Source organism: Aythya ferina (assembly GCF_964211825.1).
Source record: "Aythya ferina genome assembly, chromosome: 1".
Lineage (NCBI taxonomy): Eukaryota > Metazoa > Chordata > Aves > Anseriformes > Anatidae > Aythya > Aythya ferina.
The window spans coordinates 82,776,299-82,920,477 of NC_140296.1; the positions used below are offsets into that span (position 1 = coordinate 82,776,299).

A 144,179-nucleotide genomic window follows, 5' to 3' on the forward strand; every position below is an offset into this window, starting at 1 on the left:
TTTCTCAAGCACATTGTGTGTACTTAGAGCCCAATCAGCTAATCCTGGCTACAACAGCTGCATAGCTTAAAAAGAAACACAGTTCAAGCCTCCGTGGTGGAACACTTTAAATGAAATGAAATGAAATTAAATACAGCCTTTGCTCTGACCCGTGCAGATTAATCTAATTCAATAAAGTCAGCATATACCCCCAAGTACACCTGTAACTTCACAGACTCTTCTTAAGTGCTTTTCTGCTGAAGCCACTTGAGCTGTATCTGCCTGGTGGTTCTGCCTTCAACAGTGTGGTAGCAGTGGTATGCCTCATGTCACTGTGAGCTAAAAATGCCTTACAGGGCATTATCAAAGCTGCAATGCTCTGATTGTGAACTGCCTCTCTCAAGCGTAACTTATTCCTCTGTGGTAACCTGTCTGTTGCCTCTCCCTGGCAAGCCTCAGTTGTGCACCACAAGGACAGCGTGTGAGGAAATGCCTTCTGTAGCTAACATATTGGTGTGATCCTACGTGTTCTACGTGTGTTACTTTGTCCTTTGTTGCCTTGAAAACAGAACAGATTTTTCTGTCTCCATGAAAAGTATCAGCAGTTGATTTAATACACTTTAAATTTTACATAAGTGCTAGAAAGACAAAATGTTTTCCAATGAGCCTGAGCAAGACTTGCAGTGAGCTTGAGCTGAATATATGTGAACCTCAGGCTGTTTTGTTGTTCTGGGTGTTCAGTAACAGCACACACAATTCTGTTTTTGACTGTTTCCAGTGGAAACTAGGCAAAATGTGGGGTTTGCCATGTTTATTGAGGGTATCTGATAATCAAACATCAAGAATGGGAACTTACCTTAAACCAAACTACATGGAGAGAAGTTCACGTAGTACTATCAGTTTTGTCTCTGGTCAGAACTCTTGCCTGACTGGTGTAGTCCATGGAAGTGATGATTGTGTCTGCTTGTAAAACAGAAAGGTAATGCATGAGTACTTGTATTTGTGAGCGTGTATCTGTATGCATGTTTGCATGCATGCTTACACATGTAGCCAGAATTTTTCTAGAAGCTGGGACATTTTTGCTGTGGTTTAGCCTGGAGCACATTCCAGATGGCTTGCCAGCTCTTTTACGTATGGGTTTGGGTGGAAATGTTTGTACATTGTCCTAGCGCTGTTGCAAGTGCCAGAGTGATCCCATTGTTTGAGTGGGGTCTCAGCCAGAGGCAATTCTGGGTGAAAGAATAGTAATGATCCTATGATTCTAATTCAGAGCGTGTTGCATTTAAGTACCAGATCTTTTTCCTATGTCCATTCAATGTTTTATGAACACTTAACAGAGTCTGTGCACAGCCTCATTAAACACCTTATTGGACTGTGGTAGCCAGGAGTGCTGTTAGCATCTCTAGCAGTTGCAAGCATGGCTGGTACTGGGTACCTGCCAAATTGTTGCTGGAGTTATGATGAGTAGGGCAACGAAATCCTAGCACACATCAGGAAAGTGTCTCGAGTGCAACATTGAACTTCTGTTACTGATCAGCAGTATCAGAAGCTGATTCACATGTGCTCCATACGCCTTTTCAACTACTGCCAGAAATGGACCTTTGTAGCTGTTGCCTGCAGCTGTTTGAGTTTTAGCTCTAATTTTGTATTTCCTTACATGCTGGAGAAACCAAAATAAGTTACTGACTATGACCAGGCTCTCCTAAACGCAGGGAAGGACACTTACATGATGGCACAATGTAAATAAGCCTACAAACCCCAGCTTAGAGAAGTCATTCATGTGCTGGCAGCTGATTTGTGAGTCCCTTGCCAAAAGGATCACATGCTGCCTGGGACTGACTCTCCAGAGGCATCCAGTACTTGTAGCTGGCTGTTTCTTGTTGGGACACCTCCATGCTCCCAAAGCCCTCAGCATTGCTTTGGCTAAGGTTCTTATTTGGAAAAGGGGACCGAATTGTTCAGACTCTACCTCTAATCTGCTTTCCAGTCTCCCTTTCCCGTCTTCCCTTTGCAATCTTCCCAAGGAGAGCTGTGAAATAAATCACTGCTGCTTTGCACTGCTGAAAGCTATTTCTTGTTTCTTGCCCCGTGTTGTCCTAGAAAGAGAATCATAGAATACCCTGAGTAGAAAGGACCCAGGAGGATCATTGAATCCAACTACTGGCTCCACACAGGTCTTCCCGAAAGTTCAAACTAAGAGCACAATCCAAACACTTCTTAAACTCTGACAGGCTCAGTGCCGAGATCTTACCCTGAAAGTGAAATGCTGTCAGTGAAACACTAATAGAACATGGTATTCACACATGCTAGGCTGTAAATAATTAATTCTATAGGGAGCCAAACTTTTAAGTTATAAAGTGTGGAGGAATATGAGTGAGTTTGGGATGTGCTCATTTAGTGTTGGTCAATTGAGAGGATATAAAGCTGACAGAAGGTATTCATAGGTCTAATAAATGTTCAGTATTTGCACTATCATTTATTCGGTACTGATGTGGAAGGAAAACTCATACAAACACAAATCCTTGCCAAGGGCTTCCTTTTGAGGTTTACTTAGTGTTTGTGTCACGGGCAAGGTGGATAAGATCACAGATCAAATGGTGATATCACAGCATGTCCATGCATTTTCTGTGTCAGCTCCCTGCCCTTTGAGACTCCTGGTGATTTCTACATGAGGACTCAATAGTATCGATGTTGCTATGCATACATTCTCAAGTCTGTGCTGGTGACAGAGTTGTTCCAGTGACCATTTGAAACCAGGGCTCTGCTCATGCCCTTGGAGTCATTCATGCATGAAAGGGAATTCTTGTAAGGAAGGTATCGTAGAATCATTAAGGTGGGAAAAGACCTCCAACTTCATCTGGTCCAATCATTCCCCTGCCCCCACTACCACCCACTAAACTGTGTCCCTAAGTACCACGTTCAGCCTTTCCTTAAACACCCCTGGGGTAGTGGCATGTGGTTCTCCTGGTTCCATGTCATCACCATTTCCCTCTTTTTCCTCAGCTGTTGAACATCATGAATTGTGGGATAAATAAGAGACAAATAAGCAGGCGAAAAGAAACAAATGCTTTTTCCACGTCTTCACCGAGAAGAGATGAAAATACCCTTCTAGGTCTTATTGACAAAGGGGGACAGGGTCAGCAATGGGAGTGTTTTCCTTGTATGACCCTATCCCAGCTATTGAGAGGGTTGCAGGACATTTAAAATGCACTTCTTCATATGGATGGAGTGGGTTTTTCCTTTATGCCCATCTGGGATCCAGGACAACTTGGGTAAATCATTCATAAGGAGAAACAATTTGGTCTCCAGACTGGTAATCATCATCACATATACCTTGTCTGTCTTTTCTCCTTTTACTTCTTCTTCTTCTTCTTCTTCTTATTCTTCTTCTTATTCTTATTTCATTTTAAATCAGGGTAGGAGAAGGATGACATAAGAACTCAGCATAGAAGTGACTTAGGCACATAAACTGTTGGGAGCTTGGACATGGCAGCTGTCTCTCCATGCATCCTAATGTTTTACATGAGAATCTAGCTCTGGAGGAACTAAGAGCACTTCAAGGGGCTGAATGTCACATTCATGTTGGAGAATTCACTCTGAAATGACGAACTTTCTTATGGATTGAACAGGGAAACCTTGCCACCTAGAGAGAGGATTGTCGAGTCTCAGTCTGAAATTGAAAAATCCATACAAATAGATTTTTGTTGTTGTTGTTTGTTTGTTTCCTTTTCCCCATCTCCAACTTGGAAGTGCCAAATAGATACTTTACACTAAGATCATAGTGGTACTTGAGTTGAAAATGTAGGATACTCTCCTATAATTTGCTGCATATCAGCAATACTGAAATATCTTGCCTGGAAAAAAAAATAAAAATCCATCTCTTAAAACAGCACTATTCTGTAGGTTGTGCTGATTATTGCTTTGTGCTGCATGACTGTGATTTTTGGCACTAAGTGTCACATACCAAATTCCCAAAATAAAATGCTACATGATATTCTAAGAGCTCTTAGGAAGCTTTAAAAAGGGATTTGTCCACTGGGTGAATATTGCTTCTGGTAAAGTCAAATGATGCAGTAGGAATGGTTTAAGAAGAGGAAACTTCAGTCAGCAAATAATTAGTTTTTTAAAACAACTGCAAGGCAAAACGAAAACCTTCCATCAGTCTTGTGTTTGTAAAAGTTGTCAGAAATCCTGCTTTGATTGTAACAGCTTTACAGCTATATGTTAGAATAACTAAAACATTTGTTCAGCAACATTGTGAAATCCTCATGCTCTGAACTCTTGATAAAGTGGACTGCTGAGTGATTGGCTCGTAGAGACTTTACAGGCAGCAGGAGCTGTAGAGTGGTCACTGCTTGCCTTCCCTAGGTCTGGTCAGAGGGAAGTGCAGAAGACAGTTTTTATATGCGTGCGTGATATTCCTTGGAGAGGGAGAGAGCAAGAAGTGCCTAGGAAATGGTTCACAACAGAAACCTGAAGTTCTAAATAGAAGGGAGGAGGAGGAGAGCTGGTGGATGCAGCTTCTGAGTAGCAGAGCTCCTGATAAAACAGCAGCGGAACAAAACCAGACTTTGAGAGTGAGCACATCCCATCCCATCGTGATGGAAGGGGAGACGGTACCAGAGACCAGGAAAGCAGCCAACAAAGCCACTCGGATTGCCCTTGGTGTGTTCGTGGCTGGCACCGTTGCACTTGGCACTGCACTTTTCTTGGGTAAGTGAGAATGTCCTGGCGAGGGTGAATGTAGACCTCCTGAGCCTGCCCGCCTGGTGTGGGTGTTTGTGCCATGCGCTGTTTTGGTGACAATCCCAGTCTCCTCTTCTTTTTCTTTGTTTTATTTTTACCTTAAAATGGCAATGTGTCAGCAAAGAGATTTGTTATGGGGAACACTAGAGCTAGAAGCTGCAATGTGAGCCCAAGTAACTTTTGAAAGCTGAATTTAAATTTGAATACTTGGTTTAATGTGTTCTAGCCAGAGTTGTATTCTTTTACAGAATGCGGAGAAAAGGGTAAAATTATGCATATTGGTAAGACTGATTGCAAACTGGAAGTTTGTGACCAATGTAGACTAAAATTCTCTTTTTCCTGAAAGTCAATCTGTAGTGCACATATTTTATGGAGTCTTTTAGGTTATCCTTCATTTGGTTTTCATTAGGGCTCGACTAAAATTCCCATAGAAAGCTTCAATAATGCATATGCTTGCACATTTTTTAGATGTTTCTGTTTTTCTATTATGAACTGTAAAATTGTCTTTACAAAAATCATAAGAGGTGCATCCAGAATTAAACTAAAATATTTTGATCAGATTTATTAGCTGTAACTGGAAAAAATAGAGAAGGAAATAGAGAAGGAAATTTCTCTCTGGGATTTGGAATCATTTATAGGTGGCTCTTCTTGGAATATCTCATGGAAGCATATACCTACACCTAAAAATGCACCCAGAAACCACCAGACAGTGAATAGAAAGCAATATTTTGTAAAAGGTTGCAGAGACATAGCCTTTTTAGAATAATTCAGACAAACTTTTCATTTCTTTAATCAACACCAATTTACATGGACTTGAGGGAACTTAACCTCTAAGAGTATCTCTTGCTTCCCTCCAATCTTTTATGATGTTGTGTGCAAGATACGCTTCATTAGTAATATCAAATGAGAAAAAGATGTTAGGTTTTCTATAGAATATTTGAAGCAGCAGGCTCTCACTCAGTATTTTTCTGGTGTAGAATAAATCTACATACACACTCAAGTGACTATTGTGTATAGGAAGAATCTTACTTAGTTCAATAAAACCCTTTATAAATGTAAGGGAGATTGGATCCTCATCTTTGTAGCTTAAAATATTGATTCTACATAAAAAGTAATGTTTTTCTCTTAATTAATATGATACCAAACACCAGACAGTAATGGAGAGACCTTATTTCTTTTTTAGCAGTAGGTTGTTTGTATATTTATTTATTGTAGAAAGCAATAGAAATTTTAACAACATGGCTTGTCCTTTGCCCATAGACCAGACATAAAAATTCAAGCAAAGATAATAATTTTTATAGACAGTTTTGTAAGTGTGCCGAGACCTTTTCTGTAACCGGGGATTCAGCATAAGAATTTTCATTGGCATAAAGGCTAAGAAAATAAAAATACTGGCCTTGGGTCAACGAAAATATTTTTAAGGTTTTGTTTTGAAATTGTCTGAAGACTTTAACCAAGGGAATGATGGAAAAGAATTAGACTGTAATGTTTTAACATTTTGTCAATGAAATCTTCTAGTGTTTCATTTTGATACTCTTTTGTTTTTGTAAGTTTAAGTTTAACTCTTTTTCAGGTTCGTAAAACTGTAGAAAAGGAAGCCACTATTAATGGTCATGTGAAACATTTCAGACATCTGAAGATGATTTTTTTTTCTTGAATTTTTACTTAATCTGCAAAAACTTGTTTCTGGTGGACATGAAACAATTCCCTTTCATTTTTTTCAGTTTGAGAAGTGTAACATAACCTTCTCCTACTTCTCTTTTATGTTCTTCTTAGAGTTCTCTTGACTCTCAGAAGGATCTAGGAGAATGATGCATTTTTACTGAACATTATTTGCTTGTACTGTTGGCACCAAAGCACAGGTCAGGGCTCTCTGACACTTCCCTGCTGTTTTCTGGATGTCTGTAGTGCATTTGTGCAGGCAGGAGGGTGTTTCATGTTTTCCCACTGAGCATGGCTCTCCTTGAATGCTGCAGAACTACTGTGGAGGTGAGGGCTGGGGAGGACTGGGTCCTCTGGGCAAGCTCTGCCATCACCGTCCCACTTGGTCATGGTAGCACCTCGTGAAGAACTGTGCTTCTGAAATGTGCTTCACATTGCTTTGTGCTTTGTGCTTCACACAAAAAAAGGACCTTTCCTCCAAATTCCCCATTTCTCAGGCAAAATTAAAAGGACAAATGCACCCTGCCCTGAATAACAGTGAAGGTAGGCCGTGGTGGAAGAAGGTAGGCTACTGATGGAGACAGGTAGCACAGCCTGCCTCATGGCCTGGCAATAGTAAGGAAGACAGACCAACATCTACATCTGTAGTGGGGTTTTGGGCCCACCAGGGCCAGCACAAGTCTAGGTAAAATGTGTAGGTTAACATCACAACTGTAGGTAGTAATGTAATGATTCTTATAATACAGGAAAAAGAAAAAAAAAAAAAGGCAAGAGAACAAAAGCAGGTACATTTAATTTAAAAATTTTTAAAAATTTGCTCTGATGAGAAATTTGCAAATGGAACAAAAGCATTTGAAATTATATTTTACTTTTGTTTAGAAGTATATGAACCACTATGTCTGCTTTGGATTTTTTAGCTTTATTGTCTTGTTTTCATTCTCCCTCAGTTTTCATCAAGTGCAAAATAATTAAAGGTTGTCTGGGAATTTCCCTCCTTTTTCTGCTTTGTTAAAAGAAAAATCTAGCAAGCCTTCTAGACCTGGATGAGTTCTTAAAAGCTAACTTTAAAGAGGGAGAAAGCAAATCTCTGTGAATGGGAGAAGTACAATGCTTTTGAAAAACAATTCAGTAATAAGCACATTATCCATTATTTGTATGGCTCAAAACTGTATTCTGTAGACCTGTGCTTCCCTATTTCCTACCATACTTCAGAGTTCCATTTACAGCTTTTTTATGTGTCAAACTCTAGCGCCTTTCTCGGCTAATTGTCAAATTAACCAGTAGTAGTTTTTAAGATGTGTTTCACTGAGTCAATGCAAGTTTTGGTAAAGTAGACTAGAAATAGTTTTACAGTCTTAGTTTCTAAGAAAGTCTGATTAAAACCAGACAGTTCTGTCCTTAGCTGTCACTAAAGCTGTGAATTTGGATAATATGAAAAAGCTTAATATTCATTTATATATATATATTTTAATTATTATTTGTTTTTAATTGTAAAATTTTCCAGTGCTGAAATCCTATTTCACATCTTCATGTCCTTTTGTACAATTTAACACCACAGGAGAAATCATTTTATCATCAGCAGCACAGCTATGATACCTTGAAATACCTATGATACCAAAAGGGGGTACCCTTTGGTTTGTTTTTTATTTTATTTTATTTTATTTTATTTTATTTTATTTTATTTTATTTTATTTTATTTTATTTTATTTTATTTTATTTTATTTTATTTTATTTTATTTATTTATTTTTGCCATGGACTGAGTTAATAAGATAACAGAAGTTGTGAGATGTTTCTTTATGTCTACTAAGCACATCTACTGAATGTTATTTTACCTGCCCCTTGGGACTCCTTCCCATCCTCATCCTAAGCATTAAATGTCTGCATATTTGCTGCCTGACAGCAAAGTCTGAAATCAGTGATTCCTATACTTAAGTTTCAGTGGCAGTGGTAATACACATTTTTGAAATATAACCAAAATTAGCTGAGAATTTCATAGATCTTGTCAGTGTGATTTTTGGAAGCAAATAAAATTCCAGTACCTTTGGGGGCCAGTTCACAAAGATGCTGCTCTTTGGATTATAAACCAGGGTTACTACTGCATTTGTTGCCATCTAATTCATTCCAGACTAGTAAGGGGATGATGAAGGTATCCCATGGGTGCTGGTGGGGCCAGGCAGTGCAGTGCTGCTGCAGGAGGAGGTGCAGCAGGGAAAGCCCTGCAGAAGATGGCTAGGTAGCTCCATGGTAAGCTGCCAGCTGTGAAAGGTACATCTCTGGAGGAGGACAGAAAGAGGGGTGGATTTTTTTGTGTTGTGGTGGTGCTCACCATTCCTAAGTGGAGTGCTGTTGCTCCAGGTGCTGTGCAAATGTACCACGAGAGACAGACAGCTCTTGTTCCATGCTGCCTGCAAGCAAAGACAAAGGAAGGAGAGGTGGAAGCACGTACAGGAGGGGAAAATATTTTTTTTAGGATTTGCAGTAATTACTTAATGCACATTATAAGTGTTCTAAATCACTGCAGCCAGAGATGCATTAGGGCCAGAGTTTGCACTGACATTTGAATGATCAAGTACAAAATATTTGGCTCAAATTGTTAAAATTCATGACAAATGGCCTCATTATGGTTTTCCATTTTGCAGTTAGCCAAGGTCTTATAAAGTTTCACCCGAAGCAACAATACTGTTTGACTTCAGAATGCATTGAAGCTGGTAAGCAACAATTTTTTCCCATGTATTATATATCATTATCACAGTATGTTAATGAGATGTTTATACTATTTTATTTTTTTTCCACAGTTCTTTTCACTTATAAAGTTTCATTAATAATGACAGTTATGCAAACAAAACAAAACAAAATTAAAAAAAGAGTCAATGTCTAAATTACTGTGGATCTGTTTATTTTCTGCAATTCAACTTCATATTTTTAATCACTTTTTCTCTGTTCTATCCAGGTGAACCCAAAGTTTCCTGTAGGGTTTACTTTTTTTTTTTTTTTTTTTTTTTTTTTAATATATATATATATATATATATAGGGGAATTTGTATTTGGTTTGTTCCTCCCAGTAATCAGAAAATTGGCAAATGAATTCTGCACAGATGTACTTTAGGGCCAGATCATACACAGGTGTGCACAGTTGTAATGTGGAGACTATTACTCAAAATCTGCAACCATATTTTCATATTGGCAGGCTCTTTTCCCCACTCGTGTGATAATCCTTACAAAGCTTGTACATCTATTAGTATGAAATGAGAGCTAAAGTGATCCAGTTTGGTAGCACCTAAGTGACCCATTTTGGCCTTGTCATTTTGACAGTTTTTCTCCTGCTAAATCAATGGGAGTCTTGCATTGAATGTAACAAGAGCAAAGATCAAACTATTGTTAGCACGTCTCAAAATCTGGCTCTAGAGCCATTTCAATAGTAACAAAGTGGACATCATGTGAACTTCTGTGAATATTTGTTTTCATTCTGAATTATGTTAAGATAATATAGTGAGATGTTTTTCTTGTGTTTGAAATCTTGACAAAATTCTGTGGACTACATATTTAGTCTGAACAATTTGTAGATGTCAAGATTGCCCTGACACTTCATGTCACTTGGCTTCCATCTGTGCTGCACTGACAGTGTTCTCAGCCACCCTGGGCAATGCTGTCCTTAGCTGATTCTTGGAAGGTTGCAGATATCCAAGTAGGATTACTAATCAAAACAAACAAACAAATAACACTCCACCCCCCATGCTCCTCCCACCTCCTCCAAAAAAGGAAGAAAAAGAAAAAAAAAAATATATATATATATATGTGTGAAGTGTGTGGACTTCATCTTGAGCTTCAGGATGGCAAAAAAAAAAAAGTCATTTTACAAGTTTGAGTTGGAATTGGCTTTCTTGTGCACATGAAGTAAGACTTTTTTTTTTTTTTTTTTTTTTTTTTTTTTTTTGTGGACTCTGCAGAATCTGGTATTTTGCACCAAGGCAGACTTGGACACCTACAGAACCTGAGTGTTTTAGCTAAGGGTGCACTATGTAGGGATTGAGCTCTGCCTTGCAGAACAGCTTTTCAGGAGTCATAGAAAAGGACCAAAAGGTCTTCAATGTAGTCAATTTGAGAATTTCTAACATGAGAGACAGAACTTCAGCATAGAAATATCTTAGCAAGAACTATTCTAAGTAAAAATACTGGATACTAGAAATAGCACCATAAATTCTGAAAAAGTTATCAGCTTTCCTGCTAAGAAATATAGTCAACTATTTGGATAAGCCTCAAAACGCATGGTCATTTAGCCAAAAGATGTCCATTATCTCCATATTCTCTGTTACTTTACTCATATAGTCCTATGCCAGGACTTGATCATTTGATTATGCGTGCAAAAGTTATTTTATCAGACTTGTCAGACTGATCTGTCTCTACCTGGTCTCACCTGCCGTACTGCTGGGGGAGACAGTCGCAAGACTGAGCTGAATATACTAGTTATCTTTTCGACTGAACGGCAGATCAGAACTTGATGTGTTTTTCAGCTATTCAGCTGAAAGTAAACAGTGCATAATTTTTGGTAAGCTAACAGTCTGTTTGGTATGTATTGATATTATATTCCTCAGGCAATTAATTCTGTCATGGCAACAAAGGACAGTCGGTGTTCAGGCATTTGGCTCCAGAAGGTCATGTTCCAGTAGGTTCAGTGGTCATTGCTCTTATGGCACTCAGGAGCATTCATTGCACAGATATTTCTTTTTTTTTTTTTTCTGCTTCTCATGTAGGCACTCTCTATTTAGGTAAAAGTGTTCCAGAAATTTATGTGGTATCTTTTTGTTTATTTATTTATTTTCTTACTTATAGCTGCTGCCATCTTAAGCAAGATAAATCAGTCTGTAGATCCTTGCGAGAACTTTTATCGATTTGCATGTGATGGTTGGATATATAATAACCCTATTCCTGAAGACATGTCAAACTACGGCGTTTATCCTTGGCTGCGGCACAATGTGGACCTCAAACTAAAGGGTAAATATGACATTTTTGAAAGTATTTAGTTGACTTTTCAGTGTTGCTTGTTGAGTGGCTAATGCTGAAATGAGTAAACACTCCACACTCTTTTCTGATTATTGCAGGATATCCAACAGAACAAATTCCTGTTCTGTTTAATATATTTTTCTGTTGTTTTCATTGACAATAAGATTGAGAGAAAATGAAGTATAACAGAAACAGAATTTGGGAGGAAGCAAACAATTGCTTTTAACTCTACAATTTAAGAAGGATGAAACAAAAGGATACTTCTCATACCAAAGGAAAAGGTGGTGGGGTTGAACTACCTTCTTCTTGCAGTAGACTGATAGACCAGGGCGCAGGAGTACAGCATGCATGTTGAAAAATACCTGTCCCAGACACAGACAACCATCAGCCTAGGACCTCTGTCTCTGACAGTGGACAATTGCAGGAAAGGTATATAAGAAGGCAAAAGTAGTGATATTTTCTAGTATAGTTAGCTAGCTCTTGGCAGGAGGCAATTTGTAGCCTTATAGAGATGGCTGTTTGGGTTCTCTGTTTCCTTCAAGTTGCCATTCAGGTTTCTGTTGCAGTACCTGAACTGTCATCAGTGAAAGAGGCCATTTAAGGATTTGTGTCTGGAGAAAAAATAGCCTGGGGTGGAAGTGTGTAGGAAGACAGGTATTTTAATCTGTATGTTATTTGACTTAGCACTATACTCAGCAGCAAGGCCTCCTCACCAGGAAGCTCTGCAGACTAACTGGGAAAAAAAGGTGACAATTATTGCTAGGGAGGAAAACATTGACAGAATTTTTTCATCTTCACTAAAACCATGTCACATACTGTTGGTGTGCCTGAGCATAACACACCTTAGGCATGCTATTGACCTATTAGTTCAGCTATTAGCCTCCTGTTCACCAGAGAACAGAGATCAGCTTTAGGATGTTGTGCTTAAATGTAGCATTTATTTATCTATTAGTTTTTGTATATGCGTGTTTGTAGGCATCAAAACCCTTTTCCACTTTTTTTCTTCAGTTACACTGTATTCAATTTCCACATCATTAAGTATTTTGAAAGCTGCATTCAGTTTCAGAGTATGATTTTGGAATTTCAGCATAGGCTATAATCTGATGACTGCTGTTTTAAGTCTGCTGAAGATGTCACAGCCAAAGGAAGAAATATTGCTACAGCCTGTTTTAAGTTACACTTTTCATTCTAATTGTTCAGTTGCCAGAATAAGGCTGTGTTAGAAAACTGCATATCCTTCATGAACGTTAGCCACATATAAGCCAGATCTAATTGAATATAGAGTAGCAAGCTGTGACTTTCATTCTTAATTATTTCCTCCTTTTACTGTGCCTAATCAAGGACATCACGCTAAGCCACACATTTATATAGTTTTCTTAATGCATTCCCTTTAGATGTGGCTAATCCTTAGCTAGGAAAACACAAGACAAAGAAAGAAACATCTAAGTGAGAAGTATTTGCTTAATGGAAACTCCGTATCAAAAAAAAGGGTGTAATGAAGTGCCTGATAATTACTTTAACAGGCAGCAAGAACTACTCTTTAGCATAGAAAAGGGAAAAGATGTGAAACATTGGGTGGTGTAGAGTAGTTGATTTAATATATTTGTTATCTCCTCATTATCATTTTATTTAATAATTTCTCCAAAATATATTATTGGTAATTAAAAAAAAAAATAAAGAAATTGTGGAAGTCATTATTGGTAGCCAAATTAACCAATAATGACCTTAATTAAGAGTTTGGGAGTGCTATTATCTTACTACTGAAATGTAGGGAGCTTTTTGTGAATAATTCAAAACTGGAAGTCAGTGGCAAGTAAATCGGTACCTACTACCTGTGGTGAATGTTGATTGTGAACCAAAAAGTTTATTTTCCTTTTCCTTTCTGAAATCTGCAGAACGATGATATACAACTGAATTTTTTTCAAGTGACCACGCAGGAAGCAATATATTAAAAAACAAAAAACTCTGCGAACATTCCAAACTCTCAGCACTGCAAAGGGGGTGATTTAAATTATGTGAATCATTTGTGAACATGGCTTTCAGATCTTTCAAATTTAATTTAAGTCTGTGGAAACCAGTTACAGATAAAGTCGTCATACTGATCTTGGCCAAGTGAGACACCTACTTCAGACTAAATTACTGCGCTGAGGTTTTTCATTGTGGCTATTTTCTGAATGCCCATCAATTTAAACACAGTGAGGAGTTCTTAATGTGGCAAACAAGAAATGGAGGCCTTTTAAGAGAATATGGTGTATAGCTTTTTAAAGAGTATGAGACAGCAAACAAAATATCTGGCAGTGTAGGAAACTTCTTCTTAGGTAATCTGCAATGATTTTCTTTAGAAAATAACTTCTCTTTCATATAAATCCAGGAAGGCAAATATGTCTCAGCATGGAAACTTGTACTATTTGACCAGAGGTTTCTCCTTTCAGACAAATTCCAGAAGTCTGTGCTGAGTGCCCATGCCACAGGACTATAGAGTTGGCCTCTCTTACACACATTGAAAGAATCTTGGTCAGTACTTGTATGTAGCCCATGAGATCTGTAGTGTTACCACTGATGCTCACTGCTGGTGTTCTGTCTCAGTGGACCCGTCTCTTGTGATTTTTTTCTTAAGAGGTAGCTAGTTGAGAGCTGTTCTGAATAAGAGGAAGAATACCAACTGTTAAAAAAAATAGAGAGGATACTTATGTTATTCCTTCCAATAGCCTCTTGTTTGATACCTGCTCCTGGATAACAAGTGAGCAGTAGACAGTAACAGTGCTTACTCTTTTTTCTTAGTCTCTTCATCTGCAAATCTCTTTTCAGTGGTCCAAACATTTTTGTAATGGTCCAGATCTTTCCTATATTGCTTGTTCATCCAAGCATAAGAAAAAGCAGAAAAGGTCTAAGTCAAGTAAATCTCTCTGGGCAACTATTTTTTGGTAAAATGAAGTACCTGGTTCAGAGGTGGAGGAGGTGGAGTAGCCAAGACTTTCTACAGGCTTTGTGGCTGCTCAAAATGAAAGCTGTATCTGTACTGGGTGATTTTGGGAAACCATGAGTACAGAAAGGAGATCATTTTGGTTCCTAAGTGAGGTTTTAAGGCAGCACAGCAGCTGAGCCACAGAATTCCCACAGTGTCTCCCTCCTTGGGAGACCAGAACAGCATCTCTTTGCAAGTCCTGCACTGGAGCAGGAGTGGGGTTTACACCTCACTGCTGCTCCGTGCATGGTACAATATTCCCCTGGGCTTGCAGGGAATCTGCCTTTTGGCTGGGACTTGAAGTTGGATGGTATGTTCATATCTGCAGATACCAAATTCCAAAATAATTGTAGGACTGTACTTTGGTAATCTTGCAGACAGAAGTGTTTGTACCATTAAAAAAATGTATCAAACTGTGACATCTGATTTTCCATTTCATGACAAAAAAAAATGTGCAAGTACATGTTGAAAGTATTAATATAATGAAATAAAGCTTAATGCTGGCATTTAGCACAGAGCTCCTTCTGCACTGTAGCAGTTGGGGCTCTTACAATCTTCTGGTTTAAATGTAGTTTAAATTATTGTGCCAAAATGCTAGTGGATGTGTGTGTATTTTGGGGTGGGTAGTTGGAGGGAGTATTGCTTAAAAGATTTTTTGAGGTTTATTATTGAAATTAGTTTTATGAACTCTCACATCTCTGTAAGATTACTTCTGTTTTTGTTACAGTTTGTGTACATCTAGATTAGCTGACTTTTGGAGGAACTCACATGGTGTGCTTATTGTTTTTATATACAAACTCAAAGAATTTACAGAATGTTGAAATTATGGAAACAAACAGCATTTTCATTTAGGAAAAGTGCTGTCTATTAGGGCACTGGGCAGCATTAGGAAGCATTTATGTAAGCACAGCTGTTCAGCTGTCATTTCCATAAGAATTTACATATTGCCAAATCAATATTCAGAAAAATGAATGGAGGGAATTTCTTCTTGGGCTGGGGCTTGAGTAAAATCTAGATTGTCAATATATTGATTGAATTTATTTGTAAAAATACAACATCCTTTCATGAATTTGGTGTTTGGGAACATTTGTTTGATTTGTGTTCCTTAGGAACCAGAAAATTTATGAATTGATTAATTACTATATCTTCATGAATTCTTGTGGACATCCATATTAATTATATTCTCATCAATGCAAAACTAATTCACAATGATTAAATGTTCTATCAGTGTCAGAGGAATTAATAATATGAACTAGTTATTTTCAAGAGTCACTAGTCTAACCATAGTGAGATGGACGTTGCCATCAAGAAATAGACTGATGGACTCTAATTGTATCAAATATGAAAGATGTTTGCCTGAACCGATTAATGATGTATAGATCATCATTAAATGCCATTCCAAAAAAAATGGGGGGGGAGGGAGGGGAGAGAAAGAGGAGTTGGGTGGGTGGGAAAACACAGTTTTTCAAAACAAGACAGTCCTGATTAAGGCATCAGCTCCACAAAGACAATTCCAAGGAATGAACTCCTGGAGCTACAGGAAAGAAAAAAAAAAAAAAAAAGTTTTTATTAAAAAAAAAATGTTAAGGTTTTTAAAACATGGAAATTATTATATTTAGCACATATCTGAGACTGTGCAAGCCAGCAAAAGGTCTTCCAAAAGGGATCAATAGGGATCAATAGCAACATTCATTGGCATCTTGGATGCTTCTGCCTTCCAGTGAAGAGAGAATATACAATGCAGCAGATGGTAGCACAAAGTGGGTTGTGTCTAGAACTCTGCATTATTTCCTAGTTTTCCATGAACAAGGAATTTTCTTTGATGAAATATGCTTGGAGTGATTATTGGGAGTCCTTACAGTAACATGATTGGTAACCTGATTATTTATAATGGGGAAAGTGATGAAAAGAAAATAAGAAAATTGATGGAAGGCTGTTGAGGAGAGAACACCAAATACATGAAATTAAAAATAACGTGTGCTTTCATGAAATGTAAAAGATTCACTATAGGCATCAGAAGAGAAAAAAGATTTGCTATTTTATTAGCATCAGTACAGAGTGTGGTTTTCTTAGGGGGAGAAAAGAGGGTGAAGAAAGGTTGATTAGTCTTCTCTCAAAAATGATATAAACTGATTTGAAACAACTTACACATCTAAGATTAATTTGAGAAATAACTTTACCATATTTCCCTCCTACCTCCTTGTGGAGTAAGAAACTGGGGAGCTTATCTTAGCAGTGGGTCTGGAGGGATATGGATCCAGATCTTTCAACTCAGGATAACAACTTAATTGTGAAACTCTAGACTGTGTGGTGGCTCTTTTTCTGTCTCTCCTGTTGAAACTAACATTTGATATAAAATATTTAATCTTCCAAGCCATTAAGTGTTCTTTTAAATAACTTTAATAGCCAGGTAGTTAAAGTATTCAATTTCTGGGTGACATATAGGACTCCAGTTCCTCCCCAAAGAGCATGCAATTTCATATAAAGTAAAAGAATTCTCACTGTAGAGGTGAAAGTCACCCCAGAAATTCATACAACAGAGTAGTTAGGAAAATTTCAAGATATGGGAGACCCCATGCATTTCAGCTTGGATCTTTAGTTGGTTCAGGTTGAACAATGGGTTTTAATTACTTCATAATTAACATTTTTCTTTCTGTTTTGACAAACAATGCTCTCCAGATTTGATGGAGTGTATATATTTTTACCTATGTATTTCCAAGTAAAGTGACTTACTTTCATATATCTGTATTTTAACTACATGTAAGATAAAACTATCCTTCTGAATCATTCAAATTCAAAAATGAAGTTATTCTTGTATGGCCACACTTACTTATTGACAAGAAAAAAAAAAATCAGACTTTTTGTGAAGGAAGGTCATGGAAAGCCTGTTGTGTTATTTCTGTTAATCCCTCCCCAGCAAATGGGCAAAACCACCACCTTTCTTTTTTCTTACTTTCTTTTAGACTCAAAGGAAAAGTCTTTATTAAGGCAGTCATTGTTTTAAGCATTTCAAGATTTCTGAAAACCTTTGATGCTAGTTTGCTTTTTCCATATATATTTGAGGACAGTAGAGAAACATTGAAGGAATCTGAACCATAATACATTAGAAATTGAAATGGGTGTTTATAAAATGTATTAAAATATTTTTTTTGGTACTGCATTAGGCTCTGACAGCTTCCCTTCCAGACCTCTGAAAGCCACCAACAAGAGCCTTAGTGTTAGTAGAGTGATGGTATATTCTTTAAAAAGTATTTAAGTACAGTGGTGATAAATTTTTTTTAGTTGTGTTGGAGTGAAAATTACATACTTAAACAGTCTATTTTCTTCTTTTGGAATCCTGAAAGCAAACTTTCATTTAAAAAACAATCATTTGCAGCTCGCTTTTTAAAAAGAGTTTGTTGGGGATGGGGATTGCAAACTGCACAACAGACAGTCCACCAAACACCTGAAATAGTAAGAAGTACTGGAGAAAAACTAGCAGAACTGGTAGTTTTTAAAAAAAAAAAGCTGGGGGAGCTTCAAAAAAAAATATTGCTCTCTATCAATTGTTAGAAGAGGAAAGGTGTTGTAGCATATGCTGAAGATGTATAGTAGGGGATGTTCTCAGAAGAACTTGTATTTTAAAGGCAAAAAGGAATTTAATCAGGCCCTGAGATTATGAATTTTCTGTTGGATTGTGATGGTGCCAGAAGGTCGCAATGCTTGGGCTTCTTTATCCTTCCTTAAGGCTTGCATCTGTGGTGTTTTCCAGGCAGGCAAGAGGTTGCTCAGCTCTTCTCCCAAGGCTTTGATATGCAAAGCGGATCTAAAATGTAAGCAAGGCAAGTGCATTAGCACAGGAGTGTGGCCTGTGCTATTAAACCTGCTAAGAGAATCAAGGATCCTTTATCAAAGACAAAGTTTTACCAAAACATTAAACACTGCTTTCTGGAGCAGGAGATGTCTGTCTTTGCAGGAGAGTGTGCTGAGAGAACAGATTTAACTCTAAGAATAATATAATCTGGGCTCGACAGTATTTATTTTTTTTTTTCCAGGAAATATGTACAGCTTTGAAATATGCCAGTTAATGACATTTTTGTATAACTGTATTTTACAGGTTATAAGTTATTTTTTTATAACTTGATATATTGGTTCTTCACCTCTCCAGCTGTAGGGGTCAGGTTTCCAAACTGATTAGAATAATATATATACATACATGTACCAGATTTTCCTTTTTGAAGAGCTCATAACCTGGATTGTTTGTGTTGCAGGCTGTTCTCATAGTTTCATGTAGCAAGCCAAGGAAGTTGCCACTGGACAAATGATCATAACAGTATTGTGCATAATTTTGGATGCTGTGGCCACCGATTTTATTTTGAGGTAGAACATTGTGCCCCTTGTAGGCCTCCATCCGTAAGACTAACCCTCCTTCACTTAACTCCAGGCTGTGAAAAAAGGGAACTGGAAACTAGATACTCTGAATGAACGTCAGCTGACCCCAAACCATTCTCAGATAACCACTCTTGGAACACGCAAGCTCACATTACTGTAATTAAGACATTACATTGTTCTAGCTGTGATTTCCATAACAACAGTGTGGCTTTGAAGGTTTCTGTGTGCCCCCTCACATCCTGGACAAATCATTTCTGTCCAAGATCACTCTGTGAACTGCAACAAGCCTGATTTCTTAAACCCAGTGCACTAGGAGTTTGAAGAAGGGCAGTGCCTTGATGACACAGGTGGAGTTCTCAATAAATGCCCCTGGCAGCACAGGTGCTGCTTGGATTGCAGTTGCTTTTCAAGGACTCTTTTGACAGAGATTTTGAATGCGAATTAAGTATGGGATTAAGAGTTAGACATACTTAATGAACATTAGATTAACCATAAGTATGTCAGAGTTTAAGGAACAACATTTTGCACACAAGTGCTGTGTGATTGGTTTGAGTGTGCCCAGTGTGAAACTGCCAATCATTTACCATGTGTACCCATAGGCTCACTCATCTCCCACTGAAACAAAATGAACATCTGCACTTCCCTTGTGGATTATGGGGGTAAACGTTGCTTTCAAAAGGTAACAGTGATGAAATACCCCCTTTTCTCTACTTTTAAGCTGAAATTCCTCAGAGAACATCATTAAAACGTTCTGCGGCTAGCATCGGAGGATATCCTGCATAAGTCTAAAAGATAACTTGGATTTTACTTCTTCACAGAGGTAGCACAGAACCTGGGAAGGAAGCAAAGCTTGTGACTGATAACTGAAGAGGGTGAACAGTTTATTCAACTACTCTTTTCATCAGTTGAGAAACCTGACCCTTTTAGCTGTAGAGGGATATTAAGGAGAAGTTGAAGAACAGTCTTTGTTGCTCAGGAACTGAAAGAGAGTCCACTTGAAAGTCCACTTTCTTTGCTTACAGGCAAGCAAACTCCTTTTCCACAAGCAGAGTTTCTGCATTTTGGTCTAAGAAACTGAAGATCATTGTGTTTTAGGGAATGATAAACAGCACATATGTTTTCTAGTTACTGCTACCAAAACCAAAGGAACCATGAAAGTTGCATGAAATTTTCACAGAGACTTACTGTGGCATACTTAAAGGACAAGCTTTTTCTTCCTTTGGCCCAGTGAATGGTTATAATCTTGGGCTGCTTTCTGGATCTGCACTGAAAACAATGCACTGCAAATTGTTTTCAGTTGTACTATTGAGCATCTTCTGGCCAATGCTGAGTGACTCCCACTGTCACTGACATCAAAGGGGCTGAGGAGCTTTCAGCATATTCAAATCAGACTCTTTGAGCTGTTGAATCAAGTTCAGCAAACTTCATGCTCATAAAGCAGCACTCAGTTCAAATCAGTAGGATTCTGACATGAATTAGATACGGAGGAATTAATTCTCTGTGGCTCACTTTATCTGCAACAGTGGATAATGGCTGTACCTCCTTGCTGTCACATGTCTGAGAGTGCTTGGAGATCCTTATCCTAAATGTACCGAATGCAATGCCAGGAGCAACCATTAGATTATCTCCTGTGACCTTTTAGTATCACAGACAATTACATTACCCATATATGAAGCTCAATAGCTTGCACTGGGATAAAGCATAATTCACATTGAGCTAAAGCTTATCTTCCCCCAAAACATCAAGTCTTGAAGATGTTAAAGGGCAGAGAAGCCACTATCTCTGCCAGTTGCTTGGCTGCAGTGGTTAATCACTGTCACTGCTGACTTTGTCTTCCAATGACTGTTTTTCCTTTTGCCTCTTTTCAATAGACTGAAGATCTTTCCAGCACCAAGCACTTTCTAATGGTGAGGTAGTTTCATACTGTAATCCCATCATCCTTCCATAATCTTTCATGAAACTAAACAAATCAAGCTCTTCAAGTCTCTCACTGCATGACTTTTATTTTTTTCTATTTATTTTTTTTCTCCCCAGTTCTCAAGCCTCTCCACACAAAGAAAAACCCAAATGGCTGTGATGTTTTTCTGCTCCCAGTCCAGATGTTCAAAATAGTTTTTAAAATCTGGACAGCAGAAGGGCACACAGTGTTCCAGTCTGTCTTACTAGCCCATGTAGGAGAATAGGATTATTTCCTCACTTTGATACTTCTCAGTTTTTACAGCCCAAGACTGGGCTGTTTGCTCTAGCATTGTCCTGGGAGTTCATGCTGAATTACTTGTCTCCTTCTAGCTTTTCACTCCTCCAGGGTTAAAACTTTCCAGGAAATGGTATGTCCCTTTGGAGTTTTTGTATATATTATTATTTATTTTTTTTTAAGTATTCCCACTGGAATACTCACACATGCAGTTCTTTTTCTTCAAGGTACAAAGCATAATATATTTCATATCATCATCAGATATCACTGTACAAACACTTCGGTTTGCATTTTCCACATACAGCAGATGTTTGTAAAAAGATAAGGACAAAAATGAATGGAAAAAAAATGCTACTCTCTTCACTAGCACTATGTATTCTCCATATCTATGGCTGGAGAGTGCAGTAAAACCTTATGTTGTCTCTGTAGAACAAGAAATAAACTTGAATAGCATTCCTGTGAGACACTGTGTATGTAGAAAACTGTCTGATAGCACACTACATATACAGTCTGCAGACCAGGACCCTCATAACTTGAACCTTTATTTCTAATCTGAATAAGTGGTATGCATGCTACTTTTCCCTACAAATCTGTACAACTTCTTTTTCCTGTACTCCAAGTCAGAAGGTGAAAAAGGATTTCTCAGTACTGTAAATAAAATATGGTGGTCAAAAACCAGAGCAAAGCTCTGTAAAACAGTAGGCAGGAAAATCAACAAGGGCTAGAAATGGAAAGTGAGATTAAAGGTAACATTTAGCCACAAAATTATTCTTAGCCACTTTAGAATAGCATATAGTTAAATACACATGCACACACACAAAATAGCCAAGCTTACTTTGTAAAGTGCCTTGCTCTCACTTTCAACAGCAGATGATTGCTATTTACTGTAGGGTAGAGAACCACAGGAAGTTGGCCTTTTTTAGCCCTCTTGTCCTGGAAAAGCACTGTCTGAAGGAAACTCAATAAAGACCTTCCTTCCTGCCCTCCCAAACCCAACACCCCACCCCAGTTGTGGCTTTTTTCCTTGACTGCCTGCCTAAGCATCTTCAGTTCAGACAGCTGAGGATCATCCCCAGCCATGGCGTGTTTTCTGTTGGTGATGCTGTCTTTGTGTTTTGTACTGGGGCCAGGGAGGGTAATGATGTAAGCCCACCTGACCTAGACTGTCATGAGCAGAAAAACTTTGGTTTGCAACAGGAACCTCCCTGCCCTCAGCCCCTCGGTAAAAGAAAATGAATGATGGAGCAATTCATGACCTCAGAAAGCTTGGGATAACATGAACAGCTTTAACCAGTTTCTGACTGTGCAAGAGATAGATGCTCAATGAGATGAATTATATTGTTTCAGCACTGCGGAGCAGAATTACCAATAGGTTTTAACATTTGCCATAACTAAGTTTTATGTGAAGACAGATTTATATCTTGCCTCTGAACGTTCTGTGCATACAGAAACACTGACAATGAGGTGCTGAGATCAATAGCACAGGCTGAGACCCCTTTTATTCCTAACAGAATAACTTGGAATTAATTTGAAAGTGAAGGAAACAAAAGACATGATGGAAGAACAAGAGCTGCTTTGTTAGAACAGCCATCCAAACTTGTACTTCATATTTGGCTAGGGGCAGGTGATCACAGAATTTGTCTTCACGGTGGTCTAAGCTATATTGGTTCATATTTTTATTTATTTTTTTTCATGGTGGCTTTCAGCTATGACATTGTGCTTTGCATTTATGGCAGGCTGGTGATGTAAGTCAGTAATAACAAGGATTTGTTAAATTGCCATTGCTGGTAATTATGGTCCTGTGCTCTTTCAGGGTATTGTGAATGACCTTATATATTTTGCTTTTCTAGTCTTTTTGGCTAGATTTCTGTTCCATCTTTATCAATGTAACAGTTAACTGGGAGCTGGAAAATGAACTATTGTTTCATTTTTTTTTAGTATTGTTGGAATGCTGTGTGTCTCATGCAAGGGATCCATTCCTAAAAGTTCCCATCTAAAGATGAAACTAAAAGGTGCTGATGAAAGGTGGATAAAATTTCTTTCATAATCAGAAAACCTGGTGAAGGATACATATATTTTTTTAGTGTATTGAAACTGTCTATAGACTTAAGTCAAATGCAGATAATATTTGGAGTCCTAAAATGGAAGATTACTTTAGGAAGTTGGTGCTTTTCATTTTAAAACATGTTTTTTCATTCAGAACATAATCTGAGTTCAGAAAAACAAACAAACAAACAAACAAAAACAAAACAAAACAAAACAAAATCAACAAAAACAACAGTGACAACAAAAACACCCCAAGAACAAACTCAACATTCTTCTCAGCACTGAGTGAACTGCTTTATTCGAAACACTGACTTTCCCTAAGTGGGCCAGAGTTTCTACTTCCAGCCAGTAGGCTTAAGAGAAAATTATTAGACTGAATTCCTCAGTGGATTTATGCAAGCCCAAATGTTCCGCTAGCAAGGGAAAAAGCAGGTACTTGGAAGAACTTGAATATTCAAGGACACATAAAATAGCTATAAATATTTGCGTGTCAAACAGACAGAGAATTTCTGAACCTTGTATTTGGATAGTATATCAGCTAATGCAGAAAGCAAGTTGAGCTGACCAGTGCTCCAGATCTGAGCTTCTAAATCTTTCTGGAAGCTTGAGGCTAACGCTGAAGAACTTCTGTAGTCTGAAGAGCACACACGGACCACATCCCTTATTTCAGTGTCCAAACAGAAGGTTCAACCTTCTTATTAAGGTTTTCATGTTTGATAACTGGGTTTGGCATCATTGGAACCAATAATTTTCTTTATACATTAATTCTACACAAAATGGCAGCATCTTCACTATCACCCTTTGCAAAAGTGCAGGAAGAGTTACAGCTTCATTCTGTCACATAACAAGGTGATTTGATGGGAAAACACCAGGTCTCATATTAACAGGATTTTATGCAGGTGCATTCCTGGAGTTGATTTTATTTTATTGGATGTCATCCTCTGTATCTCTCTTGAGTTTTAGCTCAGCTTTAGCTATTGAATTTTATTAGCTTCAAAATTTCATGGCTGTGCAGCTCACTGGCAAGGAACAGAAGTTATTACAATAACTTTAATAGGAGTGTGTTTTTTCATTCTTAGTTTTATGTAGGTTTCATTTATAGTTTCTCTTAAAATGTCATTCTTAAAACACGAACAGGTCTGATTATTCTGCTAAGAACTGTGCACACTGGATATATGTGTCAATGATTGGTATGATATTGTGTTTAAGAAATTGAGAAATATTAAGAACTTGAGGATGTGAAACCAAAACTATTGGGAATCCCATCCAGCAGTTTATTATTTATTTATTTTTAAATGAAATTCTTACCTTATCCATTGCTAAAAGGGAATGACCTCAACACATTTCTCAATTTCTCAAAGATCCAAACAGATTTATTTATTTATTTATTTATTTATTTATTTATTTATTTATTTATTTATTTATTTATTTATTTTTTCCCATGGAGAAAAGGGATTTTGGAGGAATAGACGAAGTGGCATTTACTCATCACTAGGATACTCTTTGACTAATACCTTTCTGAAGTAAGCAGTATGGTCTCCTGAGTGTAGGTGCTCTGGACATGGGTGTGAAGTATCTGAAAGGTGAAGCATGGCAGGTTCTTGAATAAGCTCCACATAGAAGAGGTTTGGTTTTACTGTGGCAGGTGTTATGAGGTCCTACTGGCCAACTGTAGACTTTGGCAGACCTGGGACTGCTGCACTGCAATTCATCCTACTTTATGTGTGGTAACTCAGGCAGGCACAGCAGCTCGTATGGCCAATCTGCACTGTGCCTTTGTTCATAAATCCTCCTGAAGCCCAGAGGGATACTCACTGGGGAGTATGCTGTAGGAAAGTTACTCTTGAATTTTTTAAGGCTTCTTAGCTCTGGTTGAGTGCCCATCAGGAGGCATTTGGGATGGCTCCAGCAAAACCAATCTTTCCAATGGTTCCAGAAACAGTAAGGTAATGTTGGACATGACCTGTTAGGGTCTCACAAAACTGCATCAGGTCCAACAGAGTTTGCTAGCCCATTTTCTGTGCTGTGCTCAAGAACTACACTGCTTCTCTTGGTCATAGAAGTGCTCTTGCCGTGCTGCACCCGATCTGATGGATATTGCTGAAGCTAAGCTGGCTCTGCATCTAGCCACAGTACATATGTTTACAACAACATTGTGGCTGGTTTAAAGTTTGGCTAAATGGCTTGAGGCAGCTGAGTGTGGACTGATGAGGTTCAGATTCATTCTGCATGATATTTCACTTCCTTACATAATGTGATGAGTGCAACGTTTGTGCAGAGAGATGACAGCTTAGGAAAACAAGTTTGGTTTTCCAGAACAAGGTCGGTGAGCAACTGTGGTGTGAGGGAGCTATATAACACAACTTTTCAAATAGTTGTTCCATACTTGGCCTTCTGTGTAATTCACAAGGCTGAGGCTGTGTGTGAGGCTGTGAGAGCTGCAAAAGAGCAGCTCTCTGCCACTAGCTTTCAGCAGTGGCAGAGCTGGTGGAAATAAACCCCAACAGTCTTGCTTCTGGGATCCTACCACCTTCTCCTTTAGACCCCAGTCTCACAGCATGCCAACACCAGGAGCTCAGCCACCTGAAAAAAAAACACTCCTCAGTCTCTGCCCTGTGTGCTAGCTCCCACCCGCTTCCCCTGATTTCCTGTCACCTCTGTTTGCTGAGGTGGCTCTTTGTGAGCAATGAACCATGTCAGTAAGTTGTCTTTATAGTAGTCCTTTAAAAAGTATGCATATCCTGTGTGGAGGTGGGAAAAAATGAAAATACCTCTCATGCCTGTGTTGTTGCCTAAGAAAATACATGTGAAACCTCTTCCTCAATTAACTAAGTGCTATGACTGAAGCAAATGTTGAGACAGGCAAACATCATACCCACAATTTCCAAGGTATTGAAAAAATGTCATTTCTTTTTTCAGCATTACTTGAGAAACCAATCAGCAAAAGACAGGACAGTGAAGCTGTACAGAAGGCCAAGATCCTTTATGCATCCTGTATGAATGAGAGTAAGTGGTCTGATTTTTGGACACCGATGTGTTAGCCATGTTTATAAAGCCAGGCTTTTTTTCTGCTCTCCACTGGACTCCATGAAGCTTTGTGCAGACTCACAGGTTTTGCTGATTTGCATTCAGCCTGAATGCAGAGGGTCCTCTGTTTGTTCCTGAAGTCAAGGCAGTGGTACATCAAGGCACAAGGAGACATTTTTACAGAGACCTTTGTTCATCAGGGCTCTGACAAAGGATCCTTATGTGTGCAAAAGGATGTGAGAACCTTGCCAAGGGGCACAGGAGTAATGCCTGGTGTATCAGAGGACACTGATGAAATTCTCCTAAGACACTTTTGAGAGTCTGCTCAGCACCCTCCAGCTTTCTCTAAATCCCTGTGATCAAAACACTTCCACAGGGCAGGATTCAGGCAGCCCTGAGCTCTGCAACTGTGAGTTAGCTGGGTGCCAAGTGGGCTTAGAGAGGAAGGCCTGTAACCACTTTTCGGCAGTGCTTTCCTTGAGCTTGTCACTTTCTGTAGGGTTGATGTGCACTAGCTAGGACACAGCACAAACTTTATGCAACTGAATGGGTGAAAGATGGGTTGGGAGGGAGTGGAGTCTGTCCATCAATGTGTTCTTTGTCCTTCCCACTCTCCTTCAGACATGGTTTCCTGGGGCAGGCTCAGCAGTTTGGGCAGCTGCCCTGCAGCTGCAGTGCCCAGCTGCTGACCCCTCTGGCTTTGATTGCAGGCAGTCTATGAAAATATACTTAATTCCAGCCCTTTGCCTTTTAGAAAAGACACTGATATGCCTCTTTTTTAACTTGATTCATATAAACTGGTGTAGGACTGCTGGGCCTCTGTGTTCACAGGCAGAACAAAGGTGCTGGGGTTCAGCAGTGCCTTTGTCCTGCCTAGGAATTGATCAGCACTGATAAATCCTTGCACCTCCCATGGCTGCTGCTGGATTTGAATCATCTGGAATGTAACAGTTGTCACACTTTGACATTTCAGATAAAATTGAAAAAGCCGATGTGAAACCACTGCTAAGCATACTGAGGCACTCCCCTTTCCGCTGGCCTGTGCTGGAATCCAACATTGGACCTGAGGGGCTGTGGTCAGAGAGGAGGTTTAGCTTAGTCCAGACTCTGGCAACTCTTCGTGGTCAATACAGTAACTCTGTCTTCATCCGTTTATACGTGGCTGCTGATGACAAAATCTCCAACCGGTACATCCTGAAGGTACAGATATCTATTAGGTTACTCTGCATGGCATTTTGTGATCTCATTTTTTAAACAAAAGTGGTGGATATCTTGTCCAGGGGGTGCTCTGGGTGCTGCTTATAACACTATCAGTTGTATGAAGAATGGTTTTTGTCTGTGAAGACGAAGAATGATGAATTGGTCACAGATATTTTGAACTTGAGATATTTTTCTTGAGGTGGAAACATACTATCTTGTGCTTCTTACAAGCTTCTTAAGCAGCACCTTACAACAAAAAATGTATCCCAAACACTTCTAAACCTGAAATGAAGAATAAGCATTTACTGAAATTCTTTTGTTTTGAACCAAAGCATAAAGTTCAGTAACAATGCATGACATTACACAACGGTTTAGATTAGTGAGAAGGAAAAAACAAACAAACAAACAAATAAATAAGTAAAATTGCCTAGCTTTAGTCTGACAAAACTCAAGAGAGAATTGTAATGGTTACTGTGAGATGTCATCATGGCAAGATCGAGTGCCTGGGCCAAATGCGTTATTGTTGTTTAGGAAGTAGAGATGAGTAACCAGAGTAGGCCAGCTCTCCATTGCTATGAGAATGTAATTTATGAAGGCAAGAGAGAAGGAACAAGAAAGAAAGCTATGACACCATTCATCACAGCAAAATAATATTTATGGTCCTTACATTGCTGGCATCCTGGCTAGCTGTAGGGATGCTTTCAAGAATACATTGTATTTGGGTCTTGGATGAGAGTTGGACAGAACAAACTTCAGTGGTTCTGAAGTGAATGTTGATTCTGAATCAGCTCTTTGGAATGTCATTTGACTGAGGTGTTTGACTGGTACAAAATTCAGCAGTAACTTTCCCTGTCTCTAGGGAGTTTTCCTGAATGGTCAAGGCAGTAGCAGATCAGGAGTTCAAGTATTAAGGATGTCATTCTGCTAAGATTCTGTTTGGATCCTGTCAAGATTGCTTTGGCTTGACTTTCTTTTAAAAGAACTGAAATGGTAGAATAAAAAGAGGAAACATTTAGCTATCTCCTGTCATACTCCTACCATAATCTCTTAGGCCAAGTCACCTGTCAGTGGGGGGTTTGGATACATCTATATTGCTGATCCCTTGGAAATGAATTGTACCTAGTAGTATCTTTACTCAGTATGCTTAGTGGCACATATAAATTAGGTATCTAAATAACTGAAGCACTACATCCTATGAATAACGTATTACTCCTTGGGGGATTCTGTTGTTGTTAATTTGATTAAGAACTTGATCTGCAGAATGCATCAGCCAGTATTCTACTTTATCAATGTTTTAACAAATTCCCAGGAGTGTGGCTGTACCAAAGAGTATTTCAATCTGCTCGTGAAAATAGCTCTATTGCAAAATTCTTTGTTCAGCATTGCAAAATCATAAATAGATTGGGAAAAAAAGGAGAAGCTCCAAATTAAACTTTGTTTAGCATTCAATATAATTATTTTTTTTTTGGACAAAAAAATGTTAGTTAACTTTTCTGTTTCTACCTCATATTTGTGCTTTCTTAGTTTCAATAGATTATCAAATCTGACTCTTAAGCCAGGAAAATTTGTCTGAGCACTTAAAGCAACAGTCACATAACTGAAATAGACTGATATCTATTGTATATAGTGATTTATTTTTTTCTTCAATATGTAGAAAAAAGGTGATACTGGTTTTCAAAGAATCAGAATTTCACTGAACATCACAGGTACTCTGCTTTCAGTGGAGGATTTGTTTTATTATGATTTTGATATATTTTAGATCTTGAGAAAATCACCCATTAGAGGACAAGATGACGTTTATTCATCCATTTGAGATTCTATTTGCATTTACATAGGTCAGTTTTATACATGTAGAAAATGTGAAATATAAATGCTGTAGAATTTAAAGTAAAAAGGGCTTGTGTAAAGTAATATGACTAGGTACAATCTCTCTTCATTTCTTATCTTCTCAAAACAAATATGACATCAAAATAATAATCTTAGAATGACAAAACTGTTTTTTGTTGGTTTTGTTTTTCCACTCTTTCCATTCCCATGAGTATCTTATGAAGAGTTCAGAAACTGGATGAATTATGTTTTCAGATTTGGCTTCTATATCCTAATTTGTTTTGATCACATTGAAATGTTTTGTGAAATCTCAGCTTCCAGTAGTGATTTTAAGAATATTATTTGACTGTGAATTTTGCCTAATTAAGGACTTGAAACATTATGTAAACACTCCCATGTAGTCATTTCATTCAAAAGACAAAGTGCAGATCTCATTGAACTTTCAAGACTGGTTTAAAAATTTCTTGTGCATGCATGCGTGCACGCAACGATTTCTGTGGCTGGAATCCAGCTGTACCTCTATTCAAAAAGCCAAATACTCATTACAGCACTCAATAATGGTCTAGAGTGAAGCTCAAATGCACAACCATGTTTTTTGTCAAAGTAGGCTAATGATGCTTTCCAGGCACACAGCAGTGGACATGTTCCAGTAGCTAATGGACATTTGTTCCACACACTAGACTAGTATGTCCAAAGTTGACTCTGTTGCCCCTGAAATATGTACAGCATGAATCACTGTCAGCATGAGTGTTTGATCCTGTAGACCCACTCTTTTTGCATTACCCTACTTGCTAAAGGAGCCATAAACACTTAAGTCGTGGTAGATGATACTTTGCTGTAGTAGATAGCTCAAATATTGCAGGGGACATCTGAGGCTTTCCAGATCACACTAATGTGAATTTAGTAACATCTGTCAGCATTTTTCTGTTATTTTTTAATTATGTGGAACTCAGGCTGGTCTTCAGCAATGTATTATGTATTAGGTATTTACATACACCTACTGTAATTGCCAGAAAAACATGAACTCTTTCAAGGTTGCTAATATGGCTATCTTTGAATTCTGATGAATTTAATTATTTAATGCTTTTTCTTGTTATTTTTAACAGCTAGATCAAGCGAGCCTCTCTCTTTCATCTCGAGAGGATTACCTAGAAAACACCACAGAAGCTAAATCTGTAAGTAGCATTAACTGAAACTCAAAATGTCAATTTTTTCCCTCAGTTTTTGTCATTGTGGATTTTGCTCTGTTGAGCTCCAAACTGAGAAAAAATTGTGGTTTGTTTGAATTTAGATTTGTCAAGATATTTCCTATCAGAAAACACCACCACCACAGATACTCGCAAAGTTTCTCCAGTGAAGACTTTAATGAGATTTGGGGTCCCCCTTGCTTTTCTTCCACCTTGGAAGGGACCTCTGGAGACATTTCAACTGAGTAGTGTCTGACTGTCATCTTTACTCCTCACATCAGATACCTATACACATATATATGATCTCCCTTAGCTTTCTCTTGTCCAGGCTGAGCAGTCCCAGCTCTCTCAGCCTCTTGTATGGCAGATGCTGTGGGCCCTCTATCAGCTTTGTTGCCATGTGCTGGACCCAATCCAGTACAGCCATGTCTGTCTTGTACTGGCTAACTCAGGACTGGGCCCAGCACTTAAATGTGGCCTCACCAGCGCTGAGTAAAGGGTCAGGTTCACCTCCTTTAACCTGTTGACAGAAATCTGCCTAATACAGCACAGGATACTGTTAGCCTTCTTTGCTGCAAGGACACATTGCTGGCTCATGTTCATCTTGGTGTCCACCAGGACTTCCTGAGCTTTTCATAAAAATTGCTTCCTCGTCAGCTGGCCACCAGCCTGTGTTTGTGCTTAGAGTTATTTGTCACCCTATGCAGGACTTGGCATTTCCCCTTGTAGAACTTCATTAGATTCCTGTTGGCCCATTTCTCCAGCCTAACAAGGTCCCTCTGTGTGGCAACACAACCATATGATGCATCAGAAAAACCTTCTCAACCTCCTCCCCCAGTCTCTTACCGTCTGCAAACATGCTGAAAGTGCACTTGCTAGAAGATCATGTGTCTCAGCAAGGGGCTGCATGCATTGCCTGCAGTTTGAGACTTGCAGATCTGTGTCCTCCTTATGAGGCACCATCTGGGTCCAGGAGTACAACAAAAAATCAGTTACACCAGCAGTGTCTGGGTACCATGTCCTAAGGCACGTGACCACCATATCTAAGGATGGGTATGTCAGACAAAGTTCACTCACCTCTTCCTTGTGAACCGCTGCATCTCTTGGTTGCTTCTGGGAGTTGTGCTTTAAGGAGCTTGGCTCTTGTATAGGCCTCTCTGTGGTGTGGACTAAAAAGGTGCTTGACCCTCCCTAATCAGGGGTCAGCTAGAAGAAAGTCTGCAGGCACACTGCATTCAAGGACAGCTGGCAGTATTCATTAGCAGCTGATACAGCTACCCTTGCCTTAGCCTTCACCTGACCTGGTGGCAACAGGAGTCCCCCAGTCCATGGCAGAGGAGGCTCCAGGATTTCCCAGACCATGGACAAAGTGACTAGAAGCTGAAGACTGTCTCAACAAAGTGGAACTTCAATACTATTGTATTGGTGAGCTGCCCTCCAGGCCAGCCTCTTGGGTTGAATTAGGCCTGAAGGCTGAGCTCATTTCAAGCTCCTTTACAGATGGCTATCATAAAATTAACCTGAATTTATTAAATACAGGGAGCAAGAGTTCCTCAGTGCGTCTCAGTGATTCATTAACTCTTCTTCTCCCTCTCTTCATGATTTCTCAGTACTCTGCTGCAGCTTATCAACAAGTTTTCTTGCTGTTTTTCTGTGGACAGCAGTCATAAACTGGTAAGGTTTGCCATATGTATCGATATTTGACAATGGCAACATCTCTTTTACACTCCTTTGATGAAAGCCTGTGGGCAGCATCTGACACGTGCAGCTGAAAGCTCACAGAAAACAAGAACTTGGATTGTCATAGACAAATCACTTATGATTAAGGTCTTAGAGTTTTGCTTCCCTTTTAAGTTCAGTGAGAAGGTAGTGAGTTTTTTTAGCCACATCCATCCGTCTAGATGATTAAAAAAAAGATTAAAGGTGGTGATGTATTGGGAAATGTTTTTTTTCTTTTGGAGGACTATGGGCCAGCAGGAGTTGATGAAGAGGAATCTGATCCCTCTCAAAACTCTTAAAGATGATGCTTGGAGAGAGGTAGCACAAAAGTCACTACAGTATCATTATATACAGTGTTTTGTGCTAACATTTGTGTATACACACTAGACTAAAATGTGCTTTTTTAGGGAGAGCAGAGCACTGTAGTGGGAATATGTGTTGCAGTGTTGTGGCAGAAATAGAGGATAGAGGTCAGTGGAGTGTCTATTTATCTCCCAGTATTCTCAGCCCCTAAGCTTGCACTTGCCTATAAGCACTTCTTCAGTCCTGTTCTTATTACTGTATGAGATTGCAAAAAAACATTTGTGTACACACATACACATTGTCTAATCCCATCATAAGATTTGTAAGTATTTTCGATCTAATCCAGAAGTGTCTTTTGCATTTCCTGAGATTTACACAGAGATTCAGAGTTGTGTACCACAGCAGGTATCTTAGTCTTTCATGCACAGTATGTTTAGTGTGTTATTTCCCCTCTTCTCTTCAATGAAAGTGGTCACTCAAGGTAAGGAAATTATAACTTTGGTTGCAAGGGCATGAAAGTACGAAGTATTCCGCTCCCTTCCCTGTTATAGCTGGACATTTTGTGACCTACTGCTGCAGCTGTATTGAAGTGCAAATCCACTGATAACTTCATTCCAACCCTCCCCCCCTTTTTTTTTTTCAGTACCGAGATGCCTTTTTGCAGTTCATGGTTGACACAGCAGTGCTTCTGGGTGCAAATGCTTCACGAGCTGAGTCTGATATGAAGTCAGTTCTAAAGCTGGAAGTTAAAATAGCTGAGGTGGGTAATTTTATGTGGCATTTAATATAGCTTTAAAAAAAAGTGCAGTCCTGTTTCAAAATGGAAAGTCATTATATCAACAACCTTAGCAATAATGTTTATTGGAAGGAGAAGGAAAGGAGCAGAACTTGAAGAAAAAAAGAGTGAACAGTCTTCCTGCCTTAGTAAATTGTTAAATAGAATATTTTATTCTCAGGGGCAGGTTAAATAAAAAAGAAAATCAAACAATCAAATAAAACCTTTAGCCAATTGCCCTTGGTCCTTTAAATTAATAATATTTCTTGTTTGAACTTGGGCAGAATTTAAGTCCCTGTTGTACAGCTGTGTTGTGAATACATTGCCATGTATTCAAGGAGCAGACTGGGTCATTCTCTGAGGAAGTCTAAGAGCAGCACAAGAGTGAGTTAGGATAGTGGCACTTTGTGGTTAATGAATGGGTGGGTGGCCATAGCAGTGCCACAGTAAGTTCCTGAGATACTTTCTTGGGGTGCCCTGGGGGAAGGGACAAGAAACTCCATGAGTTTTCTTTTATGAGACCAATTGGACTTAGCAAAACTAAGCAGATTTAAATCTAGCACTCGGATCTGATTGATTTATTTGGTGACATTTTTGCCCCCCACCCCCCTCACCTCCCCACCCCCTGTGGAGTTTGGTTTAGACTTTAGGACTCTTGCAGGCTGAAGAAGCATTTCTGCTTCCCTATATCTCCTTTACTGTGGCTGCTGCAGGAATCCTTCTCCTGGGAGCTTCAAGTCCACTAACATTTCTGCTTTTTCTAAAGCTAGAGAGAAGAGTTTTCTTCAGTGTTGGGAAACCAGCAAAAGTTAGAGGTATAGACTTGATGCTGATTTACAGAACTTCCAGCAGAACTGAGGATTTCTTCATATCACTGTAGAAAAGAAACTCTCCCACTGTCCTCTGTGAAATGCAGCTTCTGCTGTTAATAGAGAAGCCTCTTTCTCAGAAGAGGTGGCAGTAGAAAATGACTTTTCCCTGGGTACTGCTACTGGTGTCTACACCAGGAGGAAAGGCAATGATATGTCTTATTGGTGTGTGTGTGTCTGTGTGCAGAACTGAGAGCCATCCAAACAGCAGTAAATCAGTGTTTCCATGTCTCAGCTGAAAGCAGAGATGAAATTTTGTTAAATCTCTAAATAAAAGCCAATATTCTGTTTCAATTACCTAGCCTGGTTGTAATAATGAGCAGATACTTCATTGCGATCCAGTGGACTTGAGAAACAGGAACTCTTTGTTCTGTTTATTGGTGATGTGATAAGATGCATTGCTACTTCTGGTAGTTCTAATGTTTTATTTGGCAAGTGTCTTAGAGAGCTTTAATTCACAAACAGGATATGTGAAGTTGCTGTATAAGATGTCATGGATCATGTAATAGCCTTCAGGATTAGTAATGCATGCTTTTATGCAACAAGCCATGTTTGCTCACAGTCACCTAATATTCCTTTAGTACGAATAATTCCCTAAAATATATTCAGATATTAGGAACAAGTCCAGGGATGTGGATTGTTACATGATCCCTAATGAGCACAATTAATCACATAAACATTACATTTTACCATGATTTTGAAGGAGCTAGTCCTGTTTGTCGCTTTGTTTTTTACGATATCCCATGTTCCTCTATATATTTTTTTTTTTTTTAGTGAACATACATAACAAAGAATTTGTGTGTTCAGGAAGAGAGACAACTAGAATAAAGGGAAAATATATTGGATTTAGGGAGGAATGGTATTCTTCAAGAGATCTTATTGTGTAAAAGGAAGTTTTTGAGTAGATCTGAATTACTGGAGGAAGAGGAAAAATTTTGAGAAGAAGGGAGCAAATGGGTTCAAGGAGAGTTTAGATTTGTCAGATAAAAGAAATGTGCAGAAAGGGAGAAGAAAGTCATTTTTTTTCCTGTATGGCTTGAGCAACAGTAAAACCACAGACATTTGCTGTAGAATTTTGGTTGGAGAACTTCCAGCTGTCTGGTTAGTCTGGTGTCAATCTCTGTCCTGTTTAAATTCTGCAGAAAAAAAGCCTGTTGTACAGGATTTACCTTAGAGTGGGGCTGAAATTGACATAAGGAATTCTTGTTTCTCCTGAACAGTGACAAAATATTAAACTTTATCTTGTACTTGTCTTGTTTCTCTGTTAAGATACCAGGCTACCATCTTGGAATCTGATCATCTCTTCTCAATTATAAAAGGACTTGCTTTGTATTTAGTATTTCTTCTGCTACATCCTTGGATTTGATACTGCAGAGGATCCTGAGGTCTGGCTCCTGTGGTCAATTAGATGAGAGATTGTTTTGGTGAATGATTTAGCTCATGTCTGGCCTATATGCTAAGGTTTTCTGCTATGGAAATCAGGACACTTGGTAAAATGGGGAGAAACTGGTGCGTGTCTGGCTTTTCCCTCAGATGGAATCAGGCCATAGCAGGGCACATGTTCAAATCCAAGAGATGAGATATCCATCCAGCATACCCATCTCAGATTTGACCTTTTAAACAGTTTGGACTGGCTTCTTTCTAAGATGATAAGATAAATAAGTATTAAATGTCTAGGTATGCTTTTGCCTCTTATGAATCCACACACATTTCTTATAAAAAGGACACAAATTGGTTTGCTTTGTTCAAAGAAGACATGCAGCTCATAAAATTTCCCCGTAATGAGTTAAGCTGACAATGAACCATATTCCAACTCTCCTAGGTAATGCCATCCTCAGAAAGGGAAGTTAATGTCATGAACATTTGCAAAAGGGGTGGTGAGATACTTCCGCACTGAGATTATGCTGGACAGTGGTGATACAAGAACACATCCTTTGAAGATGAACCTGGTTTTCACCTTTTTTTTTTTTTAATTTTTTTTTTTTTTTCCCCCAGATCATGATTCCATATGAAAATCGAACAAGCGAGGTGATGTACAATAAAATGAACATATCGGAGCTTAGTGCCATGATTCCACAGGTTGGTTGTGGAAAAATACAAAACTATTGTTTTAATTTCTGACCTATATGATTAACAAAATCTTCTAGTGCGGAAAGACAGCATGTTAAAGGAATATTATTAAGAATGTTTGTATGTTCTTTTAAACACAATTATGCAAGGTTTGAAAACATGTAAAGACAAACTGCAATAGTTTCTAAATTTTTAATAAGTAAAGCTTTGAAACCATTAATCTCAAAGGTGCAAGTTAGTTAATGAATCATCTTCCTTGATAAACTGCTTTAAACAGCCTTCTTTTTTTCGTTTCAGTTTGACTGGCTGGGATACATCAAGAAAGTGATTGACACCAGACTCTACCCTGAGCTCAAAGACATAGGTCCTTCAGAAAATGTGATTGTCCGTGTTCCCCAGTACTTCAAAGATTTATTCAGGATACTTGAAAATGAAAGGAAAAAGTAAGGATGGTTTCACTCATATTTATGATGGGGCATTGAATGCCAGGCTTTTCCTGGGATTTTCAGGTGCTTCAGAGGTTCTTGGAATCATGTCTCTGGGCAAAAGATCTCCGTGGTTTTGTCCGAAGGAAGATATAGTATTACTTTGAGTGCAGCAGAAAAAAAAATAGTTTCAAGCACCTTTTTACTCAAAACACATGTTGCAGTAAAGTTCAGCAGATCCTTTGCAGATCCATTCAGCCTCTCTAACCTGTATACGGTCTTGTATCTTGTGAAATCACTTATACCTCTAGAAAAATGCAGGCAGCTCACAATGGATGTTCTCTGCACAGGGACAGAGAACAGGTTCAAGAACAGGCAAGACAGGTTCAGGCAATGTGAGGAATAAAGGGTATGTGAAGATGATGTTCTGTTTTGAAGCATTTTTGTTGATAACATCTAAGTTGTTTCTGTGATAATTTGCTCTCACTCTCCACTCAGATGTGTTGCTGAACTTTTAAAAACCACCACAAAACCATCGCCAGGCTCTCATCTCTAAAAATAATTCCTAGTTGATTGTACAGTATGGCCACACCCAAATGTGCATTTCAGAAAAAAAAAAAAAAAGAGTAATTTGGAAGCATTGTTCTTATATTGCTGCTCTGTGCCTCTAATGACAGAATGTTTATGTTAATTCATAGTACCAGTACCTGTAAAAGTAATAAGAAGATCAAACAATAAGAAACATGAAGATGATCATTTTTTTCTGCCTACAGATTGTCAAACGTTCTTACTTTATATAATTCAGACAAATATCATTAATGAACCATGAATTTTAATACGCTGAAGAAAGTCTTCTAAACGGTTTGGGTTGTCCATTACATTTACATGCAAACGTAACTACTACACAGTAAATACCTGGATGCTTTTTTCATTAGGATTTTAATTTAATTTCAAGAAAAAAACATCTATGAGTGTTACAGAAGTTAAACCAGTGTGTGTATCATGGGGGAGAGAGGCTGGACTAGTGACCAGAAAGAACTTCAATATCCATCTTCAGCAAAGTTCAAAACCAGCTTCCTGATTGCCAAAGGTTGAGGGGACAGGCAAAAACAGTCTTTGATTTCTAATATATTCAGGCTGTTAATCTTACAGCTGATAATGGTTTATGTGAGCCAACACTATCAGTGTTTTCTGCTCAGTTTCTCTAAGTTTTCCCTAAGAAAAATTGCATCATAAAAAGTTAGAAATGTCAAATACAGTGTTAAACTCAACCCAAGAAGATTTCAACAAATTTTTATTCATAAAATCCATCCAAAGAGTCACCGCGTGATAACAAAGTTTATGTTTATCTATTAGGTAATAATATTCATTATCTAAAATGTCATAGTTTGCTCCAGAAGCAACTTTGTTATCTGGTCTGAGAAAATCAGAAATCACCTTAATGCAAACTGCTAAAAACAAGATGTTAACATTTTCCTGTGCAGTAAAATCCAAAAGCTTAACAAGGATATTTTCTTATGGGTAATCTCATTTGTCCTTCTCCATATGATGTTTAAAAGGTTAAATTAATTTAAAAAACATGATTTTTTTTTATTTTTTTTTTTAAATAGTAAATATTTCCATGGATCAGTTTCCTACTAAAGCATTCAAAACATTTAGACTTGCATCAGTGATTAAAATGTGAATTAACTTCTGATTATTTCAGGAGAGTCAGTGTCATTGGGAAAGACAAGCACTTTCTCTGAGTTCATATTCTCTTCAGTTACCAACCTGCAGGCATGGGTGTTATTCAAACATGGCACAAAATTAAGGTTCATGCCCCAGTGATCTGGCAAACTACTTGGTGAAATTTCTTTCAGGTGAAGGGAAGAATGGAGTGAAAATTAAGCCTGGCTACAAAACAATTCTTAGTGATGGAGGTGACAAGTTGTATGGACTCAAAATCCTATCATAAACTGCTCCCTTGGAGAACTTGCTCAACAGACTTGAATTGCGAAATCATTCACATGGCAATGTTACTAGAAAATAGCATATTGGCAGAGTGTAGTGTGAATTTAATAGAATAAGGCATTTATTTATTTATTTATTTAGTGACAACCCTGCTGAATGTAATCAAGTAACTCTGTGTAGCTTGAAATATGTGCTGTGGTGTGGCTGGAACATAATAAGGAATGTTTGAAATTCCCAAGCCAGGGCACTGCTGTGAGTCCAGCCTAGGGCACGGGTCTCTGTAGCAGGCTTATTTTCCCTCCCTGTTATCTGTGCTGGTGCCTTAGAGGAGAGCAATGAATAGAATATAGTAAAATGTGTCCTCATTACAGGGATGTCTGCAACTGCTGTAGGAAGCAGCTTTACCATTCTTATTGTTGTCAGAATAAATAGCTTTCTGTTTTCTCATTTTACTGCATTTTTTGCAGTGTGGGACAATTAATAGAGAAGTACATGGTAATTCCTGCAGCATAAAGAGGATTTTTCTTTAGACAAGGGGACACTAGATCTCCTTTCTGGTCTTCAGCTGTCCCTGAAAAATTAGTTAGAGAGCTAAGCTACAATAATTTAATGAGAACTTGTGCTTCCAGCTATAGATGGATGTTTTTCAGTTCTTTAATTTGATTCACAACCCAATTATGAATACAATTTCCAAACAGTTCTCAAAATTTGTGAAAGATCTATTTTTCTTAAAATGTCAATTAATTTGCCATTATCTCATATTAAATCTATTCTCTTTAATTGCCACCATGTCTATTGATTAAAATACTACAAACTTACAGAATTTTACATGAGCAACCTACTTTATTCCCAGATAGGGTGGAGCCTTCTTCAGCAGATATTCATAAATACTGGTATAATTTTAACTGTCCCAGCAAGCAAGCTCTCTACCACTTCCTTTTTTAGTGTGTATCACAGCAATGGTAATATTGGTTAAGAAACAGTCTAGACTTCTTTCTGTAACAGTTGTTTTGAAGTTAAAATACGTGATTATGTATTGCAGTCTTCCCAAAGGTTAAAACAACAAATGCTTAGGTCTCATTGGAAGTGCAGAGAGGATTTCTGTGGTTTATTTTCTTGTTGGATTTTACTCCATGTGAGGAGGTTAATTTCCCTGAACCTCAGTGACATTATTTGTGAAATTTGGATGAAAACCACCCCAAAATATGCACTGCAGGCATTTCATAATCAAAAAGTATCATTATTAACCTGAATGAAGGTGATCAATTGATTTTAAATTCGTACAGTTAGCTAAAAAGATAAAACAATCATCTCCCAAAAAAGTAAACAGATTAAAGTAAAATGAAATTATCAACCCCCTTCCCCTCCTTCCTTCTCCCCAAACAAACAAACATCATCAACAACAACAGCAAAAGCAGGAAAAAAAAAAAAGGTCTGCCTCCATCCCCCATAAATATACATTCCCCTGGGCTTTGAAGTGAAACCTTCCTATTTTATTGCATTTTATGCATCAGTGGATGCTACTGTGATTGCAATCAGGAATTGTTATAATCTCATCAGAGAGCTTGGTTTTAGGAGGTGTCAGCCTTTTTTCTTTCTCAAATTAAAACAGAGCTCAATTACTTGTGGTCTATTTCATGAAACTGACACCTGCCTTCATCATTTATGACTAAAGTTTTTGAATTCACATTGATATTGGTGTCTTTGAATGCCATCTTTTCAAGATTCATCCTTTACAAATTTCAGTCTTTCCTTCATTATTGATTTGACAGAGGTTCCCCATCTTGAATGTAAGGACAAACTCCTCCAAATGAGAAGTTCACAGAAGGAAAAATTTTATTTTTTTTTATTTTTTTTTTTTTTCAGCAATTAAATACTGAATTGTAACATATACTTGGTTTCTGATTGCTGTCTACTTAGCTGAGTTTTTTTTACTGATGAACTTTGATGGAAATTATGTCTTTACACCTTTTAATATGTAGGACTAGCAGAAATACTGGTTTAGATCCACAGAATTACATTTGTAATAAATTGAGGGAATTTGCAATAGTTACTGGAGGAGCAAGGATGTTGTTCAGTGCTGCTTAAATACAGGAGGCAGGTGCTTGTGAAGCTGGCGGGGTTCTGGTCATTTACAAAATAAATGAGAACTGTATTCTTTCAGGGCACTTTAGTTGCCATTAAGTGGGGAAATTCTACATTGTCAAAATGTGTTAATGGGAAAATCTATACTTTCTGTTATTGTTTTGTAGATTGAAATAAGTTTTTAATGACCCTAAACATTCTGTCAAAACTGTTTAATCATCCATTCAGAGCTAGATCTTTTATCTGCTGTAATGTTTACTGTGCTATAAATTTACATTATTCATGCTAAAAAGCTTTTTTTCAGATATATGTTATGAATATTGTGGGGATTTATATATATTGTATGATACATCTGTATCCTGAAGGAGGGCTTATACCTGGGGTTATGTGGCATGTCTAAAATTACACCCTAAATTTCATGGGATAATTCATACCTGGGTGCCTTAGAAATTAAGTGGAAGGAAGACTTTCCTTTAATGTTTTGTAAAAGCCTCTCTCCACAGTGTGAAAGATGATGTTGGAGTATAAAAGGCAGGATGTATAAAAATTGTAGCAATTCTCTAGTCCCCTACAGAATTTGCCACTGGCCACAAAATCTAGCGAGTATAAGACATCTGCCTTTGTGGTGACAGCTAACTTGAGATTAAACCCTTATGTTTTTCTGTGTGAAATATGTTGACTATATTTCTAACCCCTAAGGATGTGCAGACTTGAAATAAGAGACTTTTCCCAGACTGTCACAGATGTACAACTACACCCAGGCTCATGCTGGCTTCAGGTCAGAGGGAGCAGCTCTGAGGGACAACTGAAACTGGTGGCACTGCAGAGTCCCTGCCTTCCTCAGCTGCCGACCATTGTGCCTGGCCAGACTTGTCCCCACTGCAGGCCTCTGCCAGCCTGCTGAGAGCACACACCCACATATCTGCTCTTGGTGTGGTGTCCCACTTAGATGTGTGTGCATAACCAGAGTACCAGAGTGACTGGGTTGTAACTTGCTCTGTCACAAATTAACAATATGTCGCTTTAACTTGCCTTAAACATCTCCATCCTCACATAACTATCAGCTCTGCAGCGGAGGGACCAAGAGCTTGAGCTTGCAGCAACCACATATCTTGTGCTGGAAGCTCAAGACAGGAACTTGGTTAGAGGCAAAACTCAAGTTATGGCTCAGGTGATGCTTGTGTGGAGACAAAGCTTCCATAAAGCGTGGGATTTGGAAGAGGGGATTGTATGGGTAGCATATATTGATAAAGCTAACAGAGTGACACTGCAGGAACAGCTAGTGGCTCCATCTCTACAGAAAGTAAAAATTGAAGAAATTGGCATTTTATAGAAGAGGGAGTTGTTCAGACACCAAAGCATCTTCTGCTACAAAGGAACAAATTTCCTCCTTATGGAGAAGTCTGTGGTGTGCCCATGATATTATGTATAACCCAGTGTACAACAAACAACTTTTGGGTGTAGCTTTAGGACAATGACTATTCTTGAAAAATATCATCTATAACACAAAGATAATACACTTAGGCCATTAGTGGACTTGTTTTGAGATTATTTGAACTTGATTTGACCATTTGCAGTGCACTTTCATCTCATACAACCACTGCTGAGCATGGAGAAGGCTCAGCCTAGACTAGATAAATACCCTAGTCAAGTGCCTGACGTTTTACAAAGAGGGTCATAGATGTCAGGTCTGCAAAGTTTGAACAATTTCTTCCAGGCTCTCTCATCCTTAGTTCTTATGAGAATCTTGTTACTAAGACTTCCTGTTTTGGTATTTCAGTTATCCACCTGCAAAACATGGGTGGTAATACTTTAATAACTGTGAGTAGTAAGAATTTTTCTTATATCATCTTGATATATGAATATCATCTTTTCTAATGAAAGGCACAAATATGAAATAGAGATAATCTTTAGTAGAGAGGGATGGATCATTATCTTTTCTATTCTATGGTTTATCTTCCCTACTAATTTATCTTCCTAACTAATAGGGAGAGATAACACTGTTTTACAACAGAAAAATCTGGTATTTTTTTTAACCTATGTACATAATTTTCATGCAACTATTATTATGACACGGTTCTTGCTACTTTTATGGAAAATGAAAACTGCCCTTTGAAAAAAAACATTGCCTAAACATGGCATACTAGGTGATATAACTATAGTTATATCAGTATAACTATCCTGTAGAACATGGTTACCACTACACAATTACATATTAACTGGCTGCTATCCAACAGATTACTATAAGTGTAGTAAGGATTTATCAATTTGGTCATCACTCATTAATTTTCAAGGTGAAATTTCCACCACTCAGTCTGAATATTTGTGGAGATATTTCTGTGAGTGCTTTGCATTACATCATATGCATTTAGAGATCTGATAAAAACATGTCTGATTTAACAGGACTCTTGCCAACTATCTGGTGTGGAGGATGGTTTATTCAAGATTATTTAACCTCAGTAGACGTTTTCAGTATCGTTGGCTGGAATTTTCTCGGGTAAGTTAAAGTTTTTAATAGAATTTACAATGGTACTAATGCTGGCACTAACTGTTTCCATTATAGATGCTATTTTTTGTTGGTTATACCTTTGCATAACATGACATATTTTCCATGCTGGGTAAATGTATTGATTAAACTTCTTGTAGGAGATTCCATCTAAAATAATTAAGCCATGCATATTCTTGTGTATGACACTAAGGAAAAGTATCTTTTAGAGTATGTTAAGGAGTTTCTAGACCTCCTCTTTAAAAGCTTATTTTCCTTACACAGGAAGTGGAAAGCTGGAAAGTTATTAAATTTTGTGCCATGGTTGTGACCTGCAAAGTGTCAAACTTATTTGGCCAAAATCTAGGTCTTTGAAAAAAACATACTTTTTATACATACATGAAAAGAGTTCTGCTAAACAAAACTTGAAGATTTAGGTTTTTTGTTTGTTTGTTTGTTTGTTTTGTTTTTCTGAGCTTGCTCAAAACATTCTCTTGCTGTAATGTCTGCTTTCTGTGAGCTCTAACATGTATATACATTAGTCATTTTCACAGAGAAGATGATCAGGTGAGTTCCAACTCAGGGCTGTCAAGTCTCAAATACATGCATTAATTGCTGTCATAAGCTATGAAAGTGGGGCTAATTATCTATTAATTAATATGAACATTTAAGAAAAACATATGATTGATTAAGTGGATCCTGAATGGAAATCCATCCTGATGATCATCTGTGCAGTGTGAGGGGTTTTTATGCAAACCAAGGATGAAACTGTGACGAAAAGTTGCTGTATCTTCTCCTTTTTGTATCTTTGCTCATGTTAGTTTAGAAGGTGAAATTTTTATTTGTTGTTATGAAAATTAGCTGCTTGGTGACATCGTGACAACAGGAGGCTGTCACTTTGATGCCTGTGATCTGGCGCAGGAGGTGTGGGTGCTCTGTCCTCCGTGTCAAGGCATGCAGGTGCCTAACCAAAGCATCCAAAATGCCTTACTGAGCATATTCCTGGAATAGCTACTAGTTGATCACACATATAAAAATAAACTCCAATAGCTTGATGAAGCTATGCAGAAAAGGCACTCTCTTATGCTCCACAATCAGTATTGTTAGAGATGCCATTTTCTTTAAGCAAAAATGTGAGAAACTGCCTGTTAGAACCACAGTGACAAGTTTGTGAGTGTCCGCTTTTGTGGGGCATTTCTTGCTAGCCAGGTAGAACAGATTGCTGTTCATTCACCAGTCTGCAGCATAACATTGAATTATATTATGGTCAGGAAAATTCCTGGAAGGAAACATTAAGCTTTAGATACTGTGCTTTTGGATATGCTAGCTAGCTGCTGTAACTTGTCTGGGTGCTTTATCCAAAAACTTAGGGAGAAGTCTAATTCAAGTTGATTCAAAGGTTGTTAAAATAATGTCTTAAAGGTTTCAAGTAAGTGCTTGTGAAAACTTAAGAGCAGCACAGTAAGGGCAGTAAGCCAGCAGCTCGTTCACATTATCTGCCCTGGGGATCTGGAGATGGAGAGTTAGTTAGGTGCAGTAAACAGCAAGAGCTAATAGTTAACAGTTGTGGTGAAGTGCACTGAACAGCTCAGGGAAACAGATTTCACAGGTCAGCAGAAATGACGGAAGAAATGAAGTCCACAGCAAAACTATTGTTTAGCAGACTGGTCCAGTCAGAGGATGCAGGACTAAAGCCACACAGGTCCTTTGGGATCATAAAGAGTACCCACTAACCTCTTGCCTGATCAGTGAAGAAAATGTTTAATACTTCATACAAAGACATGACCATGAGATGAATCACTGACCCCTAAAGTGAGGATTTTAATTTATTTTTCATTCATTTCTTGTCAGCCTCACCCACTGTAAGTGCAATGTTATTCCACCAGGTTCTCATTTTCTACTGGTGTTTTTTTACATCTTATTTGTACAAATCTTGACACTGAGACTCTTAAACTGGAAGGCACTTTGCAAAGAAAGGAGAAAAGTGATGAAACTTCAAAAAACTTCAGGTTGAAAAATAGGACAAACCTGCTGACTCTAGAGAAAGTGCTTTGATTACAAAATCAGCGAACATCAGCAGTTCCTCTGCTCTGGCTATTTGAGTTCTAGCAAATATGCAGTGGCTCCTGGGGAAGAGCTCGATTACTTCTGTTGTGGAGCACTGAGCTGCCTGGGAGGGCTTGAAACGTGCTATTTAAAGTCATTGTTACTACCTGGAGTACTGCATTTTAGAGTGAGACATTAATATTAGGAGAACAATTTTGAGGGGCTCTAGTTGGCTGTTGTAGCATAAATATCAATAAAACAGCAGTGAGATATAATCTATTCCTCTCAGCTCTGGTTTTATTGGTCTTGGAGCCTGTGCTGCCTTTCTCTCCTCTTTACAGTCAAGCCTCTCTCAAAATAATAATGATTATTATGTTGTAATAATGTGTCACACACTAAAAGCCAGCTCTGTCTCCTGGCTCTTTCTGTGGTTGATGTGTAGTCAGAGCTTTTGGAAGGAATTTTAAGCTCTTATGACTAATACTGTGACTCCCTTTTTCCTCTGCATCATGAAAAAGCTCCGTTATGGTTTTGCATGGAGAGTTTTTTTTTTTGTTTTGTTTGTTTGTTTTTTTTTTTCCCTTTTACTTATTTATTTATTTATTTATTTATTTATTTATTTATTTATTTATTAAAATGTTTTATCATGTCTGAGGGTTGAAGGGTTTGGAAAAGGAGTTTATTTTCAAATTTAGCTCCGTATAGGAAACTGTTACCTTATTTTGTATCGGTTTGCCTAATGTGGCTTTCATACAGATGCAGTGTTCTTTCTGTCATTGAAAATCTATTAGTGCACATACAGTATTAATAAAAAGCATTCAAAAATGCAACTCACTGGTGTATTAAAGTATGAGTCATTGATTAAGATTAATTACAGACGATATGATGGAGAAAATCAATCTTTCAACTTCCAAAATAGCTGACTGTCAATAGCTGAGTTTTAAGCCAATCTGGAACTTTCCAATGAAATCTTTTCCTGTTGAGAAAACAACAAATCTAACATCTTTAGTTTTGCTATGAATTTGATCTTGGGCTCAAAGGAAGAGAGAATAGGGGAGAAGGAGATGCTGAGTATACGCAAGGTCGGCGCTTAGAGGCTTGTATAATCTTTGAGAGGACAAAATCCTATCCTGCCTGACCTGGCCTGGTGTTGACTGTATTCCACTATTACACAAATGACAGGTGTTAACTACTGGATTGGGATTTTGCTTATTCTCTGTAGAGCAAAGCTAATGAGTTCCTGAAGCAGAAAGAGAACACTTTGAATCTAATAAAATAATAAAATAATCAACACTTCATTTGCTGTTTGCTTACATGGACACATCTTTTATTTTGTGTTGAATGTGTATTTTTTTTTAATAAACTCCTACCTTGACAAGAAAAAGTAATGTTATCTGCTAAGTGTCCACAGTAACAACATTCAGCAATGCAAACCAAAGTTATAATGTGCTTATGCTTCACATTGCCTTGATTATTTGTTCATTGACTGTTTTTGACTATTTCTCTTTCGAAGCTCTTATACAGTGGTGCAGAAACTTCACCAGAGCCTTGAAGTCTCCATTTAACCACCATTCCTTTAGTAAAATACACACTCTAGCAATACCTTTCTGCCATAACATATAAGGGGATTTTGGGGGGACAAGCATGTACTCAGTGTTCTTGATGATTCAAACAGGTTTTCTCCTGAAAATACTCTGGGAAAGCAATGTTTCATTTCACACTGTGATATGTAGGAGTAGGGCTGTGGCAGGAGTAAGCAGACATATAAATGGCAAAAAGATGTGGATAGTGTTAGACATTATTAATTAGCACAGTTAAGTGGAGAGCCCTCCACTACCCTGAGGTAGGAGGTGTTTCAGAAGGACTGACCTAATTTCCAAGAGGATGATCTCCTTAGGCTTCCCAGCTAACTGGTGAAGACAGAAAAACTTTTTCAGGAGATATCTCAGAGCAGATATTTTCTAGAGGGAGGTGTCTCTACCGAACACAAGAAAACTACCAAGATTAATCTCAAATGAGCACTTGGGAGAACCTTTTCATAACTAATCCTCTCAGTTTAGTCTAAGTCATTACCATTCACAGATACTTTGTGGGGTTGAAAAGATTTTTCACAGCACTAGACGAAAATGGAAATAACTGCAAAATATTACTGCTTCTTCCTTCCTTCCTTCCTTCCTTCCTTCCTTCCTTCCTTCCTTCCTTCCTTCCTTCCTTCCTTCCTTCCTTCCTTCCTTCCTTCCTTCCTTCCTTCCTTCCTTCCTTCCTTCCTTCCTTCCTTCCTCCTTAGCTATTTAACAAATATACTTTAAGATATACTGTATCTCGATGTAGACTTGTTCTATAAACAATATAATTTTATGACTTCCTGCATGCACTTGCCAACAGGTGATCCACGGAACAACATCTTTGCTGCCTCAGTGGGATAAATGTGTGGACTTTGTTGAAAGTGCACTCCCTTATGTTGTTGGCAAGATGTTTGTGAATGCCCATTTTCAAGAAGACAAGAAAGAGATGGTGAGTCTTCTTAATAACATATTCAAATGATTAATTTCCCTGCACAAGTTTTTATGATTTATTTTCAATTCTTTTTTTTTTTTTCATAGAGTTTTCCAGTATCTGCTTTTCCAGCCATTGATTTTGTAACAGTAGTTAGTTTAAAATTAACTAATTTAATTATTAGACTTAGCTCCTAGTACAAGAGGGGTACAACCATTGAAGAAACACATGAAACAGCATCCTGTGTGGGAACAATAGCTCTGCAATGGCCTTCCACAGCTCTGGATCAGCTTGGTTTGTCTGCTTGACCTTGTTTAGTTCTACTTTTTTCTCAGGGAAGGACTCCATTTTAGACAGACCAGTATTCTGACTGGGCTTCTACAAATATTTTATGTGTGTTTCCCTCTCACGTTCTGCATTTCTTCTGTTGCTTGTTTTCATCTGGAGTTTTCTCTCTGAGATCCAGCTTTTCAGTTCCCTTATTCTTTATTGAGTTTGTAATGTGCTATTTGGCAATTTAGTGGCAAACATATTTCTGGGATATAAGGTAGTATGGCTTCTGTGTGAAGGACTGTAAGAATATACACTTTATTGGGGGATGAGCTGTTGGAGAATGGTTATCTATTGAAATGTGACCTTATTAAAACCTTTCTTAGTATGCAAATTCCTTTCAGACCAAGTCTTTGAAAAACTATCGTCTAAATTCACAGTAAATGCATAGCAAGACATTCATATATAGTTTATAGTATAAATCACAAGATTCAGACTTATAGGAGATAAAATTCGATGCAGGTGAAATTTGTTGCAATCCATTTAGAAGCATGCTTTTCTAGTTGATCATTTTTGTTAAAATTTTAATTTCACTGTTTTTCAGTTCTGTTTTTCTTTCTTAGGTATTTAGAAAGCCTTTGAGAGAAGCACTCTTATTTATAAAAGTTCCTTCCTCCCTCCCTCCCTCCCTCCCTCCCTCCCTCCCTTCCTTCCTTCCTTCCTTCCTTCCTTCCTTTTTCCTTTTTCCTGAATCATAGAATATGTTTATGAGAAAGTAGTTCTGAGTTATATATAATATGGATTTTTCTTCCATGTTTTGTGACTGTTATTTCATACCTTAGATCCTTCTTTTCCTTTTATCAAGAAAGACATTATTTGTGTCTAAATATAGCTCTGTTTCTAACCCAGAGTGCCTGCAGTGTTTCTCACAGCTATGCCTGAGCAGTTTCAGTAATAACTTTGATAGCAGGAATAGGTTTCTCCTCCTGCCCCCTGCAGATACAGCTGGTGCATAAAGCCTAACTATACACCAGGGCCCAGCTGTAGAGCTTGAGTTTGAACTTGTAACCTCCAAATACGGGGAGTTCACCTCATTAGTGCACTAAGTTAATTGAGTTGGTGCTCTGTCATCAATACCTTTAAGTTACTCTATTCCCTGGGATGCAGTTTTCTGTGAATGTTGACTGTTTAGTCATATTTAACGCTAGAGCTGTTCTGTTTATCCCATACTGTCTCTAAAAATTATTATTTTTTATTTTTTTTTTGAGATAGAATGAATAATCAAAGGAGCATTGCTGCATTTTATCTGGTTCCACCACAAATAAAGATCCGTTCCAGATTAAAATATGCATCTGATACATAAATTACAATTCAGCTGAAGGTAGCATTACTTTCTGGAATTTAGTCCCCATCTTTAATGACTTTTCAAAACTACCAGATATAAAATGATTAATAATAAATAACATTTATTTATTAACTACTGGAATAAATTTATATAAAACTCTGGTACTTGACATTTTCATTATTTTTAAATGTAGCATAACTGATAACAAAAAGATCCAATAAGTCTTCATACAATGATTATCTGTCCTGTCTTGTACTGTCTCATCTCTGGTTTGGTCTGTGTTAAAGTCCTCTGGCAACTGCTGGATCTTCCAAAATGCCTCATGCTCACAGTATTCTCGGTGGTCATCTGTCACAAGGTTCATCTATTGATACAAATAGAAGCAGCTCATTGCCTTTACCTTTCTGGTCTGCACTGCCAGACAAATGCACAGGTGTGAGTACATTTCTGCTCTTTAGACTGATGTAATGCATCTCTTAGCTGTGAGACTCATTGTTTTCTTTATTTCAGGGTTTTCTTAATGTTTATACTCATTGAACACTCCAATTATTATTATTTCACTTTCTTGTGATATGCTTGTGGCTTCATATATGTGCCAAACCACCATTTGCACAGAAACAGCCAAGCTAAAATGGTTGTGGATTTTCATAGCTTTGCACAGATGCAGGCTGCCACTGGAAGTTCAGGACCAGAGAAGCAGTAAGGGCTGCTCAGTCTTGTGAGCCATGGCCTCTATCCCTGCAGTACGCAAAGGGTAAGAGCACTTCAAAAGCACAGCTTGCTGGCTGAATATATGGATGCTGCTTTGTATTTGGATCATGATACTGTCAGTCCAAATGCAGTTCTTTGGCAGTATTAATAAGGAGCATCTCAGTGACATAAACCAAGCAAGGCTACAGATGCTCTCTCTGCAGAAAAGGCTTTATCTGTGCAAATGCTTTGCATCTGGTTCTTTCTTCTGTATGGATTAGTGATCTAGGATCAAGGAGACAAAAATCTCCACAAATCACTCCAATTCTCTCAGTTTTTTGTTTGTTTGTTTGTTTGTTTTTGTTTTTGTTTTTTTTTTTACAGTTTTAAGGCAGGCATTCTCACAGTTGTGACATGAAAGGATCAGCAACGAAAAAGTTGTGTGTTACAACTGAGGGGAAGGAAATGAGAAGGAAAAGAAAAAGAAAAAAAAAAACACTCTCCAATAAGCACGAGCAGTTACTGTTGGATTTGGAATTATTCATGGTCTTACCAAATCCATCATGCATTGAAACTTCTCTTATAACGATCCTGCTATGCCACAACTTACTGGGGAGGGGTTTGCTAACTGTTTTCCAGATGGAGGAGCTGACTGAAGGAATACGCTGGGCTTTTATCGACATGTTGGAAAAGGAAAATGATTGGATGGACTCTGAAACAAAAAGAAAAGCTTATGAGAAGGTAATAAATGTAAATGGTGGGTGGGTAAAATCCTGTCAGAGTGAAGATTTTCCTTGAGTGAGAACAGAATGTCATGGACCTTACCTGCAGCTGCCTTGTTCTTCCTCCCCTTGCCTCCATCTTTCTCATTCTGTCTTTGGCTGGTGTAGCCCATGAGCTCATTCACTTGTGCAGTGTTTTTCTTGATAAGGTCTTCGGCTTTGACTGGGGTGTCAGGGGTTCACCAACCTACAAACAGAAAACAGTGTCCAAAACTTGTGGGACAGCTGAGGGTGTTCGGTATGGAAGTGTCCACATTTCTCACCTTCTCCAAAGTCATGGTGGAAGCCTTACATTGGAAGCCACCTTCCAGGAATATGATAACCATACCAGCTGAACAGCCATCTAGCCATCTCCTGACAGGGTAATGCTAGTTATGAAGTGTTATGGTCAAGGTGAGCATTATCTGTCATGATTACTTTCAGGTTGTGTGACCATAAAATGCAGGAGGTAGAGGTGAAGACAGGAGGTACTGAAAGCTCGTTTTTGGACTCTTCATGTACTTATAGCATGTGAAACACAGAAAGGGAGCTTGTCTAAGCCCAGAGCTCTGCCCCAGAGCAGCAGCTGGAAGAAGCATAAACAAGGCAGAGAAGGGAAATGTGTAGGACTTCATCCTTATTTGTGAAGGCAATGGGATATCAGTGAATTAGTAAATTTCCTCTCTGAATAAACTAACATGCAAATGCAGCTTCACTGTCCCTTCTCAGTGTGATGGAATGAAAATAGCATTGTTTTGGTTTAAAAACAAACACGGAATTGAAAGATTTTTTTCAAATTTTGTGGAAAAGGCAATTCAGATATTTTATTGGTGGAAAGTTTTAAATTCTACACACAGCCTATTTACATTTTTTTTTACGGCAGTGCCCTTCACAGATGCACAAATGAAATAGAGCTGCATGAATGGACCAATAAACTATAGAAAACAAAGGATAATAAGAGACAGTTTATTTCTTGTTAATCTGATGATATATAGGCTACAATTATTATTTCTTACAGGAAGTGATGCTTGTTTGTTTACAAGAAATACCCATAGAAGCATAATGATCTTTAATTTAGATATTTGACAAATTTGATGTAGACTATGAGAAGGAAGACTTTCTATTTATTTCCTTAATAGAGATGTTTCTGTATACTTTTACAGTTATATACAAGTCATATGTTGATTTTCCAGCAAATAATTGGCTTAAAATTGTTGTTAAAAAATTTGCTATCTTTCTTCCAGCAGAGAAACAGTACATGCTTTGCCACAAACTAATAAAGTCCCTAAAAAGATCCATCTTTCCCAATTCAGGGAGGGCTGTGTTCAGAAGTTAGGTTAGATCTTCTGTGGGTGGAGATGCCCATGTCCCCTCCATTGACATATTTAGGAAGCTTACAGTACTCGCTCCCTGTTTAGGCATCTCAGTTAAATTTCTGAAGCTAATGAGGTGAGTCTGGGCTGAGCAGTGCATGACAAACTAAATGCAAGCTGTACAACAAAAATACTACTATATGCCATACTACTACATTTAAACCATTTGCATAGCAAATGGTTTAAACCCATTATCACTGACTTGAGCAACAATTTTATAGTTTACTGAGGTAGGAATGAGGTCAGGGTTATAAGTGCTACATAATGATTTAGAAATTGCAGTAACCTGGAAAGGCATTTTGGTAGATTTCCAAATATGAACTTTATGCATGTTTATCAAATACTCTTTTATAGCTAATGATTGGTATTGGATTTGTGCTGGAACATTTGGATGGACATTTTTTTAATTTAAGAAATGTATTAATTACATATATAGACAGATAATTCACTGTGGAAATCTAAGATATATCATGCAACAAAACTTTCAAAATCTGTTACTTTTTAAAATCTCATTAGTCCAGCACGTTATGTAGTCACTTCTTTAATACTTATCCCTTAACAAAACAGGAAAAACAAGTCAACAGGAATGTTGGACTAGGGGTTGCTGAGTTGTTAAAAAAAACATCAGTATTGCTTTATTATATAGAACTATAAAAGAGACATTTCTTTGTCAGTTTGACAGTTTTCATCCACATCTTGAAGACAATGCAAATGCCATGGATTTCAAAAATTAGTAAGAAGTTTTGTTCTTGAATTGAAGAAGAGCAAACTGTATGATCCTGGGGAGCTTCTTAGGTTTACTCTTTGTTTTGGAGCAAAGCAGAAGCCAGTATTATAACAGAGCACAGTGGGGTGCTGGAGGTACTTTCTTTCAGACAAAAGGCACTTTCTTTCAGAAAGGACCCTCTGCTTTGATCTGCTTTAATATGGCAAAACATTAGCATTTTGGCCAATTATTGCTGGACTGAGCCCAGTAACACATAAAACATCTGTTCTAGTTTTCTGTGGTTAATAAAACCTCCATGGAATTTTTTTATTAGAGTAGGATATTCTACTTTGAAATGAATTTCAAGTCCTGTGCAAGCATCTTCTCCTTGTTTCTGTTTCCAGAACAGAAGATGGCACCTGATCATTACTGTTATCATCTGTTAAGTAAAGAAACGGAGTTATTAGTGAGATAAAGAATGTCGTGGCCCTTTATCATGTCTTCATCAGTAGCTGTCAAAGGAGGTTGGGCCTCATTCCCAGTTTATGGATGAGATACCAAAGCACAGGAGTAGCTTGGCCCAGTGACAGAGCTGAGGACAAAAATGCCATCCTATTTTTCTCACTCTCAGACTTCTGTAGCCACCTGGGCACATTGTCCCTTGTAGTGAGGCAGAGCAGAGTTGATGCCTGAAGTTCTACAGCAGAACTGTAGGTTATATGGAAAGTCCATATACTTAGCATTTCCTCCATATTTTTAATCTCATTTTATTCTTAAATGCTTTGAAAAGAGAAGAACTCTAGAAGCGTAGTTTTTTGTTTGTTTGTTTTGTTTATTTGTTTGTTTTTGTTTGTTTGCTTGTTTACTGGGCCTACTTCACATGAGCAGTTTATTTTGTAGTTAGCCCTTTATTTAACTTCGGAAATAATAGGGTCATTAGCAAACTTTTTGGCAATTTCCTGAAAGAGAAACAAGATCAAATGCAAGATCTGGATGTCTGCACAGTGAACCTTCCTGAATGAACACTCAGATGTATCTTGTTCCTTATGGTGATTGTATCTTCAGATGACAACACTCTAATGCAAATGACTTGGCAGGCTTTAAAGAGAATTAACCACAAATTCTCTCACAATAGTCACAGTCTTACATGGTGTCTGCTACCTGTTGTCTGACTGATCCCCACCTTGCTTGTGTACTTGCCTCAAGTACACCTTGAGGTCACCTGTACACATTGCTGTCACCCTGATGCTTTGCAATCACAGGGACCATCAACCTCTGAAAGCCTTAAGGCCTTCTTCAGGAATTGATGCTTAGATTTTGCTTTAGGCAGCCTGTCAGCTCCATCTAATCACTGTAATGTTTCTTACCTATAACTCTGTGTGTATGTTCTGTTGTTTTAAGTTGTTCAGAAAAGACACCTAGCACTACTTGCTCACTCTAATTTGATGAATATAACATGTATTAAAAGGATCAAACCAACACATCCATGTGACATAAAGATCATTTTTCTTGTAATGCTTGATTTCTGAGAATCATCTTTTCAGTCCCTGCAAACTCTGGAGTTAATGTTTGGCTTTCTGTCTGTATTAGAACAATATGAGAAAGTAGCTAGCAATTTCCCTCTCTCCTACCCCCTCCATTCCTGTCTTTAGATGATTGAAACATGGATTTAAACCAGACCATCTGAAAAACAGTCTTACAAAGTCAGATTTTGACAGGCTTAGGTGCTGTGGTCTGTCTTCATGTGCAGTTCTCACCTAATTCTCTGGATGGAGCTCATGCTGCTTCTAAAGGAGCTCCACATCACAGAGGACCATTTGGCACTCTGCTATGATGCTCTGCTTTCTGCCCTGTCCTGCCTCCTTCACCCTGTGCAAGCATTACTTTATTGATCTGTAGTTGACTATCATTAGAAATTTGCTTAAATTATGCCTGTTAACCTCCCAAATTTTCAGTGGAGATCTCTGATTTAAGAAAGAAAGAAAGAAAGAGAGAAAGAAGGTGAGAAGGAGAGAAGGAGAGGAAGAGAGAAGGAGAGGGAGAGAAAGAAAGAAAGAGAGAGAGAGAGAAAGGGGAAAGAAAGAAAAAATAAAAAAGAAAAGGAAAAGGAAAGAAGGAAACAGGGAAAAAGTAAAAGAAAAAGGAAAAGAAAAAGAAGAAAACATGTTCCTATTCTTGTCCTTTTTTCCTCTCCCTATTTTGTAAGCCTTAAATTTTGCCCACATTTGAAAAGCAGATAAAATATTCAAATGAGTGCAAGGTATGTCTTGCTACAGTCTTTAGGTACGTGGTCTGCAAGTTGCAGCAGCTCTGCAGAAAGATGCCTCAACAGCTGCCCAGCCACCTTGCAGCCTCTAAGAAGGATGGCAAAAGAGGATGGGAGGGAGAGAGGGGAGTCTTTTGTCTCCCTGACGAAGAAGGTGCAGATTGCAGTCCACTTTGTCAGCCAAACGGTATTGACAACTGTGTTTAGTAATGGTGGTCCACAGGGACAAGGGGAACCCGCCTGGATATGCCAATGAAATTCCATTGACATGGCTCATGTGATCAGTGCTCTCATCTTTAAAATGGTAATTTATCTCTGCTGCTCTTCAGAGGATAATTCATTGGAAGTTCGTCACTGAGATGTAAAATTATTTCCTATCTTGTGCAGGAGCCATTATTTTATTAATCACTTTTTTCCTTCCTGAAATGCCCTTTGTGCTTGAGTTTAACTGGAGGCTTGAAAAAAGAGACTTTTACACAAAAACTTGTTTTCTGAAAGTTTGCAAATCTCTTGTAAAGTAGGCTGTATTGTAGGAAGTTATCTTTTTTGCTTTGCAATACTATTTTTAAAGCATAGATGACAAGCCAAAAAAAAAAAAAAAAGAGCTTGTTTTTCTGTAATAAGATTTTTCTGTAACATTATTAACCTCTTTAGGTCATGGAGCACAAATCCCAAGGTCACTGTGCAATCATTTTTTGCCTACTGAACTTGCCTGCTGCTTGGCTTTATTTCTCTCTAAGGAAGTCATATACGCAACATTTGTTCTCTTTGCATCTCTCTCTGTCTGAAGATCGAGGCAAGAGAAACACGGGAAAATATAAGGACAGTGCTTAGCCATACATGTCTCTCTCAGGTAGTGTTAGGCACCTTAGCTTAGCCTACAGGGCTTGTTCTGCTTCAGAGAGCTACAGCAAACCTCCCTAAATAATGCAATGCAATTAAAACCAATAGCCCCAAGGAATTCAAGAGTCATCTGCACAAGCCCTGATTCAACAAAGTATAACTACTTTAGATGAGGTACGTATCCATCGGTTATCCCACCGAAGCCATTCGCTTCTCAGCTGGAACTCAGCTGGTTGTATCCTGGCCTCTGATCAATTAGCTGAGTCCCTGCCATCTTTCCCTGTTCTCTGTGGTCATTTTCTCTTCACATTTGGATGATTTCACTAAGAACATGATGGCCATACCGCTCAGACCAGAGGTCCAATTTCTAGTTCAGACAGTGGCCAAAGAGTAGCAGATGTTTAGAGATGAATGTAAGGACAGGGCAAGCATAAAGGGATACTTTCCTGCCATCCTCTCCCAGCCTCTGACAATCTGCAGTTCAGTTGCTTCCCAAGCCAGAATTGGTGTCTTTGTATTTATTCATTTTTTTCTCTTGTGAGTTTGTCTTTTTGAACCCATGACAATTTTTCTCATACACAGCTTTCTATGGCAATGATTTCCACTGCCTCACTGTGCTCTGTGTGGGGAAGCACCTCCTTTTTTTTTTTTTTTTTTTTTTTTTTTTGGTCTGGAAAATGTCTTCAGCTCCTCCTACAGTCTTGTAGTGGGGAAACCAGAGAATCATCTCATCATTGCCTGATTTTTATTTATTTATTTTTTCCCTCATGCCCTTGTGTCTTTGCATATAACCCTGGAACATGAAGGTACATAAACACAGGAAGTTCTGGCTGAATATGAGAAATTATTTCTTTACTGTGAGGGTGACAGAGCACTGGTACAGGTTGCCCAGAGAGGTTGTGGAATCTTCTTCTCTGGAGATGTTTAAAACCCGCCTGGATGCCATCCTGTGTAATGTGCTCTAGGTGATCCTGCTTGGCAGTGGTTGGACGAGATAATCGTCAGAGGTCCCTTCCAGGCTCGGCCATTCTGCGAATCTGTGAATTACATGCAGGGAGTATGGGAGTATTCAAACAGACTGCTCAAGACATTCACTAGATAAAGTTCTGAAAAGTACTTTTTCATTAACATCTTAGGCATATCCAGGCAAAGAGGCCAGACACCACAGCTCCAGGAGCTGAAATTAATCTTGCCTAATGCCATGTTAATTTTGCACAAAGATGACAAGGCATCCAATCTTCAGAATGGTCAGTAGGTGCTGTGCAGAAAGAAATATGTGTTTTTGTACCTTGTGGGGTCTGTGAATCCAACTTATATAAAATAATGTAAGAATATCACAAAGCAACCAGTCCTGTGTTTCAGTGCCTCCCACATCTTAAGTGAGCTTTTTCTGGAAGGAAGACCAGCACACGACTGACATAATGACAATTGTAAGGAGGGGGAAGTTCCAAAACAGAAGATCCCAAGACACCTTTCACTGGTTCTTTTAAGATGACTTTATATTTTTGTTTCAAGGATTTCAGAGAACTTCACAAAGAGTAAGACTGCTTCAGAACACTCACAAGCTGCCAGACTTGCTTCTGAAGAACTAGCAAAAGGGAGAACTTTCTAAAAGCTCTAATTGCATTTAGACACTTTATTTCTGTTCAAAAGCCAAGGGGGCAGGTTCTTACTTCCAACTTTGCTGTTTTTACTAGATTTTTTTTCAGAGTTTTGCAATAACTTTGTCATTTTTAAATGGGAAAGCATACTTCTACTTAATGCCAGTTCATCCCTAACCATACTGTTCCTTTGAGGAAATCAGCTTCCTGCAATGAGGATAGTCTCTGTCCGGGGTAGTCCTTTAATGTGAAAAGTTGGGGTTCTGCCTGTACTGTAGCAGTTTCATTGCAGGGAGTAGTGAGCAAGACTCCTGATTCAGCTGAAACATGGTTTGGAGTTCAGAATAGGCAGAGCCACGTTCTGCAGCTTTCTTGGGCATTAAATATATCACCAGGAGCTTACCTGCATGGTGTAACTCATCTTTATCCTACCTTAAGCATGGGCATGTGAAGAGAAAGGGAGAATTTGATAGAGAGCAGGAAGTGAAATAAATCCTGTGTAGCTCAGAAATGATGCGGGGGCTTTGGAAAGCTTGCTGTACTTACCTAGTGTGGAATATGGACAGTAGAATATCTCAGCATCACTGAGATAGCTGTTTGGAAAATGCTAATATTCAGCATAGTGTTTTTCACCTGGAAGATAAAGAGAATGAATGACACTTTCATTTCGGTGTAAGAGTGTTCCACGCTTTTCCCTGAACAAAAAATAAACCTTCACTTTCCATCAGATCATCAAACAACACTTTCTATTTTAGAAGTCAAATTTTTATTTCTCATTACAAACTTTGATTTTCACATGCAAAGAATAATCTCTCTCACATCCAAAATTTAATTTAACCTTTTCAGGAGGACTGGGCTTTTCTATTCAGTAACCACAGGAGATGTTATTCTCTCTTGGCCAGAGTTGAAACTAATAGCCATGGCATGTTTGCTTATCTCTTACCTCTGGGGTTAGATCACTGCTGTCAGCTTCTCCCTTGTTATGTGGCTGTTGCTACTGCTCACTCAGTTGTGCAGGGATGTCAGTTCCATTAATAAACTGAGCACCGTGCAAACAGATAGTGGAAAACAGGTGAAGAGAGAGGAAATTGTATTTAACCCTGATCTCTCAGCTGTCATTTTTCAGACTCCGCCACAACTGCATAAGACCCAAATGGGTGCATGACATCAAAACATCTGTGACAAATCTCATGCTTGAAACGGAGGGAGGGGGACAGAGGTGGATGGAACCATCTTCTGATGTTCAGGGACTGGGATGAATCTGAAGATTTTGTGGCAGAAATGCAATGTGAAAGCATATGTATGTTCAAAGGCAGCTTAATTCTTCCAAAGGTCAGGAAATCTCCCATCACCCCTGGAAGTCTTGGACAACTCTAATTTTAGTTGGCTTTGTTGCTTTATTGCCTTCTGTAGAGGAACAGTTACAAAGAAATTATAGTCCTCCAGCTGACCAGTAATAGATTCTTGAGGCATGGGATATCCTTGTCTTGCTTGGAAGATGAGTCCAAATGCAAGCTTAGGTATCTACCTGGCTTTCCTATCTTTCCTGCCTGCGTTGACCTCCATGTCAACACAATCTATATATGCCTGTCTGAGCCCCAGAGAGGAAAGCTGCCTTCTTGTTTAGTCTTAGCAGCACTTTAGCTGGCTCAAGTATTGCACTGATCATGGAAGCGAAGTTGTGAAATGTTAAATGGATCTTCAAAACGCTTCAGGTAGTGGTGTTGCTGGAGATTATTTCTAGAGGAGTTTTATAACAAGGAGGTCATTGGACCCAGGAATTTGCTCCCTCACTGGCTTTTCAGAAGCCAGAATGCTTCACCGAAAATAAAAGCTTCCTTAGCCGCCCTCCTTCATGAAGGATACTGTGCGGTGTCTTGTGCTCATTCTTCTGGAAAAGGGGTGAGCTGCATCAATTTGAAAGTAAACACATAATTGGAATTGATTTAAATATAAAGCAAACAATGTTTGTGTTTGAAACTGAAATGGGGGCTGGGGACCTAGAGTAGTGCAGGAATGAGTCTCTGTCGTGTCTGGTCTCAGATGTGTGGAGACTTGGTCTGATGCTCATTTGTGGCTAGAAATGGAAAGAGACTTTTTTGCATATTATTCATTAATAAAAAAGTAGCTCTGCACCCTTTGCTAGGCAAAGATAACCTTGAAAATATTAAATGCATATAAACTCATGCACGCAGAGGCTAAGGTCAGAAGTCATCCCCCTCTGGAACAGGTTATAAAGCGTTTTTCTGAGTAAAACTGCCAGAAGAAGCAATGTGGTAACTCATTTCCTCTACAGGATGTAGAGAGAGCTTCCCTGCCCCTTGGCTGCCTCTCTCACAGAGGGTGTTACAACACTCAGTGCCTGAGATCTCTTCAGCACACTGGGGCCTTTGAGACTTTTATTTTGCCAGGCAGCACAGTGTTTTTTTGGTAAACCTGCTGTTTCCTCAGAGCTAAAACAAAAGCAGCAGAAACACTTTTTCAATAGGGTGGGTGTGTTTCTAGCACAAGGTGGCATGACAGCAAGAGTTCCGGTTGGCTGATGAGGAGCTCAGGGGGTGAACAATGAAGCAAGTCCAGGGAGTTTCTACAAAAAATGCAACGTAATTTCTGCAGCTTGATAATGTGCCAAATCCTGGTCAAAGGTGTCTTTTTCTTTGTGGCATTGCAAACCCTCTGTGCCTCCAGACCAGAACACTTGTGCTTCTGGCTTGTTTGAAGTGCAGCTGGAGGAGCTCCCAGCTGGCTGCACATGCATTATTGAATTCATGCCCTAGGTGATCTTCAGGTGTGTTAGAGGGACACACAGACAAAATCCCTGTGCCAGAGTGGACCTGTCACTGCTGGCATGGTGACATGATGCTGCACCTGGACATAGCACAGGCTGAGTCAGTGTGCATATCTGTGCACCATCCTTTCTTGTGGTCTACAAGCATGATCCCTACTCCACTGAAAACCCAGAGACTCTTAAAACTGACTTAGGAGCTTTGTACAGTGATGATTTGCCCTTAAATAGTTCTTTTGCTACATAGCTCAGTTGTGCTAATATGGAGAGGTACTGACATGAGGTATTTTCCCTGATTCTTTTGTGGGAACTAGTCTGCCCTGGTTTCATTGTGAGTGATTGGAAGTCCTTATACTTAAATCTCCTTATACTGAAATCATGTGGCTATAAATTTGTGTGACAGAAAGTGGTTGCACTCATATTACAGCACCTGTCTAGGTCACGTTTGGGCCCGTGTGGTGTCCCCAAGACATAAACCCCCTGTTTTTTTCCAAGTTCAGCAAGTCTGAAATAAAATGAAGGCCAAGATGAAGATTACTGGGATAATGTTTTTATGTATCTAAAGTATGTGTTGTCTTTCCCAGAATGTGATATAAGGTGATAAGCAAGGAGGCATAACTGTCTGGGATAGTGTTGGATGACTGTGAAGGTCATTGAACCTGGTGCAACTTCAATGATACTGTCAGGAGTGTTTCCTGAAGCATGTTGTCCCCTGAATCATGCCTAAAAGCTGTCTAGGAGCTCGTACAGTCTGAAACCATGCCTTTAGCTCCTTGTCCCTATTCCACCTAGCAGCACTTCCCAGATGTGTAACACTGCAGCAAGTCAACCCATGACGGGGAGGCCAGGCGCAGACATCAGCCACCCCGAAAAAACATCACAGTGCTATGTGTGATTGTCATGGTGCTAGGGAAGATGCACCCGAGGGTGTCCACTGTAGCCATGTCACCAAAGTTCTTGGGAGGAGCCCTTTCTGTCTTGCTCAGGTTGAATCATGGAGTTTGTCTGTACTCATTTAAAAGAAAAAGAGAAAGAAAAAGAAAGTGATGTAGAAAACCAGAACTGAAAATCCGAAGAGATAATGAGAGAAATCTACTTTTTGGTTGTTTCTATGTTCATTTTGGAGTATACTTTATCCTTTATTATTTTTATTTTTATTTTTATTTTTATTTTTATTTTTATTTTTATTTTTATTTTTATTTTTATTTTTATTTTTTATTTATTTTTTTTTCCTGGATTAAATGAAAGCCAAAATGCACGTACTGTGCTTGATACATGAAGTATTATTTCAGTTTTCTGTATTGGGAAGCCAAGTCAAAGGGACAGGTAAATGAAGGTCAGCAGCCAATCAGGCTGCAACCACAAACTATTTCTGGTGACACCTACTCTTAAACTGTAGAAAATATTTCAGATTTAAAGCCAGAAATTACTCTGGTATGCAATGTGCTCTGCCTGGTATACAGGATCAGAGTAAAATTTTAAAGCACACTTAGCTTTGGCATTGCTCTTCTCTCTTGAAGTCAATAATTATTTTATTTTTGTTTGAAGCATGTTCTGGTTAAAATGTTGTCCATATGTATTCATTACTTCATGTGGGTGTAAGCTATATAATGACCATCATTAACTGCTAATTGAGATCTCTTTAATTGAGGTGGGGATTCCCCCCACCTCGGCCTCCTCCCCAGTCCTCCACAACTTTCTGCCTGTAAACAGAAGTCTTGAAGTCTTCGATTGGAGTTGTGACTGCTTGAGATTTTGGTGTTTTTCCAAGCTGTTAAGCTGTTACTCAGGTGTTTTCACATTCACCATTTTTTTTTTGTTTGTTTGTTTGTTTTTTTTGTCACTTAGGGATGTAAAAAAAACAGTTTTGATTGTGTAATTGGATATCCCGTTGATTCACTGGAGTCAAACTAAGCTCTCATTCAAAATTATGGAAGAGATATATCTAATCATTTATGTATTGTATAAGCACAGAGGAAGATATTTGTTGTGTGCCAAAAAGAAATGTATTTTATTTACAGAGCTAAGGTTCTGTTCATGGAAGACAGAATTCATGCCTGTCATATATAATGTTCTATGCATAAAATAATGAAATCATGATAATTGTTATGCAGAGGTTACAAATGAAAAATTGAATTAAGACAAAATGGACAAAAGATTTTTTTTCTTGGTAAAATTCAAACATCCATGGCAGCAGAGTGAGTTTGGAACAAAGCTGGTAGGTAAAATTATGAGTAGGTATAATGAGTAGGTATACTGCTGCATTGAACTAAGGAGTTATGTTTGTGAAAATATCACAGTGAATTTGTATGTTTATAGAAGTCATACTCTTTCAGATTTTCTGTTATTTAGCTTGGTTCTGTTGCTAAAAAATCAATGCAGGATTAGTTTAAACTGAAAATTTAATTCCAATGAAATTAGTTTTAGAATGCTTGAACATTCAAGTTCTTTACCTTTCAGAGAGCCAGAACTAAAAGGGATTTAGGACAGGAAAGAGTCACACTGTGATGTAAATTATTATTTTTTTTTTTTCTGGCTCTTTTCTATGTTTGGCTGTCCTAATAAACTTATAAGTGTAACTTTATGGTTAGTAACAGTTATTGGATATTAAGAGTAATTATATAATTCCAACTGTTTGCTTAGAAAATTTTGTGTCCCGTTTCCCCTCCTTTCCCTTGGGTGGTAAAATACATTATGGTACCCATGTGTATTGGTAATAATTTCTTCTCAGGAAATTTTCTTTGAATGAGGCTTTGGTTTCAAAAGATGATTCAGAGGAAGGGGTAAAGTAATGTAACACATAATCCCAGTGGTGTTCCTTTTCTTCTTTCCCACATCATGTGTTCCCAGCACTTGTCTTGCACTAGTTCCAGCACTTGCTGGATCTCTCTCTGTAGTGATTCAGCTCATTGATCTGGCAAAGAAATATTTGTGGGAAAAAAAAAAAGTACATTTCTTCTGGAATAATGATCTAAATAATCTTGCAGAAAGATGTAGCAAGAACCTGAGACAGCTCACAGAGCCTTGGTTGTGGTTGCCAGCAGCATGAGCAGAACCATGGACTATGATGGGAGGAGCAAGGCAAGGACTAGGACTTTTTTTTTTCATTTGGCAGTACATAGTTGTTAAATGGACTTAGCTACTTTTCAAAACACGGTGCTATAAGTGTATTTGAAGCCATAATCTTTAAAATCCATTTTGTTGCTGGGTATGATTATTCATGTAAGTCACTTGATAGATTTTTTTCTAGCTCCTGAACTCAAGCTATTACAAGAATGAAACCACAGGTGGTTTTTTTTTTTTTTTTTCATTGTCATAACAGGTTAATTTAAAACTTTCAAAATGATTATTGAAATATGGGTGGGGAATATCACAGAGTGATGGAGTGTGGAGTGGTATCAGTATTGTTTATTAAATGTATCACTAGCTCTAAAAATCTTGGAAAGAATGTTTGATAGGCACAGTCTACACAGGTTGCATTGTGATACACAAATATAGGAGGAAAGTTAAAGCAAAGTTTAAAAATAAATAATCTGATGATTAGCTATATTCTGAAGTATGTATTACTGTCAGTTGAGTGCAGATCAAGTACTCTTAAAATTATTGTTTCAGGCCAAGAGTTCATGCTTGAGTTGCTACTTCACCTTGGATTGCAGTTTATGATGTGCAAATCCCTGACATTTGATGTAGCCTCTGTGGCAGAAATAAAATACATTATTAAGGTGGGCCCAGTCCAGGTCCTACTCAAGACAGTGTGTCACTTCCTACTGATATCTGTAGGAGTTGGCTTTAGCCCTGTGATGGAACTTTTCACTGTTTTTCCAAGATCCATTACTATTTTCCCATTTTTTTCTATACATAAAACCTAAATAGATGCAGTGATATTTATGCAGCAGTTTTACCAGATGGCTCTTGAATCATCTGTTTTCAATGAAAAATGAAAAGACCAGACACGTACATAAAGGCTGAATTAATCTTTGTAATTAAATGGAACATTACTTTGCTGTGAATGATTTTAGCTTTCAAAATGTATTTCATGCTAATTTTTCAGTGAACTGTAATTGTATTATTATTTTTTTATTATTTTTAGAAGCTTGAAAATGATCTTCACAAAGTTATTGTGAGTCAAGTTGATATGCAGAAGATCTATGTCAGACTCATAAAACTTTGTTGGGTGTGAGATATATAGAGATATTTATTTATTTATTTAACAGTGAATACAATATGCCAGTACTTGGTTTCACTAGCAGACCTACAAAGTGTCCAGATCTGGCTATAATGGGCAAAAAAGGCTCTTGGAAACCTCATGTGCTACATTTGGGTGCCAAATGAGAATTTCACTTGACCGATGATGCCTTGTAACATTGAAACACATGTGTTTGTTTCCACCTTGGCAAGTTAAATCAAGAGTGAAAGGCCTTTTATTACTTTGTAGTAAAATGACATACAAAGCTCTCATGACAGAAAGAGAAGGACATAACTTATGATAAAATCCCAGCCCTGAGGAAGTCAGTGGTGAAGCTTCCTGGCCTAATCAGTGGCAGAGGGAGCAGTTGCATACCAGGTCCTCTGCCCTGAAGCCTGCTCTCTCTGGCTGCTTGGATAGAAAACAGTTATCACAGTTTCCTCTAAATTTTGCTGCTGCTCTGTGTCACCCCCTGCCAGAGCCTCTCACTTTCAGTGGCAGGAGAGGAAGCTCATGGAGATGATTTTTCTTCATTTGCTTGATAGCCTAAGCTAGTCTGAATTCTTGACAGTGGCTAGGGGAAATACCACATCATTCCTTTTCCTCCTGTACAAATGGTTACTTAATATGCAAATTAGATAAATTAAATGAGCCTTTAAACTATAAAAAGTTGTGCATGGTGTGTTTACAATGGATTCATGTGCAATTATCACATTGTTGGTTCCTGTACATTTGTCACATTTCATTTGCTTTGCCCATATGTGTGAGCATGCCTCCCGGAAGGCTGATCCTTTAAACATACTTTTTATCTTATCAAGGGGGAAATACTGACTTGATTATCAGAGAGCATGCCAGTCTTAGGAGAGCTTTCTACTTTCTTGTGCTTTATGAATAAGGAGTCTTCAAACTGCCATTAAACATTACTCACGTGAAAATAAAAGGTATAAAATGAAGCAAGAAACTTCCAATGTGCAAATTTAGAAACCCACTCCTAACAAGATGCTTTCAAACTTGTCTGCTTTGTAGATAAGTTGGGATGATTTGGACAGTGATAGATAAGTTTGGGATGGCTGGACCAGATGATCTTGGAGGTCTTTTCCAACCTTAATGATTCTATCATTCTGTAAGTTGGGCTGTGCCCTGGGCTCAGCTGAAAGGGCTTGGACCTGTTGTAAAGCTGTTGGGAGAAAATCTGGTGAAGGAATTCCCAGGGTCTTCACAGAGCTTCCTACGTCCTCTTGTAGGTAGCTGTCCCCTCCACCAGGATCTCATTTCCTTCACTGTCAGAATCAGGAGATTTACTGGTGTGCCACAGCCTTTTGGCTTGCTGCAAAGTAACTTCATGTTGTAGTAACAAAGCATGTTTTTCTGAATCTTTGTTATCCTACTTGATTAGTGGAACATTTGAGAAGTCACCAGAATTGCTAGTAATGCTCATAAGGTCTACCGGTGTGTTTAGTTATTAAGGAGTATATGGTTTTCTTTCCTATTTGCTCAGACATTTACAACACACATGTTTTGTTTAAAATTTCTAAGTAACCATTGCAATAAAATAATACTTTCCCCTTATGTATATCTTATAAACTACAGACAGCTTTAGCCATTGTTAAAACATCAAAGTACTAAGAGCAACATTACATTTTGAGTTTACTTTCAAAATATCCTCAGACAAATTTGGTTATTTACTAGCATTCTACATAGCATGTATAACAAGATATCTCAGAAGCATCTGACCCTTTTTCCGCATGCATGGAAATCATAAGCTCCTAACATCAGTTGTCAAAGGCACAGAGCAAGAGTTTGTATATCCTGGTAAGTGAGCCCAGCAATTCTGAGCAAGTCCGGTTAGGAGAACTCTTCCAATCTTCTATTTCTAATGCAGCAGAGCCATGACAAGACTAACAAATTTAAATATGACTCAAATATAAAATTAATATTAAATAATACATGATATTTCAGTCAGCCTATATCAGATCTGCTAGTAAGCAGCCTAGAAAAGGAATCATCCTCACCCTTGGAGATGTTTGATAAAAGAGTGGGACTTAAAAGGGCTGAAAACTCTTATTTCCATGTTGCTGCTCTCACTGGGCTGCTTGGAAAAGACTGAGATATATGTGGCAGATATTCCACAATTACCCAAAATGTCCATGTCGTGAAGAGGAGATGGGCATGTTGTGTTCCTGACCACATAGCTAACACTGTGGGTCTGAGGACAGGGCTCATGTTCCACACCTTTCAGTAAAGTAGCGCTTCTCACTTCCAGACATAGGCTGGCTTTGTAGTCCTCTGCACTTACAGCCAGTGAGGTGTGAATCTTTTTTGCTTTCATTTGGAAGGCAATCTAGAAGGTAAGAATGTTTTTAAAGGGTATAATGTAGCTTAAAAAAATAGTTATGTGCTAAAATATGATCAACAGTATTTGATTGACACTGTACTAGCTAAATCATGAGTGAAATGACATTGTACTAACACAGTAAATCCTTACTTTTTCTTTAAAAATCATTGTTGTATTTTTGCAAGTTGCAGTTTAAATTGCTTTTAAAGGAATTACTCTATCATATAAGTTGATTAAATAGATATAAAATCTAAAGTGTTAAGGGACTCAATTAAGTAAATTCAACACAGAGGCTACTTTAAGCAATTCAAATGATGGCTGGAACACATGCAGATTATTTGAGATTCACTGAACTTGCTTAAGCAGCTGACTGAGTAGAAACTAAATCTGATGAGTTTTACTCTTCACTTTATCTAGAGCAGTATAACAACTAGAACTGAAGCACTGGAAATAGAAAAGAAAATTTTCCAATCCCTTACAAAAGTTCAGTCAGCTGGACCTGACAGCACCATCGGCAACAAAAAATAGATGCTCTTGATTATATACAAACTTGCAGATGAACTGTGCTCCGTTCTTTTTCCTTTTTTTCTCCCCAAGCATTTGAAATATCTTGATATCTTGAAAGTCTGCTGTACCTTCTGGAAAACTGAGAGAACATTCTGTTGAGAGTTAATTTGGCTCACTTCATATTTCCTCTTCAGCATTTGTCTTCCTTTTTGATTTTTTTTTTTCCCCCACTAGGGATATTTGCATGACAATGGGATCTTTCTTGCTTAAGAGTTCATCTGCTCCTGCTGCTCATTTCCCACCTGAAGTTGTAATTTTCTATTTGAGACATCATAATTATCTCAACTGCAATTAATTGTGATGTCACAAATGGAGGATTATGACTTTGGGTTGGAAATGAGATTGAAAAATTGAAGATGTTTCAAGAAGCAAAGAGGTCTTTCTTCTTGAAAAATAAAAGAGGAGACAAAATAATTTTGGTTAAACTGAGGCAATTCCTTATCAGCTTCCTTCTTACAGTTGTGGAATAACAATTTCAGTTCTTGCTGTCTGTGATCTTCGTAGGAAGCCCTGTAGGTTGAGATGCTGTGGAGGGGGAAGGTAGCAAGGATTTTACTGTGGAAGAAGTAAAAATAGTTTGCTCCCTTGAACAAACCCCTCATGGAGCAAGAGAGAAGTAGAAGTCAGGGGGCCTCCAGAGAGGTCTGGGGTCTGTTTGCAGACAGAATGCAGGACTGGTATGGCTGTAGTTGGTTAAAAGGCCAATCAGTTTGTTGCATTTCATATCTTGCAATATACAATTGGATTTAAGTATTTCTGTTTGAAGGACAGTATTTCCAGAAGAGTTATTTTTGAGGGATGAGGGTAATTCCAAAGGCTTAAGGAGAAGTTATGTTCAGCTTCCCAAAAACATACAAAGTGAGATCTTTTTGCTACTCTGGTCCATCATGGCTTTAAGTTATTCTAAGGCTTTGTCATATTTTACTTCTTTCTATGTCACCCTTTCCTTTTGTATCCTCTTGCTTTTCTTTTGAAACGTGTTGTATCCACAGAGATGCTGGGTGTCTGGGTGGCTTGCTGGTGTTTTTTGTGAGGACATTGCTAAGGTTGTTTATATACTCATACTATGATTTATGAAGTGGCAATACTCATCTACAGGTACTATCAATCCACACCAGCATGTTTACAAGGATTTCACATAAACAGTGGGACCAGTTCATGAGTGAAAAGCAAAAAAACAAAGTCAATGGAATGTGAAGTGTCTTATTTAACACCTTTCCTGATGTTAGGGAAAGGGGAAAGACTGTAAAGTAAAGGGATAAAAGTGGAGAACAATAAAAAGGTCAGCCATAGGGTTCTAGGAAAGTACGGTGTCCTTCAGAAAAGTGTGCACATGGCCTCAAGTGTAAGTGGCAGTTTGCCCTTGCGGGGATCCAGGGTCAGCCATATCTCTGAATTAAATCTATTTTAACAGATGGATGTGTACCAGCCTGTGCCATAGCAAAACGGGTCGTTTCCTGGTGTCTTTTTGAAAACATTATAGAAAGAACCATTTGGCCATTCATTATAGAAAGAACCATTTGACCATTTGATTAACTCAAAAATTGCTAGGAAATATTTTTGTGCTCACATTGCTGTAATTCTTCAAAAACTCTGCAGGTATCAACAGACCCACTGTGATAATCTGGCAACACAATCTAGACCCTCCACAATGTGGTGTGAAACTCATTTGTGGCACCAAATTTACCTTGTAGGCAAGTTGGTTTGAAGTTAAATTAGGATGCCTTCAGGAAGGCATAATAATATGCAATGGGAAAAGAATGGGGAATAAAGTGTCATACACTGAGCAATGGTTATGTCTGCCAATGTTTTGTGTTTTTTTTTTTTTTCTTTTTTCTTTTTCAAAGGCTAAAGCAGTTATGGCAAAAGTGGGTTATCCCCAGTTTATAATGAATGACACATATATTAATGAAGACATCAAAACAGTAAGTGTCAGACTTGCGGCTTTCTTCTTTTACATATTGTGACCATTCTTTGCTTTGTTTCACCCTTGTCTAAAATCACAGCTCCTTAGTTTTACCCACATCTGGAATTCTGCTTGCCTGGTTATTTCTAAATGTTGAATTGAGTATGTTAGCTCTAGTGTCCAAAGTGTAAATGTTGGCATGTCTAATTGAGATGGCCTCCAGGCCTGCTGGGAGTAAAATGTGCCTGGGTACAAAGAACCTCCCCACTATTAAACGTTTTTAAGGTTTAAAGTATTCGAACATATATTTTTTTTAATTTACATATAAAAACAGAAAACAAAAACAAAAACAAAAGCATTCTTCCTCAGAGTAATGGCCTTCAGAATAAACTAATGCATTTTTCTTCTGATTTATCACAATTGATGATGCCTGTATAGGCTCTGCCTCCTTTCTCCAGGCTATGAATTTTATTTATGCTTGTTTCTCATCATACTGGGAGGTCTTAACCACTCTACAGCCCTGTTGTTACAGATGCTGGACAAGGATCCAACTTTCCTTCCTGACTTGGTATCCTAACCACAGCAGGAAGGAAGATGATAAAGAATAAGATATTTTGTCATTTTCCAAAGGGGTAACTGTGGTGTGTATGTGAAAGATTGTATTACTGCAAGTTGCAGGAAAAGTAGAACCACAAATTCAATCATGAGCCACTAAAATCCAAGTAGTGATAGAGTTACTATGTCAGAAAACAGGAAAGTACGCTAGAAGGAGGCATGATTTATTGAGAAACCTTTGAAGAAGTTCTACATGCTTAGTCCTTCCTTGTTCATGGAAAAGTGGGTCAAGACAGTGCTGTGAATCCAGTGTAATGAGATGGAGGATGTGGCCAACTTTACCAATCAGGGTATGGAGTTACTTGCCCAGGTAATGGTAATGTCTAGCAAAAACTTCTTAATCACAGTGGCAAAACCGAGTTAAATCTGAAACGTAACTTTTCTTATATTCTTTTTATAATTTTATGATCTGAAACATAATCTGAAATGTAACTCACAAGTCCTGGGACTATTTGAAACTGTTGGCAGGGATATCATCTGGATTTATAAAACATTAACATCCCTTTTTATTTCATGGTTTGTTGTGGGGGTGCTTGCTAATAGATCTGGAGGCTTATGGGAACATGGAGCCCTATGTTTGTAAGTGTTTAATGTGAGGAATGGTAAATATGGCAGCAGAATCCTCCAAGGCCACATAGTACAAAGTATTTGTAATTAAATGCAAAACAAACTGAAAAAAAACAAGAGGCTTTGTTACAGTTTTGAAAGCAGCTTTTAAATGGACTTTTAGAAATAAGTATAGACCCATTTCCATATGGAAAAGAGTCTGCCCTAATAATAGACACAGAAACATGCAGTCTACAATTTATCTTTGGGTACTTTTGATTTCCTTAGTTTCTCTCTGCACAGGCAAGAGCTTTCCACTAGTCCCTTGCAAAGATCCTTTCACCCTTCATTTCTTAACTTACATCAGTATTTATTAAAAAATATTTATTCCTCCTACCAAATGTGGAAATTTTACTTAGTTTGATAATGACTAAAAAATTATGTGATTATCTTGTTTAAATTAAAAGTTCTGCTTTTTTATTTTATTTTATTTTATTTTATTTTATTTTATTTTATTTTATTTTATTTTATTTTATTTTATTTTATTTTATTTATTATTTTTATTTCTTGGACATGTTCTAAAAATATCTATGCTTTATCCATACAGCTTAAATTTACAGAAAGTGACTATTTTGGCAATGTATTACAAACTCGCAAATATGCAGCCCAGTCTGATTTCTACTGGCTTAGAAAAGAAGTTCCAAAAACAGAGTGAGTAGACAAAAGACAAATTTTCATAATCTTTTAACAATGTTTTAAATTACATTATTTAATTTATATAATTTATGTTGTAATAGAACTATACACACAGCAACATTTTTTAATGAAAAAGCCTAAGGGCAAAAAAAACCACCACAATTATTCAGAAACTCCTGGGGATATTTTTATCATAAACGTACTCTTTTCATTAAGTTCTAGGTACCCCTGTTCCGATGCACAATAGACATATTCTGTCAGTTTAAACTTTTAATTTAATGAGGAAAAAAAAAAAAAAAGAACTAATTGAATCTCAATTAAAATTGGATTGTGTCTCTTGGTCACAGTTAGAATTTGGAATGATAGAGCAGAGATTTATGAAATAATTTTTCTATGAATGGAGCCATTATCAAGAGATAATATTATTAATGATAGCAATAAGCATTGTTAGTTACCTGCTGTTGATTGCAGTCATACAGCCTAAGACATGATTTAATTTACATATGTTATATTTTATTTGTAAACCTGAGAGTACATATTGTGTCACATATAGTCATCAAATACATAAAAGAATCAGTCTCTCTTCTTACTGGTGGGTAATCAAATCCTTAAAATGCAAATTATAACATAAACAGAATTTAATTACTCTAATCACACTACTTAAAAATAACTCTTTCTGCACAGAGCCTTTGAAATCAGTGCTGCTGCTTAGCTCCTGTGGTGCTATTTCCTTATGGTTCCAGAAATTCCTTCTCATACTGAACTATTTCAATATTTCTATATTTCAAGGATGTCTCTGCATTGTCCATGAGGCATGAAGAGAGTGCCAGTAGGGCAGACGCAGCCTGTGCTTGGTTAGAATTTCATAGTTTGGCTGCATATTTTCAGTTTTTTTTTTATTGCTTGATTTTAATGGTGAGTTATCGTGAGCTCATTATGCCTTTCTCTGACACTGCAATGGTTAAACCCAGTGAAACATAATGCTTGCCTCTCCACAGAAATTGTAATCAGCAGCCCTCATCCTGTGAGCAGAGTTGAGGCAGCACTAACACAGACCAAGTAGACTGCTGGCAAGAATGCAAATGCCCCCTGTAGGGAAATTAATGGCCAGGTAGTCCCTGAACGTACACCTCAAGGGCTGTCACCTCTGAGAACTGTCATTTCATGTAGTTATGCTTCAAAAAGTTGAAGGTTTTACCCTACCAACCACTTCAAGATTGACTACTTTCTCTTCCTTGTCTTTGCTCTTTTATTTTGAGGATTACTTAACAGCAGTCTCCTCATCACCTTTGTCTTGCCCTTAGGTAGATCTATTCCAGCCTTCCAGCCTGCTTTTTTTTTTTTTTTTTTTTTTTTTAAATTTGGTTAAAAAAGCAATACAAAACAGGAAGATAAACAGGTCCAGTGTCTATATGTGGTCACAAAGTAGCTCATCCACAGGAAGCGGAGTAAAAGGGAAAAAATAACCCCTTCTGTACTGGCTGCTGCATAAGAGGATAGATAGGAACCTCTGGTGGGATTGCTGTCCCTACGTGTGCATACATATAGGGCAGGGGACAGACCCTTCCAGCTCCATTCTGGGCATCTCACTGGGGAACAGTGTGGCTTGGGGCATCCCAACCTGATTTTTGATACCTTTTCTCTGTCAGCACAGCTATATGCTCTGTTCCCTGCAGGGCTGGGGGTAAGCCTGTCTGAGCCCTCAGCCGTGGTTTTTCCTCTTGGGGGATTATTCTGCTTCTGCACTTGCTCAGGGATAGAAAAGAGATCTGCAGGTGGTGTCCCTTACACTGGCCACTGTTGCTGTGTCAGCTGAGGACTACCAAGGCACAGAGAGCCATTGCCACCTCTAGTAAAAATGTCATCCTGTGTTTTAATTTATTATAATAAACAAATAATTCCCACTAGTTTAAGGCATGTCAAGGATGGCCTTAAACACATCAGTGCTTGCCACATTTTGGCTATCAGACCACTGCATTCTGAGGCTTTTACTTTTTCTTTTCTTTCTTTTTTTTTTTTTTTTTCTCTTCCTTCCTTCCTTCCTTCCTTCCTTCCTTCCTTCCTTCCTTCCTTCCTTCCTTCCTTCCTTCCTTCCTTCCTTCCTTCCTTCCTTCCTTCCTTCCTTCCTTCCTTCCTTCCTTCCTTCCTTCCTTCTTTTTCTTCTCTTTTTCTGTCTTCATTTTTTAAACTTTTATCTCTCATTGAACTCCACAGATCATTGGCCTATACTGAAGCCTGGCACTGTGTTAATAGAGAATTACCCTTGGGGGTTTGTTTCCATTTTCTTTGTTTCTCCTTTGCCTTAGTTCAGTAGGTTTTAGCAAAATATTTATATATTTAGAGATATATATTAAAAGATGGTCCACACTCTGGACTGTTAAAGATAAATAAGAAAACAAGTATATAAGGAAATAAGTTATCGCATAGTACTGTGATATTACTCCCAAATGTGAAACACTATATTCATTTAGCAGACAGCGCAGATTTCTCAGCAATATTATTTCAGTCTGGACTCAGTTTCATCAGCATAGTCAACTATATGGAAAAACAAAGTGCTAGTTCACTTGAAACACTAGGGAAACACTATCAGGGGACAGAGGAGCCGAGAGGTACAAGACAAAGGAGTTTGATAAAGCAAGAGGAATGTGGATAAGAAAGTGGAAATAGTTATTCTGGGAATTCAACAGTTTTGTAATCTAAGAAACAGAAAAAATCCTCCAAGCCAGAAGTATTTATCAAAATTCATTGTCCTGTGTTTTGCTCCTTCCTGACCTACCCATTGTTGGGTCTACAGCAAAAAGGAAGCGTTGTGATATGAAAAGGGGTAATGGCTTTAAACTAAAAGAGAGTAGATTTAGATTGGATATTGGGATGAAATTCTTCACTGTAAGGGTAGTGAGGCACTGGAACAGGTTACCCAGAGAAGCTGTGGATGTCCCATCCCTGAAGGTGTCCAAGGCCAGGTTGGCTGGGGCTTTGGGCAACCTGGTCCAGTGGGAGGTGACCCTGCCAAGGTATTGGAACTGTGTGATCTTTAAGGACCCTAAATTCTTTAGTGATTGTATGATTCTATGATTCTGTGAAAAGGAGTAGGAAGGGCATCATGTGCAATGCTGATCAGGCTGTGGATGGGAGGAATGCACCTGGAAACCTGTCACACCCATCTGGTGTTGAGGAGCTATGACATGATACTGGGGTCTCCAGGGGCCTGGTTCCCCTGCAGTCTCCACAGCCACAGGAGATGCACCTTGCAGCCTTCAGTACCTGTCTGTATCCCAGCAGATGGCTCTGTCAAACTGGTGAAAAATTGCTGGTATCAGGAGAGTATATACAAGAGGGATTTGTGGCAGCACCCAAGGAATACAATGAATGAAGAGGTGCGGGTTGGATGGAGAGGGCAGACCAGAGGTGGTAAGGCTGGAAAGGTGGACTGTGGGAGGGAGGAGAACAAGTGTGAATGTAACTACATTAATTCAGATAAGACACAGTTAGAACAGAGGGAGGTGAATAAGCAGTGTATGGGGAGGTGATGACAGTGTGGAAGGGAAAGATAGAGAAGAATTAGTGTTTCAGTGGTATTTGTTTATCCATCCATGGAGCCATATATGTTCATTTGTGTAAATATGCATATGTATATACACACCTTTTTAACAGTCATTGAATCTATGCTTCTTAACACCTATAGCACAGTTGCATGTAACAGGGAGTCAGAGAACTTTTCTGGGCATCACAACTCCTTATTATTGTCTTTTTCCTTTGAAGTTGGGAAATGACCTCTAAGATTATTTCACTCAGCCTTACATGCTGGAGATGTAGGCATCTGGTAGCCAGCCCTATAGCAGGGCATGCCAGAAGTGTTCCTGTGTTTCCTCCAGGACCTATTTGAATTTCTTGACCACACACTGTTGTTTGTCAGCCCTGGCCCTTGGCTCACTGCAGGGGAGGTGCTGGGCTGGACATGGTCAAGGACACCACAAAAGATCCAGCTGCAAAAAAGGAAAAGAAGCCACAAAAGACTCCAGGAAGGCTGTTGACTTCTGTAGAAACTCAGGGCTCTGAGCTCAGAAATCCTGTGGGTGGGCTTGCTCTGGAGAGGAGAGACTGGAAAGGACCCTCCTGAAGCCTTTTCCTGGCCTTTGAACCTCATTTTAAACAGTGATGTGGCACTGGAGGATGAGCCCAGCCTCACCATCCCTGTTTCTAGCCCAGCCCCAAGGGAGACAGATGGCAGACTGAGCTGGGAGGCTAATCTTTTATTTCTATGCAGGAAAATGTATAAAGCAGGCTAAGAGTGAGAAGAGGAAACACATCCTTCAAAGTCACCTTGAAGAAGTTTTTCTTTATAGTTGTTATTTTGGGAAGAAATTTTCCGGATTCCAGCTTCGTTAGTAACTTTGTACTGTCTTTTGCTTCTGACCAGCTTACATGCATTATATATTCATAAGTTCGTCTTTGTATATGTCTATAAAAGACAACAACAAAAATTAAAAAAATATATATTTTGGACACTGCATACCAAATTCTGCTCAATTGGAGTGTTTCCTATAACTCAAAAAGTTGAGAGAACAAATTGCAACTTCAGTTCATGCTTTGTGGAGAATTAAAGAAATAAGCTTTTCCCTGTATTGTAATCATTTCCAGTCAACGCTTTTCATGACTGCCATTGTAGCACACTATGCTCTTAACTCAGGAAGTAAGATATGGTGGAGATAGCTGTAACACAAACCTATAAGAGTATCTGCCTCACTTGTTATCTCAGTACAAGATTTTCTTTGCAAGAGATATCAAACTTACAGGTATCAAGTCCATAGCCTTATGTTTTGACTGCTGCAGTAGTTGATAGGTAATGTTACAGGACATTACACTCAGCTATTCCTCTTTCACATGCTAATAAGAAATAGAAACAGAGGAAACAATTCTAGATTTATTGTTTAGTCTGTAATTAATGGGAGCTTAGATTTTGTTATGCTTGTCTTTTTTTTCTTTTTTTTTTTTTTCTTTTTTTTTCTTTTTTTCTTTTTCCTGTCCTGGTAGTGGGTCAAATACACTGACATTGTAACCAGATTTAGAGCAAATGACCAACCAGACTTCAAACAGGAATGTGAGAACTATTTCTAAATTTGCTTCACCTTAAAATTTAACATTGACAGTTATTTATTACAGGTCTTCATATAGTAATTTGATATATTATTAGTTAAGGTCTGTCACTGAAGACTCAGTCATTTCAAGGCGCTCACTGAAAGAGGCTGACAAATGTGAGGTAAAGTTGTTCATCTAGTCTAAATAGAAGCAGTCTCACTTATTTCTGTTCTTTTGTGGTAAATGCTTTCTAAATCTTCTTGAGAGTGGCTTGCAAGGTACAACAAAATGCTGGATTGCAAATATGCTCCTTGCCAGAGTCTCTAAACATCAAATATAAAATTCAGCAGTATACACTGCTTGTCACCAGAAATCTCTTTGTGACTCTTTGTGCCTTGGTACAGCTACTAAGTTTTCTCTTTCTATCTGCTTGAGAGCATAACGAATTTCATACTGGGTTGTCCTTGAGGCCTTGTTGTGAAAAAGAACATAGTTCAGTTTTACAGTGAGAAAATTGAAACTGCTATTGGTGTCTGGCTTATACTAAGCTCAGAAGACAAGATGGGCTCTGCTGTTGCGGTAATAGATCATGAAGAAAGGAGTAGCCACAGGATACAGAGATTGTGATGAGACTCAGCAGCTTGTCTGCAAGTGATGAGGTAGCTTTATAGGTATGAAAGTGTGGCCAGCAGTGGTGCAGTGTTGGCTGCACTCAGGCCAAGTGAGGTGTTTCTGTTATGACAAATACATGCATTGCTATGGTTAGCTCCTCACCCAGAAAAAGAGGTGAAAACTTGTGATGTTAGAGAGACATTGCTTGTACCTGAAGAACTCTTTAATCACTCCTTGTGGTGTTTCCCATCATGAGCTGGTTGCAGTGAGCTCAGTGTGGCCCCGGGAGTGCAACAGCAAAGAGGATGGGGAAGAGAGCAAAGCACATTAGTCTCTTTTGAAGTGTAAGTTATCTGCCTCAGGCCCTTGATCCTGTGCCTGGAAATGAGGGAGCCCTGTAAGACACACACTGTAAGAAGGATTTGTAAAAAGGGAGTTGTTTGTTGTTTGGAAGCCTTTTTCATGCTTAGAAGTTGCTGTTCAAGAGAATAGAAAGGATGTTTTAAGTGGAGCAAACCCACAGGGTGAGTTAGAAGTTGCAATGCTGTGTCTGTTCAAACTTTGAGTAAAATCCAAATTATAGTGTTGAGCATTTCAGGTGGGTCCCTCCAGGGTTGTCTCCTTGTCAAAGACAGATAGAGTCCTTCAGAGCTACTGCTAAGCTGAGAGAGCAGTACCACTGCACAAGTGCCTGGCTTGAATCCTTCAAAACATTTCAGCTCATCACTGATGTCAACAAATGTGAAACTAAAATGTGGTCAATTAGAGCCCCTATTTTTTTTCTTTATCCCCTCACCATAAGCATTCTTTCTTCAGTTTTCCATTATCTCACTACATTACCTCTCACATTTCATTCCCTTATTATAGAGGAAACAGAAAACACACCAAAATAAACAACCTCCCCCTGCTCCTCCCCTTCAGCATCTCCTAATAAAAAAAAAGTGGGAGAATTATCTGTGGCAATTAGAGAGTATAGTGTGATGGATGGTTTAGACATTTACAAGACATCACCCTTGGCTTTCCTTGGTTACTTTTTCAAGTTACTGCATTATAAAATAAGCTGCTCAGCTTTGAACATGAGAGAAGCAGATAAACTTATTGATAAAAGACAGGCTGCTGCCATCCTAAAACACTCCCCTTTGTTACATGGTCTATGTGAGGACATCAACTGCCAGAACAACAGTCAGGCCCTGAAGATAGCTCTTTCATTTGATGGTGCTATTTTAAAGCACAAATCATGCACTTGAATTTCACCGGCATCACACATTTTCCATGTTTTGATAGATCTTCCTTTGTCTTACTCCTTGTTTTGCAGCTGCCATCTTTTTGTTCTGAAAGGAATTTTCCAAAGCAATTGCATTATTTTCATTGCTTGCAGGCTTTACAAAACTTCTGAGTAATATGTTGCTAAAGAAATCATGATTTTCCTTTTTTTGGAAGCTTATTACAGTTGTTTCTAATTTATTATGAGTTAACTACAAATTCTCATCATCTTGATTACTTTAATTTTTTCTCAGTTCTTCATTATAAAAGCATAAGGTGAAATCTTGGACTCAGTCAAGTCAGAATTTCCTCAGAGGGGATTTGGATCTTGCTGAAACCTATTGAGATTTTTCCACTCATATGGGTGAAACCACTGCCAATATAGATGAGCTTAGGCTAAGGAGATTCATAAATCCTATTTGCATTTCAAATCTAGGTTTCCTTCCAGTAAATATGAGAAATCTAAACATGAGAAGAAATGGTAACATTTCATGTAAAATTAGTTTTGCTTTGAGCATGTCCATTTGTTTATGGGCACACTGATGCTCACTGGGTAGGGTACAGAGCGTGAAGCTGTTTATTTCAAATTTAGGCTTCCAGAAAGGACCTACCCATGTTGCTAACATCATCCTAATCATACAAGTGCCTATTCAGCAAAGAGTCTGAAGCCACTTCAGTCATTTCAAAATGCTCTCTAGTTTCAAGAGGGAGTTTCTCTGCACATGGTTGAAAGACAGGTATAATAAAACTTAGAGAGTTTTTACAGCTGCTATCAATATTGCACCTCTGTTGGGTGAAGTCAGGACTTCAGTTTGTCATCATGGAAGACCTCACAAGTACAAACATCACTTAGAAATACAGTGGATTAGGTAATAGGAAGCTTAACAATCAGTCTTGTTGAACATTCATCGAGTAAGTGCACTTAAAGTAAAGCCATTAAACAATAGATTTCAATGTTCCAGAAACTGTAGCTGAACTGGAGAAATAATTTAACTTTAATGTATCCTCAATCTTTTACATTTTCTCTTTCCACTGAGTAAACTTTTTATCTCTGCTTATGTCGTGGTTCAACCCGGCCGGCAGCTAAACACCACGCAGCCGTTCGCTCACCCTCCCCCCTCCCTCTCTGGGACGGGGGAGAGAAATGGAAAGTGAAGCCCGTGAGCCGAGATAAAGACAGTTTAATAAGACAGGAAAATAATAATAATAATAATAATAATAATAATAATAATAGTACAATGATGATAATAGTACTACTAATAATAATATGTACAAACAAGTGATGCACAATGCAATTGCTCACCACCCGCTGACCGATGCCCAGCTTAACCCCGAGCAGTCCGGCCCCCTCCCCCCGGCTAGCCACCCCTATATATTGTTTAGCATGACGTCAGATGGTATGGAATACCCCTTTGGCTAGTTCGGGTCACCTGTCCTGGGTCTGTCCCCTCCCAGCTCTTACTGCACCCCCAGCCTGCCTGTTGGCAGGACAGAGCAAAAGTCTGAGGTGTCCTTGGCTTGGTATAAGCACTGCTCTGCAACAATTAAAACATCGGGGTGTTATCAGCACTCTTCTCATCCTAAGCCAAAACACAGCATTCCACCAGCTACTAGGAAGAAAATTAATTCTGTTCTAACTGAAACCAGGACAGCTTATTCTATTCATAAAAATTGTTTAAGTGTACTGACAGATTTCTTTTGCTCTTACTACAGGTGGTTTACCAGCCCAACTACTGTCAATGCTTTTTATAGTGCCTCTACCAATCAGATCAGTGAGTAACTGACTTTTGAGACTGTTTTTAAAATGTCTTTTTGGCAAATGTTACATTAAGCTTCAGAAAATATATGTACACTTTGCGTGTGTGTGACTGTGTATCGGGGGGATGAAAATCAGAACTGCAAACATCATAATTTATCTGTGAGGCATCTTTATTTAGAGGGTTAGAGGATAGTTCTGGAAAAGCAAGGGCTCCAACAAATCTGAATTGCTGTTGCTTAGTGAATTACCCTGAGTAAACTGAGTTGTGGTAACTGCTTGTGTGTGTAGTCTGTTCATTGCAAATATGAACAAAAATGTTAGCTTAAATCACTTTTATTAAAGTTTATACTACTGTTTCTATTTTCTGTTTGCTGTAGCAAAAACATGTGCACACATACCTCTATAAATATGCAAATATGCAGTAACACTAAGTGACAGCAATTCAGTTTGCTAGTATTACTAGATACGTAGCAAAAAACATGGTTATAGAAGATTGTGACATAAAAAAGAAAAAAAAAAGAAAAAAAAAGTGGTGTCCAGCAGATTTGTTCAATACATTACAAGGACAAGAAGCGGTATTTGTAGATAACTTAAAATTCTTGCCTGTGTAGTATGATGAAATTTTCTTGTATGTTCAGTGCCACCTGTCTTGCACTAATTTTAGTTCCTTGTTGTTTCTACTGAGTATAAATCCTGGGTTGGTAAAATTGTTGAGATTTTCCAAAGATGTGCATGGGTTTGGATGTTTGCTCCAATTGCTTTAATAGGAATTTGCATGCAAAATTTCTAACTGGTTTTAAAAGTCTATACTAGTATTTCTGTGGATAATAGTGTTATCTTTGCCCTGACACTTCTCTTTATTGCTATTAGCTTTGCAAGTTAAATCAGCCATTCCAGTTTTATGCTGCCAGGGTCTGGAAGGCTGAGTGCTGTAACCTCTGTGATCTGGGTCCTCAGGGACAGGCTTGTCAAAAATCACTGAGTGACTCCCCTGCTTTCTCCTGAATCCTTCTTGATCAAATAGAAAAACAATTTTTGAAAGGCCATGAATGAATGTTTCTTACTGAAGAGGGTACTGCAGAGGACAGGCGATCCGGGTCTACTGGTATCTGTCCTTGCCTATTTCTGTAAATAATTTCTAGCCTCCAAATTTAAATTCTTTTGTATCTAAGTGAGCTAATTTGTAAAGCAAGTATGATAATTAGGCTGGTCTTTTGATTAAAATTAGTTCTAGACCTAGACTGCTCCATTTTAATTAGAAGTCTGCCATCATTAAGCAGCCGCATTTTTGTTGATCGTTGGAGTGTATGCTTGAGGCAGGTTTCATCAAGTTGATCAGAGCTCTAAAGTACATCTGAAAAAGGACATTTGGTTTTCTCACTAAACTGAGCACATGCCTCCACTGCTCTTTCAGATGTATTGTGTGGACAGAGAGGAAGTTCAGTCAGTGCAAAATGAGAGCTGTTGCTGTTACATCTTCTTTAATATTGGGTCTTTTCAAGTTTCAGCAGCATTCAGCTTTCCTAGCCTCTCTGCCAGGGCACATTAGAGAAATCTTCAATGAAGAGGCTGGAGCTACTGCAGCTGAATTGTGCACTCACTGTGTCTAAGTGTCACGAAGCAGAGGGCTGTCAAATGTAACCTATCCGTCATGGGTGTAGGGGTGATTGCGTTTTGTATCACAACTGCTGACCGTCTTGTATTGCTGGCATTTGACCTTGAAATTTGGATAGTGCTGCTTGCTGTCCTGTTAAGGCTGTTCCTATAAAAGGGTTTAGGTGGTTCTTTCTGAAAAAAAACCTCTGTTCTACCTGAGAGGGAGAGAGTTACAAATGTAACCTTGCCCTCAAAATGATGTGCAAAATGAGGAGAGGCTTGAAGAAAGGCACAGTACAAAATGATCTTCCACTGCTGACTTCCATCAATGTGCTTTGCAGGGAATGTGGCCTCTGTGAGATGTGCATGGAATGTGCTCAGGTCTGAAGCTGCTGATAAATATTTTTCACATTGTTACTGAGTTCTTAGTAATGATGCTGGGAAAGAACTGTACCGCGTTAGACCAAATTTTGCAATCCCAAGCATATTCCTGCTGTGGGCTATATCTCTGGGCAAATCTCACACACAGGAATTATTGCCTTACTGCTGTATAGCTATGTTTTCAGTTGTAATCACAGCAAGTTCTGCAGGGGCTGGGGATATGCTACAAAACCTGTGTCCTTTTTAAAGGTGTAGTTAAATGACAGAAAAAAAAAGTTCTATAAAACAGAATGTCAAAATTCTACAAATAACAATGTAATTTGAGAATAAAAATGAGCTTGAGCTCTTGCAAGTTAAATGTAAAGTTGTGATATAAGAACCCCACAAAGATTGGAGGAACAACTTTCTAAGAATATAAGAACTAATAATAAAACTTTTTTTTTTCAAATACACTGAAAAAAGACATTCCTTAATACATAAAAATAATACAATTCTTTGTGTTGGAAGAGTTTGGGAGGTTCATATCCTCAAGCTTTTTCTTATGGAAATTAATTCCCATCAAGTGTCTTAACTATAGTGTTAATAGAAGATGCTTTAGAAGAAATTCATAAAGTGTACTGGGACAAATATAAGCACTAGATGATATTCACTCAGGTATTCCAAAGGAACTTAGAAATTGCCAAAGAACCAGCCTTGGTATGTTGTCACTTACACCAGCCATGGCATGGGAAGAATGCGTGTGGCAAATGTCAAATCCTATTTTCTCAAAGATCATCCAGAGGGATATAATTATATGCAGTATTCTAGCACCTATATGAAGGAAACTGATCATAACAAATAAGAATGAGTAAATGTATGAAGTAATGGGGAAGAGTCAAAGTGACTTGTTTTCTTTCTTTTTGGGGGAAGAAAAAAAAAAAGTCATGCTTCCCTAGTCTATTAGAGTTTTTTTTCAAATTCAGCATGTAAATGAACTTGATATATTATGTTCATTTCCACGGAACACTTTTCATGAAGTTCTTTCCCAATACTATTAATTGGAATTTATCATGAGACAGGAAAGAATGTCCATTCAGTATTCAAAGACTAATCAGAGATGAGAAAAGAGATGAGAAAAGGAGGTAAGAACAAATTCATTGTTTTCAAAATAGTTGGAGGGGTGTGTTACCAAAGGATCTTCTGCACTCTATTAGCAGAAGATCGGAAAAAGAGGGTGTTCTGTCTTGAACAAAGGGATAGTTTTTGATCCAGGAGGATAAACTCTGTTTCAGGAGGACAGGTCCCTCAGCTACTGATTGCTGGAAGGTTGAAAGTTGTGCTAATGGAAGAACTACCTCACAGATAGATGCCCAATGCTCTTTCCAGTGATATCTACTGGTCACTGCTAGAGAAAAGAGAACGAACTAGCTCAGCTCTTTATCTTCTTGAGTGTTGCTCTTCAGTACACAAACTGGAATTTAGTGTGTTCAAGGCCCATCTATTTCTTCTCTTGGTAAGTGCATTTACTAAGGACTATTTGAGAAAACTGAATTCTAAAATGCATAATGTAAATTGTTTCTGGAAAGCAGCTGCTACATTAACGGGAAAAGACTTGGTTCTAAAGTTGATTCTAAAAATTAAGAGCGCTCAATTTAGAAACAGAAATGTACTGTGTGATATTATCAACTTAACCACAGCAACTCCAAACTTGATTAGTCACTGAAGGTTTCATGAAACAATTTAGAGAAAAGGCATTGTCTGTGCCTTGATCTGTGGACTTTGAAAAGGAGTTGTCATCAGGTACCTGCAGAAGTGGAGGGGAACATGGGGGTCCTTGATCACTTCTTAACTTTAGGAAGATGCCTTTGCTTTCTGCACCCATAGCACAGGGAGGTCTCTGGCATGCTCCCGGTGAAAGATCTATAAATTCTCCTGTCAGTGTAGTCTGTATTGCTCACTTAAGTGTTAAACAAAAAATTGCTGCAATCTCCATGCAAGTCCATAAAATCTTCATAGAAGGGAAATTTGCTAATATTTTTAGTGGCATCTTGACTATGGAATTGCTTGAAAGAAAAGATCTTTCGTCACTAAAAGTGAAAATTAATAAACAGTAGAAACTAGATTATTTAAAAAATGGCTGGATTTGGGAGAATAAAGCAAAACTCAATGTGCAGAGATTGTAATGAATTCTGCTGTGCTTCAGTGCAAACATCCTTTATGGCTGCTATTACTTCATTTAATTTTCATTAGTAAATTATCAATAGCTCAAATGAACAACAATTCTGTTAATTTTTCCAGAAGAGAAGTAAGTATCAAGGCAAGATATGCTGCAAAAAGCAAATTTATTAATTATGGTATATAAAATTTATCTTATGATTAAAGTTTGCTCCTGATGATCTCTATACTTGAGTATTATTTATTTCCTATTTTTTTTATTTTTTTCCATGTTTCAAAGCATTTTAGATTAACAACCATTTATCTTTATAATGGTTGTTAATCACTTTTAATTTCTAATTGTATTTTTCTTAGTATTTGCTAGTCAATTTCTGTTCAATTGCATGTACTTAACAAGGACAACAGGTATGTATCATTGTCTTTAGATGCTACAGATGTATCTAAGCACACTTCATATAACCTAAGCAGCATGAACACCATATTTTAAAATTATGATCACTGGAATATAGAAACACTTTCCAAAAGAGACTTTATTTTAATGAGCTCTAGAGCAGCCAACAGGTACATGATGAAAATAGGTACAAGTGATGAACAAAGTATGCTAGCATAATTCTGTTCAAGAAAGGGTTTTATTTCATTACAACACTAAAATATTGGCCCTTGAATGTGTGTAGGGTAGAAGGGAACTGCTCATTAGACATTTGGTGTGTTTAATTTTCTCTCCAAGTGTCGATATATTTGCCTCTAGAATATGTCAAAAGAGTAACATCTGTGGGTTGTGAACAGTAATGAAAAGTGGATTTACAGTGAACTGAGGCAAATATAAGCAATACATTCAATGAGGTATGAGCTTGAATAGATGTATTGGATAATTAACTACTGTTATCTCTGTAAGTTTATACCTATGCTTCTTCTACATCATTTTTGCTTGTACTGCAGTTCTCTAGAAAGTCAAGAGGCCTCTTTTGAGAACAGCTTCATTACATGCTACAGGAAGAAGATATAATCTAAAATAGAATTTTAAAATTATGTTTGAATTAGCACCCATAGAGAAAACTACAGATGAGAGATCATATTAGGCAGTAAGTATCATCTTTATAGAAAGTGGCATGCAGATATTGATGCTGGCAGCTGGCTGATGCTGTGAGTTGCAAAGGAGAACTCTTATCTCGCCAGGAGCCAGGCAAGCACTGGCAAACAGCACATGGTGCCATGGGTGGGGAAGGACCAGGGGACTCCACATAGCGGCACTTTCTCTTCCCTTAAGAACTGGACTAATTGGAAGGTTATTGATGAAGTAGTTTCAAGTGCTCCATTAGTTTCCAGGAGGTTAATGAACATAACAAATTTGGACTGAATACTTTCTGAGCTCTGTTATTAAGTAAGCTTTAAGTGTTCTTAAGTGAGCACTCATTTTCATTTTTTCCTATTTATGAATGGCCAGTATTCTCTTTTATTTACTTACAGTTATAGGTGACATGATACATGATCCTTACACACATTTTTCTAGTTCTTCTTCCTAACATTCTTATGTAGAAATGTTTAAAATAGGATTTTTTTTTTTTTTCCCTGTGCTTTTCTTTTCATCTGGGGAATCTAGAGAGTTGTTGCCTTTAGAAAATAAAGATTAAAATTTATTGTAAAAACATGTTTCTTAGTCCCTCAGCACACTTACTCGTTTGCTTGTCACAAACCTTCGTGCATTTCTCCTCACAGTGCCCCACTGAGGTTCTCTCTGTTTCATGAGCAGCAAAGACCCTCTTTTGTAAGATGAAATGGAAACTGAGCCAAGAACTGAACCAAAAGTTTCTGAGTCCTCTGCTTTAAAGACATCACTTCTCTTTATCTGTTAATGAATGTATTCACTACGACTTAGAAAGTTATGCTTTGTATGTGTGCACAGTCTGAAACAGTTACTGTGCCTCACACAATTATAATAAAAAAATAGATGTTTTCCATCCTTATTGTCTGCAGGATAGAACTTGTAATAAGATGTAGGATTCAAGTCAATGTTATGACAGAGTGATCCTAATTGCCTTCATATACGTAGATCAAAGCTGTTTGGGATGCTTTACAGCATCCAGTATGTCATCATATCTTGCAGATCTGAGACCCTGGAGACAGGAGACCTTATTCCATTGAGATTGACACTGCATGTCCCAAGCAGGATATGCAAAGGCATCTCAAATGGCACTGGGAAGAGATTCAGTTATCCAAAAAATCTGAAATCTATAGAGCCATTTTAAAGAATTGTATCCCACCCTTCATGCTGTTTTTAGATAACTAAACAGCATCCTCATATTTTTCACGTTTAATTACTTACATGAACTCAAAATCCTTTGCTTACTGACCAGAAATTAGTCTTCTGTTTATATCTTATCCATTTAAAATTCTAAATACGAATTGGTTCAATGACACTTGAAAACAGGTTGCAGTTTTTTAAAAAAACATCTGAGGACAGCCAGTACAACAATCAGCAGAGAACCCTGTAAGTCACATAGCTTAGCACAGATGTCTCCCACATCTGCTATTTATGTGCTGGATTCACTAGCCTGTAAGAAGTTGCTTTAAACAAACCAGCTAATTATTGGAAATGGTAAATGCACTGACTTTGAATGAGGCTTTACTAGATCTTGTCTTAGTTAAAAATACTATGCAATGTAAATGAACTATAGAATTGGAATTCATACTGAGATTTGAACTCCAAGTTTCCTTATGATATGTTAAGGCATCTCACCTGTTTTTGGTTTACTTCATCCATTATTACTTTCCATAGTTACAGTGAACTATAAGATGAAATGTCATTGTTTGTGTCTCTCTGGAGAAGTAGTATTATTCCCCTGAGTTTCAGGGTGTTCATCTGCAAAATGTGTATAATAACATATGGTATTGGCTGGTAAATTGATTAATTAATTGCAGTAAAAGCCACTTTAAAAATAAAATGGAAAAAAAAAAAAAGAGAGAGAGGGAAAATAAATGAAAAGAAAAAAAAAAGTGTTTCAAGCTTGAAATATACTCCAACAAACTTCATAGCATCTTGCTGGGGAGAGAGGCTAAAAATTGGTGCAATAGATAAAATGAAGCTAGATGCCTTCAGTTAAGTTAAAAGTAGTTCTGTGCAGGTGGAGAGTGCTGTCAGAGCTTCAAGATCAGCATATATTCAGAGTGAAATATTTAAAGTAAGCCAGATGTGCTTCACTGTTTGAAATACTCCTGTGTTCCAGAGCAGTAAAATAAACAAGAGGAAAGTTCAGCAAAAAGTCACTGTCCAAGGGTGTGGGCATAGGGGTTAGGAAAATTACCTGGAGATGAATCTGGTGCAGGATGTGAAGGGCTGTCAGAAAGGTTTCTGCAAGTATATCAGCATCAACAGAAAGTTTAGGGAAAATGTGGACACACTGCTGAATGGCTCAGGGAACCTGGTGACAAATGATCCTATAAAGACTGAGGTACTCAATGCCTTTCTTGCCTCAGTCTTTACTGGTAAAACAGACAAAGGAGCAAAGAGTCCTACCTCATTGGAGAAAGAGCAGATCAGGGAATATATAAACAGAACTGGACAGACACAAGTCCATGATCTGGTAAGACAAACCTATTAGTTGAAGAAGATGGCTGATGGCATTTCAGGGCCACTCCTATTTATTTTTGAAAGGTTGTGGGGAGGTTGCTGAGGACTGGAAGAAAACAAACGTCACTCCTATCTTCAAGAAGGACAAGAAGGATCCAGGGAGCTACAGGCTGGTCAGCCTCACCTCTGTCCCTGTGTATATGACAGGGTTCAAAGTAGAGATCCAGGAAACCATTTCTTGACCAACCCAATAACCTTCTATCATCTACTTGGGGATGAGGGGAGAACTGTGCATGTCATTTATCTTGATTTGAGCAAGACTTTTCACACTCTCCTACAATATTCTCAAACACAAATTGATGAAGTAAGGACTAGATAAGTAGACATTCACGTGGACTGAAAACTGGTGGAACTGCTGGACTCAAAGGGCTATCTATGATCATGGCTGCTGGGCTTTAAATGGTTGTGATCAATGGCACAAAGTCCATCTGGAGGACAATCCAGCTCATCCATCTTGCCTTCTCTAAAATGCTTGGATGTACAGTATTAGTGCTGTTTTCTGATAGTTTGAGCTCAGATGTCCACAAATCTCCAGTGCTCTTATGGCATGTGCCCATCTCAGAATGATGTTGCAGTCTTGCAATGTTGCTACAAAAGTAGGTCGGATGTAAGAAAGTAGGCAAGGCAGATTCAGCAAGTCCAGATCATACCTATGGCAGAGAGATTTTTCTGGGGGTCTGTAATAAGAGAGCACAGTTATCTTTCTGTGTTCCAAGTCAGCACTAGTAGTAAACTGTACACATAACTGACAGAGGGGTTTTAAGCCTATATTCCTCTTCTTGGACCATGTAGAGAGAGCAAGCATGTAAAGATGCACTAAAGGCTAAATTTGTGTTGAAGTGCTAGCTATAAGTACTTACTCATTGCCTATATCCATTCTTTAAGATGTGAAACTGAAGTCTGCCTGACTTACTTCTCCAGATCAGTGCTTTTCTCACTTGAACTCCAGTGGCATATAAATAATCTTATTAGTATTTATTGCTTCTGCATCCTACTATGAGCTCGCTGAGTTTTGTCATTAATTCTTTTAGGTGCAATATGCCAAGCAAGCAAGCAAGAAACAGGCTTCAGAAGGGAATTGCCTAACTCAGGGGATTCAAAACAGCACAGAATAAGAAACTGTCAGGTGATCTATCTCATGTCATAACTTCAAGGAGATTCTAGGTCTAGGATATTGTTTTCCTTGTCTCCTCCAAGGACAATCTTTTTGACACTTGCCTTAGGGAGACATTGTTTCTAGAGGGATGCCCTGTGTTGCCAGCTTCAAAACTGTTCCTTGTATCCCTGTACTGTTGCAATACTGGACAAGCACCCTCTATCACTTAGTACCATGAATCTCTGAAGGAAAGGACACCCCCACTTTATTAGCTGCTCAGGAATCACTTTTAAAACTAGATAGTAATTTTATTGAACAAAAACACCCTATTGGGTTCCCTGAGTTTTCCTTAAACAGGTCTTATATTCAGTGACTCACTTTGGCCTGAAAATACTTCCTAAGCTTGCTTTGGTGCATTTGAACTACAAAGGTGTTTCACACAGCACAAGCAGAAACCACTCCTTAAACAAACTCCATTATTTGGCATGTCTTATCTAAAATGGATCCTGACTTAGAGTAAGATAATTTTCAACCTGTTGAATGGACTCATGGTTGGAGCTTCTTCCCATTCTTTCACATAACATGAGTGGTAACTTTATCTCATGGCTTAACTCACATGTGACTGTTTCAGCACTGTCACATGAAGGTACCTTTAGATTATATTATTTAGGTGGGTGAACCTGAGCGAAACTTTGCACCTAGTTTACTCAAAAAAATGCATGTATACCTCTATCGGAGCACAGACAAGTGCAAATTCACTATTGAAGTGTACGCATAAGCAAAGCAATTTCTGCTCCTTACAAGATCTTGATAGCCTCTCGATGTGCTAGCAGGTACACGGCTGTGTGCCTGAACTTTTGAACTTGGAAGGAAGCATGCAATGTAGTTCAGGGTAGATTTCCAACTCTTAGTACCTTATGGTGCTTAGCACACAAAGTTGATGACAACATATAGCAGTCACAAAATGCATGTGAGCAGGACACTGAAGGTTCAGGTGTCACATGAACCAACCTGCTGGAACATTGCATGCTGTAATGTGGAATGGGGGAGTGCCGTTTACTTACATAAATGTGCCACAGCCCAGTCCTGGGATAATTCTGTTAGCCTCTGTATATTTTGGACCAGGCGCTAATGGATGGATTTGTTCCTCTCTAAACTTATAAGACTTTTTTTAGGAAGAACTTAGTGTACTAGCAAACAATTTTCAACAGGATGTGCCAGTGAACCATTACTGTGAGATGTTTAAAAACACACACCATAAACACTCAACACTTTTCTGTGTGTGCTGGGAGGTAAAGAGAATTAGATCAGGAAAGCTTTGTCCTTGACATTGGTACAATTGTGTTTTGTAGCAACAGGAAAGCAGTTGATAACATGCTTGAAAGGACAAAACAGCATCTGCATAAGTAAGAGAAAAAAGTACTCAGAAAATAAGTTTGAAAACCATACTTTTTGTTAAACTAATTGCAAATAGGTAGTCAAGGCAGCCAGGGTAGAATGGTGAAAAAAAAGCAGTCAGGAGAACATAACACTTGCTATATCATTTGGTGTGAATTACCCTCAGGATATTGTATTTAATGTCTTTGGAAGGAAAGCAGAAATTTTGCCTGAAACATTACTGGAAAATCTATGTCAGTGAAAAACTGAAGGTGATCAAAATCGAGTGAATACATTTTTTGTTTGTTTGTTTTGATCTGAGTAGCCGGGTGATTTCTTGCAGTGATCCTTGTAAGGTGAAGCAGAGATTCCTGGGAAAGCAAGTGAATCATCAGTGGACCATTTCCTTTGGGGTAACATTCAAAGTGGATGTAAGCCCATGCTTTGTAAATAAGAATTCTTCATGTGAGGCATCAAATTCTGCATTTGGACCCAGATGAACTACAGTTTTCACCAGCATTTGAAAACTTTGGGTATAAGTGTCTGTTTTATTTGACAACTATTTGGGTTGTTAAACTGTTAACATGGTTTGCTCCATCATCTTCAGAATCATAGCAGTGAAATTTCATCCATGATTTAGAAATAGACCTATGACTTTGATGAAGGAACTATTTTGGCTCCTTTGTGTAACGTAGTAGATCACCACTCACTGCAGTGTCTACAATGATAGTGTGTTTTGGCTACTTGTTAGTTTACCAGAAGCAGCCAGGTAATTCCTGTAGCTAGACTGGCTCTACAGCCTGGACTGTCTACAGCTCTCCTCTACTGAAGTGCCTAAGTATGTTCCTTTACCTTTGATTTCACAGACTATAATTGGGTTTACGTTATATCACTTTCATATGTCTTTTGCTGTACTGAAGCTTCACTAAACCAACAATTTCATAATTCTTGTTGGTCTTTGACTGTAAATTCTCTGTTGATCTGTCAACACATCTGAAAGCAATCAAATAGTTTTCTTCTTTATCATGAGAAATGCTAGCTGTTTATTCATGGGAACAAATGCACAAACACACATATATGCACATATAGCCATGGAGATGTTCTTGCAATGCAGCATCTTGTTTTCATTGGGCTCCTGAAAGAGAGAGATCTCCACTTCTCAAAGATCCTCTCCATCGTATTCTGAAAGTACCACCTGAGGTAAAGCTTGCCTAGCAAAATCTTCTAAAACTAAACAAAAAAGGTGACTGTTGGGCCTTTTGACTTACTTTGCAATTCAGCTATATTGATGTATTGATGCCAATTGTCATTCTTTTGCTATTACAGGATTCCCAGCAGGAGAACTGCAAAAGCCTTTCTTTTGGGGAACAGAGTATCCTAGGTAGGTACTGCATCAGGGGAACCTCTTACACGTGAAAGCAAGGAATAGAAAGTAACGGTGTTAGTTACATGAAAAATACATACAGGCAAAGAAGAGGGCATAGAGAAAACAGGCTATACTGCTAAAGATAGCCAATAAGTATTTCATAGTAATACTGTCTTGTCACTGTATAGGGAAAGCTCAACCTTTGGGTTGCCTTGTTTTTCCTTGCTGTGTCCTGATTTTGCAATAGTAAAAAAAAATAAAAATAATAATAATAATAAAAAAAAAATCTAAAAACTGCTGCTTTGTGTGATAACTTTTCTTACCCTGGGGAGCAGTATGTGTGTTGCTGTTGTCTTAAACTGATGACTGATTTTTCACATGAATTGCTAATTAAGTGCACTTTAGTAGAAGTGGTTCAATGCTATAGTATGCAGATGCAGCAGTGTGCATATGGCAGGTATTAAAAGCAATTGTAAATCAGCTGACCAACACTCCTTCAACAGAAAAGACTGAGAAGCCATCTATTATCTTTTTTTTTTTTTTTTTTTTTTCTTCTCATTTTCTGCTAAAATCTAAGATTAACAGTGGGTCTGTTTGTTGAGGTGCATGAGAATACCTCTATGTGCAAGAGTGATTGTCTGAGAAGGCTTACGTGCTACTATAGACAAGGAAGAGTAATTACGGGTCATAGATATTTAATTTTGAAAGATGACTGCTTCTATGCAGTCCAATATCTTTCTATTTTAAGACAGATTCAGACCAGAAAAAGTCTCTGACACCAGTTTCTGAAAGTTATTTTGTACTTAGAGAAAGTCAATTACAAGTGAAACATGTCCTTAATAAATATTTGTGAAAAAATAAAATCAAACTTTTAAAACGTTTTTGGTTTGCCATCTTCCAGTCTGGATGTGTCCCTGTAAACAAAAAATTTGGCAGTATGTGTAGAGAGATGCATTCAATTTAGGAACGAATGAATTTGCATTCAAAAAGAATTCTCCCTAGCCACGTGACTTTTTGAGTGGTAACTGGGGATAGAGAAAAGTCCTTTCTGGTTAAGGAGAACTTATTTTCTGCTGTGGTTATTACAGATCATTTTCCAGCTTTACTTGTTGAAGAGGTTTCTCCGTGCCCTGACCTTCTGCCATAGTGATAAAATTATGGTTCTTTCAAAGATTTGTACTTTGCTCATTTCTCTTCTTTAAAGGTTACCTTAGCTTAAATTGGTTTTGCTTGAGTACGTATCAAAATGAAATTTAGTAAACAAATGTAGCTGTTTTATATCAGACAACAGATTGCTTTTGTCCTTGAAATATTCTGGATCTGTTTTCTGTTTGCTTAAAAGAAACAGTACATGGCACTGGAACAGAAAAATCATCAAAAAATCATCAGCACTTGATGAAAAACTGATTTAGCAAATATTTAACATTTAGTGCATATCTAGTGTCCAGTTCCAGCATAACCACTATAAAACAGCTGCATCTATTTGCATAAAGGGAAGTTAAGTTGTCACTTTACATCTCAGTACATGAAATAAAATACCATCCAAATGCCATTATTCATAGTTATGAGTCTTCAGTGCCAGATTTATTGAAATAGAGACATCAGGCTGAGTCAGTAGCTTCCTTGCTGTCCTCAGAGCCTCCCCAGTCCCAGAACATTTCTCTCCAATATGGTACTTGTTGGGCTTGATCTAATCCTCTCCACCTGTGTCTAGCTGTGTCCCAAAAGTGAAGAGCATGAGCAGACCTGGGAGCATTTCTGGCAAAGCTGTTGTTGAGCAGGACAAAATACTGAATGGGGTTCATAGAAGGAAAGGACAAATTTAATCCCAAACTTTCCCCCATATTTTGGAGCTGGGGAAAGACCTGGGTATGCCTGGGAACCAGCCTGTTTTCTCTGCTACCTATCATTAATAAGATGCATTTAGTAATAGGTCTCATTGGTTCTTCTTGAACTCTTTATAGGTTGCATGCTATTCTTTAAAAGATCTTGTGTAACCACTTTTCTTCAGATGTGGAAAACAAGTCTAATATAGTACATTAAGTATGGATAATTATCAATATGTGTTACACAAGATTTGAAATTTGTCACACAAAAGGGCGATATTTTCATTGCAGAAATGTATAATTTTAACCAACATCTTCTAATGAAGGTTTGCAATAGTAGTGGGGAAAAAAAGAAAAAAAGAAGGAAAATAAAAAGCAATAGGGAAGATTTTATCACATGTAAATTACTTTTCAGGAAAAAAAAAAAAAAAAAGAAATCCAAAGTGAAGAATTGCCATGGGAGAAGGGGGAATTAAATCATATCATAATTTTTGGGCATGACTGAGATGAGCAATTAGTGTGCTATGGATCATTAGGTCCAGTAATAACATGTTACTTCAAAACACTCAGCCTTTCTCCTGTTTCAATACAATCAGTTGAAAATACTCTCAGCTACTTTGAAATATGGCATCTCAATAACGGAAATAATTAAAATCACAAGGAACAACTTAAAAAATGAAAGATGAATTTAGCAGATAACTTCCCCCCCACACACACACTATACCACTATATCCATTACATTTCATACTGAACCTTTCATCCCTATTTCTCCCAGATGCGTGTTTATTCGGGTATAACAAGGAAAATGTCATTTATTGTCAACCAAGAATACAAAATATTTCTGTCTATTCTGGTTCTCCGGTGCATTTATGTGACTGCAGTTCATGCCCTGTCCCTGTGCAGGTGCAAGAAAATTGTCTGACCTTTACTTTGAAAACTGAAAGAAGATCTATTAAATGCTTTGCATTATAGAGTCATTTGCAAGTCTGTTTGTTGCATGCCAGTGAAGAATGATTGGACCTTGCATTACAGAAGCCCACTGCAGCCTTTGATCTATGCTTTTTTCATGACTATAAGAGAATAATACAATCTATAACTTTTTTCTGTTCTTGGTTAAAATATACATAATACAATCAGCTGCAGGAGACATTCTGGAGCTCAGATGATGCTAATAAATGATTTGGTTAAATGAGTGAGCCACAGCAATGCTTTTTGAAATTTTATATTGAAGACTGTTTTTAAACAAGTAAGGATTTAACCTTCAGACTTTCAACAACCTTAAGTCAAAATTGTACCTTACGATTTTTTGTCCCATCCCCCCCCAGCCCCTCCCAATTTTAATAACGATCTCTCTTGAGGTACAAATCTGTTTGATCTTCTGTCTTCTGTTCTTTTGATTTTTTTGTGTAGACACTTTCTGAGAAAACTGCTTCTTTGTGTTACAGGTCACTAAGCTACGGTGCTATAGGAGTAATTGTTGGCCATGAGTTTACTCATGGATTTGATAATAATGGTGAGTGTTTGTCTGTATGTTGATAACTTTTATTTTCCTTACAGTTGACAGATTAGAAAGATGACGTGTGTGTACTTTAGCTCTTTTATTGTTTTTTTTCTTAATAATGCTGAATTGCATGAAGAAAATTGAAGTGTGCTGTCTTGTTCAAGGTGTCAAATTCCCTAAAGCTGTTTTCAGTTCTATAATGGGAAGGTAAGAACCTGGCCAAGGAGTTGTGGTCTGGTCTCCATTGCTTAAACTACCAGCCTGGGAAATGGGACATATATATTTTCCTTGTTTATATGAATGTAGTTCTAATGTTCAAGTTTTGCTCCAAGACAAAAAAAAAAAAAAAAAAAAGTAAACTTCAGAAGTTTCTATGACACAGATTTTTTTTTCTTGTCAAGTAATAAATTAGTTGTCACCAGGTTTAAAGAAACAAAGAGATATAGGCTGAGGATGAAAAATACAATTATATTCACAAGAAAGCTTATATCCCTCTTACATTACATAGTTGAATGTGAGCTTTTTACTACTGAGTTGACTGAGGTAAAGATTTTGTCTGCTGATATTAAGCATTTTGTTCACACACTTCCATGAGTACATTTACCTCTAACTTCTGTGGAAGTGCTAGATTCCCAAACTGGAAAATTATGGGTTGTTTGTTTCATTTTGCTATTGTTCTGTTATTGTTTTGTTTTGCTTTTCTTCTGGTCTCTCATTCTTCCTTTCTTCCTTTCTTCCTTTCTTCCTTTCTTCCTTTCTTCCTTCCTTCCTTTCTTTCATTCTTTCATTCTTTCATTTTTTTCATTCTTTTTCTTTCTTTCTTAAGGTCGGAAATACGACAAAAATGGAAATTTAGACCCATGGTGGACAACTGGCTCTGAAGAAAAATTTAAAGAGAAGACAAAATGTATGGTTAATCAATACAGCAATTACTACTGGAAGAGAGCTGGCTTACATGTATGTAAAACAGAAGTGATTGAAAGCACTGGTATATTAGGAGTGTTTTTTTTTGTTTGTTTGTTTGTTTTTATCTATCTTTTCATAAATCCCAATATATTGGGATATTAGGCTACCACCTTCATTTCTCACAACAAATCATTTTCTGAAGTGAATAATTGTGATTAAAATTGTCTGCCAGATTTGATTAGTCTAGTCAAATACCAGAACTCATACCCTGGTGACAGGGTTAAACTGCTTCTCCCCATCACATCATATTGGAAACAGAGGAAGAGGATGAAGCCACTCAGCAGGGCTGGTCTAATTACTGAGCATGTTAAACGTCTTCTGAAGATGAGGTCAGTAATGAAATCTGAGCAGCCAATGTTTTTAAAAAGAAGAACATAATAGCATGTTTTATACATTCCTTTAGCAATTATACTTGTTATTTATTACAGCTATAAAAACAGATGTATAAACCCTACTTTATTTCACATTCAACTCTTGCTATTTTTTCCATATGTGCACACAGACCCAATTTGTATCCCAAATGAAGGGACTATGATAGCAGTAGCTCATAGAAAACAACTGAGAAAGAAAGTGCAAGGAAATTTTTTCTGTTTTATTGTCTATCAGAGCTATAGACTTCTCTGAAAATGTGCACTTTATGTAAGTGTCCCAAACAGAGAATAAATAGGATAAATCCCAGGTCTTCAGAAGTCAATAGCTAAAATTCCACTAATGCTGGCCAGGACATGATTTTAATCTTAATGTTCAGGATAAAACACGTACCCAACCCCCTAGTCAATTTCACCACCTCTACTTACCTTTTAGAAGCAGAATTACAATAAATTATTTGCCTTTCTAGAAGTTGCATTGAATGCTTAGCAATAATTGTAATACTTTCTTCAGGCTGTTTATATTTGTCTCAGAGATAACAAGACCATATTGTAGTCCAATCTGAAGTTCAACAACTCAGATATAAAGTAATTCATACAAAGTAATTTGTATATACCAATTCTCAGGCTTGTTCCTGAACATCTATAGGACAAGAACTGTCAATACAAAAACGTCACGTACAGAAGGTCATTAAAACCTTCCCTAAGAAACACAGAGTCATTCTAATGTTCCTGCCAATGGTTCGACTATCCACTTTACTTTCTATGGTGTCTCTTGAAATGGGGTAGATCTGAGTTATCCCCTCCAGTGTAGTTATCACCTTTGAAGCTGGTGGGTGGGCTTATGAAGAGATCCTGTTATCCGCAGCCTTGTAATGTGAGGCTTTTTCCTTCTATTTCTGTGGCATAACCTAAAGCACTATTTAGAGGATAGAAGAATAATCGTAGTATTTTCTGATGTATTTTATCGCTTCTGTATGAAGAGCTATGCATGCAAAGAGCTTTTTCTTCTGCTGTCATTTACATCAATATTCATACATTCTGCAGGTTTTTTTTTTTTTTTTTTTTTTTTTACTCCTGTACGAATATTTTACACGGATCAAGAAACCTATTTACTCTTCCTCTTTCTCATTTAGTTTACAATAAAAATATCTACAGAAAAGCAAGGTAATGAAAGAAAAAGTGGATATAGAAATAGCTTCAGAGTGCAGTAATTGCATAAATTCAACTGATCAAATAAAGGGCTTATCGTGGTCTCTGAGCCCTGTCATGACCTGTCTGCACCCACTAGTCTCAGATACCTGACCCAGAGCTTCCTGAGATCAGCAGAAGGACTTCTTCCACTTATTAAAATGACCTGTGGCTCACACACCACTGCAAGCTTACTCTCATTTCATTCTCTAAATCAGTCTACTTCACAAGGTAACCACAAGTAAAATGTGTGAGGATGTAGGCTGGAAAAAAAAAAAAGTTAATACATATGGATGTTCCCTGGTGTCCCAGCAACTTTTCTCCTGACAACCTCCCTCCTATCTCCATCTCTGGCCTTCTGAGGGGAGGAAGGACAGGTAGGAAAGGGTCTGCTCTTTCCTCTACTGCTCCCATTTCTCCTTGTTACGCCCTTGCCAAGTGTCAAGCAAGATGCCTTGGGTCTGACCTGGGTGCTAATCTACACTGAGTGGTGGGACTGAGTGCATGTGCCTGTGTATCTTCTGAGCCCTTTTACCTTTTCTACCCCATTTTTTCCTTTTATACCAACCTGAAAATAAAGTGGGTCCTGAACCCAGCCCCTCCTATGCTCATCCCCCATGGCACGGGAGAGCATGGCATTGGAAGAATTGTGAGTCAGCATTGATCTTCAGAGCTCAGCTCAAAACTGTGCTATTTACATTGTTCATTTTAGGCACAATAGAGAGTAAAACTGCTTAATTACAAATACTGTCTGGTAGCACTAAGACCGTATCAGCTGGGTGATTGGAGATAATGCTGCACTTGCAGAAATGAGGATTTTTCCATGATGATATTGCACTTTGTAATACCAGAAGACTGGCTTTTTCAGAAAGTTCTGATAGCACTGCTTCTCACAGCATATTCTTGTTTCCATCACTCTTACTCTTGTAATCAATATTGGGGAAAAGCAACATGAATCTCCTTCACAGATATTTTTAGAGCACTGGATATACTATAAATTTCAATTCTGTCTCTGATGGCTAGTTTTAATTATGCTCTTTTATGTTTTGACTTGAAAGTCACTTTAGCATCCCAGGAGTACATAAAGAGTTATGTAGAGAAACAAATATAACCTATTGGATAAAAGTTTATGAAGGGGGCTACTGGATCTCACATGTAACCAGAGAAAAACAATCTTCAGGGGAAAATTATTGATTCTCAGATCAAAGATCAGGGACAGGATTTTTGAGTGCATTTTATCTACTACATTTTGTGCTACAGAGATCTAGGCAAAGAGCCAGGATAACTCATAACAGAGGATTGTTTACTGACAGTTTTCACATTGAAAACCAGTTTTCTTAACCAGAGATACGATGGCTGAAATTGGATGAAGTTGTCCTTGCCTTCCTTTATTTTTTTCCCTGTCCCTTGAAATTGATCAAGAAGGAAGCTCAAAAACAGGTCAAGTGACTGAAGTTCTTTCATTCTGCCAGGTGAATGGCAAGCGGACTTTGGCAGAAAACATTGCAGATAATGGAGGTTTGCGAGAGGCTTTCAGAGTAAGTATATGAAAAATATCTGGAATGTGGTATTACTAAAAAAAGAGAGTGAGAAAGAGAAAGATAGTCGTGTTTAGGTTCCATGTCACTGAAAGACACTTTGTATCTGTTTCTTATTAGGCATACCGGAGATGGATTAGAGAAAAGAGAGGAGGAGACGAAGAACCTTTATTGCCAGGCCTTGACTTCACACACAACCAGCTTTTCTTTCTGAGTTATGCCCACGTGAGTAATACAAATATGTTTTGAGTCTCCATCTATTGACCTGCACAAGGTACAGTGCAGAGATGAGGCTGCTTTGTTTCAATAATCTATAGCAACCAAATCCATACTTTTAATGATATAAACAGAGACTTATTTTCACAAGACTATTATTTCTTTTCTCTTTCTCTCTCTCTCTCTCTTTTTTTTTTTTTTTTTTTTTTTGATTCTATAACCTCTTTCTATGTTAGCATCCCAGTTTTCTGGTGCTTAAAGTGTGCAGAATTTTATGACTATTTTCCACCAGCAGTTTATCCACCACAAACTCTTGTTGCAGATATACCACCACCATTTGTTATTGTTCAGTGAAACTAAGCAGTGGTGAACAAAATCTTTGCTTATTTTTTTCTTACCTTTGTTTGCTGTACATTGGACCCATTGTAGTAAAACTTTGATAGAAGATGCGAGCTTTTGTAAAAACAAGGGAGAATATCAGAAATGATTTATTTGTATAAAAGAACTGGGCAAACTCCCTATACGAGGATTAAAAGTTGAGCTGTAAATTGCATCAGCCACCTGAAGGCATGAATCATTGAAAATTGAAGAAACAGGACCCAGTGCAACCAATGTTGGTTTTAAACCTACCCTGGCACTTCTCTGCCACAGGTAGTAGTGTACAGACCTATGACCACTTAAGTTTGACAATATTAACTGATGAAAAGATTGAATTTTGGTAGTTTATACTGAAGCACATATATCCTATATGTGGTCTGGCTTAAAGGATTTTGATAGAAAATATTCGACGCAGGGGCTTAGGTAAGGTAAGGACTGACAGATTGAGTTTTTTCATGCAATGGATACAGCATAAGATGGATTACTCAGTTATACAAATATTCTCTCTACTCTGTTTTGTGGTCAGTTACAATTGGGCCAAGCATTGTATTAGGAATAGTGAATTGGGGAACACTAATGGAAACTTGAAAAATGTTTCATTTCAAAAGAAACTGCCTTTCCAATGTGGAACAAATGTAAGGTAATGCAGCTGCAATTCTAGAGATGGGAAACATCATTATATGTACCTTTTAAACATTACATAGCTTTGAGACCAAGAAATATCCTTGGTAATTATTAAGGTGTGAGATGCTCCAGCATAAGCTGAAAAGCAAACTACAATTATAGAGTATATTAAAAAAAAAAAAAAAAAAAAAAAAAAGAACTGGTAAAGTGACTATGATTAGATGAAGGGAATGAGTGGGTGGAGAAAAACAGCAGGTGGGGACTGGATCCATTAGAGGATTTCAAAAAACAGGATAATATATCAGGAGAACGCTGCAAGCTAGCAAAGGTGAAATCAAATAGGAATTAGTGGTGTCTTTCCATTTTATACATTCTATAAGTAACAAGCATCTTAAGAACTGTGATGTTACATTCTGCTTTAACTTGCAAAGTCATTCCAAATGATGTGCCTATTTCTTTTTATCTTTTATTAGGTAAGATGCAACTCCTTTAGATCAGAATCCGCAAGAGAACAAATATATGCTGGAGCTCACAGCCCTCCTATGTTCAGGTAGTATAAATAATATATTTACTTAGTATACATGCAGAATCATCACTGCAGCAGACAAGAGCAGAAATTTAGCATGTTAAGAGAAATTAAGAAACACAAAATTGGCCTATGGTTTTGGCCTATATTCAAAGTCAAGTGTTTTTATTAGCTTATATTCTGCTGTTACAAATGCTCTTCTGTAAAAATGAGGGACTTGCATCTACCCTCAAAAGTAGTTGAACAAGAACATGCTGTGATTCTTGTGATGTTCTATAATCAAGACCTGAGTATATGAAATGTTTCATCTATCTTTATTTATTTTTTTCCTATGACAATCTAGTTTAGAAAACAATGAGTATTAGGAGGGTCCTTGATTCAAACTCCCTGAATTCATTTAAGCTTTAAAGAGAGTGCCTTGAATTATACTAATAGTGAACAGGTAGAAAAGCAAAGCAAAACATGCCACACAGGTTCCGTTCAAGACTGAACTCTTCAGTTGACCTCCAAGACACAATTCTTAAAGGAGCTGTGGTAGTCCAACCATAACAGCATGTCAACCTCTTTGCCAAAGAGGCCTGTGCCAGGCTCTCATAACCACTGAACATCAAGAAGGAGAGACTGGAAAATGAAGAATGTTTAAAGACTATGTAAGAATTAGGAAGCCAGTGTTTATTTCTCTGTATCTCCACAGAGTCTGCATGACCAAGGGCAATTTGTTTCTTCTGGGATTCATGTCATTTGCATTTACTTCACCAAGAATTGTGTATTCGCCCTCAGTCAGGTTATCTTATGGAGTTTCCTACCACTTTCTATTGACTAAAGAGGAAGCTGGGATTTTCCTTGGGTAAATTTAGGATTTATGAGCTCCCTTTGCCTCATATCTATCTCTCTTGATAAAGGAAAAATAGCAACACTGCCTTCACAGGGGAGCTGTGAGGTTGTTTCATGGACCAAAGGGTACGGGTACTCTGATATATTCCCTGGACATAGCCATACCAAAACTGGACATATAAACACAGTATGCATAGCACACCTTCAGGTACTTATAACCAGAATGAGTTAATAAATAATGGAGCTGGAAAGATTATAGCACAAATTTAATGTAAGCTAACAATGCAGATGAGTATGCCTGGTCTTGGCAGATTTCTGCACTCTGCACTTAAACTTGCAGTAGCATACCTTAGCAATACTTGCCACACCAGCTTGAATAAAACAACTATGATATACAAATTTACATGCCTTTTAACAATTGAAAAATACTTCATGACAATGAAGACTGTAGTATCCAGCTGAGCCTCAGCCTACAGAGTGATATTTTTTATAACTCCTACATGTCAGATTTTGATAAAAACAACCATTTCTTGGCTTTAAAATCCTCAGATTTATTTACCTTTCTCTATATATGAAAACATCACATTGCTACATTTCTATTAGATGGTGCAAAACACAAAATGTGCAGAGAAACCTAAGAATAATGCATTCACAAGGAAAAACTCTTATTTAGCTGAAGGAGTCAGGTCATGGAAGATAATTACAGAGAATATTAGATTAATTTTGAGTATAGAAAATATAGACAAATCTTTTTCTTAGTTTTTATGTGAGATAGCCAGAACAATCTTCTGTTTCAGAACTTAAGAGAAATTTTGGTTTGTCTCTTCTTCCATGTTGTATCAACTGGAACAATACGATCTGTTTCCCCCAGCTTTGCTTCATTTATGTCCAAAACCCATTATGATTATAGCAGCAATATAGCTACTTTCCAAAATGACAGTACTTGCTATCCAGACATCCCAAACAGCCTTTCCTAAGTAATTACAAAAAGTAATAGTAATAATAGAATAAAATAAAAACAATAAAAATGAAAACCACACATCTTGCGCATAGGTGTGTGCATCTGAGCTAGTCACCCCCAGTTCTCTTCTCAGTTGAAAAAGAATAGGCATTTTGAATGCATATCTTATCATTCTGTAAATAAATAAGCTAGAAGCTAGATTACTTCAACTCTGCAAGTACGCCTTTCTATTGACAGTCAGAGCCCAGGGTGACCCATTCAGGGGAAGGTGTCTCTGCTGTAGGTCAGTGGTTTGAAACCCAGAAAGCTGATTCTGATTCCACAGTTAACATGGCAATGTCAAACCGTGCATAGAAAAGTCACGTTAATGGATGCATAAAGATCTTTTGCTGACTAGATTCTGGTTATATTTATTTTTTAAATGGCAGATCTTCCATATTAGCATGGGAGTTCACATATTTTGAATGACAGTTTCAAAGTGAACTCCCCAATGAGGCAGGCAGAATGACTGCCAACGTCAGTAGCAATCCAGCATGACCAGCTATTTCTGTTCCAGCACCTGAGTGGGTATTTTTAATGTTTTTACAGTAAAGCTGTATATCTTATTTGAAACCCAACAACATTTCGTAATTCTCCTTACAAAACTGACCTTTAGATATTTTTGCACCAGCTGACTGCAAATTCTCTTACCCACAGAAAGTCTAATCAATGTAATAAGAATGTTTTCTACCACGCTGAGCTATGCTGAGAAGCTGATTGCCTACAATGGAGAAAAATGTCTTCCCACTGCATAAGAAGGAGAGCAGAAAGGCACACAATTAATATCTCAGTAGATACTTTTCTGCTTCTAACTCAGGCTGCTGTTTACCTTAATACCATTTCAAATTTCAGGTTAGTAAACTCCAATGAGCTTAAAAGCACAGGAAAAATCTGCAAACAACACAATTCCAATCTAGCAATGGTAAAATAATCATTTCTGACAGCATGAAATAATACAGATATGGAAGAAGAAACACAAAGAGCTCTTCCTGTATGCCTGAAGGTGCTGGTCTAGGATTCAGGCACATTGTCTAGCTTGTGTGAGGAGAAGTGCTCTTTCACTGTCATGCCATATGGGGTGGAAACAAGAGAGCCTGGTTGCTGGTCAGATCAGAAGCTCCAGAAAATGGATTTCCAAAATATCAGAAGGCCTAGGAGGCCCAGGGTTGAGCTGGCTGATAAGAGAGGCTCTGTCTGCCACCCTGGCTTCAGGCTGCAAAGTCTTGGGGAGATGGCTTGTGTGTGTGTGTGTGGGGGGGGGGGGGGGTAGGGAGTGTTGTTACAAGCTGGCTGGCATGAGCCAAATTGAACCACTTCCAGCACAACCCCCATGTGTGCTTACACACTGCTGTGTGCTGGGCTGCAGCAGTTTGGCAGCTGCTGGAAGAAGGGTTCCACCACACAAGTCTACTGCTGATCTCCCCCCACCTTTCCTGCCAAGGCTCAGATTGGAAAATCATTCTAAATGACATGGGACCTGCCAAAAAAGCAATTGTTTTTGGTAGAGTTTCTAGCAAAGTAAGATATTTCTCAAAGCACTGAATGAAACAAGATTGTCTTTACATTAGCTTTAAATGGGAGTGCTTCTCCTGAACCTTTTCTTTTTATTTCTGGAGAAATGAAAAGGGAAGCCTGAAAATTCAACCTGAAGTGAATATGTTGAAACACTCACAGGTCCACGATGTTTAATAGAAGATAACCTGCCTGCTGAGAATTTTTCTTTTCTCTTTGCAGAGTTATTGGTGCCATGAGCAACTTTGAAGAGTTCCGTAAAGCTTTCAGCTGCCCAGTAAATACGAATATGAACCGAGGGGCAGAATCCTGCCGGCTGTGGTAGACATCCTATCCAGGTCTTGTCAACAGGGGTCTGCAATGTGAACTGCTGCATCTGAGCTCATGCCCACCACTAGAGTTTCAGAATAATGTTCTGCAATCTGGAGAGGTGTTACTTCAAACGCATCCATATGGATGAACTATATGGACACTCCTTTTATCTATAAAACTCCTCCTGTTCATCTGCAGTTGCATTGCCATTGATGGATAATTGCCATTATCAATTCTAATTCCTGATTTATATATGAGCAAGAGGTAAATGCTAAAATCCAGTTTTAATCTATTGCTCTGCAGGGGTGCTATGCAGAATGTTCCCATACAAAATTTGTTCTTTTTGGATGAAGAAATTCATGAGACCTGCTATAAAACCAGCTCTGATCTGCTGTGTGATACAGCATTTTCATAACTTAAACTGTCACTGCCCAGCACGCCATAAATGATGTTGCATGATGTAAAGGCACAAGACTTTATATAAATTAGGTTTAATATGTCAGATTACTGCCTTAGGTTTTGGAACAGCTTCAAGCTGAGAAAGCACCTCATGGTTTCCATCTGCTAGGACTAAATAGAAAGGATACTTGTCAGATCCTGTCCTTTTCTAATTTTAGAACAGCTTATGACAAAAATCAATGTATGGTGAAAAAACAGAGGCTTGCAGAGGGATTTCCCAGCACCATGATACCCAGATTTATTACATCACTTATTCCTGTTTAAAGTGTGGGCAGTTTTTTGGGGGGCAGTTTTTTTTCATGGGCTGAATTTTACGTTGTGCTGAAGATGGTTTCACCTCCATTTATTTTTAAGCCTGAAATACTACACCAGTTTTAATTTTACTATGTGTTAGTGTCTGTGATTTACAGAAGAATATAAGTAGTGTACGTTTGTCCTCATGCTCCAAACAGGGCAAGATTACCTGTAGTTTTAAGGAAAGAAGAATCTGTGATTGAAAAACAGAGTGCCAGCAGCATTTGACTTGTCTGGGTCAAAAGACAAATTTAGAAGTAGAGGACTATTAAATACAGCATATGCACAGGCCAGTTGAGTTTTTTATCTGATTTCTAACAATATTAAATAAAAATAAAATAAAATTTAGTAGCAGAAAATATTTAACAGAAAATTATTAATAAGGGGGAAGAAAACTAAGATAGCCCTTTCTTCCCTAACAGAAAGATACATATTTAACTGGTATTTATTTATACCCTGTGCATTAATTCATTTTTGGATTGTGGAATCATTTTAAATTGAGAGAGAGTTTCTTTACATTGATTTAATTACTGCAAATCTATACGTCTGTGTATATACTTATATATATATATATACAAAAAAAATATAGATTCTTCTATTAATTTGTTTAATTTTTATTTTATCAGTATATAAATATTAGTATGATAAATTTTTTACAAGGATTGATCAAATATTTTCTAATAGTCAAGGTGGATGAAGGTTCAACTGAAACTAAGTTTTTGCAAATGGGGTTAGTTTCCTATGTCTTTATAAAGAAGGGATACATTATGGAAACATACTTCATAAAAGAAAATAAATCCTCAAACTACCTTTCAGAGTGAAGGAAGCTGAGTTCCCAAACTTAAGTCATCAGTGCCACAATAAAAAAAGAAATATATATATATATATATATATTAGGGGCTAGGATTTTCTACTTTTAATTTTCCCCTGAAGAAAATCATTATTATTTTTTTTCTTAAGAGCAAATGCACTTTTCTTCCTTTGAGCCAGCTCTTAGTTCTATGGAACATAGTTTATTTTTTGAGTTGATACTACCATTTATTTGCCTGTTGATATTTTTCACACAAACTATTTAGATAACAGTATTTTCATAAGAACTTTCCTTAGACAAGTAGGAATGGCTCTTGAGCAAAGCCACAGGGTTTGCCTACTAATGGGAAAGTTCCTTAGCAAATTGAGTGCTGTCCTGATTCCTGTTCTCATAAAAGTACTGAGACAACTTGATGTTGGCTGCATTCGATCAACAGCACAAAGTTCAGGGGTGAAATCCTGGCCTCATTAAAGGTAGTACCAATACGGTCATTGTCCTCAAAGAAGTCAGAACAGCGACTCAAACACTTATCTAAACTTTCTAAATTACTGGCTTAGGCAAGAATGTTTTCACAACAGTCTGCTTGGAGTTTTCTATTTTTATCTCTTGGGTCAGAGATGCATTTGAAAGAATTTCTCTCTCATGGCTATTTTCCAGTGGGACAGATCCTGTCATTTTGTATTTTTGGGGGGTTCTAACTCTGTACTGCATAGTGGTTTCTTCTAAAATGCCTTATGTCACTCTTGCTAGGCTCAGGGCTTTCATGTTTAATACCAAAGACTTTTGAACTGGATATTCCCAATAGCACAGCTACCACTACAAAACAATCTCATCCTTGCTAGGGCAGGCACCCATCTCCTACAGAGGGATGGGTCCTGGGCCAGGGGCATTGCAGGGAGGTGCTTGACAACAATGCACTAAAAGGAAGAAAGAGAGGGCATGGCCAGATTTTGGACTCTGCTTTTATAAGTTGAGAGGAGGCCTGTGTACTGCTAAGAAAGCCAGAATTCCTTGCTGCTGACATGCATGTTCATCAGTAGTGTCCAGGTCTGGGCTATCTTGCTGTTGACTCAGGCATTTTCTGCCTTGGGTTTAGGTCTTGCATACAGCAGCATGCAGAGCTTTGTGTTAGCACAAGGAGCCTCCTCAAGGAGCCACCTCACCTGAAGTTGGATGCTTCTTACATCCAACCAACCAAAGAGCAGACTGCACAATTTACAGTTCACTTTGGAATCAGCTATTTAGGTGCCAGCTGGAAAACAAAGCAGAAGGTAACTAATAAGCACATTCATAAAATCAGGTCACCTAAGATAGCTAGAAAAAAGGTGATGACGTGTGAGGTCTCCTCACATTGCCTCTATTTTAACAGGTTCCCTGGCCCTGCTTTGTTTTCACATTGTGCCTCCCAGGTCTCTGCTACCAATGTCTTGCTGTATTACTACCAGGTTCACTTACTGCCTCTATGCAAACAGATCCTTCATCATATATGTTTTTCTCCTAGAACTTTTATATTGATTTTTTTTTAATTGCCAGTAATTATTGCAACACTATTTTTGCCTTAAGCACATTGTAAAATGTTTCTTTCTGTTGGGTCAGTAATCTTATCTTCCAGTGGTCTGGAGGGGAAAGATCTGCTATGAAAAAAAAATAAATAAAAATTGCCTGTGTGAATTTGAAGAGATTTTCTCTACTGTGTAGTCATAGAGAAACAACCTCTACTCTTGTCCCATGCCCCCTTCTTCTGATTCTGAAACTATGCAAGCCTTTTTTTTTATTATTATTATTTTTAATTTTATTTTATTTCTCTGAGATTGAGAAAGCTGTAATACCACTTTGTACACTGTGAGTATTTCTGCTGATCCTGTTGTGAAAGGGTAGCTTTACACGAGTAGCTCTCTGAAAAGGCAGCTGTGCTACTCACCTGCGTAAACCACTTTGGTATGTCAATGATGTCCAGGCTTTGGCCTGATGCTGAAGGATGAAAAAAAACAAAAAACAGCTGCATTATAAAGTTCTGCCTTAAGCCTTGTGCACAGGGACTTCAGCATTCTTCAGATAAGAATTCTATCATGACACTAAATGTTTGAAACATTTATGAAATAATCAGATGGTTTTATGTGTAACTTTTTCCTGAGTATTATTCACAAACTACAGCATAGAAGTCTGTCTTACAGCAATGTAATATATATGTCTGTCTCCAAATAAATATTAAAAACCTGACGACTCGAGACAAAACCATAGTGAGTTAAAAGGTCTTTTGTGTTTGTGTCTTTTTAATCTGGATTTTTATTTCTCTGGTGAGTCTAATTTTCCTTCTTGCATAATAAATTAACAGACTATTTCAAAGACAATTGTGTTAGCCAATAAAAGCCAAAGCGATGAAGAATTTTCGTATGCATGCACTATGACAGAATCTGCTTGTCCTGTAAGTGCCCAAATCTACAATGTTACTTCTGTAATATATAGTCTTTATAAAATCTAATAAAGAGTATAATGACATGGCCCCAGGTTCTCAAAGCTACTGTTATTTTTTGACAGCGAAAGCAGGGCCATCTCCAGCCAGAGTTTATTAAGTTCCATTTGCCCCTGCTAATCCGCTGGAGGCAATTAAAATAGACATAGAACAAGCTACTGTGGATGAGGGCTGGATGGTGCAGAGGGGAAGGCAGCAGAACTGCCCCAATGTGAAGCCTCTGAATCATAACAAGGAGTGAGAGAAGAGCTACCTGCAAACATAAAATTCAGGTTTGCATGGAAAGAGATGAATGAGACGAGCAAATGTTGGGGTGGGAGCGTGAAACCAGCCTCGGAATGAGGGAAACATTTTGCTCAACTCTCGCGGGGTTTGCTGAGCTTGCCTGTGTCTTGGAAAGAGGCTTTAAAAATCGCCCTGAGGAATTCAGGGTTTATCTACTACAGCAAGAGCTTGCCTCACTGATCAGACAATTTAATCCCATTTAAAATGTAATATATATTTTAAAAAAAGAAAAGAAATTAAAGATTCCCTAGGGACTCTCCAACACAGCACCATGTTTTATTAAATATAACATCAAAGCTGGAAGTTACTGAGAATCAAGATAATGTGTTACACTAATTTGTCATCAAAGAAACAGATATAATGATATAATTTTAATCATCCACAAACATCACAGCTGAAAGAGCCTTATGTACAAGGTTAGACAAATACACAGATGCATATATTAACTGTGGGTGTGAACCTAAATGCATATTTTCAAAAATGTACCTAAAAAAATTATCACATCCCTATCTAGGCTTTGAACTGGTGAAAAGTGACCTGTTTTAAAAAGCCTGGGGATTTCAAAAGGGAATTTAAAGTTTTGTTTATTTGTTTGTTTGATTGTTTGTTTGTTTTTAAATTCCATCACAAAATTTACTCAGGATATCAACACTTCTTTGAATAATGATAGTGTTGGTTGTTTTGCATGGCCAATGTATAGTGCCCTTCTGAAATTTGAGTAGCAGAGATTTTGGTACAGGAACCTGAAAAAAAATATGATGTCACATTCTCTTGCTTCAACACTAGGAAAGTATTTGTGTAAAACCACCAGCGACAAAAATCTCATATACAACAAATATGAAAAATAAATATATGTCACAGCATGCGATTAAAAATATCAAACTATCACTCTTGCAGAAGAAGTAGCTGACCCACCAGAGCTGGGAAATGGTACACAAACTTGCCAGATCATTCCTGCAGGGAGAAAAATGGGAGTGCAGGAGGCCCATTGGCCTTCGTGACTGGGCACTGAGGCATGTGTACATGGGTATTGCAGCTCAGTACCTGGATGGGGGCTAAGCACCGCATTGACTGGAGCTTGCTGCATTATCCAGGAGACTGGATGGGCTGTCTGATGGTTCTAAGGGATCTGTAATTCTGTCACTACCTCCTACTTTTCTGCACCCTTTTTGTCTCCCAAGCACATGTAACAGGCCTATAAATTAACCAATTTATATCATATCGTGATATTCTAAAGGAAAATATGCTGCCTTTGTAGGTCAATGCTGCAAAACAATGCAGTGCCACTGTATTTTAAAGACACTGGTATACTTTGTGGCTGCTCTTGATTAGACATTTAAAATCAAAGCGTATGCCTGCATGTCATTCTGCTAGAGTGGGGTTTCAGTTGTTTGCACTGGAGAGGGAAGAGCACCATACAGTGTGACCTCGGAATAGTATGATGAAGAGAAATTAGAAAATCTTTTCTTTAGTGCTGTAAATCATGAAAAGATTTTACAAAGCATTAGTACAAGGGCACTGCTATAAAAGATAATATATATAGGCACAGCACAGGAAGTCTGCAAGTCTATGTTATGTAAGTGTATATAAAAATGTCAGAAATATGAGTTATTTTTAAATAAAGAGAGTCTCAGGGTAAAACTCTGACCCCACTGACTTCATTGGGTGATTTGTCATTAGCATCAGTGGGGCCAGCATTTCACTCCATCTGTATAACAGCACATAGAATTTACTGATTTAAAACTGTTTGGGGGACACATTATTGACAGGAAAAAATAAAAATAAAAAACCCCAACCTAGTCTTTGTGATTCTTCTAAGACAATGAAGTCCAGTCCACCATCGTTTGCATAGGACTGACTCTGTTTACTCTTATCTTGCAGGTATTACATTTTCATCTTTGTAAACACTTTAAAAGTTACTTTGTTGCTGTTTCAGATTTTTTCAGTATTTTTTTTTTTTTGATGGAAGATAACAAGTTGAATTTTATTGGTAATAGACCTTTATCTATGAAAGTAAACATGATATGTCCTGTTGATCTAAGTGTAAGTTTATATAGGGCATTTAGATTTTCTGGTCTCCATGATGAGACAGAAAGTCAGACTGAGAATATAATATCTAGTGTCTTACACAGGAATTTTCCTTCATAGTCCACTGAGTAGTTTCCAAAGGCATTAGCTTGCACTAATCTCATTTGCCAGATGAGGAAACACAGCTGCAGAGAGCTGAAGTAAATACCTCAAAGTCAGTAGGCAGGACAAGAATAAAACTTGTCCCACCAATATTAGGCCAACACTTCCTTCCAGACTGCATCTTCAAAATAAACACAGGAAGCTTAATGTCTTGGCTGGGATGAGAGATGTCTCTGCTTTGCTAGGTGCTACCTTTGAAATGCCACAGATGTCGTGAATGGTGCAGGGACCAAGCTCGCCCTAACACCGTGCTCAGCAGTGTTCCTTGGTGAGCCACCCACCTCCTCCCACACTGCCTTGCCCAGGTGGACTGCCACAATGTGCAGTGTGCACATGTCCAGTGCACATTTGGGGTGTGCATATGTGCAGTGTGTGTGCAGCATGCAGTGTGCATATGTGCAGTGTGAGTCTGCAGTGCTCCCTGCACATCCTCCATCCTGACCACTACCTTCCCCTCATCACCTCCACCTCCTGCAGCAAAGCACAAGAAACCCAAGAGGGAGTGGGAGGGCAGCAGTGTGTCCCCTTTCTGAGACACCCCAAGGCAGGCTGATGCTCTGGAGGACACAGCTGCAGCAGCAGCAGGTAGCAGCTGCCTGGTCCCAGCCTGAGGTGGTGGGAAGGTGTCAGGTCATCCTAGAGCCAGTCCAGGAACATTTTTCAGCCTAGCCTGGGTTGAAGGAAAATGTCATGGCCTGACTTCAGCCTGATAATTATTATTTTATCTCTGCAGCATGTGATGGAAGGGCAAAATATGGAGTCTTCGTTTAGTGAACGCTTTCATTAGTTCAGCTGGGTTTTTCTTTGTTCTGCTTTCAGTTCAGCGACAGCCGGCAGTTTAGACCTGCTAGCACAGTACTCTTTGCAAGAACAACATGTGTTGAGGCAATCACTGTGTCTGTATTCAGCATGCTTATTCAGCTTTGTTTTAATAAATCCAGTAATAGGCTTTCAGAGGCAATGAAGGGAAAAGAATAATTTGAAAACAAAGCTGTTGAAAAGAAGACAATACACACGCAGTAGAGGAGAGTGTGATTCTGAAGGTCTGTGCAGCTGTTTTATTTCTTTAGAGGATTTTAATCAACTTGATTACACAGGGAAGCAATGGGATTTTTAAAACAGTGTGGTGACAATCAGCCAGAAGAAAAAACAAAGGGGTGTTTTCCCTTTTTCATACCCCTCAATTTTATTTTTTCTCTTTCATGTGTTTTTCCAAATAAAAATGTCATATTAATTCATTTTAATTAAAAATTTATCTGTGCTGTGCTTTCTCTAGAGAAGCAATTTCGGTCTTTGCCCACTATATCATTTAATCACAATATCCTAAATGCTTTCAAGATTGCCATGGCTGCACCAATCCGATCGTCATCAGCGTAATGGTTTTCCCATTGGATTGGAAAAAAATTGTAATTGGATTCAAGCCCATTCTTTCAAGTGGGATTAGCAGCTCTGCTGCAATCTTACCCTAAATTTCAGGGTCTGATGTTTTTGTCTTTCTCCCTCCTTGCTCACTGTCCCTGCTGCAAAGCCACCCTCCAGTGCCACCATTTTGAGCCACGCTGTGCACACGCAGCAAAGGAAGGATAATGGAGCCCCACTGCTGCTGGTGGACACCTGTCTGCACCATTGTAAGCCTGCAGTTGGTGGTCATGAGCTCCAAAGCAGAGCTGAACTTGGGGAAGACCTGACACTGTTCCTTAAAGCAAGAGAGGAGTCTGAGGGGAAGGTTTCTACTTCTTCCCAGTGGCGCATACCTCAGGGCCTGCAGGCAAAGCACCAGCAACACCTTCTGCTCATTCCACCTCGGGGCTGAGGCCTGGATCCTCTCAAGCCCTCCTGCCCTGCATAGTGCATTACCCCACAAGCACCACCAGCTCATGCGGTCCCTACCACAGCCAAGCTCACACAGGACCCTTCTCCATGGTGCAAATGCAGGGCTACTTCCTGATGCAGTACCTGAGGAGTATCCAGGCTTTAGACACTTCCCTGTGAGCAAGGTCCCACAGAAACCTTCAGAGATGTGGGACTTCATGTGCTGCCTTGGGTTGCTCAGGTCCAGCCTTGCTCTCTGCGTTCTTTTGTAGGTCTAGGGGTGAGTATTGACCATAAACAGAGAGAAAGTGGTGCCTTATGTCTGGAATCTGGAGTTATCCCTATAACATGCCATTTTTGCTCTGCACTGTGTTAGTGAACTCCAGTTCAAAGTTTAACACCATCTTTCCTATCAATAACAATGTTTCCTTAATTTTTTTTCCTGCTCTCATAGGTAAACTGTGTTCAACTGGCAGTGAGTAGGTTTGGTCTCCATAACAGGGTTCCGTCCCTTACGGATTTCCCAAGTTTGAGTACTTGTACTCTTCACAGCAAATGATCTCTTCTAGGAGGTATAAAAATGGCCCAGCCAAGATGGGAAACTGAACACTCATTTTAAAAGATTTCAAATTACTTTATGTATACTTTGGGAAAAGAAAAAAACAAAACAAAACAAACAAACAAACAAAAGAGAGAGAGAGAGAGAGAGAATTATTTGTGGAAATTGGACAGACAAGTAGCATTTGCTAATGGATGAAATTGGATGCCAGTCTAAAGCCTTTTCTATCACTCAGCTACAAGAGGAACTTAATGGAGGAATTAATGTTGAAATTTTTTTGGTCTGTCTTATTCAGATTCTCAGACTTGATAATCATAATGGTCCCTCAAGGCCCTAAAATCAATGAACCAAAGAGTAAGTCCTGTTGTGCCTTCCTTTATTCTTTGGGGAATCATTTTATTTTTGAAATTCTATGTGTTTGAAAAATAACATTTCCTTTTTTTTTCTACAGAGAATAACATTTTCACACAAAAGACTTGGAGACAGGTGTAGATGGGAGTTTTTAGAAAATTAGGTGCTTTTTTATTTTATTTTATTTTTTATTTTTCTTTAAGCCCTCTTCCAGTGTCTAAGCTTTTCAGACCCAACTTTTCATGGATTAGTGTTCACAATGTTATTTAAGTGTTCTCATTTCACAAAAGCACTGGAAGCACCAAAGAAGAATATTTAGTTACTTAGTTTAGGTAGGGATGAGATTATGCCTGCACACATACTGTTCATCTCATTTTTTCAAATGGCCATCTTTTAATCAAAAAAGCACCGAGAAAGCTCTAGGAGAGGACAACTCAGTTCTGTGTAGCTCCTTGCTGTAGGGAACCCCAGCTCATTCCAGCAGAAATACACTGCTTCGCACCCATTAAGCTGGAAGTTCCTCTCCCCAAAAAATACTCCCTGAGCCAACCTGTTTCACTTCATCTTTTTGATCAAGTCATTTCCTGACAAGAGATATTTAACTGAACTAACCTTGGGAGGGGACACAGTGAAGATAAGTCATTCAATAATGAAGTGAGCAAAGATATCAGATGCATTGAATTAATGAATTCAGCTCTACAAACATGCAGCCTGTGTTTCTGAGAGGCAAACAAAAAAAGAAGTCAGCTATCAAACCCAACGAAAGAGCTGAAATTAAGAAGTCAGAACAGTAGAAATCAAGCAGAACTCCCAGCTGCAAGGGTATATACAGAAGACATATCGTGTAATTTCTTATTTCCCTGGTAGGAATCTCAGTGCTGCCAATGGTGGTAGAGCCTATTTTCAAGAACTAACCAGTGAACAAAATTCAAAACTATTGCCAGACCCAGCAAGATGGTGAGGATAACTACATTTAAAAGACCTGAATGGTAGGAAGCAAAGAAATAGCAATGTTTCTTTCATAATATAAACATTTACAGAAGGCATTTTACACAGGTATAGTGGACTTCACTCCAAAGATTATCCACTGAAGGAACGAGCTTCTCAACCTCAGTACGACAACCAGGTCACTGGTGGATACAGTATCTCCAGAGCACCTCAGTCCTAACTAGCTGGCAAGACAGAAGGAGTGTGTGAGGGATGTCAAGTTCAGAGGGCACCTAAGGAGTATCTAAGACTTACTTAGTTCTTCTGCAGAGGGTGGATACAACCAACAAATACAACTATTTGGAAGGAACATTTAGTCATGAAAATAGTTGGTTTTGAAATATGTGATATTTTTAACAATTTTCAATTAATCTTAGCAGGAATTAACTATGACTACGTAGTACAGGAACTGGAAGACCCTGCTCTCCATTTCAAGGTGACACACAAGCAGAATGACTTTAAGTGAGATACAACAGAGGCTAATCCATGATAGAGCTCATGAGTGTTTAAAAGTAAAGGTTTAAAGACTGCTCTTGAAAGCTGGAAGAAGAGAGGAGGGGTCATTAAAGCAGGTCTCAGGTGGGATTTTAGACAAAATATGAAGCAAGAATACAGGAAGTTTTAAAATTAGCCTCAATGAAAACTTTTTCATTTGCTAGGCAGTGCTCTCAGACCTTGACTAACATGTTTAGATAATCATTAACCAGGAGGACATCAGGCAAAATACCACATAAAATGAGAAACAGAAAGGTGATTCTCCGGCTGATGTGAGAAGAAACTGCAACAGCTAAAAAAAAAAAATGTCCATAGTGTAGGAAATAAAGATAACATCCATAGCACCTCAGAAAAAAGCTTTCATATGGCAATCAATAATGGATAAATGGACAATTTCAAAGCAATGCACATTTTGCCATTTTAAGTTGGAACAAAGCTGGAGGAAACCTGTTGCCCCAGGTCCCTACCATGGAAAACGCAGTTTGTCTGAAGGCAGGGGCTAAAGGACAATCCAGGGTAACTCTGGGCATTAATACAGCAAGTAGCAGATGTAAATGTGTGACTATGTGTGTGCTTTGTTTTAGTGGAAGATGAAGTGAAAACGTAAGTTTTCCCTTATGCATCACTGCAAAAAGTTCAAAGGCAACAGAAGATCATTTTGGCAAGACAACTCATACCAATTCTTCTCTTAGCTTTATAGTGACAGCCTCAGGCCAGAAAGTCGCTTGAAAAAAACAGGCAGATGTTCAGGCAGCACCTTTTTTGATAATCACTTTTCTCCCATCATGCCATTTTCACACCAGATGTATTTTATGAAAAAGGTAACAAATTTCTGGTAGCAAATACATGAACTTGTTGAAACCTCTGTGAGCTACAGCATAGTTCACATGCAATATGAAGGTTCATGCCTGGTAGCAAACAGGAATCTTTAAAGAAAAGACCAGGAAAGAATACATTTTATCTTCCCCTAGGGTTTTTATATTTGTGTGTTGGAAACATCATCAGTTTTCATTGCAAAGAAAAATGGGAATGTAACTCCAAAACTGTGTTTGCACCAAGATTCTCCTAAGAAGGCCTTAGGGAGCAAGGATTTGAAGGACACAGAGCTTTGTGCCTTATTCCTTGAGTGTGTGCTCAATCATGGATTTTTTTATTTTTTTTTCAGAGCTGTCTTTCATCTTTCCAAACAGTGATGTCTCACACTTGACAGAAGTGTCCCACAGGGGAAAAAAAAAAGAAAGTTTTCCAGGTGAAAATAGTTATAATGTGCTGCCAGAATTTTATAATATAATTGGTAGTTAATGTGCTTTGCGAGATAAAATATATATATTAGTAGCCAGAGCTTGGGAAAGGCTTTCAGATGTACAGTAACAAAACAGAACAGTGATTTTTCTTCCTCTTTGATGTCTCACAAGATGAATTCTCCACGAATTGTTTTCTTTGAGGATTTGAAATTTTCAATGTAGGGTTGACATCTGGAAATTATCCCCTTCCATCTGGGTGCTGCTTCCAAATCCTGAAAGATTTAGCTGCATTTGACTAGTTCCCTGATGTAAATGACTCCAGAGAGTTTTTCCTTAGAGTTTTTCTTCCTACCAATGGGATGAATATAACTAATTGTCCGTAATATAAGAAAACATAGAGATACTAGAAGAGCAGCTGGAGCTTAAATTAGCAAGGGATTTGAAGGACAAGAGGAAGGACTTCTCTTACAGAATTGCAAATGGAAAACTAAAGAAACTGTGAGCCTGCTGCTGTGTAACGCTAGAGATTGAGGGACAAAGGACATGGCAGAGGCCAATGTAGTCAATGTTTTTTTTGCCTTTTTGCTTCTGAAGGGTGCCTTCAGACCTCCTACCCTACTGAACCCAGTTGCAAAGCCTGGGAGAGTGCAGCAATACCAAGAGTAGAGGAGGACAGACTTAAAGAGCACTCAGCAAAACTCAATATCTACAAGCCTATGGGACTAGCTGAGATGTCTCCAGAAACACCAAAATTGCTGGCCAATGTTACTGTGCAGATGTTTTATACCAGCTTTGGAAAGTTATAGAAAAGTTTATGGAGCACATCCTCTTGGAATCCCTGTACAGGTGCATGAATGTGAGAAAGGCGATTGGAAACCACTAACATGGAGTTATCAACACCATATTGTGCCTGATAAAACTGATTGCCTTCTATGATGAGTTAGCTGACTCTCAGTGAAGAGAGAGATGTGGATGTTGTCAATATTGATTTTAGCAAAGCCTTTGATGTGATCTCATGTAGTATCCTGACAATCAAATTGGTGAAATATGTTTTGACTAGGTGGACAATAAGCAACAAGGTAGACGGACATTTTTTTTGACAGCTGGACTTAAAGGATTGTAATCAATGGTGCTATGTTCATCTAGTCACCAGTCAATAATGATGGTCTTAAGGGGTTGATACTTGGGACTGCTGTGAGGGAGGTCAAACATTGGCCTAAATGCCCAGAGAGGTTTTGGAGTCTCAATCTTGGGAGATATTCGTGCCTCAACTGGAGACCCTATGCAACCTGCTGTAACTGGTCCTGCTTTGTGCGGGAGGTGGACTGGAGACTTCCAGAGGTCCCTTCCAACTTGAATTACCCTGTGACTCTCTGACAGTGTTAGTTCTGTAGTAGGTGCACTGTGTGAAATTAGAAGTGGGTAAATTAGAGACCCCACCAGAGCCACTTTTTTTTAAGTCACTTTAGTATGGGAATACTGACTACTTTTTAGTTGCAGGTGTAGATGCAAGAGCACTTTGGGATTCGTTTGATGAGGTAAGGCAGCCTTGCAACTGGTAGCAGAAAGAACTGATACAGGGGCCAAGCATAGTGACTGTACTGCTGTTAATATCCTTGCAGAGAATCCTGAATAATTACATTCTTGTGAATGCCATGTGGATATAATCACCAGTGAGCAATCTGAGCACCCTTCACGAAAGGAAACAGCATTTCACAGAATCACAGAATTGTCTAGATTGGAAGAGACCTCAAGATCATCAAGTCCAACCTCTGACCTAACACTAACAAGTCCTCCACTAAACCATATCACTAAGTTCAACATCTAAACATCTTTTAAAGACCTCCAGGGATGGTGACTCCACCACTTCCCTGGGCAGCCCATTCCAATGCCTAACAAACCTCTCGGTAAAGAAGTTCTTCCTAATATCCAACCTAAAACATCCCTGGTGCAACTTTAGCCCATTCCCCCTCGTCCTGTCACCAGGCACATGGGAGAACAGACCAACCCCCACCTCACTACAGCCTCCTTTAATGTACTTATAGAGAGCAATAAGGTTGCCCCTGAGCCTTCTCTTCTCCAGGCTGAACAAACCCAGCTCCCTCAGCTGCTCTTCATAAGACTTGTTCTCCAGACCCCTCACCAGCTTCGTCGCCCCTCTCTGGACTCGCTCGAGCACTTTGATGTCCTTCTTGTAGTGAGGGGCCCAAAACTGAACACAGTACTCGAGGTGCAGCCTCACCAGAGCCGAGTACAGGGGGACAATCACTTCCCTAGCCCTGCTGGCCATGCTGCTTCTTATACAAGCCAGGATGCTGTTGGCCTTCTTGTCCACCTGAGCACACTGCTGGCTCATATTCAGCCGACTATCAACCAATACTCCCAGGTCCTTCTCTGCCAGGCAGCTCTCCAACCACTCATCTCCCAGTCTGTAGCTCTGCTTGGGGTTATTGCGCCCCAGGTGCAGGACCTGGCACTTGGCCTTGTTGAACTTCATACAGTTGACCTCAGCCCATTGGTCCAGCCTATCCAGATCCTCCTGCAGAGCCTTCCTACCCTCGAGCAGATCGACACACACACCTAACTTGGTGTCATCTGCAAACTTACTGAGGGTGCACTCGATCCCCTGGTCCAGGTCATTGATAAAGATATTAAAGAGGACCAGCCCCAGTAGTGAGCCCTGGGGAATGCCACTAGTGACCGGCCTCCAACTGGATTTGACTCCATTCACCACAACTCTTTGGGCCCAGCTATCCAGCCAGTTTTTAACCCAATGAAGCATGCGCCAGTCCAAGCCATGAGCAGACAGTTTCTTCAGGAGAATGTTGTGTCAGTGTCAAACAGAACAGTGTCAAAAGCCTTGCTGAAGTCAAGGTAGACCACATCCACAGCCTTTCCCTCATCCACCCAGCGCGTCACTTTGTCACAGAAGGAGATCAGGTTCGTCAAGCAGGACCTGCCTTTCATAAACCCATGCTGACTGGGCCTGATCACCTGCTTGCCCTGCAAGTGCCGTGTGATGACACTCACTTCATGGCTTATAACAGTTTCCAGAGTGAGCTTGACCAAATAATAGAACCATAGAATTATAGAGCCATAGAAAGTTGAGTTGGCATGATCCAAAAGGATCATCGAATCCAACTCATGGCTCATACAAGACCACCCAAAAATCAGACCATGTGTCTGAGAGCATTTTTCAAAGGCTTCTTGAACTCCAGCAGGCTCAGCGTTGTGACCACTGCCCTGGGGATCCTGTCCCAGTGCCTGACCACCCTCCTTTCCTAACACCCGGCCTGAATGTCCCCTGTTGCAGCTTCATGCTGTTTTCTCATGTCCTATCTATCTCTGGTCACCAGAGAGAAGAGATCGGTGCTAAATGCCATATCAAATGCTCCAGAGCACTGAGTGAAGTTCAGCTCCAGATCTAACAAATACCTTCAAGAAAGGGCAAGTGGTTCTTTCATCTGTGCTTTCTTACAAAATAGGTCTTTCTGAAAAACAAAACAAAACAAAACAACAAGAACAAAAAACACAGCAAGGTGAACAATCATAAAGGACAGTTTATTTGGTGAAGTTAATCTTTACTGGTTTCAGCTGAAGTACAATGATTTTTATTACAAAAGTATAGTAATTTTTAAACTGACTCTAAACTGAATAATTATCATGTGTAGCTATTTATGGCAAACTGACTGTAGTCCGTGGGTTGCTCATTGTGGCAGTCTGAAGGTTTGACTATCCAGCACAGCACTCACTCTGTACTTAGTGACCTGAATGTACGGTGCTGATACTCTTCTCTGGCAGGAAGCTCTAATTAGTACTGCATTTCTCCACAAAACACATTTACTTTAATTGCAGAATGAAAGTAATTAATTCTGAGAACATATGTTCATGCTCACAAATAATGTCTCAGCATAGTCCTAGGTAGAATATGGCTGTCCATGTCATGTTACAGAGACTAATTTTTTAAGTAATCAGATTAATTGCTACATACAAATTTTTTTTTTTTTTTTTTTTTTTTTTTTTTTTTTTTTTTTGAGGGAGGGAGCCGATGTAGCCAGGACATTATTAGAAGCTAATAATTTCACAGGACATAGTCACATGATTTGAGGAATTTCACTCATAAAAATGCTGTCCTCAAAATTCTCAAAGGGCTATGTCAAACGGCACCCTAGAGTGCTTCTTCCCAAAACCATTTGTATCAGCAAGCTCACAACATTGTTTCTGTCTCTCTTGACATATATTGATCCTAAGTTCTCACGACACAGATAATGGCTTTGCTAATGGCACACTGAGTATCACAATTTACATCAGCAATAAATCATCAGGCATTTCAAGTGTTCAATCTGCCACGAATGGTCTGAGTCATAAATTGTGACCCAGTTATGTTTGTGCCAGTCCAGCAAACCTACATCACTTATCTCTCTCAGCTCCCACACATCAAAGTGCTACCAAAAAAAAAAAAAGAAAAAAAAAAAGAAAAAAAAAGAAAAAAAATAAAGATCTAATAGCTCTAATATTTATTTCCAGACATGTAACAACACATCTAAGAAAGGTCAGCTAGTAAACTCCTCCTTGGGATTGTTGGAAAAATAAAGTAAATTTGATACAAACTTAAAAAAAAATAAAAAAAGGAGACAGCAAATTCATTTATCTACCCTCTGGCTTCCAAATACACCTGTGGCCTCATCATTTAGGAGGAAAAGACATGAAGCCCAGAGAGAGCTGTACACAGAAACAGTGAGCTGTACAAAGAACAGTGCATTGAACCAGATTTTTGTCCTTCATCATGAGCAAGTGCAGTTGCCTTTGGAAGTGGTGTGGCACTTTCCTGGCCTGCTGTGGAGCAGATGTTCATGGGAAGCCAAGCAGTTTGTTTAAATGAGGTTCTCTCTGCTCCCTGCCAGAAGGACAAGCCTCCCTGGGTGGGGCAAAGGGCAGAGTTTCCAGCTGCTTCAGGGGACATGAATGTGATCTTAGTTTTACATATTTGCTTTTAAAACCTGAAGCTGTCTGCTCAAAGATGCAAAGGCTTGACTGAATTTAAGAAGCAACCCTTGGCCAGTTGTCTACTAATCTCCATCCTGATTATCTTGCATTTCATTTGTGTCTGGCACTGACAAGCACTATAGCTGTGAAATGCTTCAGTAAAAGGAAAAGTTTGATGTAGGTGAGCACATTATCACAGAGTTCAGCCTCAAGCTCCTCCCTGCAAGATGGTTTTTGATGCTCTTTCTGCTGGGGCAATGCTACTTTGGGTCTCAGCACTCTGTCTGTGATGTGCTATGCCATGTGGGCATACCAGCTGGGGACTACATAAACCCTAATACTGTGCCCTGATCCATTAAATTAAATTCAGCAACAACAGCATGGGCACAGGTAGTGAAATAGACATAGCTTTCATGTAACTTTTTTTTCCAATGTATCTCAGTAATCCTGTATCAAAGGCAGAGTTTTAAAATACTGATTGTGGCTAAAGGCCTTGTTTCCTTTCCATGTCTCTTCAATACACTGACCTATCGCTAAGCCTGTAGAAGTGGTCTTTTGGCTGTATGAATTTAGAGCCCTCCAACAGACCAGGCAAAATGACAAGTCTTGTCTCAAAGCAGAAAAGAAATTGTATAGTTTCTTAGGGGTATATCAGCATTTTAGTCTAGCTGCCCTTAATATTTTGTTGTAATAAATGCTTTTAAGATAGTAGGTGTCTGGTGGGGCTCTACATTTGTCTCTCTTGTGAGCAGTAGTAATTGTGAGCAGTGCATTTGTCAGGGTATCTCTTTAGACTTTGCAAAGCAGTCCCCAAACCTTTTTAGTACTTTTAGTCAACCTTACCCCCAAGAAAGGTTGTCACATTGGGCTTTGCAAACTTTTTTTTGGGGGGAGTAATGGTCAGTTTGCTGGATACATTGTCAGTGTTGCAAAGAGGAATCATTCTTTACTGTGGGTTGATGTAATATCTTGGTGGGATTAGCAAGTCCAGTTCCAATGTTTTAGTGATCAGAGGTGGCTGTAGAATGGAGCCTTTTTGCATGAGACTCAAAAATGTTTGACACAAATAACAAGGAGGGAGTCTACAGAAAAGTCAGGTGGTGTACTGTCTTTTACTGTAGGTTTAGTTTTGAACTGGTCCCATAGGGGACTTTTTAAATGTTGTGATATCATTGTTAGGAAAGGAAAACACAACAGGTTGCCCCATCTGTGCAGCAGAAAGGTTTTCAGCTGTGTAGTCGATGGTCATTTTAATAAGCAGGCTATATTTTACATACTTCCAATAGTAACATTGACATAACTGAACCAAGATATTTTGTAGAATAGCAGTTTATAAAAAAAATTAAATCCCTCAATTACTGCAATTTTCTTATATTATTTTGAAATGTTCCTACTGAAAGTTGTGGCTGTTAGGATAGCCACATTAAAAGTCAGCACATGTATAACACAGGTGTAAATTAAACTTTTGAATATATTCGGAAAAAAATAACTAGTTTTGTGCAATGTCCTTTGCTGAGGCTCAGGAAAGCCATGAGATCCACGCTACACAGTACGTTTCCACAAAGTCATAAGAAGATTCTTTACTATTCTGGACCAAAGAGACAATTTCAGGCAATGTAGAAAGTTGGGTAAAAATACTACTCTGAAGACAATGGTAAGCAGAACCACAACTAATTTCCCTTCACATTGGACCTGTAAAGTCAAGTGTTAAAGACATTTCCTATGTGAAACCTCCTGTTGAGCACTGGTTTGTTGGAAACAGGACAGTTACCAGCTAGAAGGCCTTAAAATTCATAGCTCCTTCTTCAGTGGCAAAAGAGGGGAATAAAGAAGTATGTCATGACATAGTTGTCTACCCTGCTGTGTATGTTCCATTTCAGACTAATACCTCATTTTCTTCATAAATGAATAATATATGATCTTTAATATTTGAATAGTCCCTCAAAGTGTAAAATAAAGTACACTTTGAAACATTTTGCTCTTAAATAATACTATAATTAGTATATGTTTCATTACAAAGTTTTTCAAGAGCTTTCCTATTCCTTTTCCTATGCAGCATTCAATCAAATCCAGCTATTCTGGGGCTGGAACACAAGAACTGCTATGTGATAAGATTATGAAACAATATGCTTGCAGTAGAACTGGAGCATACTAGCTCCATAGAAAGCCATGGATAATTAAGGAGAACTGGACTCTTCACAAAACATTATATTTGCTGTTCATCTGTGAAACATACTGATTATTATTTTTTTCTTTTAGAAGCCTGAGCAGTTGGAAAGAACTAAAGCTTTCTCCCACCACCCCAAAAAATTATTTTATGTAAAGGCTATATTTCAATAAAATTAATTCACAAATAAAATAATTAAATAAATAAATATATATATATTTTAAAAAAGCTACTTCTTTTTGTTTCATCTCCAAAGTCATATTTTACTTTGGACCTTTACTGACAGATTATTATAATAAATAATAGATGTTGTACTCTTTGTTAGATGCTATTTTGTTGTTCTTTTTTTTCTTTTTTTTTTTTTTTTTTTTTTTTTCTCCAACAAATCCTGCCTCTTTTCTAGCATTAGGAAATCTCCACAGTTGGCATCTAAAAATATTTCCCAGCGTAAAAAAAAAAATAAAAAAAATCCTTACTTTATTTGACTCGCTTGTTCTTGACTAAAGTTTATGGGTGTATTTCAGCTCAAAAGAAAATAATACCAGGTTTGAGATTCTCTTGATATCACTGCAAAGAACTGTGGGTGGGAGGAGGGAAGAAGAGAAAGGGATGATTGCCTCTCTATAAATAGAATAGTTTCTGCACATCACTGATCCTGCACAGATGTCTGTCAATGACAGAGATGCTTCTTCAGAAATTACTTAAACAGCTGCATTCTAGCCAGCATTCAAAGAGGAACAATTAACAAATGGATCTGGGTTGCAGAAACATTCAGTTTGGTGACAGATGTTTGGGTACACTCTTACTTTTTATTTATATAATAAATGCTCTTAATCTGATTCCCTTTTATAATTCCTCAGAAGAACATAAATAATTATTTTTGTGGTTGAAAGTGTTTATGTCACAATTTAAGAGTCATTAATTTATTGTTTTACTAAGAGAAAGTAGATGGCTTTGAAGTACTGTTGAACAAAACACAGACCTTGTCTCTGGGCAGAGAACAAACATGATATTTGATTAGGAAACATATAAAATCAGAGGCATGAGTCCTCCTTTCCATGCAGAGGACAGATTTTCCCAGAGAGTGCGTCTCCATAACTGTGTTGGTCCATCTCGTTCTTATGGGATATACTCCAAGTTTTTAAGTTTCCAAATGCAAAGTAAATTTCTTTCTGGAAGTCAGTGATAAATTATGAAGTCTTAAATTGTTATAAAAACATTTTTACCTATAAAATAGTTCCTTATAGAATTATAAACTACTGGGTTTTGCAGGGGAATGTGGGACAAATAAATAGCCAGAATTAAGCACAAAGTTAGCTGAGATACATCCTTGTCTCAAAATCTGTGCATACTTAACAATTCACTGGCTAACTTTTGGACTCTGATACTAAACATCATCCTATACCATTTCAATCATGTTATTTAGAAATGCCTGTGATAAAGCTTTACTTTACCTATTAGCTTCCCCTTTTTCCAATCTGAATTGAAACCAATTTTTAGAATTCCTAATGCGACTAGGATTGCTCTAATTATTTTTACAGTTAGTTGCCCCAAATCTCTTTCCTTTTTGTATTGCTTTGCCTAATCTACGTGTTCTAGATCAACTGGCATTAATGTATAGAGGGTGAAGGAAACAAGGCATGGGGATCTGGAAAGATACTTCATCCTGTGTGGAGGGTGAGGTAAGTGCAATGTCTGACTGCTGTGATTTGAGGTGTGCAATAGGTGTTAGCATCAAACAAAGGACATGCCAGGAGCTAATGGAGCTGGTGCACTGCCTCAGAGGAATTAACTTAAGTACACTGAATATTTTAACTACATTTTTTAAAGCCTGAAATCATTTGGTTCTAATTTCTGAGCAGGGACTTGAAGCCCACAAAGCAGCAGGTCTTGATAATTATTAATTATATGTTTTTCATCTGTTCTGTATGACCTTGTTTGGAAAAGCTGTGTGGTAAAGGCTAGAATATTAAGAGATTTGTTGGCCGTGTCATGCCACCTAGCTGGAAAAGAGAAAAACCTTTAAAGAAGAAATGCATATTTCAAAGTATAACCTTGAATTAGCACCATTTAAAGGCACTAAAATCTGGAGGGTGCACTATGCATAGAACAACTGAAAGAGCAAGTAGTTGATTTTATGGTTTAGCTACAACCATACATGTTCCTTCCTGACAGTCTGATCTAAAATGGCAGCAGTTTGCATGGGCAAACGGCAAACTGTCCACACAGGGAATCCTAGCTTTAAAATCAGCATGAGCTTTATTGTAGTGGACACCCAGCCACTCTGGTTCTGGCCCACATTGCAGCACATGTTACCCAAAGAAAAGACTCAGGTACCATGGGGAATCCAAATGACATCTAAAGAGGGAGAAGTTCTGGTACAAAGTTTTTGTCTCCAGTTCACTGGCATTACCTCATACAAAGCTGCACTGCCCTCCGACTGCAAGATCTCTCTGTTCCTCTCTGGATGTGCATGCTAATCTAAAACTCCAGGCTTCTGCAAATATGAATGATTAGATTGCTTTCTGAAGATGGTAGAGAAATGCTACCATCTGATTTTTCTCCAGCTGCCCAACACCCCCAGCAATTATTTTTTCCCATTAGAAATAATGAAGCAACCTGACTTGCAACAGAAGAAAAATGTCCTGGGAACCCTGGAAGCGGTGTTTGCCACAGTTACAAAGAAAAAACATTGGTGGACCTGGATTTCAAAACACTGAAGAGATATGTATTACTTTTGACTTCTCTGAAAAATCAATTGGTGTTCAAGCCTTGACACAAACAGAAGAAAACATATTTCCTTATTAACTTTTTTTTTTTATTATTTTTTTTATTTTTTATTCCCCCACAGGTTTGGAACATAATGTCATTCTCTGCATGGCAGCTTGTACAGCAAGTGAATTATTGCAGTGTTGTTGGGAAGAGGGCCTGGAGATGTTCATGCACTATAAAACCAGTATCCACCCACACTTTACTTTTAACGTTATCACAGAACACAAGCACAGAATAGCTCGAATTAAGTTAGAAATCTCAAATCTTTTTTTCCTCCTGCCCTTTTGACTAACAATGTAATGTGTTTCTCAGCTCTTTACATTGCAGAAAGTGGTCTCACTAGAGTAGGAAATTTCTGTGATAAAGATTTATGTACAATTATGACTAGTAAGAGAGAAAATATAATAACAATTTCATGAAAGAAGAGACATCTGCTGCAAAAGGAAGATTGGCTAGGAAACTTAGGACAAGAATATGATAAGCATTATTCTCATCTGACTAATATTTTGAACACAAGTGGTGCCCCTGAAGTCTCTGATTGCGGTGTGGTAGGTGCTGCAAAGAGGTCACAACCAGCTCTCAGAGCAGTTTGCGAAATGGAAGAAACTGTGAGTTCTGTTGTCACCTTGTCTTGTCTCTATTCTGTCCAGATTTGTTTCATCTGTCACTTGTGCCTTTTTGCTGAAGCCACAGAGAGATGGCATCTCTTCTGAGATGAAAAACTGTATTTTTACCTGACTAGAGTCTCTGTATATGGGACATATAACAAGATGACAGTGGCTTAGCTCTTCCTGGAGAGGACTAGAAGCTGAAAACTGGTTAGCAGGACCCCTGATGTTCAAATTGAGTGCTGCCAAAACCACCTGTCTGGATGAGACTTGGGATCACTTGTACATGGGCCATTAATTTTATTTTACAAATACTGTAGCCAGCTAACATGAGAAAGTAGAGGTGGGGTAAAATCCCCGTGGGAGAAGAGACCATTTCCGGGCCCATCTTCTGTCAGTCTACTATGGGGCATCAATATCAGATACTGCTCCTGCAACTTAGGAGCATGCGGGGGGCAAAAACAGAAGCTCAGGAGGAAAACCTGGCACCACAAAAAAGCAACACAGTCTCGACACTAAATTTGGTGTCAGCCACGATTTGGCCTCATCTGTGGAGAGCAACAATTGTTAGTAGTGCCCGCATGGCTAGGCTTTAGAAAGTAGGAAATCCCTGGGAGAGCTGTTTTCCAGGCTCATGAAAAGATTCTGTCTGCAACATAATACAGGATCTGTGCAACATAAAATAGGGTCTGGGTGTGTGTATTCCTGGGGCAGTTCCTGGGTTGCTGCAGAGAAGTAGTTGTTTTACCCTCTGTTGGTTTATAATAGGAGCACAGATCACACAGAGCATCATGTCCCTCTCCCGCTGCTTCATTCAGTATGCCCAGCCATCACTCCTTCCCTTAACAGATGCTCATAAAACCCCAGTGAATCACGTTTTTTTGTTATCCTCCTAACTTAACCAGATGATCATTAAGGAGCATGGATGCAGTTTAGGCAAAAGTTAATAATTAATGCATTATTACTTTATTTGCTATTCTTGCACCCGATGTTACATTCATTCTACTTTGAATATTCTGATAAAATACATAAGCACCAGAAATGTTAGCACAGGGTTATGTAAACAAAGCAACTGGCACAAAGGAAGATTTATCCTGCTACAGTCTGTTATTAAAGGGATTTTTCTCAATTAAATTGAGCAGGCAGTGAGTGCTCTGTCCGCATCAATGAAGGAGAATTCCTCAGCAAAGGGAAAACACCAGGGAACAAATGCAAAATGCAGCAGTGTCTTTACACAGGGTGCACCTCTGACTGTAGTCACTTGGAGTCAGATGAACAGTGTGCCCTGCATTATTACATTTCTGTTGTATGTCAGGGAGATTACTGATGCTTTTAATCTCATGCTTTTTACAGAAGTATTGTACAGATGCACAGGCCCATTACCTGCCAGTATAAGAACACATAGAGTTAATGGTGATATTTTCCTAATGTTCTTTTCAGGTCCTGAAGACTACATGTAAGTGATTTTTTTGTTACTAATATCAATGTACTTATACAGTAGTGTCCATAATATTCATCTCTGCCAGAAGAACAAAGGTCATTCAACTTTTATATGTGATTGAGCCATGAGAACTGGGGTGTCTGTTAACTAAGTGGATGCCAATGAAAATATACTTTTAAAATAAGCTATTTACATCACTGAAGAAAGATGGCAGTGCAGTTAGAGCGTGTGGTCAGGGACAAACAGACCCTGTTATGTCTGGTTAGGCTTTGCAGCAATCTCCCTGTGGTACTATGGGCAAGCCTGCTAATCACTCTTTTCCTCAGCCATAAAATAAATATAATATGTGCCTCTTTTCCTCAGCCATATCATAAAAGTGAAAATTCTTTGCCTAACTATTCCTTTTTTCTTCTCTCTTCAATGCATAATCTGTACAGTGTAGGACCATCTTACAGTGCAAGCATTAGCGGCATCTTTATAGCATTAGTATATCCAAACCCCAAATGTATGCTAGAGCTTCTGGTTTTGTTGTTATTATTACAATAAACTAAACCTTGATTTAGATCTAGCAGTGGATTTGGCATAGCATATATCCATTTAATGAGCCACCTATTTACAGTTCATTCCATTACATCAAATGTTTTAAATCCGTCATTCAAATGCACATTCCAAAACCTGTGATAGTGGTTTGCTCATGAAGAAAATATGGTCAGCTTTACCTTCCTAAGGTTGCTTGTCTTGTTAGAGCCTTTTAGCACATGGTCTCTACTGTATTAATTTTGGTACATGAAGCATCGAGACTGTTGTCTTTTCTTTGCCAAAAAAAAAAAAAAAAAAAAAAAGAGAAATTCCATTTCTAAGCACAGAAGGAAAATGTGATGTTCAGAGCTTTCACTTTAGATTGCATGGCATCCCTTATCTTCACTCATATATGGCACCATTTGCTACCCTGCTGGGACTGGGTTTGGGAGTGGGGGTTCCTTGGCTGGAGAGCTGCAGGGGGATGTTCTGGGTGGAGGGCAGTGTGAGACCATCCACAGAGTAAGCAAGGCAGAGGGTGGGTAAGTGGTGAGAAGCATCAGCAGAAGAATGCCAGGAGGTGCAATGACTCCAGGTGGGATGCTGCCATGACTGCAATGTGAAGAGTCATGCAGGATAGGTGAGAGCACATGAAAACACTTTGACCTGCCCATGTAACACAGCTAACACAGTGGTACACTGCCTGCAGCCTTCAAGAGCCTTTCAGGCATCCTCACAATGAGCTCCACTGTTTATTTCCTGTCTGCTTTTCTTCCACACTCTCCTATGCCAGTGCTCAATCAGATAAAAGGGGATGCAAGGGATTTGTGTCACATGAAAAGGTAGCACAGTCATGTTGTCTGTCAGCTCATCGTGTTAACCCCCCTAAGCTCTCGGTTCCTCAGGGTCAGACAAGGTCCTGGCTCATGATGCTAAAAGCAGGGCAGGAGCTGAGAGAGGCTTTCACACCTGGAGGGGACCTGGAGGCAGAGGTGGATGCAGGTGAGACAGAGGGATGGGCAAGGATATACAGTTCCCAGCTTCAGTAGATTAGCTTTTACTAAGCCAGATTTTCTATTTATTTTTTTATTTAAGCTTCATGGATCTGTTTATTCTGGCCTAGCTCTTTGTATATTAACTTGAAAGATTCAGCATATTCCAGGCCATGCTTATAAAGCTTGGATCACCATACTTTCCTGCACCTTAGCCTTTTTCCTTGCAGCTAGTAATGCAATAATATTATTTTCTCCACAGGAGCACAATTATTTTTAGGCAGTATATTTCTTCTTTTCCTTTCCTCTTGCAGTTGCTTTGTGGAAAGACAAGATTTCTTCACAGCATACCACAGGGAGGCATATTTTCTTCCTAGATGCAGTTCTAACCTAGATGATCCAAGCACCAAATGACGTGTTTTGTATGGCAGCGGGGAAAGTGGCTGTAAAAAATGATCAATTCCAAGGATTGAACCTTTGCCTCCATTTGCAAATTATCAATAAAAGGCCTGGGTTTTAATGATTGCTTACTCATTCCAAAGTAATTAACTGGAGAAGAGTCTATAAATTAGCCCCAGCAGCTTCACCAAGGTGGTGTGGGTGCCAATGGCTGGGAGTTTTACAGACAGGGAGAGGGGAGTGAGAGAGCCCACAGGCATCTTCTGCCTGGGTATCCATGAGGGTTAGAAACTCTTCTGGCCCATCCAAACCTGATAGAGGCATCTAGGGACAGTCCCCTCCTACTGTCCCATGCAGAATTGTCACCAGTTTAAGATGTCACTTCACAGAAAATCTTGATGTGTGCAACTTTTTGCCAGGCAGGTGCTTTTTTTTGCCCTGCCTTACTACGCGGTGGCTTTCAGGTTCATGATAGCTCTTGAGCCTAGAAAACCCCCAAGCCATATTTTGGTGTTTTCAGACATTCTGTGTGGCGTTTGGCAGCCTCAGGCTGCCAGTGCCCATGGTGCTGCCTTTGTTGTGAGTGGGTGCTTGGGGCAGTGGGGACACTGAGACAGTGTGGCAGAGACCAGGCTCTTGGTGCAGAAACCTTCCTGACAGATAAAGCTTGTCTAAGTGTATTCTCTTCAAGCTTTGCTTTAACATTTCCCTGGGTTTTAAAGGTTTTAAGGTTACTCACATGACCCAGATCAAGCTGCTGGTACCGTGTCTCTGCTGAATAGTGCTGTGCACTCCTGCAGATAAATACCTGACTCCTCTGGCCGGGAAGGTTATTCCTCCATGTCTAATCTGTCACAAAAGATTTGTGTTTGAAAGCCAAAGGTTTGTGGTTTTATTTATTTATTTATGTATTTTTATTACTGTAGATCTGTCAGAGGGAAGCAGCTGGAGCAGAGCTCTACACCCTCAGGGAAAAGGGGAAAAAAATATTGTTTTGCTGGGAAACTCAGCTAAATTGTTTAAATTAGGATTTACTGACAATTCTGGTTCTGGAGGTGAAAATTGAACACCTACCTGATTGAAAAAAAAAAAAAAAAAAGAGACTGGGAAAAGTCAGAAAAGTTGTGCAAAAGGGATCTTAACAACACTCCTTCTCTGGTGCTTGCTAACCTAATAAGATTCTTGTCATCAAAATGCTATGCGATGCTGTGAGGAAATGGTCGATTTACTATTGAACCATAGAGCTTGGAGCCTGAAGAGGCTTTTCCTAGAATGGGTATGAGCAGCATTTTGCCCTTACAGCAGTGCATAAAATACCTCAGGGGAAGCTCAAGATGATGCAGTGGCCAAAGCACTTGGGAGTCACAGGGGTTGGTGTGGTTTTGTCTCTGGGTTATACCAGTGCTGCTGGGAAGTAACACCAGCTGGATGCTTTCAGAAATGCCTTTCTGGCCCCACTGCCAACAGAGGGGAGACAAGGGAACACCTCAGAGATGTGCAGATGCAGCAGGGGTGCAGCAGCAGGGCTCCTGTGGCTGCTGGGACTGCAGCTGTGCAGCGCTAGGCCCATACTGCAGCAAACGAGCAGCCCCACTGCCACTGAGCATTGAGACCAGCTGCCCTCCCTCTGTCCCCAGCCAACGCAAAGGGTGGAGAAGGGTTATTTCAATTCCCCAAGCAATTTATTTCCAGTAACAGGTGTTACATCAATTCAGGACCTTTACTCCTCACAAGGAGACCCCTGGAAGACAACTGAGCTGTTTGTAAAGGAAAACGTGAAAGCACGGATAGATCAATCAAGGCAATGGAACAAAATGATGCTGAACTTCACTGCAGAAGGCTGTCTTTCATTCCAGAGCAAAGACCAATGTCCTGAACTATAAGAGGACTTCTCTGCAGAGCTTGCCATCAAAGTTAAATTCTCAGCTTGGAGTGAGACATTTGCCTTCCCCAGGTAACAAACTGAAGACAACAGCAAGAGCGCCACCAGAAACAGCAGCCAAATGGGAAATGCAAAAGGTGGATGTATAATCCTTGGGTGAGAAATGGCAGTATTGATTGCACAGACTGGATGAGAGGGGCACACAGTCAGCGTGACTAAACAAGTGTCTGTATGCCTTGCTATTTGTGACAATTAAAGTTTGAAGGGCAAAGGGTGTGTTGGATGCAATTTGCTGCATTGATCTCAAAGCTCTTACATAAAGAATGTTTATATGTTACAGAATACTGTCCCTCATGTGCAACCCTGGTTGACAACAGGAACTCTGCAGCTGTGTCTCAAGTGAATGTGACCACCTCTGAGCTCCTGTTCCTTGAATGCCAGCCAAGTTAACCTGTGAAATGAAAGATTATTATGAACCGCAAAATGAGTCTGCTTTAATTACTCAAAGGCAATAAACACATTTTTATGAACAGAACACAAGACATTAAACATTTCACTAATGACAGTTCCCCATTTCTTTGAAGTTATTATGATAGAGAATCATAATGTAACATTCCCCTGCATTATGAAATCACTTAGATTTTAGTTTCTCCTCCACTGGTTACAGAATCAAATTTAATATGGGGTCTTTTTCTCCTATAAATATGCTCTATCCAGTACGGTCCCTCCAAGGCACACATTTCATTTTTATTAGCTGGGCAGTGTGAGTCATGCTATTAATTGGTATCAGTAGCAACATATCACCAGACTGTCCTTTGCTGCAGCCTATATTTAGAAAGGGAATGAGACTGCTGCTGAGTTATATAATGATGCAGCTATTTTTAGACCTCCATTATACCTAGAGAGCACCGTCCTGCAGCCTGAGCTGTGAGCAACCAAGCTGACAGGGATGCGATTAGAGATTCCTCATTCTCCTGAGCTTTTCCCCAGACACATTTGCAGTTTTGTTTTCCTGCCATTATTCCTACTTATTCCCTCTGCAGTAAAAGTTCATTTGAAATCCTCTGTGTTTAGGGAAAACCTGCTGTAGAACCAACCCATTATTGCCTGCAGAAAGGTAAAACAGACAGTCAGAATGCCAACAAAATAACTGTTTTTATTTACCTTCCTTTCTGTCTGCATGAACTCAGTCAAATGTAGCTGCTTTAAAAATACACCCATATTAGTAGCACATTCCTAAAATTATCAGATTCTGAATTTTTTCCACTAATTTCTTTTTCATACTGATTTTTGCTGGCTACCAGTAGAAATAGCAGTGTAAGACAGTTGATGTTTGTTGGGCCTGAGCAGACATAAGGATGGGGGAGGCAAGCGTTTGTGTTGGAGGTAGGAGTGTGACTTCTGCTTTATCCATCAGGTCTCACAACAAAATAGTGATTAGATTCCACACAGCAGGTAGTTCAGCTGAAATACAGTTTCAGACATGTAGTTGCAAAGCAGATATTAACAGTTTAAGGCAAGCTACACAGAAGAAACTCAGGGCATGGTCTCCATGCTTGCACACCTGAGGCAATTCAGACCATGGGTGTTCATCTGTAAATTTCCCAGAACTGTAAATTTACTTTCAAGGTGGCTGATACACCAGAGGGTCATGCTGCCACCAAGAGGAACCTGGACAGGCTGGAGAAATGGGCTGACAGGAATCTCGTGAAGTCCAGCAAGAGGAAATGCAGTCCTGTGCCTGGGTAGGAACAACCCCAGGCACCAGCACATGCTTGGGGCCAAGTGGCCAAGAAGCAGCTTTGCAGGAGAAAGGTCCTAGTGAACACCGAATTGGACATGAACCATCAATGTGCCCTTATGGCAAAAAGGATCAGAGCACCCTGGGCTGCATTAGACAGATAATCACTAGCAGGTCAGTGGAGGTGATTCAACCCTGGTGAGACACATCTGAAATGCTAGGAGTCAGACTTGGTGGTCTTCAAATGAAAGTTGTATCCCCCTGCTCCAAGGGATTTAAGGTCTTCTCACTTCATGCCAGGATGTGGGGTGAGCATGGGGAGCAGCTCAGAGTCATTGTGTTTGTAGCCAGATTGCACTGAAATACTCATGAGTGATCAGTGTCCAGCTATTGTAGTGACCAAAAAAAGCAAGCAGCTCTTAGATCCGGAACTCAGATGCAGTTTCTTTCATCTCACTGATTTTCCATGGATTTGTTTCTCCCCCAGCCCACGTAGGCCCAAGTACCAGCATGGCAACTCCATGTGCCTTTGTGCTGTTGACCATAACTGTGCTTGGCAGAGTTTAAAATCCAGCTGCTGCTTTCCAGCTGCTGCATACAGGTGGTCTGGGCTTATATACTGCAAATGTGTCTGGTCCAGGTGCTGGGGCAATGCAAGCAGCAAATATGCCAAGGTCTGTTCAGCAGCAGCAGACATGATGCTTTAGTTTCTCTGATGTCTAATAAGGCAAGGACTTTTCTCCTTTTTTTTTTTTTTTTTTTTTTTTTTTTTTTTTTTTTTTTTGATGGTGGTGATATTTTGTTGTTTTGTTTTCTTTTTGTTTTTGGGTTTGCAACACCCCACTACCTCACATTGTGTCAGGCCAGTGTCCAGACTGGGTACTACAGTTGCAGCTTCTATCATCGTGTGTTATTTAAAATAGAGCACTTAAAATATTAACCATCATACATCAGTTCCTTCAATACAAGTATAAGCTGCTTAATTCTGCAAATTGAGATAGTTAATGATATAAAAATTAATGAAATGCTGGATGTTTTGTTCCTGGCCAGCTCTGTATTTCTCTCAGATCCCTGGATTTATTAAATCCCCCCCTCCTTTTTTGCTTGTACATGCAGTGCATGCATAAGTATCACAGGAGAATTACAATATAAAGAGGTGCATCATCAATCTGATGGCCATTAAAATATGGTCACTGACCAAATCCCTTAATATACTGAGTTACTGCAGTTGGCTTTAGAATACACTTTGGAGAGGATTAACTGCAAAGCATGTTAAACCAAGGGCATATCTCTCATTCACAGCTGCCACAAATGGGATGTAAGTTTTGCATACAGGAGGAAGGAGAAGGTTTTTGACAGCTGGAGATGCTTATCTTTGCTTCACCACAGGGAAGGCTGGACAAGATGCTGCCTGCCACCTTTCCAGGCTGACATTATCTACACATCAGCGAAGCTGCTGAATGTCAGGCTGTGATAACCAGTGAGCACTCGCTTCCATATACAGAGGAGCTTGCCACCATGCAGCAGTCACCAGACAGTGTTTTTAGAAGTGGGGCAGGGGAGGGAAAGCAGAAAACATGCATTTAGTATACACACCCACATCACAAATTTATTTGAGGACTTTATTAAAACAGGGAATAAAATTACAAGTGCTTATATTAACTAGAAATCATTATCCATCATATTTTATTAATCTATTGATATTTAACTTACTGTAAGTCTCTTGTTAATATACAGAGTTTGATTTCTTGTGACAGCTATCAAATAGTAATAAAATATCTACCCACAATGAGGGCAGGTCAAAATGCTGTGGATGACAAGAGCTGTTGCTGAAATTTAGAAGATTTTTAATGTCCTGGAAGGAATCCAGGCAGACCTGTCCTGGCTGAAAGTGGTGCAGACCTCATCCATGGAGACCTCCCATGGCAGGTGCCATTTCTGTCAGCCTTTGATACTGATATAAAAGCCATCTTTGTAGCTTGGAATGATGCAGTGGTTGGAGAAGCTTTTCCAGATCCTATAAAGTGGTTCTCAGAATTTAGTAATTAAAATATTTGAATATCCTTACAGGATACTACTTTAGTGCAATGTTACTCCATGGACCCTATTTACATGCTATGCTCTGTTTATAATGGGGGATATTGTGTCCTTATATGGACTAGGGCTTTGCTTGCTTCAGAAATCCCCTTGGAAGCAAACACACATTTTCCATATCCTGGTAGTCTCTTCAGATAGGGATCCTTAAGCAGCAACGAGCTCCCTCAGGTTTTCCTCCTCACTGTGTAACTGTGAATGTGGGATGCATGGGACCAGGATGCAGTAAGGCCAGGAAAGGAGTAGCCTGCAAAACTTCTTTTTCCACTGCAGCACATTGAAGGTAGGGTTACTGCTGACAGAGGGTAAGAGCCAAGCTTTCTAGCCCCTCCAGTCACTTGGGGAGAAAATTCGTGTCAGACATTGGTTCCAGTTTCAGGGACTGATGATGTCTTTTTTTCTTTTTCCTTTTTTATTTCCCCCCCCCCTCAATCCACAACCAACTCAACCCCTCCTTTGAAAAACAAACAAAATCAAGAAAGCCCCAACCCCACAATTCCAGATCAGGAATCAGATCCTTTTTGCCACAGGAGTTCTCAGCGCAGTTGTCAACAGGAAAGACCTTCTTGGCCTTTCTTGGCCTTTCCATGCCTGGCTCTGCATGGGAACTACTTTGGAGAAGAAGAACACCTACACCATCCTCATCATCGGTTTAAGGAAACTGGACCTTATTTAGTTATATATATGTACCTTCTGCAGAGGGCATACACTCTGCTCCCAAGAGGATGGAGGCACCTATGCTCCAGAACTGAGTAGGAATTCACATGCATGGCTATTTTCAGGGTAGGATCCAACTCCAATTTAGCACATCAAAATGTAGTTCTCTACATAAGAACCTTGCAGCCAAGGTCCCGTTACAGTCAATGGACCATACTGTCAATACAGCTAATGGGATCAGGAGAACTATTCTTCAAGCCACATGTTGGTGTCTCCTGTAGGTGAACTACCTTGACTTTTTTGACTGGATTGAGTAGGGGCAAGGTTCAGCTGCTCAGATGCAGCGTTATTGTGGTGTAATGTCCTGCCTCCCTCCACAGTGCTGAGGTCTCCCCTAAGTCCCACATCCCATTGGCCAGCCTTGTGCAGACATTGTGGCTACCCTTTGGTGTCTCCGATGGACCCAGGAGCTGATGTTGTGGATCCTGACATGAATCTGTCTCTTCACCTGTTACAATTAGAATTTAGTCATGTAGCTCAGATCTTGACACTAACAGACCATGCTTACATTTAGGTACCTTACCCTGCCAGTAGGATCTCATCACTTGTGTTTCGCACTGGCAAGCTCTTGGTGACTTCCCTCTCAGACTGCAGGTTTTTTTTTTGGCTCTTGACATCCTCAGCCAACTGGATGTGACACCTAGACCACAGATGTCCCCAAATTACAGATTTGGGCTTTAGCTCCTGGAGATGGCAGCAAGAGAAAACACAAACACAAACTTTCATGAGTTCTTCATGAAAGCTGAACTTGATGTGAGGGCAGGCAGGGGTGAAGGGGGCAGCACATAAGGTGCAGTGGAAGGTTTCTGATTGTCTTGCTCATCAGAACTCTTGGCAGACCTGATTTTCTTTATTCATCGTCAAATATGCTGTCCATGAAACATCTACAAACAACTTGTCAGATGTATAAACATTTTTCGTTGTTGTTTAATAGAGATACAGACAGAAAAATGGTGATTGCTCATTCTTGCTTAAGTGCTGGCAGGAGCTTGAATAGTTGGGAATAGCTGCTGTAAGATGTTCAAGGCTGGGCTCCTCTGAGATTTCAAAATATGTCACAGAGTTTTTAACTAGTTTTAGTGTGCTGTGTCTCCCTGTCTCCAATTGGTGGGCTTTGTGTTTTGGGATCCTGCTGTGCATAAAAGATGTGCATTACCTAAAGGAAAATAAAACTGCCCTTTAGCGGATTTATTGCTTTTCAAAGCAAATTGGTTTCACTATTTTTGGAAACCCATATGTGCTGAAAAAGACTTTGACTGAGAAGAGTTACCGAAAGCCCGTAAAATATATGCAGAGTAAATGTTCATGAGCTCAAACAGAGGATTGTTTTGTTAAACTGCAAGAGACATAGCACAACTGTATAACTTTGTTTTCTTTTTCTTTCACTCTTTGCTTATTGCTATGCAAAGCCAGTATTATCTTAATGGTAGAAACAACAATTCTGGCTATATCCTCCCCTCTGAGGTAGTTATAAACTGATACAATGCAAATTAAGTAAACTCTGAGGCTTCCCTCAGTTTTTCACTGGTTTTAAAGATTCCTGCTATACTGCAGAACTGACTCAGAAGTAGCATGACCTTGTCAGGTACTTAGTTTGGGGCACTCCTTGGGTACCTACCTTTGCCTCACATTTTGCTTAAGGCTTAGGAAACCAAGGAGAGTCCATGAACAACCCCAGGCTGCTGGACTCCGTACAACTACTGAAGAACTGGCCCCTGGTACTGATGAACTCTTGGATCCCCTACAGCAAAAGCTTTTCCCAGCACTGTAGTTTTGAGGATGTCTGCTTTATGTCTCAGGGATTAGGATCCAGGCAAGCACTGAGTTATCAGGGGAGTAGCAGGGCTCCCCAAGAGCCCTGCATGAATTGTCAAGCATTGTGCATCACCGCCTGGGATGAAGCTGCCCTCCCTTTTTCAGATACAGAGGGAAACAGAGATTCTTGCATTTGGGAAACAGGGAAATGAGGCATTGTGATTTCTTGAGGGAGATTTCTTAAGGATAAAATCTTTACAAAGCAGTTCAGGATTGATTCTTTGCAGAAGTGAGCAGCTAGCTTGCAAACCACATAATATAACAATGAGGCAACATCCTGTCTTTGTCCCACATTTTCTCCTGCCTCTATTCATGCTCCCTATAGAGAGAAAAGAGCACGACTTCTTCTGTTCACTGCTCCTTGACTAAGAAAGTGAAAGACAATGTCTTACTCCTCAGCTTTCAGGATAATCTCTTGGTGATACCACCCTGGCCAGGTTTCCCAGGGATAATTCAGCTGCTTTTCTCTGCCCTCACTTGTCCCTGTCCCTACTAATTATTGCCAGGGGTGCTGAGATGAGCTCTCATCCCTTGGGCTCTCTTACCAGCAAGCTATAGCTGAAGCTGTTCAGCTTTCCTTTCTCCTTTCATCTGGAGCTGGTTCAGGAAAAAAATGGGTGAGCTGACAGCTCTGTGTAGCTCCTGGGAGGAGAAAAGCTGAGCAAGCTGTGGGGAAGCAGTAATGTTTTCTCTTTGCAGGACTGCAGTAGGCAGAGTAAATAAGAATATTGCCCTGGAGGGGTAAGTTAAACCTGGGACAGTCAGAGATGTTTGGTTGTCACAGCTGTCTGCCTTGCCTCTCTCCTGGAAGCTGCCTTCCCAGCTGAATCATTCATGAACTACCTCAATTTACAGTTTGGCATAGTAACAGGAATTAAAATTAATGTGGGTTGGTTTTGATACACTGAGCTGTAAGTACAGCATTGCAGGGATGGATACGTGCCCCTGTCAGGGGGTTTCTGATAGAAGCAGGGATACCAGCCTCTGCAAGGTGTATAAGAGGTCCTGGGGAGAATAAGTCCATCAGCCTTCCTAACATCATCTAGATAGAATATGTGCCAGTAACTTTAGCACCCTGGAGCTATTTTTGCTGTGCCAAAGTGTGCAAGAAACCATTCTGTGACCAGGTCTCATGGCAGTGACCATAACCTACTTAAAAAGATGCATTCACAAGCTCCGTATCCTCAGGGAACCTTTCTGTATGATTGAGTATACTCATATTAGGTTGTGTGTTTGAGCCCAAAGCAGAAAAGGAATAAAACCATGCATCTGCATCCATTCATTGCCTTCAATCACTTTTTAAGAATGTTCTTCCACCCTTCTGAATATATATTTTTTTTCTCCAATAAGTGGGAAATCTTTTTAGATTATTTGATTCAAAACTTGTTTCCTCAGCAAAACTAGAACATCAATTCTGTTTTTTTTTTTTTTTTTTTTTTTTTTTTTCATTGGTTGGTTGTTTTTTTTTTTTTGAAAGTTTGGAAACCTGAACTGTGAATACATCTAAATATAATACCTCCAACAGGCAGTTTTCACACCCAGATTGCTTTGCATGACTGGTTTCATGCAAGCGTCATATCTTGTAATCATGCTTAGCAAGAGACATGAAGAATAATTCTCATCACTTCTCTATCCGAAATGATCTTGGGAAAAATTTTAGTCTTTTACTATAGCCTAAAGGTCTGTACAGCAGAATCAGGGACAGCATGTGTTAGCTGAAGTAGGTATATCTCTGGTTTTGTCTGCCAAATATGCCTTGGGTTGTCATTGCCACATGAATCTAGTTTGTTCATTCCCAGTGTATCTACGAAGTGACCTCAAAACAGTCTGCGGGATTTCCTGGGACTCAGAGATAAACTAGGCAGTGTCAAACTGCATGGAGTCAAAGAGAGAGGACAAAAGACTTAAGAACTACAAACAAAACAAAACAAAACAACAACAACAGCAACAAATCACCCACTGATAAAACCTCCAATCTTTCTGTGACATTATAAAGGTTAGAAAAACAGCAAATTGTATTTAGTTCTAGCCACTGTTGTAAATGATTAAAGGACAGATTCAGGTCCCATCACACAGTTTTCCTTCCTTCACTTCCTCCTCTCCCTGATCCCCTCTCTGCAGACACGCACACTGTGCCCTCTGCAAGCCAAGTGTGAAATAGCTGCCTTCATTCATGTGTGACCTGCATCCACCCTTCAGGAGGCTGGAGCAGCAGGAGTTTTTCCACCTGGTTGTCAAATGCATAGGGTCATGGGCAAGCCCCATGAAGATCGTTAGACAACTTTATCATCATGTATTCTGATAGTGTGAGGCCCTGACTTCCTGCAAGAACTCAGTATTGCACTGTCAGTTTCCCTGGGCTGCATGGATCTGCTCTGCTCTAGAGCCAGTTGCACAATTTTGCAGTGGAGGTAAACAGCTGCCTCCATAGAGCTATGCTGCTAGACTGGGGGTACCAGAACAGAAAACCCCTGGGAGCACTGATGGACTTCCCCTGTAGCTCATATTCTCCTACAGCTTGATTTGGATAAGCAGGAAAGAAGAAATCCCCACCTTCTCTCTCTAAAACAACCACCTCAGTTTAGTGGCATGCCCATGTCTGAACCCTCTAAAATACACCTTCTCTTGTTCTGTTGTATGCTTCTGGCGTACAGCTGCTGTGATTGCCCGGAGAGGGTTATTTCTTGCCTGGAAGTGATCTAAAAAGAAAGTGGTGGTAGCTCTCCTGTTGCCTACAGCTACTCCCCCCAAGAGTGAGCTTTGCTAATATAAGCCAAATCTTGCAGTGACTGGGAGCTGAAGCAGCCCAACACAGCATATATGAAACTCAAAAATAAATGGAAATTGCAGCTTTGCTTTTATCAGCCTGCAGGCAGCTGGATCTTTTTTGTCTTGGCTAACAGAAGAAGCCCACCCCTCTCCTCCTGCAATAGATCTGGAAGCTAAGAATAGAAGCAGCAAGTTCCTTTGACAGGTTTTAGCACTGCCTCTTGAGGAAGCGGGCAATCAACAGTCTGTCAAGTTATGAATCTAAGGAGAAGAAGATGGCCCAGGAAGCACCGGAGCAGCTAATCGACTACCTGCCTTGTTCACCTTTTGCTTAGGTGACACCCGTTGCTGGAGGAGTTTTATTTTTCTCTCCCATGCTTGATTACATCACTGTGTGTGATGCTTTCTTAGCTCCTTTGTTCCTTCCTACCCGTCAAAGAGGAAAAGAAAAAATATGTTAAAAATCATGCTTATCAGGGAAGCATGTTTAATTAGCTTACAAAAATATACATTTCATGGTGCTCCAGAGATAGACAAGGGGAGAAGGGGAGCACATTAGTAACAGTGCTTAACATCTGTGCAGTGCTGTGTACATTTGAAGTGCATTGCTTTGACCTCAGTGGTCAGCATGAACCTCCTGTGACTATTGTCACCTCCATGTAGGAGCTGATGTGAATTGTACATCTAGTTTGAATAATATCTAGTGAGAAGACTACTTATGGTTTATTCAGTTGCTGAATGCTTAGGTCTAACAGCTGATGCTAATTTTCATAGGAAAGACTAAGAGCCTACAGAGCACTTTGGCAGCCATACTGCTTGAAGAGTGCTGTGTAAAGAATAGCTTGTGGCTTCATCTTAAATGCCCGTGGCTACTTTGTCTTCTGTTTTGCCTGCAAAGGGGCCACCACTTTTTTGAAGAATAATAGGAAAAACTAATGCTTGACTTTGCAGGAGCAAGGTGAGACTGGACTGCAGGTTCCTTTCCATTGGTATGTTGCCTAGGAAACATAGCTGTACGTTTGGTAAGGCTGAATCAACTTTGTCTCTGAGGGAACATGGCAACAAAATGCTCCTAAGGGGAAGGGGATTGGAGGAGACAAAGCCCCTCCCTCCAGCCCATCCTTGCTCTCCTGGCTGTTAGGGCATATCACTTGCTAATGGCTAGAGTTGTTAAAGGATCTAGGGATGTTCCTGATCCTCACTGCTGCCCCAGATCCTAAATTAAGGTGATCTAAACTTCTTTTTGTCTTTGGTCCAGCTCTAGATGCATCCAACATCCATGGAGTAAAGCTACAATGGAACTACCTGGTCCACGGTGTGCACTCAGGGACTGGGGCTCTGAGGATGGTGCTGTCTGCTCCAGAACACCTTCATAGATATAGACCTAGTCCTCGAATCACTGAGGATAGAGAGATAGAGACAGAGAGATAACATCATCAAGAAATGAGAGGTGACTGTTTTGGATGTTTACAAAGATCCTGTTGGTACTGAGATAGCCAGGGAAGAGGAGAAGAGATTCAAAGTGTTAGGGGAAACAGGGCTGCCCCTTGGAGGGAGGGAGAGAGGCAAAGCCCACTCTTCCAAAGGAGCAAAAGCTGCAAATAAAAGCATTCAGAAAACAAATCATGGTAGTTTGGAAACATGTTGAGTTGAACTTGAGTTGATAATGTCAATATGGTGATAAGACATCTCTTGTTCTTTCACTAGACCTGTCTGAAAGCTATCTGGTGAATCAGAAAACAATTTATAAGATGAGAAATGTTAAAAAAAAAAAAAAAAAAAAAGTTGGGGGTAGGGAGGGAGGTTGAGGGGCTTTGTACAAAGGAAAACCTGGGGAAACCTGGAATTAGTGAATATAAGACTTCAATATGAGTTGAAAATAACTAGACATCAAAGATAGCCAGCTAAAAATCTGGTATGCATAATGCCAGACAAGATATTGATTTCCTGGAAAGAGAGGTTCAAGGACAGGTGACTCAGATAATTTCAGAATAAATGCCCTTTTCTGTCCAGCACTGCAATCACTGTAGCATCTCTGTATTCCCCATGAGTGTAAGTACAATAATAGTATAAAGCACAAAAGTACTCTTGTTTGGTTGTTCCTTTTTTTTTTTAGTTGTAATAGTTGTACATATGTGTAATGGAAAACAAAAAAAATGAACTACTCTTTTAGAATAATCGAGGCTCAGAAATTAAATTTTTAAATCCCAGGACCATTTTTTTGTTGTTGTTGTTGTCATTCCTTTGCTGTAAAGCCCCAGACTTGGGCATTTTCTAGCACTATGTCTAATTTCTGCAGCTATGGTCTCTGCTGATTGACACTGTCATTGGGATTTTGCTTTGTGGCTTGCCAAAGAAAACATTTTAAAGCAGCTAAGGGCAGTCCAACAGAGATATTCACAAAAACTGATAGAAGTTTAAAAAAAGGGGCCATAAGACATTCCCTATTCTCTGTCTTTTTCCCAGGTAGAATCTTTAGCCTTTCATAATCAGTTTGTCTAACTTACTCTTTACAGTCTTTCAGTGGTGGAGTGGTTAGCTGCCCTTTTCATCAGGAAGGATTACCTAAAGTCTAGCCTAAATTTCCCTTGCTGCTGTTTTAGCTTACTGCTGCTTTTCCTATCACTCTTAGGGATGGGGAAAAAAATAAATCCTTTTTACTTTGATCGTGTATCTTGATCGCATAGCCAAAAATAGTAAACAACTCTCCTTTCAGCCTTCTCTGTTTTGAAACAAATAAATGTGAGCTTCTTATGTAGGGCAACCATTTCTAGTGCTCAGTAAAGACTCCCAAGAGAGCCCACAGTCTTACTGACGTATGCTGAGTATTGGTCACACAAACTCCAGCCAAGATTTTCCCAGTGCTGAGCAGAATAGGGAGATTATTCTTCCAACTATGTGGGTTTATTTACCTATCATCCCCTGAGTCTAATGCTGTCTATCCCCTGCAGGAGGGAGAAGCTCTTTGACCGCAGTGGGTAATCACTGGGAGTGTTCCAGTCCAAGGTGCTCTGTGATGAGGTTATGCCCCCTGGGGCTGCTGTGCTGGTATCAGAGCCAAAATCCAGCCGGAGTTTTCTCCACACTAGAACTAGGGACCATATTTTCTACCTTGAATACAAATGCCAGTGACGGTATGATGTTACAAACTTGTCCTATAATTGCTTCTATTAGTCCAAGAGTTCTGACCTCCTGGACTTAAGACGGATGCTTGGACTTTTTTAAAAAATATTTTTGTCATCATTATAATTTGACATTTTGGTCTTGTGTGTGACAGGCAGTCAGAGGTGATCTT

The 144,179-nt window shown here is 38.8% G+C and overlaps 1 protein-coding gene and 1 long non-coding RNA gene across 2 annotated transcripts; one reads left to right on the forward strand and one right to left on the reverse strand.

Moving 5' to 3' along the window:
• Window positions 1–4,138: 4,138 nt before the first annotated feature.
• Window positions 4,139–107,252, forward strand: PHEX (phosphate regulating endopeptidase X-linked). The gene is made up of 22 exons (XM_084492481.1): window positions 4,139–4,692; window positions 9,028–9,096; window positions 11,218–11,379; window positions 25,884–25,970; window positions 26,965–27,191; window positions 30,125–30,193; window positions 32,871–32,987; window positions 35,867–35,950; window positions 36,239–36,384; window positions 42,805–42,898; window positions 47,318–47,446; window positions 50,373–50,474; window positions 69,004–69,081; window positions 70,831–70,934; window positions 79,587–79,645; window positions 91,191–91,245; window positions 94,502–94,569; window positions 95,384–95,514; window positions 98,555–98,620; window positions 98,741–98,845; window positions 100,312–100,388; window positions 103,933–107,252. Exons 1-22 carry the CDS (start codon window positions 4,494–4,496, stop codon window positions 104,033–104,035), a joined length of 2,331 nt encoding a protein of 776 aa, XP_084348607.1. The 5' UTR covers window positions 4,139–4,493; the 3' UTR covers window positions 104,036–107,252.
• On the reverse strand, window positions 17,898–18,759 carry LOC311426720. The gene is made up of 2 exons (XR_014686982.1): window positions 18,549–18,759; window positions 17,898–18,158 (listed from the first exon to the last, which is right to left on the reverse strand). It is a non-coding gene; the product is annotated as an uncharacterized lncRNA (long non-coding RNA).
• Window positions 107,253–144,179: the final 36,927 nt, after the last annotated feature.

Coding starts and splice junctions, on each gene's coding strand:
- PHEX (XM_084492481.1), top strand. CDS start 4,494: ATGCAGCTTCTGAGTAGCAGAGCTCCTGATAAAACAGCAGCGGAACAA. Junction 94,570..95,383: donor TCATGGATTTGATAATAATG/GTGAGTGTTTGT, acceptor TTCTTTCTTAAG/GTCGGAAATACGACAAAAAT. Junction 98,621..98,740: donor GTTTGCGAGAGGCTTTCAGA/GTAAGTATATGA, acceptor GTTTCTTATTAG/GCATACCGGAGATGGATTAG.